The following is a 144,179-nucleotide window of genomic DNA, read 5'->3' on the forward strand; positions in this document are numbered from 1 at the left end:
CTTTCACAGAATAAGTAATGAAAAGCAGAATAGCAGAGCACACGAACTAAAAATACAATGCTGCATCTTTAAGACACCAGTATGGATGATATGTAAATATTCTGTGGGTTAAGGAAACATTTGTCATTCACAACAGAGAGCATAACTTGGGTTGGATACCCAACCTAAGACAAAAGCATGCTTCCTTCAACGTTCCACTCAATGGATGTTGGCATGAGATTAAAATTTAGTCAGTATAGAAACAGCTTGGTACTGCAAAACAGAATGCGACGTGCAGAAGAAACAGTCTTGTTCAACAGTAACATCTGTTCACTTTTATTTTGTATCTACTGCAAAAAGTATTGCACTGTAGCAAAGTTTGACATTTCTTGATGAGAAGCATTTATAAGTCTACTTTATCCTTTTCTAGCTTTCATTTCATTTCAATATACATTGCACAAATATACGGAATAGAATAGCAGTGCACACACCTTTAGTCTTCTACAAACTTTCAAAACAGAAGTTTATATCATAAACAGTAAATTGATACTTAAAGATGAGATCCAATGAGTATTAAGATGCTTTGAAAACAATGAGGAATAAAAGTACAATCAAATATTTTCTTTTATAATGTACAAACATCAAAATTCTATCTGATCTTTCCCCATAGAACAAAATTAGCATTCCAAAATTTTAAATCTTCATTCTTACAATTTTCTACTTTTAATTGGAGACAGGTGAAATGGACCTCCATTCCACATATTTTGTTCTACTTAAATAGTCAAGTTAGTCACTAGCTTTGATTCAAAATAATTTGTAATATCTATTTTTCACCACAATGAATTATAACAAATTAAAATAATTTCCTTTAAGTTTAGAAAAGAATAAGGATACAGTAAATGGAAATCTATTTGTTTTAATTAATTTCTCCATAATTCACCAAGAAAAAATTTTTACAGTTGATCCTTTAACGACATATCTTTATCGAGTTATCTTTGGAAAAAAGATGAGTTGCATAGGAAAGTACAATTTAAACAATTCCTTTCTATATGCTTGGTAATAAGCTGTGCATGAATAAATTGCCATAATCTTTCAATATCCTAATTTCCTCAAGATAAATTGGGCTTAGTTAGCTGATGCAAACTGTTAATTATATTCTTCTATATCCATTTCATCTTTTGAGATCAGAATGCTTACCATTTTGATCTGTTAAATTGATTGCTCTCATCCCCAATAGATCCAGATAAATCTAATTTAGTTCTATGCATATACTGGTGATGAAGTTGTAAACAAATGATTTCAATTGCTGTAAACAGTTTTCTGCAAGATTTAGCATTCAGACTTTTTCAAAAAAATGGTTTTACGGACTTCCAATTTAATACTTTGATTTGTATAGCTTTCTTTTTACAATACAAAAAGACAAATTATAAACAATTGCTGGAGTGTGTTAAGTATAGAATGCTTCGGAATGAAATGTATTCTTACGAAGTATGAAAATAAATCTTCCATTGTTGAATTTGGGACTTCACTGATGTTTAGCAGCATCCCTTGGGTAAAATTCTGCCAGTGTACTTTGAGTAATACGTTTCAACATCTCCTTGGGGAATATTCGGAGCAATTGCCAGCCAATATCCAAAGTTTCAAATACAGTCCTGTTTTCATATGGACCTATGCAAAACAAAACAAAATTTTCTCCCTTTACCTGGGCTATGGTTTACATTTCTCAAGAAACTTTAAATTCTAGTTTTAAGTGGGAAATCATTATGCATTTAAAATATTACTATTCAAAACCACATATATTCGCAAGGCATAAGGACTTGATGGGACACATCCTAGGTTAGAATGAAGTAACTGCAATGTCCAATGGGACTAAAATTGTCCAGTTTTCCCAAGACTCTAGGATTTTGCTGGCAGACCGAAGAATTGCAAGCATAACAGCCATGTTCAAAAGAGTTGCAAAGATAAGCCCAGAAACTACAAAACAGTCAGTTTAATCTTGGTGATATTCTCAGACTCAAGTTTATACCATAGTTCCTCAGAGATTGGTAATGGAACCCTTGTCCTTCCTGTAATTTTAATGAACTAGACCTTGGACGACAGTACCTAATTTCAAAATTTTCAGGTGATAAATGTGGAAACAGTGAACTGCAGGTAGCAATTTCAAAAGGCTATGTTGGTGGAATGAATGGATAAGTAACAAATTAACCTTAATGCAGAGAAATGTAAAATATTTCATTTTGGTAGTTAGAATGAAAGGAAACAAGAGAAAATGAAAAACAAAATTTAAAACTTAGGCAAAAAGCAGTAACACCTAGGTGTACATGTCCATAAATCACTGAAGATAACACCGTTGAGTGAGAGATTAATAAAGCACACAGCATCCTAGTCTTTATTAATAAGGCATTGAGCATAAAAGCAAGATTATCTTTAACTAGTATAAAGCACCGGCTTTGCCTCAATTGGAGTATCATGTCTGGTTCTGGACACCATACTTTAGAAAGACATAAGGAGATTAAATGAGAGTAGTCCCAAAGATGAGGAACTTCAGTTATATCAATAGATTGAAGAAGTTGGACCGTTTTTCCTTAGGAAAAAGGTTGAGAAAAGATTTGATAGAAGTATTAAATATGCTGTGTCCATACCCCTCAAGATGTTAAGAAAATAATTTCCATTTGCGCAATGATTAAGAAAGGAATTGGAGGGAATTAGCAAAATGAGCAATGTGACATGAAAAACCTTTTCAAGCAACAGATCGTCAGGATGTGAAATGATCTACTCCAGCGTGTGGTGGACAAAGGTTCAGTCCAGATATTAAAGGAGAGAATTAGACTGTTATCTGGAAGGGAAGAACATGCAAAAGGAGGTGGTGGGGAGTGGCACTAGTCAAAACATGAACTAGTGCAGACACGACAAGCTAAATAGCTTGTGTTATAACAATTGAGAAATGCAGGTTTGCCAAATTTTAGATTTTTGAAATGTACTTTTATAAAACATTTTAGATTAGATTAGATTACTTACAGTGTGGAAACAGGCCCTTCGGCCCAACAAGTCCACACCGACCCGCCGAAGCACAACCCACCCATACCCGTACATATACCCCTTACCTAACACTACGGGCAATTTAGCATGGCCAATTCACCTGACCCACACATCTTTGGACTGTGGGAGGAAACCAGAGCACCCGGAGGAAACCCACGCAGACACGGGGAGAACGTGCGAACTCCACACAGTCATAATAAAACATTCCAAAGTCTTTCACAGGAGGATTACAAATCAAAAAAAGAGTCACACAGGTAGTTATTAGGTCAGATCAACAATTTTGTCAAAGGCAGATCTTAAGGAGAGTTTTAAAAGTAGTTGAGGCACCAAGTTGGAGAAATGAGAAAGAAAATCTTCACATGGTACTACAAGCATGGCTAGCAAAAGAGGAGTAATTAAAATTATGAATGCCCAAGGAGGCCAGAATTAGAGTAGCATAGATATTGGAGGGTTGTGGGGCTGAAGCAGTATGGAGGAACAAACCTTTGAAAGGTTATGAAAACAAGGCTGAGCATTTTAATGTCAAGATAATGCTTAATTGGAAGCCAAAGGTTAATGAGCACAGGACTGATGAATGTAAAAAGGAACTTGATATGAGTTAAGACATTGAGCAAGTGTCTTTGGAATAAGCTCAAAGTGTACAATGCAATGGAATGGTCAAATCAAGAGGAATAAAAGGTGTGGATGAGTATTTCAACAGCAGATGAGTCATGACATTAGCAAAGTCAAAGGAGGTTAGAAGTAGAACTTAGTAGCCTCACTAAGTCCAGAAATGCCAACTGGGGTCAAATGTAAACTGATTGTTTACATCTCAAACTGCTGGCAGGAAGAGGGTCTGAGGTTGTAACTTGGGAACAGAGTTTGGAGCAGGGATCAAAAACAATAGCTTCAGTTTTCCCATTATTTAATTTGAAGAATTAATCTACTTATCCAGCTTTGTAGCTTACACAAGCAGTCTAACAATTTAGCAACAAGAGTCTCGAGGGAGGCAGCGCTGACTGCTGTCAGCTTCTGTGCATTTGTTGGATGTTGCTGCAAAGGACAGTACATGGATTAGAACTAGGAGGGGGCAATGGACAGGTTCTTGGGGATATAACGGGCAACAGTGAAGGAGCGGAAGAAATCATTGGAAGTGATACTCCAGATATGATTAGATAGATAAGAATGGAACCAGGTTACAGCAGTCCCAACAGATGAATGACAGTGGAGGCACTGCAGTAGGTCAAGAGTATTAAAGGCTGCAAACAAGTGAACGTGGGAAAAAAAGCATGCCTTTGTCAGTCAAATAGGAAACCATCTGAGAGTTTGCCAAGACTTGTTTTGGTACTGTGACAGTGCAAAAACCCAACTGGAAAAATTCAAACATGGAGCTCCAGGAAAAATGCATGAAGATTTGACAGGTGACAGCATGTTTAAGGATTTGACAGGAAAGTAAGGTTGTAAATGTGGCAGAAGTTTCCAAGAATTTATAAGTAAAAGGGGTGAACTTTTAACAATATTGGCTAATATGAGGAGTAAGGAGGGAAGCTGATGGCCAGGTCAGTGGGAATAGGATTGAAGAGCAAAAGACAGGTGTCATGATCATGGTGAGCTCAGAGCAGGGATCAAAAGTTGAAGGGAAGCTATAAATTGCAAGTTCAAGGCTTGGGAGGGGATGGTGTACTGTGGGTTACGTATGGGTGAAATAAGCATACCTTGTGCAATGAAATTTCTCTCAAATTTTTGCAGAAATTCCAAATATAACAGATCATCAGGTGTGAGAGCTTCCTCACCAACCACAGCTTTCATGGCTTGGACATCTTTGCCAATGGCGTAGCAAGCATACTGTGGAGACAGAACATTTCACAACTTATTCACTAACTTTTAAACTGACATTGTTGGTTAAGACATAGAATAAAGCAAGTTATTAGAAAATTCAAACCTAGATACACATCATTTATTGTTGTTTAAGCTTCACTATCAAGGCAAGGTGGCACAGTGGTTAGCACTGCTGCCTCACAGCACCAGAGACCCGGGTTCAATTCCCGACTCAGGCGACTGACTGTGTGGAGTTTGCACGTTCTCCCCGTGTCTGCGTGGGTTTCCTCCGGGTGCTCCGGTTTCCTCCTACAGTCCAAAGATGTGCGGGTCAGGTGAATTGGCCATGCTAAATTGCCCGTAGTGTTAGTTAAGGGGTAAATGTAGGGGTATGGGTGGGTTGCGCTTCGGCGGGTCGGTGTGGACTTGTTGGGCCGAAGGGCCTGTTTCCACACTAAGTAATCTAATCAAAGCACTACATATCTACAATAATGAGAAGGCCAACGTAAACAGTTTCTTGCTCTCAATATCCTGAGGAATTAGTTACATTTAATTTTAAAATGGTACCACCTCAGGCCTTCAAATCGGCTTTATCCTCTATTCACTCTCCATTAAAAAGGATCAGTCATAATTGAGTTATAATGTAGTCCCTCATTCACCAGGAATTAGGCGAAGACTAGTGTTATAATTCTTTGCTTTGTAAGTCTACACTAGCACACAGAAGTTGATTTCAGACTCAATTCTCAGAAATGAAACATAGTTACCTATTTTCAGCAAACCTTTCAATGAATCATTGTAAAATAAAATCAGCACAAAACGTCTTTAACTGCATCAAGTACTGTAGAACCGCGCAATTCAAATTTAATTCTGCCAATTGAGAATCTCAAAGTAACAAGATAAAGTTATTTTCAGTTATGATACATCTCAATTTTAACTTTGATTCAGACATTTATTTTAAAGTGTAATAACCGTACCAGCTGATTAGAGACTTCAGGATGATCTTTCCGTGTCATACCTTCCCCTATGGCTGACTTCATTAATCGTGATAGAGATGGTAAAACATTAATAGGTGGATAAATCTGTAACAGCAATTGAAAGATTGTAAGTGCATTTCTTCTCACTCAAATTTTATATGACTTCTACATTAGTGGCATTTATATCTCCAGTTGCAGTATTTTCAAAGGGGACAAATTTTGTGGGACAGTAAAATAGCAAGTAGTCAAATCAAAAGAGGGCAGCTAACAAATGAATGTCAAATAGAGCTTTAAAACAGCTGAAGAGGGCCCTATGCAACCCAGTTTTACCTATGAACACCCCAAGTCAAATACAATTGAAAGCAATGATGCAGTGAATGAGAAAAATGTCTTCACTTTTCAGTTTTTTCACATCTTACAATAGCCTAACCTTGAACAGTAAAAGGCATTGAAAAACATTGGGAGTTCACTGGAAAACAGTTTTCTAGTTTTTGCTTCAGACAACGCATTACAGTAGTCATGTCATCAATACAGTCAAATATCTTTTGTCTGTCTGTGCACTGTAGTGCAAAATTCTGGACCTCTCGTTCCAGCCTTCACATCTTCAGCTAGGGTAGGAAGGTGAAAGGGTAAGCATTCACATATCAAGGGTTGTTGACCTCCTCGGTTGAAGAGCATACTGCATCTCTGACTGCCTCAGCCATTTGTTCCACTGTAGTGGAATCGTCATCCAGCTTAGCACAGGTTTCCCTGGTTGCCACCACTGAAAGTTCCATGCCTGCCTTGTCCAGCTATGCAAAAAAAGCAGCTTGAAAAGCTGCTGCTCTTCATTCAGTATCTTATGTCACTGTGGCCTATTTGAACGCTGCATGACAGAAACATGTGACTTGTCACCATCTTTCATATCTTCTTCATCACAGATGACTTCCAGAACGTGAGGTTGTGCATTGGCCGCTGACTAGAAAGATCAGTTGTCAGTAATTAGTGTTTATGTTCCTAATAACATCACCGGCCAATGGATTGGGAGTGAAGAGTCAGAGTCAGATGTACAGCATGGAAACAGACCCTTCGGTCCAACCCGTCCATGCCGACCAGATATCCCAACCCAATCTAGTCCCACCTGCCAGCATCTGGCCCATATCCCTCCAAACCCTTCCTATTCATTTACCCATCCAAATGCCTCTTAAATGTTGCAATTGTACCAGCCTCCAGCACTTCCTCTGACAGCTCAATCCATACACATACCACCCTCTGCGTGAAAAAGTTGCTCCTTGGGAAAGATATGAAAGAGACCCCTCTCACCCTAAACCTGTGCCCTCTAGTTCTGGACTCCCCGACTCCAGGGAAAAGACTCTATTTATCCTACCCATGCCCCTCAATTTTGTAAACCTTTATAAGGTCACCCCTCAGCCTCTGACACTCCAGGGTAAACAGACCAAAGAGGAAAGAACATCAGCTTGATGCTCAAGGCCAGCAATGTCAAGGTACAAAGGACATTTGGTTTGTAACAATGATAATCTTTTCCTTTTGCATATACATTGTCCACTTTTCTAATGGACCCCTCAAAAACACCAAACGGTTTTGTTACCTTTGTAACATGTAGCTAGTGGCTTAACATTCCAAGTATCATCATTTTTTGGAAAACTGAGGTACAGAGAGATCTGGGTGTTCAGGTTCATTGTAGCCTTGTTTAAGGTGGGTAGCAGGGATAATCCAGGTAATTACAGACCTGTGAGCCCGATGTCAGTGGTAGGAAAGCTACTGGAGAGGGTACTAAGGGATAGGATATATACTCATTTGGAAGAAAATGGGTTTAGGTGATAGGCAGCATGGCTTAGTGCAGGGAAGGTCATGTCTTACAAATCTAAGAATTCGTTAATGGATGAGAGAAGGGATGTAGATGTCATATGCATGGACTTCAAGGTGTTTGATTAGGTTCTCTGTGGCAGACTGATGAAAGGTGGTAAAGTTGCATGGGGTCCAGGGTGTTCTAGCTGGATCGATAAAGAAATGGTTGGGCAACAAGACACAGTAGTAATGGAAGGGAGCTTCTCAAAATGGAGACCGATGACCAGTGGTGTCTGACAGGGATCCGTGCTGGGACCACTGTTGTTTGTGATATACATAAATGATTTGGAGGAAGGCGTAGGATGCCTCATTAGCAAGTCTGTGATGACACTAAGATAGGTGGAATAGCAGATAGTGAAGGGGACTGAAAGAGAATACAGCAGAATATAGATAGATTGGAGAGTTGGACAGAGAAATGGCAGATGGAGTTCAATCCTGATAAATGAGAGGTGATGCATTGTAGAACATGCAATTCCAGACCAAACTATACAGTAATGGAAGAGTCCTGGGGGAAAATTGATGTACAGAGATCTGGGTGTTCAGGTCCATTGTTCCCTGAAGAAGGCAACTCAGATCAGCAGAGTGGTCAAGGAGGCATACGGCATGCTGTCCTTTATCAGACGGGGTATTGAGTACAAGAGTTGGCATGATGTGTGACAATTGCAGAAGACATTGGTTTGGCTACATTTGGAATATTACGTATGGTTCTGGTTGCCAAAAGGATGTGGATGCTTTGGAGAGGGTCCAGAAGAGGTTCACTAGGATGTTGTCTGTCATGGAGGGTGCTAGCTACGAGGAGGTTGAGTAGATTGGGATTATTTTCATTGGCGGTTGAGGGGGGACCTGATTGAGGCCTACAAAAATCATGAGAGGTGTAGGTAGGGTGGATAGCAAGAAGCATTTTGAATTGGTCCAGCCATGTATTGCAGGTGAACTTCTCATGCACTAGTCTTTTTGTCAGAGCTACTCCCATTTTGTTTAGGTGTGAGAGAGAGAGATAAGAATGTTCTTTGCTTGGCCTGCTTTGATCATGTCAGCAGAGCTTCTTTGGCAGAGACTGCAAGCATGTCTGGAGACAATGCTGGAGACAATGTGCACTTGTCAAACTGTTCCAACATACTTGCCTTATACTTGAGAATGGTTCGCAAAATTTGACAGCTGAATCTCTGGTTCCCTCGTGATGTCCATTTAATGGCTTTGCACCAATTTTACATTTGCTGCAATTTTATTGTCCTTATCTTTTTGTAAAAAAAAAGCTTTATGACTATTCACCTATAAACCATACCAGCATCTCAAACTCTTCATCCAAACCACTAATACACACTTTTCTTCAGAATCAGTGCATAGAAACAGACCCTTCAGTCCAACCAGTCCATGCCAAACAATTCCAAACTAAACTAGTCCCACATCTCTCCAAATCTTTCCTATTCATGTATTTATCCAAAAGTCTTTTAAACATTGTATTTATACCTGCAGCCACCACTCTCTCAGGAAGTTCATTTCAGTGTAAAAACATTGCCTCATCTTTTCTTAAAAATCTCTTACCTTAAGTGAGCCCCCTAGTCTTGAAGTCCCCCATCCTAGGGAAAAGAAAGCTACCATTATCTGTATCTATGACTCATTATTTTAGAAACTTCTAGCAGATTGTCTATCAACCTTCTACACTCCAGTGAAAAATCTTCTCCTTCTCCACTTTCCCCTTAAATGCATTAATGTTATTTGCCTCACCCATCTACTGGGGTAGCAAGTTCCAATTTCTAAGAACTCTCCAACAACTCCCCCCCCGCCCCATGTTCTATATTAAAGGTTTGAGAGTGAACAAGTTCTAATCTCACCCACAGCCATCAAAATTCACACCATCACTTTGGGGTTTTTTTTTGAGAAAGGTGCCTCCACTTGTTCAATTTTTGAAATTAATTTAACTTGTCAGTCTGGTTTTATTGTAGGATTTGTTCAGTGCTTTCATGACCCTTTTTATTCCACCAGACCATATAAGTGGAAGAGCTCCAAATAAAGGTACAACCAAGGTTTACCCACACTTAACTTCTTTGCTCTTCAATTCTCTTCAGTATGTACGGTGTTTGCACATTCTTATAACCTGCACTTATTTTAGCAAGTACTGTATCTGTATCCTTTTATTCCTCAACATCATTTAAACACCATTCTCCTGGTGTATGTGGCCTCTTTATTCTTCCTACCAAAAAGTCTACCACCTCATGCTTGGTGGTGGTTTTGGGCTTTCCAAATTAAATTTCAGCTCTTCCTACATTTTTGAATATTCACATAAAACCAGTTGCAGTACCTTAATACTTTATGTTCAGTTAAGATAGATAGATAACTGGGAACTGAAATGAACGTGACATGATCTCTTGAAAGATTTTTGTATGTTAGGAATTAAACATTTTTAATTTACTTGTGGGACATGGGCCAGCAGTTTTATTGCCTGTCCCGAGACATCCTTTAGAGGTGGCAGTGAGCTGCCTTCTTAAACTGTTGCAGTGTATGAGCCAAAGGTAGATCCACAATGCTGATTGGACTGGAATTTCAGAATTCTGACCCAGCAATGAAGTCAAGGTGACGAGGGGCTTAGCTAGGGAATTTGCAGTTTGGATATTGTTGCACGTAGTCATGGATTGTTTCAGTACCCGAGAAGTCAAAATGTGCCGAACAATGTGCAATCATCTGCAAACATTTCACTTCTCAGCTTATGGAGGAAAGGTCATTGACGAAACAGATGAAGATGGTTGAGCAACTTTAGCTCACTATAAACCGATTTGCTCAAGACAAAATAAGCAGTTAACATTTAATTAGCTCATTATTTGTACAAACCTTTTGCAATAATTGCAATCTCAATTGTGCGTCTGAAATAATTTCTTGTATAGAGTTGCTTAAATCTATACAAAACCATGAGGCTTAAATTTATGGATCTGCTGACTAAGGCTTCTCAAACTTACTTTACTTGTACTTCCTCTTTAAAATAATGTGTATCTTTCAACTTATTTCTGTGCATCCTACCTGTCTGTTGTGTAACTGACGGTCAACGTAGACCTGCCCTTCAGTGATGTATCCAGTTAAGTCAGGAATAGGGTGAGTGATATCTGCAAAACAAAAAAAATTTTAAACAAAAACCAGGATTAATGCATACTTTCAATTAATTTGAAATAGCATGTATTTTTCACATGAAGTGGAAAGGTTCTGACTTTACCATGGCAAAGACAGCAAAATTGTCAGTATTCACCATAATTACTCTACTGAAACGAAGAACCTAATGATCTGAGCATGTGCAATTAAACATGGAAATCCATCAGTCGGTGAGTGACACTGCACTTCTGCAGAGGGCTTTGCTCAGTCAGATTTATAGCAGAGAAAAAGGTTCCTTGGTTCCATTGTGTCTGCACTGGTCAAAAACAAGCACCTAACTATTCTCAGCCCATTTTCCAGCACTTGGCCTATAGGGTTTCAAGCCTTAGCATCACAAGAACACATCTAAATGTTCTTTTCCCCTCAGTTTTACACATCTCAATCATGTCCCCTCTCAATCCCCTACGTGCTAACAGAAATAGCCCCAGCCTGTCCAATCTCTCTACATAAACTCTTCAGCCCAGGCAACAAAGTGTACATCTCCTCTGCATCCTCCATAAACTATCACGTCCCTCAATGTGAATTCCAGAACTGTATGCAATACTCTAGCTGTGACCTAACCAACCCTTTTAATACAGTTCCAGCATAACCTCCCTGCTCTTAAACTCTATGCTTTGGCTAATAAAGGCAAGTCAAAACATGACACTGGAAAAGCACAGGGTCAGGCAGCATCCAAGGAGCACGAGTATTGACGTTTCGGGCATAAGCTTTTCATTAGGAATGTGGAGGGGGATAAAGGGGGCTGAGAGATAAAAGGCTGGAGGGAAGGTGGAGGAAGGTGGCTGGGAAGGCAACAGGTGAATGCAGGTGCAGTATACAGGGGAACCTCGATTATCCAAATACCAATTATCCGAAAATCAAATTATCCGAAGGAGATCTTGAGGTCCCGATAAAAACATTACAAAGACATGCTTCCAAGTATGATCACGTCTTCTGTTTACAGTGTACAAATCATTATTTGTACAAACCTTTTGGAATAAGTGCAATCTCAATTGTGCGTCTGAAATAATTTCTTGCATAGAGTTGCTTAAATCTATACCGACTCCTGCCCTCTGTCCCCACACTTTCCCTGGAGTTCTACAGAGGGGTGTAACCTAACCCCCTGCTACCCCGCAATCATCTCCAATATTGTCCTGTGCAGGGCAAACCTGGAACCTGTCAAAAATTTGCTGTAAAAAGTTGTGTGGGGCTGTGTCTGTGTGCTATTCGGAAGGTTACCCCACAAAGCCGGAGAGAGGCTAGGGTGGGGGTGGCAGGGGAATGTGTTGTGGGTGGGGGCTCTGTGCTTTGTGCTGAGGGGATGGGGACAGTGTTGGACGAGGTTGGGGTGGGGAGCAGGATTGGACCAGGTTTTTGGGGGGGGGGGCAGGGCGCAGTGTTGCATGGAGTTGGGGGGAGGTGTTGCACTGCGTTGGGCTCAGGGGCAGGGGAGGTGTTGCACAGAGTTGGGGGTCAGGGGAAGGGATTGAGGGCAGGGGGCGGTGTACCACGAGATAGGGGGCAGGCGATTGCACACTGCGCTGCTGCTGTCTACTGAACAAAGAGCAGACTTTAAAAACTCAGACCCCAGAGGAAAGGCATTTAATCGATTTTCCGAATAATTGATTATCCGAACGAAATGTGCTCGCCCATCTCGTTTGGATAATTGAGTTTCCAATGTAATGATAAGTCAGTGAGGAACACTGAGCAGGTAGGTGGGAAGGAAGATGAACCTTGACCTGTCTATCTGATTCGTGTGTTTCCCAGTGTCTGATCATTCTTCATTTATTCCCTGGTCTTAAATTGTCCTGCCCAAGTCTATTACCTCAAACTTATCTGGATTGAATTCTACTTGCTACTGATCAGTCCATCTGACCAGCCCTTCTATATCCTTCTGTATAGAAAGGCTATCCTCCTCACAAATTTACCACCCACCAATTTTTTGTGCAAGCTTCATGATCAACCCCCCTCCACTCAAGTTTAAACCATTTATATAAACCATAAACAGTAAGGGTCCCAATGGACAATTCCAATCCAATCACCCTACATCCTTCACCCATTGCGTCCTGCCACTCAAACAGTGGCAGAGTTGTTAGCACTGCTGCCTCACAGCGCCAGAGACCCAGATTCAATTCCCACCTCATGCAACTGTCTGTGTGGAGTTTGCACATTCGCCCAGTGTTTGCGTGGGTTTCTTCCCACAGTCCAAAAGCGTGCAGGTTAGGTGAATTGACCATGCTAAATTGCCCGCAGTGTTAGGTGAAGGGATAAATGTAGAGGAATGGGTCTGGGTGGGTTGCTCTTCGGAGGGTCAGTGTGGACTTGTTGGGCTGAAGGGTCTGTTTCCACACTAAATAATGTAATCTAAAGTAAGTAATGTCATAAAATGTAATCTAAAATTTCTTTGGATCCCACCTTTGTTAGCAGTCTTCATGTAAGACCATATCATCAGTCTTGTTGGATTCCAAGGAGACTACATCAATGCATTGCCCTCACCCACACACCTGGTCACCTCTTCAAAAAATTCAATTGAGTTGGTCAGATATTACTTCCCTTTATCAAAACCATATTCACCTATCATAGATATGTATAGCATGGAAACAGACCCTTCAGTCTAACTCTTCCATGCCAACTAGAAATCCCAACCCAATCTAGTCCCACCTGTCAGCACCTGGCTCATATCCCTCCAAACACTTCCTGTTCATATACCCACCCAGATGCCTTTTAAAATGTTGCAATTGTACTGGCTTCCACCACTTCCTCTGGCAGCTCATTCCATATACGTACCACCCTCTGCGTGAAAGAGTTGCCCCGTAGGACTGTTTTAGATCTTTCCCCTCTCACCTTAAACCTATGCCCTCTGGTTCTGGACTCCTCCACCCCAGGGAAAGACTTTGTCTATTTATCCTATCCATGCCCCTCAATTTTGTAAACCTCTATAAGGTCAACCCTCAGCTTCTGACACTCCAGGGGAAAAACAACCCCAGCCTATTCAACATCTCCCTGTAGCTCAGAAACTCCACCCATGGCAACATTCCTGTAAATCTTTTCTGAACCTTTTCAAGTTTCGCAACATCCTTCCGATACAAAGGAGACCAGAACTGCACAGTTCCGACAGTTGTCTAACCAATATCCTGGACAGCTGCAACATGACCTCCCAACTCCTGTACTCAATACTCTGACCAAAAAAGGAAAGCATACCAAACACCTCCTTCACTATTCTATCTACCTGCAAGTCCCACTTTCAAGGAACAATGGACCTGCACTCAACATTATTCCCTAGGACCTTACCATTAAGTACAAGTCCTGGTAGGATTTTCTTTCCCAAAAATGCAGCACCTCGCAATAATCTAAAATTAAATTCCATTTGCCTCTTCTCAGCCCATCTTTGGACTGTATAGAGATTATGCAGGAAAAGCATAGATCAGGTAGTATCTGGGCAGCAGGAGAATCGACATTTCAGGCATATGCCCTTCATCAGGAATACGTGAGGGCTGCACATGCTGGAGAGTGGTGCTAGAAATGCACAGGTCAGGCAGCATCCCAGAAGCAGGGGAAAGTCGGCATTTTGGGTATAAGCCCTGATGAAGGGCTTTATGATTACTTTGGATCCAGTTTGCAAAAACTGTTCTTTATTATTCACACCCTCTCCAAATGCAAATTCTATCCCTCATAATTGCTTCAAATGTTCCCCACCACTGAGATCAGACTGACCAGTCTGTAATTCCCTGGTTTATCCCTTGCTCCCTAACAGTACTATACTTGCTGTTCTCCAGTCCTTCAGCACTGCTATGACTTGAAAGGAATTGAATTTTTTGCAAACTCCCCGAATTCCTCACCTCAACCTGGGATATATTTCATCTAGCCCCAGAGATTTATATACTTTTAAGCCTGCCGGACCACTAGAACCTCCTCTCTATGCTAACTTCAATCATATCATAGACTTTCTTAATTTCTATATGCATATAAACCCCCTCATTAGTAAATACTAACTCAAAAAATTCATTTAGAACCCTACCCAATTCCAAAACTATTAAGGATTTTCCTTTATTTTACCAGCCAGTATCCTTCCATGTCCCCTTTCAGTTCTCAATTTCCTTAAGTTCCACGTTCTATAATCCTCTAGGGCTTCTGCTATTGAGCACACTTGGTATCTGTCATAAGCCTCCCTCTTTCTGAATCCAATGGCATGCATAGACAATAGAGTTTGACAGCATTTGATTGTTCCCTGTTTTTTTTTAAAAATGGAAGATGCTGGTTTTGAACTCTCCACATTTCTTTCTTGAATGTATTCCACTGCTCGGACAGATTTACCTGAAGCTGCTTCTAGTCCACGATGGCCAAATCATATTTGATGTTACCAAAGTCTGCCTTACCCCAGTTCAGAACTTCAATTTTAGACCCATCCTTGCCCTTTTCCATAACACTGTTGCATTCAAGATGGTTATGATCACTGTCTGCAATATGTTCCTCTATAGTAATTCAACCACTTTCCCAGCTAGTTAACTAAAATTAAGTCCATGACCACCCCTCTCTTGTAGGGCTTTCTACGTAGTGGCTTAAAAAGCTGCCCTGGATACAAACTAAGAATGCACTCCCTCTAAACATTTCATATTGACTACCCCAGTTAATGTTGGGGATGTTGAATCCCCTATCACTATTCTTACCCTTGGCTAAAACTTACCTATTTTCTCATCTATTTCTCTTGGATTGTTAAGGCGCCCATAATATAATCAGTAATGTGACAACTCAGTTTTGCTTTTTAGCCCGCAACCCTTAAGCAAGGGGTTGTTTAAAACTTTCCCTTTATAATGAAACTAATAATTTAAAAACATTATTAAAGCATTACACCTTGTTGACTGGTGTAACTGGGCTTCTAAAAGTGTAAGAATAAAACTAACTGGCATGGAAAAACTTATTTTATATTTGTAGAATGTTAGCTTTCACTGTGATAAAAAAAGTTTATCTTAAATAATATAGTTTCAATCTTAATTTGTTTATATTGCCATGTGGAAATTTAACTGAAGAATAATCATACCGCAGACTTCAATTTGGTTGATTGCCTATCCAGTTTGCGAACATAATTGTTGCTATACATCTGGCAATCCATTTTACTTAGTGCCTCAGTTTTTCCAACTGCCACTGGGTAGTGAAGGCGATGCACAAAATAAATCTTGAAGGGCAGATGCCTTTAAGATCAGCAATGAATATTATTGCATAGTCATAACCACAAAATCCAGTCCATGATTCTCAGTTCTGTACAGACCCCAAGTAGGAGTCCTATCCAGATAAAGCCACTGCCCTGTTTTCTCATTGAGGGGCAAATATTTCTTACAAGTAAATCAAGTTATTTTTGAAAAGTTATAATAAATCTGCTTCCTTGGCCCTTTCAAGCATTGCATTCCAAATGGTAACACTGAATTAAAAATTCTCATTTATAATTTGTTTTGCAAATTATCTTAAGTCTGTTATCTCTTGCTATTGATTCCACTTAGAAAATTTCTTTTAGTGGCCCAGCTCTCCACAACTGAACAGATTTGTTCAATTACCCCATAATATTCACTGCATTAAAAAACTTAAATTTCTCCAAGTCTCACCCTGATACCATTCTAATTCTCTATGCCCTCAAAACTTTTATATTGAAGTGTCGTACAAAACACTGAATAAATATTCCTGATGAAGCTTAACTAATCCTAGCGTTGGTTAATGTAACCTCCACATTTTTGTACTTTAATATATTAACACAAAGATCCCATTTTTATTTCAAAGCAGCCATATCAACTTGCTATGGTAAGACTGTTGGAAAAAGTCAACAAATCCTGCTCTTTTATCCTGTAATCACTTTTAATACAGCAGCTCATCATTCTTTCTTCCAAATGCATCACCTCATGCTTCTTTATTAAGATTAGGGCAAAACTTTCAACATTCACTCTTCCTTTTACAGATCAAAACAAATAAGACTTTTACACACCATCATTAGGCATAGTAAGGATAGGAATCTGTGTAATGGATCCATTTCTGCCCTCCACACGTCCAGCCCGTTCATAGATAGTAGCCAGATCAGTATACATATAACCTGGGAAACCACGACGGCCAGGTACTTCTTCTCGAGCTGCTGAAACCTTAAAAGTAACAGAAATATACAATTGCTTATATACTTCGAATTTCAAACAATAGTTTACAGATAGCTACTAAGTTATTTATTTTGGATTCTATGCTGTAAGGAAGTTCAAATGGCTTATAACTATACATGCATTAACTACCCATGCAAATTTATTAGTGTGTGTGCCTTAAATACCAGGCAAGGGAGTAAGGTTCAAGCATTGCATTCCAAATGGTAACACCGAATTAAAAATTCTCATTTATAATTTGTTTTGCAAATTATCTTAAGTCTGTTACCTCTTGCTCCTGATTTCACTTCAAAAAATTCTCCTTCAGTTGCCCAACTCTCCGCAACGAGACAGGAATTTGTCAGTAATAAATTTGCCAATTCCTGTCCCATTAAAATCCACTGGAAACATTTACATGCACAACCTTGGAGTGTCTGAATCCCTAAAATCCGGTCTCTGTCCCACAGTACCAAAATGGTTCTGATCAAAGACAAACAGCATACATGACAAAACTAAACTATCCCCTTTCATCATTCTGAACCATTTGCAAGCTGGGACAGTTGATCACACTATCTTCCTATAAAGTCTCTCTATTGTTGTCCAGTTAGATGGGACTACTGTCATCTGGCTCCATTCTTATCCATCTGATCACTGCAAAAGAATCAACAGTAACAGCTCTCTTTCCAATCCTGCAGATATCTACTCCCTGTACTCTATTTTCTCATCTACAAGTTGATGACAAAACTAGGTGAGATTTTGAGTTTGCAACGAAGCTTCAAGCTGCTTTAGAGAATTTGAGCACATGGTACTGCATCTATTGTGTTGACCAATGTGGCTAAATGTGAAGACATACTCAAAGAGAAACAGCTGTTATTTGAAGGGCTCTATATATAGATGTACAAAGAGATGTGACTTCTTGTACACAAGTCATTGGAAGTAAACACACAGATGCAGCAAGCAATTTAGAAGTCAAATAGTATGTCATGGCAAGAGGATGAGTTCAGAAGTAGGGATGTCTTACTGAAGTTTAGATGTTGCACTTAAGTGCCTACTTGAGTATGGAGCACAATTTTTAGTCTCCCTACCCAAGGCCATACTTGCCAAAAAGGGAGTGCAGCAGAGATTAATTACCCATTAACATTCACTGCATGAAAAAAAACCAATTTCCCCAAGTCTCACCCTGCTACCTTTCTAATTCTATATGTCCTCAAAACTTTTATATTTATTCACTCAGCTGATTCTGGTAATGGCACGAGTGGTCCAATTAGGTCTACATGCACAAGAATTTAGAAGAATGATAGGAGACCTGACTGAAACATTAAACTTAACCATACCAGACAGATAAAATTCAGGACAATTTCTCCTCCCTGGTTGGGGATCTATAACCAAGGGTCACAGTCTCAGGATACATGGTATGCAATTTAGGACCGACATGAGGAAACTTATTTAAAATTTGACGATGATCAACTTTGCTACTACAGAATGATGAAGGCCAGATCACAGTATACTCAATATCTTAAATTATCAATTTTATTCTCGAGTGTGTAAAGAATATGGAGAGAAAGTGGGATTATGGTGTTGAGATAGAGAATCAGTCATGAGCATATTGAAAAATCAGGTTCGATTATAATTTTACACAATTAAAAGGCAACTTATTGAAGCACTAAGCAGAAGAACAAAATAAAACATATCAAGTTCATCACAAGCTACAAAATGCTTGATATAATTCCTTTATTCTGCAAAGCTTGTTACTACACCACATTAATACGTAATGACATACTCAATTCAAACGTATAAGATTTTTTAAAAGTCAAAGATTTTACCGAGCATATCGATGCAATGACTCTAGCTACTGAAGGCCAAATCTAATTAGCTGGAAAACTAGATTTTTTTCTCTTCATTAGTTTTTAAAATATGGATCCTTGCTTCAAAGTAATGGTTCAATTATTCAGAGAATGAGGGAAAAATTTACAAGTTTTACCTATGGAATAGTGTAAGTTTAATAATAATCTAAATTTAAAAACTCAATGCATGTCAAACAGATACATGTTGCAAACAGAATTTTGAAAATCTAATTTCATACTAAGAGCAAAAAATTTCCCAAAGACTGCAGAAAAGAACACTTTGCATCAAGGCCAATGCTTTTTCAAAGTTTTGCTAGTAATCAATTGCATTTAGTTTGAGCTATGCAGCAACAGATGCAACCTTACCTCCAGACAACAGCAGCACTATTCATGTTATGTCCACAGTCATTAGTAAATAAATGAAAATAGTCTACAGACATCTCCCTTTCTGAACAAAAAAAAACAGATTCTTGCATTACTCTTAACCTTGGTAATAGTGTTCTACTGAATTGGTTTCCATACCAAAATTGCTTTCAAAAGCAGCATGGACTTGTTCAACACAAGGCTAAAGAGCAAATACATCTAATAACACAATAAACTACATGCAATCTCCATTTAGATATTACCATTAAATAAGAGCTACAAACATTAAGTGAATTCTGTCTATCATTGTGTAGAGCATATGCCAAAAAACTATGAAAGGTACTTATGACATTCACGATGGAAAAGTCAGATTTTCAAGGACTGCAATATGAACTCAAATTCAAGTTAATAAATACCTTAGAGGTTTTTTTTCCCCAAAATGGAGTGGTCATGGTTTATGCTGAGACTTCGGAATTTGATGACTTACAGGAAACCTCCCAGGACAGGTAGGGAAAAAAAAAGGTGCATTTACAGATTGGCAACCCTCCCCGAAATTGTCAATTTTTGTTTCAACTGAGGCAGGTAACAGAAATATTTGGAGAGCTGTGGTGTCAATTTTAACCTAATCTTTATTTTTAACACCTACAGACTGGGTACCCTGGGCCTCAGCACTGGGAAAGCAGTGTCAGGCAATATCTAACAAGCAAGAGTGGATGTTTGGGCGGAAGCCCTTCATGCCCAAAACGTCGACTCTTCTGCCCCTTGGGTGCTGCCTAACCTCCTGAGCTTTTCCAGCACCACACTTTTTGACTCTGATCTCCAGCATCTGCAGTCCTCACTTTCTCCTCAGGAAACCAGGCAGAAAGGAAGCTTGAAGAGCAATTTAGAATGGGTAAGTTTTCAGGATAGAGAAGCAGAAGTGTTTCTTCCCACTATCTCCACCAAACCCTGCAAAAACCCAACAAATAAATCTTAAATTGCCACTTCCAAAACTGAGTGCCAACCTGCATTATGGATCCTCTAATGTGAATGCTTGCCCTTAAGATGTTGGATGGTAATTCTGAACTTGAGGCTACCATAATTGTTTAAAAAAAAACCAACAGTGACAGCTCAAAGAATTAATTGGGTTAAACAATTACAAAGCAGACAAATGCAAGGTCACAGACACTGGACAGGAACCCACAAGAGCAAATGTGCAAGTATCTCAATGCAATTGAAATACTTGCTCAAAGCATTCAACAAAATTATCAAATTCAATTAAAACTTGGAGCTTCCTTTTAGGCATAAGAAATAACTGATTTTAATGTTGTACAATTTATTCAAAACCATATTTGAAATATTAGGCAGAGAAGAAATTATTCCTTTCATTTTAGAAATTAAATTCCAAATTCAGTTTGAAGTGGGAGATGGCACAGGGCAGGGTGACACGAAGCACACGGACACACAAGATGGCCACTGAGCCAGTTGGCCACTTGACACATAAGATGGCCACCAGACCACAATATGGAAAGACACAGCAGAGCAAACAGACACTGCCTGGGGCCACCAGAATGCCAGCACAATGCACTCCAACCTGGTTGATTAGTTTAAAAGGCAGGTGAGGGAGAGAATACATGAGTAGTGTACACTGCCAGCAGCAGGAAGTCGCATCCTGGTGCGAGCATTACCTGACAAACCAGACTCTGCCCCAAAATGGAATGGCCATACATGACAGTAAGAGGAGACATTTGTGCCTGCATAGAGAAAAAAAGGAAAGCACAGGGAAGCACTGGATCCAACTAAAACCATTTAAAAGACTCCTGTGGCCATACTGATGTCATTGACCATTCCCCAGGTGCAGACAGGTACAGCAGACAAGACTGGCATCCCAGGGAGTACCAAAAAAACAAGACTGCACTTCCTGACCAAAGCAAAGACTTTGACTGATAACTTTATTTTAACTGCAAAACGTATATATCTGTATGTACTTTACTGCTTAAGTGTCACGACTGTCAGCAGCATATCAGGATTTGTAATGTGGTCTGACTATTTTAGGCAATTGTACCTCAAAACTTCAGAAGCAGTTAATACAGAGCTGGCTGAACAGACTCTACACACACCAGACACGTTACACAGTGGATTATCAATTAGTAACACAGCAAGGGGATGTTTAGACAATTATTGGTGACAATTTTATCACCCATATTATTGATGCCTCCTACAACATTACAGAAGCCAAGAAGAAGATTGGAGACCAACTAGATAATTTGACGGAGTCACAATTACAGACAGCTGGCTGAATTGGTGGATAGGTAATCTTGGGTACCCTATTTGGCACACGGGATGGTTCTCCTTATTGCACTCATACTGCTTTTATGTGGGCCTTTGATGTTTAAAGCTCTGCTGTAAGGCGCTACTGACAAGAACTGTATCAGCAGAGAGTGTCACCACAGAAGAGTCCCTAACAAAACTAGCACTCCGTGGGAGGGGAGCTCCTAAAATTGACCTACCTCTACATATAAATTGGGAGGTCTGTGGGAGATCTCTGAAGTCACCTCCTTGACCACAAAAGGAGGGGAGTAAAGTGGGAGATTGCACATGGCAGGGTGACATTAGGCACACGGACACACACGATTGCCACCAGACCACAATATGGAGAGACAGCAGAGCAAACACAGACAATGCCTGCGGCCACTGGAATGCCAGCAAAATGCACTCTCAACCCTAGCTGATTAGTTTAAGGCGGGTGGGGGAGAGAATACACGAGTAGCGTACGCTGCTGCCGAAGTGTAGGAGTCCAGCCAACACCTTTGATAGAAATGCTAACCGTTTGATATAGACTGAATACAAAGTGCTAACAGCCAGGGCTGCAGTAACAGTCCATTTCAGGAAGAGTGATTAACACCCATTACTACAGCAACGGACTTTCACTCAGACGTTGAAACTGACATCTGCACCGAAACTGACAACCACCACACTGAAATTAACAAAGGCTATGCTGGAACTGACAATCACTGCACCAAAACTATCATCGATTCTGCAACGTTTACAATAGACAAACTGTGTTACCTCATCACTGGCCTGTTGTATCACAAGTAGTATTTTGACATGTGCTCCAGGTTGAGAGAAGACTCGCAGCTGACCACTGCACTATTGGTCTCTTTCTCCCCAGAGCTCTGCTATTTCCTTGTACAATAAACTGTCATTGAACACAGACTGATTCAGAGACTGGCGATTTCCCCCACAAGTTGAAGTACAAGACCAATATTGCAGAAGCATGTCATTGAATATTTGAAATGGTGCAACAAAATCAGAATGTGGGCTTTACACCTGTAATGCTGTACAAGAATCTTATTTGGCTGTCTTTTGGTAGTGTAGATCATTTGAGAAATCTAATGCTTTGTCTTTGGAGGATATCACATTTCTGGTTGCTGTCTCAACTAGAGATTGAGTGCTATGACTGGTTGGTCAATAATAGGAAGAGATGCTATTTCCAGACTACATAATCTAGACTATATAACAAGACTTTTTTCATCATGCCATTCCTTATAAAAATGGAGATTATGGGAGAAGATGAAATAACCAGGAAACAATTGAACCATTAATTAACCTTCTACAATAATTAATATTCTCACTACCAATGAACATTTTAACTATGATGCTGTCTCTATATAAAGATGACCATTCGAAAAAAATGAACATACCTCTCTTAAAGCTTCAGCATAAGAACTCATATCTGTTAAAATAACCAACACATGCTTTTCACATTGGTAGGCCAGGTATTCTGCAGTAGTCAGTGCAAGACGAGGTGTAATAATGCGTTCGATGCTGTTGAAAAGACAGCAATCCATCAGTATTTACATCAATACAACTCTTGGAATGCAGACATTTCAGCATTAGAAATAGCATGTATAGGTAAAGCTGTCAGGAAACATGGGAATAGGTGGTCATTTAGCCCAGTATTGACCACTTTTCATTCAACAAGATAACTGCTGTGACATAGCTCCATATACCTCTATTTTCGGTCAACTAAAATCTACTCAGATTTAAATTTGTCTAGCATCAATTGCCAATTGCAGAAGAGTTCAAAACACCTTGTGTAGAAATATTTCCTAATCACACTCCAAAAAGCTGTTTTTGATAGTGAAAACACACAAGTACACGGTTTCATTTTCACTGTAAGCCTACCTGCAAGTCTGCTCATTTTAATTACAATTTAAACTGTTCAACAGCTTGATCATCAGCTGTCAGATTTTAAAAACAACATTATCCCATCCTTGGGTTTATGGAGATCTACTGGTGAGGATCATTGTTCACATGTCAAATAACAGGTGGAGGATGGGTTTTTCCAGCACCCCACACACACTACTCTGATCTCCAGCATCTACAGTCCTCACTTTCTCCCACCTAAAGACTTACCCTACTTAGAGCTAAGAATGGAATTGCACTTATCAAGATTAGTAGTGAATGCTTTTTGGAGGTAGCACTTCGAGGATCACTGCAAAAAAGACTCTGTCCTCAATGAGTGTTTTGAACTACATCTCTGCATGATACATACCTACCAATATTCATCCTAACCCAATGTTTAAGGCGGCTTTCCAGCAACTGAGAATCAAACAAGCCACTGGTGCAGATGGAATTCTGACAAAAATGTTAAAGTACATCAGATAAACACACTCAGGTGTATTAAATACACAGCAAGAACTGTAGAAGCTAAAGAAGCCAACTCACTGTCCATAGGGAAATTAGTAGAGTACAACAAACGCTGGTCTAGCCAGTGACACCAACATCTTGTGAACAAAAATTGGTGAGAAATGTCTCTAGTGTTTTGAATCAATCTTCCAACTCAGAAGAGAATACTACTAAACGGCAACCAATAAAGGATAAAAAATGTTCTCTGAATATATACTTCTGCATGGACAGAAAAAACAATTTTTCAGATTGTGAAGACACAACTGCTTGAAGTACTAGTGGAGCAGTTGAACATTTATGATTTGACAGGATGTAATATGGGGGGGGGCAATAAGTGTCTTATACCAATCGTGTGAAAACATTACAAAAACAAAACCAAAACATTCATTCCATACACAATCACTTCTTCAGGCAAACAACTTTGATCAGTGTTTTGACATTCTATGAAAGTGACTTTTCACAGCATTCTGTTCAAGCATGTGGGACTTGAAATTAGACTCTTCCAACACAGGAGTAGGTACGTTACAATTGCACAACACCCCTGGAAGAACCTAACATTTTCAAAAATCAACCACGAGTGCATATAATGGGAAAAGACATTTGTAAGCTATATTCAGCGATTACGATAATTGAATTTTCCAAAAAATAAAACAACAAATGAAAATAGTTTATTGCAAGTCATGTTGTCTTATATCCAAAAAGATCTATTTACTGGCTATTGCAATGCACCATTCTCAAACTGTCAAAGCCTGTCTAATTACACACACTCTTGATTTAATTCCGGCAAGAAGCAGATCTTTCTGAAATACTTACGTTGGGTCATTTGCAAGATTCAAGAAGAGACAGACATTGTCCATTGATCCGTTTTCTTCAAAATCAGACTTGAAGAATCTTGCAGTTTCCATATTAACCTGTTATGGAGAAAGTGATCAAGATAATCAGGTCCAATTTGGTTATCCTTAGATGAAACAAATATATTGAATATATAGGTGAAAACAACAACTAAAACATGGAGCCACTATTAAGTACAGGGAATTGAATAAACATTCACTGCATAGCAGGTGACTGTCAAGGTAAGTTTTTTTTAAACAAAGGGGTCGTCTGAGATAGTATGGGCTGAGATTAGAAACAGGAAAGGAGAGGTTATCCTGTTGGGAATTTTATGTAGGCCTTCAAATAGTTCCTGAGATGTAGAGGAAAGGACAACAAAGAAGATCCTCGATAGGACCGAGAGTGACAGGGTAGTTGTTGTTGGGGTTTTAACTTGCCAAATATTGACTGGAAATATGATAGAGTACTTTAGATGGGTCAGTTTTTGTCCAATGTGTGCAGGAGGGTTTCCTGACAGTACGTAGGCAGGCCAACAAGGGGCAAGGCCATATTAGATTTGGTACTGGGTAATGAACCCAGCCAGGTTAGATTTGGAGGTAGCTGAAAATGTGTTGCTGGTTAAAGCACAGCAGGTTAGGCAGCATCCAAGGAACAGGAAATTCGACGTTTCGGGCCAGAGCCCTTCATCAGGAATGAGGTAGGTGAGCACTTTGATAGTGACTACAATTCAGTTTAGTGATGGAAAGGGATAAATATATACAGCATGGAAAGAGCTATAACTGGGGGAAGAGGCAATTATTATGTGATTAGTCAAGATTTAGGATGCAGGGGATAGGTACAATTGAAGTGTGGAGCTTATTCAAGGACCAGCTACTGCAAATCCTTGATAAGTATGTACTTGTCAGGTAGGGATGAAGTTGTTAAGTATGGAAGTTGAATCTCTTGCCAAGAGGAAGACAGCGGCTTATGTTAGGACGAGAAGTGATGGTCCAGTTAGGGCACCCGAGATTTCAGTTATCCAGGAAAGACCTAGAGACAGAACAAAGAGGTGCCAAGAGGGGACACAAGTCATTGGCGGATAGAATCAAGGAAAACCCGAAGGCTTTCTATAGCAATTTCAGCAATAAAAAGAAAGACCAGAGTAAGATTAGGGTCAATCAAGCATTGCAGTGGGAGGTTGTGCATGGAGTCAGAGGAGATAGGAGAAGCACTAAACGAGAACTTTTCATTAGTATTCACACTAGAAAAAGACAATGTGGTCAAGAAGAATACTGAGATACAGGCTACTAGACTAGATGGGATTGAGGTGCACAAGATGTTAGCAATTCTGGGAAGTGTAAAAATAGAAAACTCCCTTGGGTTGGATGGGATTTATCCTTGGATTCTCTGGGAAGCCAGGGAGCAGATTGCTGAGCATTTGACATTGGATTTATGTCGGCATTGTCTACAGGAATAATGCAAGACTGGAGGACAGCCAATGTTGTTCCGTTGTTCAAGGAGGGGAGTAGAGACAACCTTGGAAATTATAGACGAGTGACCCTTACCTCGGTTGAGAGTAAAGTGTTGGAAAGGGTTACAAGAGATAGGATTTATCATCTAGAGATGAATAAGCTGATTAGGGATAGTCAACATGGTTTTGTGAAGGATAGGTTGTGCCTGACAAACCTTTGAGTTCTTTGAGAAGGTACCAAGCAGGTGAATGAGGGTAAAGTGGCTGATGTGTATATGGATTTCAGTAAGGAGTTTGATAAGTAGGCTATTACACAAAATAGAGGCATGGGATTGAGGGTGATTTAGCAGTTTGGATCAGAAATTGACCAGCTGAAAGACAGCAGAGGGTGGTGGTTAATGGGAAATATTCATCCTGGCTTTCAGTTACTAGTGGGGTACCGCAAGAATTTGTTTTGAGGCTACTGCTGTTTGTCATTTTTATTAGTGACCTAGATGAGGGCGTAGAAGGATGGGTTAGTAAATTGTCAAATGACACTAAAGGTCGGTGGAATTGTGGACAGTGTTGAAGAATGTTGCAGTTACAGAGGGACTACAGAACTGGGCTGAGAGGTGGCAAATGTAGTTTAATGTGGAAAAGTATTGGGTGATTCACTTTGGAAGGAGTAACAGGAATGCATAGTACTGGGCTAATGGTATGATACTTGATAATGTAGATGAGCAGAGATCTGTATCCAGGTGCACATATCCTTGAAAGTTGCCACCCAGGTTGATAGGATTGTTAAGGCAGCATATAAAGTTAGCTTTTATTGGTAGAGGGATAGAGTTTCAAAACAAGATCATGCTGCAGCTGCACAAAACTCTGGCGCGACCACACTTGAAGTATTGCATACAGTTCTGGTCACTGCATTATAGGAAGAATGTGGAAGCTTTGGAAAGGATTCAGAGGAGATTTACTAGGATGGTGCCTAGTATGAGGCTGTTTTTGATAGAGAGAAGGTGGTTGAGAGGCAACTTAATTGAGACATAAGGTAATCAGAGGGTTAGATAGGTTGGACAGTGAGCGCCTTTTTTCTCGGATGGCGATGGCCAGTACGAAGGGATACAGCTTTAAATTGAGGGGTGATGCATAGACATATCAAAAGACGTTTCTTTACTCAAGAGTAGTACGGACTTGGAAAGCACTGCCTGCAACAGTAGACTCGCCAACTTTAAGGGTATTTAAATGGTCATTAGATAGGTATATGGACAAAAACGGAATAGTGTAGATTAGATGGGCTTCAGATTGGTTCCACAGTTCGACAAAACATTGAGGACCAAATGGCCTGTAATGCGTTGTAATGTTCTATGTTCTCCACTTCCTGATGCTGCCTGGTTTGCTGTGTTCTTCCAGCCTTGTGTTTATCTACACCCCTTAGGTTAACCAGTACAAATTCAATCAGTCCTAGTCAGGCCTTCCTGTCTCTATCAGAGACAGATAAAGGGATCCAGCAGGTAGTGTTGAAAGAGCCTCAGTCCTTGAACTTGTACAGAGTTCAGATTCTTGCTTCCTTAGGTGGACGAAAAATGGGACAGTATAAGGATGACACACTGACCAGAGCTCCATGGCCATGGCTGTATAGGAAAATCAGGGGTGGTGCAGTCAGGGTCATAGACACTTCACTAAAGCCAATAGTCAAGAGCTCCAAAGGCTGTGCTGTCCACCTTGTGCCCACAATCAGTATCTCATCCAGGCTACAGATGAACTTGGGTAGGAGGGGGAAGATCCAGTTGTCATGGCCCATATGGATACCAACTATATAGCTAGAAAGAGCAGGAAGGCTCGGAGGCAATGAGCAACTAGGAACAAAATTAAAAATAAGTGAAAAAGGTAATAATCTCAGATTAATGTCTGAGCCATGGACTAATTAGCACAGGGTTGACAAGATTAAAAAATAGTAAACATGTGGTTCAAAGATTGGCGTGGGAGAAATGGGTTTGAATTCATCAAACATTGACACCAGTGCTGGAGGAGATGGGAGCTCTTCAAATGGAACCCAACCCATTTGTATTGTGCTGGCACATGAGCCCTGGCAAATTGCATAACTGAGACCTTACACTAAATGGGGGGTGGGGATGCAGAGGAGTGTCAGTTGCATGGAAGCTTATGGGAAAAAAGGCGAAGGCCTCAAGTGGGGTGATTCATATTTCTACAAAAATAAGTAGGACAGTATGAAAAGGATCAGGAATTTAACTTTAGGTAGAGCAGGTAAAAGAACAATGAGAAGAGGATGGTCAATGCAAGACTGGCTGCTGTACATAAATGCACGTGGTTAGCCCATTCTTCTATAATGTGATGGTTGTGTTCTTATGCAACCCACATTATAGAAAAATTGCACTTTAGAAACAGCGCTTAAATTGTTGGCATTGTAATCGCATTACAGCCAACATGTTTTAAATGTTCATGCTGGAGAAACAGCATCCCAAATTCAATGTTACAACGAATTCCTGTTGACGAATCACACATTATAACCAAACATGTATACGAAACTAGGTAAATGATTTTCTGGCATAGATTTAAAGTGGCAGGCACAATGTTGTGAGCATCACAGATGTAACTACAAGGGGTAGAGACTGGGAATGACAAGTTCAATGACGCATCCTATTGGAAGGACAAGACGATAGGCAGTGGGAGCTGGCTTACATGGTTAGTAAGAAATTAAATCAAATAGATAGCAAGAATTGAAATAGAGTCAGAAGACCATCTGAATGGGTAGAGTTAAGGAACCACAAAGGACGACCCTGATGGGATAAAGGAGTGTTAAGTTAGGCACATGGCCTCCTAGCAGTAGTCAGGAGGAGGAACAGAAAAGTAATGGTTCTGTTCGCTGAGCTGGAAGTTTTTGTTGCAAACGTTTCGTCCCCTGGCTAGAAGACATCATCAGTGCTCTGGAGCCTCCTGCGAAGCGCTTCTTTGATGTTTCTTCCGGTATTTATAGTGGTCTGTCCTTGCCGCTTCCGGGTGTCAGTTTCAGCTGTCCGCTGTAGTGGTTGGTATATTGGGTCGAGGTCGATGTGTTTGTTGATGGAGTTTGTGGATGAATGCCAGGCCTCTAGGAATTCCCTGGCTGTTCTCTGTCTGGCTTGCCCTATGATAGGAGTGTTTTCCCAGTCGAATTCATGTTGCTTGTTGTCCGAGTGTGTGGCTACTAGAGATAGCTGGTCGTGCCGTTTCGTGGCTAGTTGGTGTTCATGTATGCGGATTGTTAGCTGTCTTCCTGTTTGTCCTATAGAGTATTTTGTGCAGTCCTTGCATGGTATTTTATAAACTACATTAGTTTTGCTCATGTTGGTGCACCCAACATGAGCAAAACTAATGTAGTTTATAAAATACCATGCAAGGACTGCACAAAACACTCTATAGGACAAACAGGAAGACCGCTAACAATCCGCATACATGAACACCAACTAGCCACGAAACGGCACGACCAGCTATCTCTAGTAGCCACACACTCGGACAACAAGCAACATGAATTCGACTGGGAAAACACTACTATCATAGGGCAAGCCAGACAGAGAACAGCCAGGGAATTCCTAGAGGCCTGGCATTCATCCACAAACTCCATCAACAAACACATCGACCTCGACCCAATATACCAACCACTACAGCGGACAGCTGAAACTGACACCCGGAAGCGGCAAGGACAGACCACTATAAATACCGGAAGAAACATCAAAGAAGCGCTTCGCAGGAGGCTCCAGAGCACTGATGATGTCTCCTAGCCAGGGGACAAAACGTTTGCAACAAAAACTTCCAGCTCGGCGAACAGAACCACTATAACAAGCACCCGAGCTACAAATCTTCGCACAAACTTTGAACAGAAAAGTAAATCAAAAGATAGAAAATACATGCAAGAAACATTACAATACTCATTGGGGACTTCAATACGCAGGTGCGGCTGGGAAAAGGTTGGCATTGGATCCAAAGAAAATGAATTTGTGGAATGCTTCAAAACACCATTTTGCAGACAGTTCAAGGTAGAGCTCACAAGGGAACAGATAATTCTGAATTTGATGTGGAATGAGGCAGACTTGACTGGGGCGCTTAACATGAAGGAATACCAAGGGGGCAGTGAACATAATGTGATAGAATTCACATTGCAGTTTGGAGGGAAGAAGACTGAATCAGATCTAACAGTATTAAAATGGAGTAAAAGATAATACATAAGACTGAGGGAGGAGCTGACCAGAGTTGATGGGAAGTGGAGACAAGACAGACAGTGGAGCAGCAATTGTAGGAGTTTGAGGACAATTCAGAAAGCCCAGCGAAATTCATCCAAGGAAAAAAACATACTTCGGGGAGGACAAGACAACCATGGCTGACAAGGTCAGGAACAGCATAAAAGCAAAAGCATACAGTGTGGTGAAAATTAGTGAGAAGCCAGCAGATTAGAAAGCTACAAACTTACAACTTTTGGAGGCCCCTCTCCCTCCCATAACTTCTCTAGCAGACCTTTCTTCCACCCCATAACTTTTACAGCCTTCTTCCCCCAACCTTCTGAGCAAAAGTTACACCACCTCATCTCCCAGTAGCACTTTGCAAGCCATTTCTTGCAGCCTCCTTCTCCACTTCCACATTGCAACCAGCTCCTCTCCCAAACCTGCTCTGGCTGATGGCCTCAGCTTGGATCCAATGGATAGAATCTCCAGATCTGGCAAGAGGCTCCCCAGCATTCCAACAACCAGCAGCTCATCATTACTTTCCATTTTCTATGGGAGGAATTTCCTTCTGACTGGTCATCCTCATGAATTTTTATGGACAATCTGTGGACGTTTGGGGAAGATTCATCCACTGCCCTCATGTATTTTTGGCATCAATAACCAGATATTTGAAGTGGCTGACAAGTGTCAGACTCGTGATATTTTATTTTATGAAAATTGAGGAGGAAAGGATGATATTCCAAAAGGACATGTAATGTTGATGGTGAAAGTTTATTAATATAATTTGACCACTAAGTACCTGACAAATAGGTAAAAAAATTTCAAAGCAGAGAATAACTGAAGGATCCAGAAAAGTTTTAACTTTGATGCCCTCCTTTATCTTGGAGATGGGTTGAATTTTATAAATTTATTGTATTTCAAAAAAAAATTGACTTGGAGGACAGAGTCATTTATAAAGGTGTATTTTGTTGCGCTCAAATATTTCAAATTAATTAACAGTACATTTTTCAGGGATCTAAGATGGCAACAATCTAGGAAGATCACATTGCAGAGCTCTGCACCACATGGCAAGCAGGATGAAGTCCTCGCCCACCCTACCCAGACCACTGCGATATCCTGGGATTCTGGAAAGCTCATGGAGTCCCAGGAAACTGTCAGAGAGCAACTTACCTTAGTTTTCACTGTCCAGGGATGCAGAAGGAGGGAGGTGGCATGTTAGAGGCTGGGCCGCAGGCCCCTCACTCCTTCTTACCAGGTCCTGGTAAAGGAGCTCGATGAAATCTCGAGATGTTGGGTAAGCAGATAGAGAATCAGCAGCTGGCCCCGATCTCTATCGTGCTGCTAAAGCTGGGAGACCTCGGGAAAAGGACAGAGGAGGTAGAACACAGTCGCAGTGGTGGAAGCTAGTACTGGTCCCTCCAAGGATAGGATCCATGCCCTGGAGACGCAGGTCCGTAATTTGCTTGACTAGGTTGACAATCTTGACAACAGGGACTGGTGGACAAAAAAATATTCAGATTGTTGGTAGAATTTGAGTACTGGTTGCCAGAATTCCTAAACTTGGAGTGAGGGGCTTGAAGATTTATGATTAGAGGGCTCACTGGGTCAGGGTGCGGTCAGGTCTGGACGAGACCAATATCCTCTTCCTCTCGGCCATAGAGATGACAGAATCATGGAAGCTTCCAGAATCCAGGGGAAAGGATCCAATGGCTCTAGTTTGGTGGGCGGCACGGTGGCACAGCGGTTAGCACTGCTGCCTCACAGCGCCAAAGACATGGGTTCAATTCCCAACTCAGGTGAGTGTGTGGAGATTGCACATTCTCCCCGTGTCTGCGTGGGTTTCCTCTGGGTGCTCCGGTTTCCTCCCACAGTCCAAAGATGTGCAGTTCAGGTGAACTGGCCATGCTAAATTGTCCGTAGTGTTAGGTAAAGGGCTAAATGTAGGGGCACAGGTCAATGTGAGCCGAAGGGCCTGTTTCCACACTACGTAACCTAATCTAGTTTGAGGGCTCTAAGATCATGTTCTTCCAGGACTTCGCAGCGGTGATGCAGAAAAGAAAATCCTATCAATGCATTAACCGAAGACTTAGGGAACTCAGGATGCAGTACTGAGGTATTCAACAGTGTTTCAGATCACCTTAGATGGATCTGTACACCTCTTTGACAATTTGGAGAAGGCAGGAGACAGGACAAATTAACTTAATCTGAATAATTTAGTGCATATAAATAGTAGTGTTATTTGGGTATATCTGTTTTTCTTTTAAAAAAGAGAAATTCTGGTTAGGGCTTTTTTTAAAAAAGTAACAATCCAGTCTAAGCTGTTTGGGGACAGGTGGAATGTGTACTTTCAATTTCTAAGTTATACCAAAGGATGGGTGGAGTACTTACCCTTTTTCAAAATTTTTTTGGTCACATTGATATTTCATGGTGTATTTTCTTTTTTTGCTTGTGTTTGCAATGCAGCTCAAGTTAGGAGGGGGAAAATAGTCGGGATGGCTGGATGCCTACTTACGGGCAGTTTATGCCGGGTTCAGATAATTAAATGCCCAGACTCCAGTATTGGCAGCAGGATAGGAAGTTTGCTTCTGGGATGTGTAGATGCCTCCTTTGGGCAGGACGTGAGTTCCTGTATTCAGCAACACTGGCACTTCATATGTTGTTTCTGTTTTGGTTTTTATAGTATATAATCTTTGATTGATAGTTTGTAGGTTTGTTGATTGCAGTGGATTTAGTTTTTAATGTTCGATGGATCTAGCGACACTCCAGCTCAACAATTTGTAATTAGAAGTCCTCTTCTTTGGAATCTAAATTTAACTGCACAAAGTTATGGCTAATGACTTGATTAAATGGTGTACCTGGAAACTCGAGGAGTCACTCATCAATTAGGAGGAAGAAGGTACTCGAGTGTCTTAGAAAGGAAATAATGGACATTGCTTTATTATAGGAGACACACTTGGATGATAGGGAGCACGTGAAACTACAGTAGAATGGCTTTGAGCAGGTTTACTTTTCATCTTTGAATACAAATAGGGGATGGATTAGGAGGAATCTCCCATTTCAGTTACTAGAGAGTATGTTAAAGACACATGAGAAGTTTGTGATCCTCATAGCCCTGTTAAACAGGGAAGCATATGAGGTTTTAAAATGTTTACTGGCCTCTGGTCAGTACCCAATTCGGCAATGAAAAGGAATTCAAGCAACTGCAGTTAAGCTACAAATTGGGGGCAAAAACAAAAAATTTTTGAAGTTAATTGCACATCATACTCACCAAGGATCAGTCGTTTACATTGATTTCAACCACCAAAGCGAACAGCAATTTCAGTTTTTTTTGAGAATGTCTAAGAAGCAGAATCAACTGCATTGAATTTACAGCAACAGCCTATATGTCGAAGCTAGTTATTAATGAGTGAAGCTAGTTTTTCTACAAATAAATTTTCTAATTCAAATTATTAAATGCTTAAAACATGACTGCTTTATTCAATGTTACTCCCAAAAAAGAGTTAAAGATACAGTACACTTCTACACTTAAAGTTAAAAGCTAGCAGAACTACTTGACAGCACCAAGTGCTCTGAATAAGGTAACAATATAACATTTGGTCACCCAACTAGATTGAGTTGTCTGGAGATAACATTCAAATTCTGCCAGTTTAAAATATACCCCCAGAAAAAAAACCAAACTCCAATCAAGTTTGAATTTAGTATATGGATGATATTAAAAGTCACGATCCAATGCTTTAGGGGTATAAGACCGGGAAAACTTGTACAGACTGTACATCAGCTGCTCAAGCTCCCAGCTTGTACAGATTGCGCAAAACACAAATCTCTTAAAAAGGTACATTTATCTATCAACAACCTCTGAAGAGAAATCCTATGAAGAAAATCTCCAGAGGAAGATACAAAGAATATTCAACAGCTGCCTCGTTTTCAAATTTGAGTTTTGGGTAAAGCTTAATCAGGGGGTTTTATTGGACTAGTATTATAGAAGGGAAAGTAAAAGATAGGTGAGAGGGAGGAGTTCTAAATAGTTGTTAGTTATTCTTATACTTTAAAAGTGGTCATTAATTTTATTTGGCCTCAAATTTTCAGAGATTACTGCACTGGATAAATCTTGTGTTGCTGGTTAAAAAAAAGTTCTTCAGATTCCTGAAGGGCTTATGCCCGAAACGTCGAATCTCCTGTTCCTTGGATGCTGCCTGACCTGCTGCGCTTTTCCAGCAATACATTTTCAGCTAAAAAAAGAATCCCATGTCGTAACAAAAGTGCTTTAAATTCTCATGGCTAAATCTTGTGCTTATGAACCCAGGTTTGTATGAACCTATGAAGTGTTAAAATGTCTTTAGTGTTCATTCTATTTCCAATGTAATGTACCAGAAATGGCTGTTTAAATTTATTATGCTAAATGGGTTACACTCATCTACCAACCATACTTAATGTACTAAACAATTGAGCATATACCATCAGTACTAACACACTGGCATTGGTCCTAGTCCAAAAACATGGCAGTCCATCCAAATATTCTAATGGCCAATTACTGGAGCAGCTTGGATTGGATTGTATTGGTACCACCTGGAATTTGACAGAGCCAAGGGAATCGTCTGTCAAATCTTTGAATTTTTCTAAACCTGTCTTATCCAGATACCCCCTAATGTTTTCATGGTTTCCTTTGTTCAGATTTAAAACCCTAGTTTTACAATCAACTCACATTCAAACTTAAAATTACATGATTAGTACAGGTAATTTCAAAGGCTCCTTGACAGCAAAATTAGCCTTTTCTCACTAAAATACAGAATCTAAAACAGCACAATCACTAGTTCATTATTCAATATACTTCTCAGAAAGCCATCTTGTAAAACTCCAGTAATGCATCCCCCACAGCATTTGGCACAAATGAAATGAATTTACCTTAACTAATGTGAATTGAAGTCACCCATTATTGTATAGCCACATTACATGCAATTCTAATTTCCTGATTTATACTATGACAAATGTTACCACTACCATTTGATGACCTATATATAAAAAAACACACACCAATGTTTACTATCCCTTACTGCACCTCACCTCCACCCAGATTAATTTTGCATCTTGATCTTTTGATTGAAGATCTTTTCACTAATTGTTTTCTAAGGTATCCCATCTACTTTTCCTTTTTACCTATCTTCCTAAATGACAAGTACCCTTGGAAATCCCAATCTTGGTCATCCTTTAGCCTCTGGTCTAATGGCAATTAATGCAAACCTAATTTACCTCAGTTTATGTCTTCAAACCGAAGGTACACAAAATTTGACGGTCATACACAGGATATGTGGGAAGAAACTTTCCCCTTAATAATGAAGTCAATAAGCAAAGAATGTAATTTTAAGGCAGTTTAAAGGGGATTTAAGGAATAATCTTTTCATCCAGAGGGTGGTGGGTAACTGGAACTCTCTGCCTGATAGGATGCAACCATTACAACATTTCAAGTACTCATCGAAGTAGTTAAATGTCAAAGCACTGGAGGTTACAAGCCAACTGCTGGGTAATGGGATTAAGATAGATTGGTGCTTGTTGACTAGCATGGACATAAAAGAACCAAAGGCTTCATTTCATGCTGAGAAATGCAATGATTCTCACCTTGTTGCAAATATCATTTACAGTGCTTTAATGTTGTTCTGCATTTGAATCCTATTTAATGCTTGGTTTTGCTTTGTTTTGTATGTGAAATTAGGCAGGCAACCTCCTCCCTGTAACCAGTTTTACTTACCTTCAATCTAAATTCCTTCAAGATTTCCAGTGACTTCCAATCTAGTTTAAAACTTCCAGACAATTACAAATTTCCACATGGAGATATTAGCCCCAGTCTTGGGAGTAACTTGCATTCAATTTCATTTCATAAATCTGTGGTTCATCCATATACCAGATTGCAAGAGCAACATAGTAACATACACAAGTAATAAGATTGACAACATTTTTACAATCAGATCCATGTAATTCCTTTTAGCCATGGCATTGGATGTTAATTACTGCTCTGTCTATTCTGATTAATTTGGTAGAATTCAAGGAAAATGTAAGCCAAATCCTGTCCTTCAAAATAAGTAAATTATCTTTAGCACACTAGCACTTATGGACCACCAACAAGTGCAGCCTGAGGAGCTTTATCTGCCACTCATTAATTACAATACAGTTAACCAGTTGACTATTTAAAGATTTACACAACTATAGTTCCACTGCTACTTGACTTACTCCCATAGCAGCAAATACAATGGCAAAATTCTCTGCACTATAGTCCATGACATCTTTGGATTTTTGAACCAGTCCAGCTTGACGACAAATCTGGGCAGCAATCTAGAAAGCAATTTACACGTTAGAAACTTTACGTTAAAAAGGCAACAACATCCATGCATACATAGCCCTTTATGTTTAGTAAATATGAAATTCACAGCCATTTTGTCTTTCTACTTTTGTTGTTCGAATCAATGTGAAAGATTTTTCTGTGAAAGCTTTTCTGCCAGTAAAAAGAAAAGTTTTCATAATTCTAAAACATACCAAGTTTTTGTATTTCAGAAATTGCTAACCTTTAATCATAATCAGAGCCAGCACAAAAAGATGCAAGTACATGTATGGGCGGCACGGTGGCACAGTGGTTAGCACTGCTGCCTCACAGCGCCTGTAGACCCGGGTTCAATTCCCGACTCAGGCGACTGACTGTGTGGAGTTTGCACGTTCTCCCCGTGTCTGCGTGGGTTTCCTCCGGGTGCTCCGGTTTCCTCCCACAGTCCAAAGATGTGCGGGTCAGGTGAATTGGCCAAGCTAAATTGCCCGTAGTGTTAGGTAAGGGATAAATGTAGAGGTATGGGTGGGTTGCGCTTCGGCAGGTCGGTGTGGACTTGTTGGGCCGAAGGGCCTGTTTCCACACTGTAAGTCTAATCTAATCTAAAAAAAACAGTAGCCTTTCTAACTTACCTGAGGTGCTTTGTTTTAGAGGTCAGGAAAAACAATTTGCCAGCAGTTAATATTCTGCAGGGCATTACAAGTTAAAGCCTATTATTAGAATAGGACATTAAAAAAACCTTGGATTTATTCGTGTGTTGGGAATCTTCTTAAACTAGAGTTCAGATTATTTTTGGAGTTGGCCCATTAGCTATAATCTATGAATCACAAAATGAGTTTAAGACAAATCAGACTCAAATAAAATCAGTTAAAGATTTCAAACTGAAAATCTTGTTAAAAGTCTTAGTTTCTGATGCATTTGTTATCCCCATCCCAAAGGACCATACCATCCTCAGACAATGCCCACATTTCCATTTTCCAGATCAGTGGGCACATCCTTGCTTAGTTTCACTATTATCCAATTGATCAACACTAAAGATTAGAACAACCTCTATTATCCAAACAAGATAGGCAGTGAGCATTTTGTTTGGATAACTGATAACACTTATGGGACCTGGAGATCCTGTTCAGATAATCTGAAATTTGGATAACTGACATTCAGATAACAGAGGTTGTTCAACACATTCATAAAAAGATTTCTCTTCCTTTCCCTTACCTTGGAGAAAGCTCCTCTATCCCCAATACCAGAGATCCATCATCGCTCCTGTCCTTTTACATGGGGATCAACTTCTTCATGTTGTCTACACCTAACTCCTAACTCTCACTGCAGTTTTTAAATTGCTCAATGTTAAATAATTTTCCTAACATGTAGTCTTTATCATATTACTTTATTGGCAAGTAATACTTTCAGATAAGTGTTGCCTAAAGAATTTAGTACTTTTTCTCCAGTTATTAATTCACACTCTATATTCTGTCGTCACTACCTGACCTAAGGTACGTAGTTCACATGACTACTCCACCTAGAAGATCAGCAGGCTTCAGTCACAGCAATGAAGGAGGGATATTACAGCTTAAGCCTCCAGATTTTTAAATCTTTGCTGACTCTATGGGAACCTCAGCTGAACTTTTAGTTCTGTGTAATCCAAATCCCAGTGGCTAACTAGAAAATCGCAACAGCTATACTGGTTGTGGTCAGCTAGTGCCACAGACAAACTTAGTTTCATATTGGACAGACTTGTTACTATTGAAAATTTACAGGTTTTTGTACCAGAATTATTAGCATTCTTACATACAAAATCAGAATAAAGAAAACGGTTAACAGCAGTTAAATAATGTGCCACTACATTGCAATAAAATATTCTGTATTAACCAAACACTAACTATAAAAAACAGTGGTCCATTTAATGTTTACAAACCTCATTATGGGGCAAGCCTGCTGCTGAAAATATAGGAATCTTCTGTCCCCTAGCAATACTGTTCATACCATCTATTGCTGAGATTCCAGTTTGGATCATTTCTTCAGGATATACACGACATTGCGGATTTATAGGTTGACCTAAAATTCAAGCATTGACCATTAAAAAAAAGTATATCAAAAGTAACTTTATTTCACTGAAACAACTTGCATTAAATGGCACCTCTAGTGTACTAAACCATCACAATGAGTTTCACAAGAATGCCAAACAATTTGAAAGCAGAGTAGATGACCAAAATCATAGGCTTTAAGATGGTCTTCCAGGAAAAGAGGGGAGCTGTGAAGTTGAGAAAAGGGATTAACAGCCACCAATGGTGAAGTGGTTGGAGCATTTTACATGCAAGAGGGGCTAGAATTGGAGGTGAGCCAGTAACTTCAAGTCTGAAAGAAGTTAGAGGGGGAGGGGTGAAGACATTGTCAAGTTTTTTTCCCCAACTTGATCATTTTAAAGCTGCAGCAATTACACACTAGAAGACATGTAGGTCATTGAGAATAGGGATGACAGGTTAACAGGACTTGGTTACAGTTGGGCACAGGTGGCAGAATTGGCAGAAATCCATACAAATGTGTTATCCTCGATACACAAATCTTATTTTCTGCAAAAACCCTTGATATGGCTTTTTGATTACTGCCTTCTGGAAATCTACGTATCATACATTCACTGTTCCCCTTTGTCCACAGCATATTACCTTTTCAAAGCACTACAATGTATTGGATAAACACCATATCCTTTTCATGAAACTACATTGCCTCTTCCTGATTTGTTTCAACTTATTTGTTACATTGTCTTAATAAATACCCTCTAACATTTTTCCTATGACAGATGTTAAGCTAACTGGCTCAGTTTCCTGTTTTGTCTTCCACCCAGTGGAATTACTCAATGTCCAGGAATGCACAGGATGAGTAGATTAGCCATTGGAAATGCAGGGTTACAGGGTAGAGTGCGCTACAGATGGTCGATGTGGACTAATGGGCCAAGTGGCCTGCTTCCACATAGTAGGGATTCAAGGATTCCTCCCTTGCATTTCCTGATTTCTGGGATGTTACATATATCTTATGTAGGTGAAGACAGATGTAAATACTGTCAAGTTCATCTTCCATCTTATTTACCATTAATTTCCCAGACTCCTTTTCAATAGGGCCACTGAACTCAATTTTTTTTTTTTTAAAAAGTTCAGGTGCTATATCTTGTAATATTTTGTTACTTTCACCTCAAATTCTCAAAATTCTCTCAGGTCTGCCACCATTTTGAAAACAATGTATCTTGAAATATCCCCTTAAAATGGTCTGCCACACATCACTTATTTACTGATCGCAAAACAATTTGCCAGTTCATTTTATTGAGCCATGGTTTCATACCTCAACTGCCCTTATTGAAATTTAAAACACTGGTCTTGGACCTACTCCGCTCTCCATTAAACAGTGGAGAAACTGAATCATATTGAACTGCAACTACTTAAGCATACCTTCATTACAACGGTCATAAATTAATCCCATTTCATTCCCATCTCAGTTTAGTGCAATCTTGGTGTAACATGCTTTAAGAAACAACCCCAAAAGCAGTCTATGAACTCAGAAGCTACCTTTACATATTTGATTTTTTTCTGGATTAAAATGCTTACAATTATTACCATAACCTTCTCACAAGCTATGATATTTTTCCTTTCTGTTTCATTCATCATATAATTATGGTAACAAGCCCTGTACACCACTCCTGTAATCAACTTGTTGCCTTTATCATTTTTATCTCTACCCAAAACACTTTCATATTCTGGCTGGGTCATTTCTCTTATTCTAGTAAGAATTAAGAGCTCCCCTAATTTACCTTCTAGTCCTGCACAAATTTCTTGTACCATTTAATATTCAGCAAGAATAAAAGGGGTGGGGAAGGGGTATTAGGGAGATAAATGGAGGTGGCCCTTTAAGGTCTTTTTTTGGGCAGGGGAGTGGGAAAGGAGATTTAATTGTCTTTGAATTTCATGTAAGTATGCTGTCTTTACTGTTGCAAGAGCCTTGTCTCAAAGCTGACTTGTGTAGACCATGCCTGGTCTGCAAAAAATTCAAAGTGTCTCTCAGCTGTTCACTTTGTCAACAGTACTGCCTTGAACCTCATGGCCCCAATGTTTTGGGCTCTCAGTCCTGCCCATTTAGGCAGGCCCTGCCTTAATGAAAACAAACAAACATTCTATAAACAGTACTGAACTAGCTAAGTATGAAGTTCAATTAAAGATTGAAAGCTATTCGTCTCAGTACTTCCAAATGTTCAGTTACTGAAGCAACAAAGGAAACAGAATGCTAAACGATAGAATAAGTACAGTACAAGTTGGGCATTTTAAACAATTTAAGATGCAGTGACCAGAGAATCAAAACCATGTCCAGATGAAGTTACAAACATTGCAGGAGACATTTAGTCCACAAGCATTCCAAAACACCACTAGCTGAAGTGGAGCTCAGAGTACAGATAATCAAGCTCATCTTACCCCAACCGTCTAGATAGGGTGAACAAATCAAATCAGAACTAAAATAGAAAACCAGGCAATGATTTCTAGTCACTACCAGCATGTTATTCACCCTAGAAAAACACATTACTTCCATACAATGACTCATACATTAATATTAATTTGCAATTTGGCATAGAATGCAAAGCTGTAAAAGGACAGATTGACTTCCATAATGAAGACTGCCACACTAAATGCACTACATCAAGCCAGGTCATATTTTCTTCCATAAAGATAAAAACATTAAGTGAATTTTCAGTGGTGTAATTCTCAATTTTTGTGACCATCAGCTTACCCATAATATCTAGAAAATCTTCAGCCAATACAGTTGGCCCTCTGTCAATAGGCTTCCCTGATCCATTGAACACTCTACCTGTAAATTAACAATATTGCTATTACTCAATAGCAAAATTAAAATTATTCACAAGTTATATTGAGTGGTTAAGCAACTCAAATTGGATTTTACACTTCTTGAAACTACAAGGCCAAATGTTCAAGTCAGCAAGTCCCTGATGTCAAGTTTGGCTAAACCTGAAACTGGGGCCTCAATAAATATGCTGCAGCATTGGTGGAAAGCAAAATGTCTTCATACAGTTAGTATAAATGTACTCAACACCATTCGATTCAGTTTCTTAAGATGCTGTTAATCATTAAAATATAAGGACTTCAAGCATTGTTGCATTTAAGGCTTCTTTTTGAAAGAATTGAAGCAACCTTAACAACTTAGGACTTTTCTGACCATGTTAACTTGAATCTTTTATTCTTAAAGACAATTAGCTCTTGAAAAAAACCAAAATACACCTCTTCACAGCATTTTTCTTTATTAATTTTACACTTCATTTAAAGACCATTATTGTCTATAATGTTTCCTTAGAGCGCAAGATGTAGGAGCTGAAGTAGGCCATTTGGCATGTCGAGTCTGTTTCAGTGAAATCATGGCTCATCTAATCATTTTCTGTTCCACTTTCCTGCCTTTGTCCCCATAATCCTCAAATCCCTTACTGATTCAAAATCTGGCTACCCTAACCCTGAATACACTTAATGACAGAGCCTTGGCAGCACTAGTAAAGAATCTGACATTCACAACCCTTCAAGGATTCCTCTACATTTTTGTCCCAATTGGGTGACAACTTACTGAAAGGATCTTTGGTCCTTTCAAGGGGAAAACAACCTTCCCTATATTGACCCTGTGAAGAATCCCCCTCCCTAAAAAAATGTTTCAATGAGAATTCCTCTTATTCTAAATGAGACTGAGTACAGACCCCAACCTATTTAACCTCTTTTCCCAAGTCAATCCCTGCATGCTCAGGATTAATTTAGTGAACCTTCCCTGGATTGCTTCCAATGAACTTACACCTTTTAGATAAGGGGACCAAACTCTTTGCAATATTCTAGAGGCAGTCTAATTTTTGCCTTGCTATATGCTCCATTCTGTTTGAAATAAAAGGATGTTTTTGCCTTCCCTATTACTGGCTATAGTGGTACTTGTATGCTAACTTTGTAAATAATGCATTTAAAACACTCAAAATCTTCTGTGCTGCAGTTCTCTATTTAAATAACAGCAAGAATAGTAGAAGATCTGGATAATGTGCATAATTTCACATATGGGAGAAAGTGAGGACTGCAGATGCTGGAGATCACAGCTGAAAAATGTGTTGCTGGATAAGCGCAGCAGATCAGGCAGCATCCAAGGAGCAGGAGAGTCGACATTTTGGGCATAAGCCCTTCTTCATAAATTTCACATATTCCCACATTATATTCCATTTACCAAATTTTTGACCACTCAACCTGCCCATATCCCTCCACGTGCTCAGTCATTCTCACTATTTGCCATCTTAAATTTAGCCATTGTATATTTAGTTCTCTCATCAGAGTCATTAATACACATATCCCAGCTCTAATCCATGTGCACGCCACTAGGTTTAGATTCCATCCTGAAAAATGTCACTTATCCCAACTGTCTACCAGTTAGCCAATCCTCTTTCCATGCTAACTGCTACTTCCCACTCCATACTCTGGATTTCGGTCTTAAATAGCTTAATGCTTGTTATATATCAAAATAACTTTTGAAAATCCAAATATATTACATCAACTGTTTCCTCCTTGTCAGTCCTTTGTTACCACCTCAAGAGAATAATAAATGTCAGGCATGATTTTCCCCTCATGGCACCATGCTAACTGCATGATAATGTTATTTCTAAATGCTGTATTAGATCCTTCATAATATACTTTAACACTGCCCAAGAACATATTAAGCCAAGTGGCCAATAGTTACCTGTTTTCTGTCCACTTCCCTTCTTGAAAAAGGTGTAACATGGGCAGGTTCCTAATCCTCCGGCATCTTTCCAGAATCTAAGGATTTTTGGAAGATTACTGCCACAATCTCTAGCTACTTCCTTGAAAATCATAGGTGCGTCCCATCAGTGCGTTTACTGATCTTTGGCCCCATTAGTTTCTGTAGTACTTTTTCTCTCATGATAGTTATTGTATTTATTACCTCTTCCCTTTTGGAATGTTATTATTGTCTTTACTATGATGCAAAATATTTCTTCAATTCCTGGTTCCCCATTAGTTCCTCAGCCTTGATCTCTAAAGGTCCAATATTCACTTGCCTCCCAACCTTCCTTTCCACATACAGTGGAGCTTTGACTATCCGAAGGACCAGGGAGGAGAGTATTTCGTTCAGCTAAATCAAATGCCGGATAACAGTTTAGCCAAGAGTCGGAACCTTGCGATCTTGCCAGATATTAGAGATTTCTCTGCATTTAAGGCAGCTTTTGCACTCTGGTCTTGATCTTATTTACTCTCAAAAAGGTTTTCTTGTTGTCATCTGTTTTTTTGCCAATCCTGTCTTACCATTGATCTTTGACAGTTTTTTTTTGTTCAGTTTGATGTTATCCTCAACTTCCCTATTTACCACAGTTGGCTTATTCCCCTTTCAAATCCTTCTTTCTCACTGGGATAGATTTTTGTTGAGAAAGTCAAACTATTTTCTTAAACTTCTACTATTGTTCCTCAACCTTATTTGCTGCTAAACTCCTCTCCTAGTCTACTCTAGCTAGCTCCCAATTCATTCCTTTCAAATTTTTCTTATTTAAAATTAGTACATTTGTTTCCCACTCGAGTTTCTCCCTCACAAACTAATGTTAAATTTTACAATGCCATGATCAATGTTTCCTGGGGTATCTTTCACTCAGATCATTCATTTAATGTGTGTCACCAGACCCAAAGTAGCCCGATCCCTAACTGGATCAACAACATGCTATTCTAGGTAACTGCCCCAAATACACTGATTCTTCCATATGATTACCTCTGCCAATTTTATAGTTTAAGAGGTTAGATACAGCTGGAGTCATACAGCACAGAAACAGACCCTTCAGTCCAATTAGCTCATACCAATGTTCTCATACTAAACTAGGCCCACTTGCCTGCATTTGACCCATTTCCCTCCAAACCTTTTCTAGTCATATACTTATACGAATCTCTTAAAATGTTCTAACTGTACACACATTCAAATTCCTCTGGTAATTTATTCTACACAAATCACAAAAAAAAAATTGCCCCTCATGTCTTTTTAAAAACTTTCTCCTCTTATCTTCAAACATAAGAATGAGTTTTGAATTTCTTCACTCGAGGGAAAAGTCCATTATTATTCACGTTATCTATGCCCCTTATGACTTCACAAACCTCTATAAAGGTCACCCCTCAAAACATTCAAGGCTAAAAGAATCAAAGGGTCTTAGGTAAATACAAGATCAGGATACTAAGTTGGACAATCAGCCACAATCATAATGATGGAGCTGGCCCATATGTTCTCCTAAGGCCCGAATGGCCTATTTCTGTTTCGCATGTGCAACATTGATTTTAATCTCTGTAGATTGGAAAACACTCATGATTAACACTAAGTTTCTTGCAAGGACTCCAAAATTAGAGCTATAAAGGCAAACTTACAAGAAAGTCAAATATAAATTGCAGCAACACAAACACATAGAATTAAAGTGGAGTAAACTATTTTTGCTTTTCTTCATATCACCTTGACCAAGTCCTGATTCCCACACCAATGAGCATTCAGGTTTTCGGTCATAATACTGGAGCAGAAAACTCTACATTCTATAAATGTATTTTAAATGTATTTTATTTAAACTGACATGTATATTTACTTTATATCTTAAAGAATGGAACTATATTAAACAAAAACTGAGTACACTGATGTCACTCCAGAGCCAGTTACATAAATTAAAATTTGATCCGTGTTAATGTTTATGCATAGAATCAAAAATTCTGACTGTGATGCGGTCACATTTCTCTTTTGAATCAACTTGTAGAAATCACTAAACAGTATCTTATTCAAACTCAAATGAAACTGAATAGATGGAGACTGTCCCTTATATAATTAACTTTTCAGTTTGAAGCTCCAATTCCTGTCACTGACTTTTAAGTTGGTAAATGAGAGATTTCAACAAATATAATTTAGTTTCAGCTATAAAACATTAGTCTTATTAAAATTTGACTCTTTAAAATGCAGCATATTCTAATTTCCATTAGGCAAAATTATAAAAATATTGCATATAATGAATCTTTAAATACAGCTTTCACATAAGTGAAAGTGAAATTTAGTTATTTGAAAGCATTAAGATATGCTAGAAAATTAATTTGTGATAAACAGCATCAATATTGAAAGTTGAGCTGTAGCCAAATTATCCTTTGTTAAAGATAATAATGCATTAACATTTGAGGGTTATATGAGGGATATCCTTCATACTTCAAATGATAATATAAATAATGCTATAAATGTATGAAGAAAGGTTCCTTGAAAATCAGTTTCCTGTGGAAGACAGAATCCACTTACCAAGCATGTCCTCTGAAACAGATATGCGAAGTATATCACCTGTAAATTCACAGGCTGTTTTTTTGGCATCAATACCTGATGTCCCCTCAAACACCTGTATAAAATGAACATGAAACATAAGTACACTTAAAAATGCATGAAGCTTTTCAATATTCATCACCACAATGTGACCAGAGCTTCAAGGTACAGATCTTGAGGAAAGATTCCATAAACTAGAGACTTATGTTTAGGACTCATTGAAAATTGATAGGTTGAAACAAAATTGACATGTGATAGGAATTTAATACAAAAAACATTAGCCCAAAGTCAGAGCCAACCACTCAGGAAACACTTCTTCATACAAAGCTTGGTGGAAACACTTCCCACAAAAATGGTGTTGTGGATGCTAGCTCAACATATCACCTGGAGTTTAAAATGACTGTAAAAAATGTGACAAGCAAAGAAAGTGGCAGCATATATGCATAGACCTTTAAAGATGGCAGGATATATTACAGAACAATTACCAAAGCATTTCAGAAGCCCAAGGTTCCAAATGCAAGTTAACAAGAACAGAAGTGGAGAAATTATGCTGTGTTTTTGGAGCTATGATTAGGCCACGTCTAAAATATTTCACTTACCTCCAGTTACCACACTTTAAAAAGGATTCAATAGTCCTTGAAAAAGTGCAGAGGAGATTTGGGGAGGGGGGGATTATTTGTGGTAATCTTCCATTGTTAGTGAGACAGGAATTTGTCAAAAAATACTAAACATTAAAAAAGTAGTTTTAGACAAACTCTTGGCCAGATATTTTCAGTATTTCTATGAATTTTACTCCAAATGTCCAACAAGCATGACTAAAAAACATTTCAAACATAAACAATACCATAGTTGTCTATACAATAAATTGTGATTTGTTTGTATTTCATAGAAATGATTACAGTATAATTCTTCATGAATGATCTGAACAGGGTAGGATCATTATTGGATTCTACTCTTAATTGAGTAGAAATTGCTCATCTCCAACTTCAATGTCAAATTGTTTCATCAACCATATTACATTCCATTGCCTTCGGTCCTTTAATTCCAGCTCCATATGTACTTTGGCAGCTATTCTCAGCTTAAGTTGAGCTCTGTAAATCCATGTATTTTGTTTTTCAAAAATCCTCAAACCATTTTTTCAACCTGCACTTCAACCTTCTGCCCGGCTGCGGGTCAGTACTTGTTCCCTAATATTTTTTTTTAAATAGTTCATATTGGGATATTTAATATATTCAAATGGTTTGTTTAAATATCATTTGTTCGATAATTAGTTAGCTTCTTACAAAAAAAGGTTCATCATACTGAAAATTCTAATTCAAATTGAGAAATATGCAAATCACTAAACACTAGTGCATTGGTCCAAAAAGCAATCTTAAAAGGATACTGGTTTTCAGTTCAAGCAGACTGAACTGCAAAAAAAGTGACAAAACTGGCTTTGGCTATTTTTCTTCAAGTTGATATAGTTGAGGTGTTAAAAATGTTAAAACAATTAGATATGGAAAAGAGATAAAACAACTTCCACAGGTAGGGAATTGAGAACAAGGAAGTTCAAACTCATTACAGTTCGATCTAGACAAATAAGAGTGAAATCGAGTGGCACACTTCACCCATCAGGTGAAATCAAAAACTCAAAAATATGAATGCTGAGCCAATTGAAAATTTAAGTTTAAAAATTGTTAGATAAGAATATCAAAGTATACTAAGAAAAATCAAGTAAATTGAGTTGAAGTTGAATTGAATTTGTGTAGCACAGTGGTATAGCAGTTAGCACTGCTGCCTCACAGCACCAGGAATTCGGGTTCAATTACCACCTCAAGTGACTGTGTAGAGTTTGCATGTTCCCTGCATGTCTGCATGGGTTTCCATCAAGTGCCCCAGTTACCGCCCACAGCCCAAAGATCAGTCATGCTAAATTGTCTGTGGTATCTAGGGATGCACAACCTAGGTGGATTAGCCACAGTAAGATAGAGATAGGGTTGGGGAAGCTCTTCAGACTTTATTTGCTGAATGACCTCTTTCTACACTGTAGGGCATCTAAGTGCAAAACAGTCATGATAGACTAGAATGTCAGCAAGGTTTCTTCCTGTCCTAACTGATCACTGAATAAATCAAAATATAAATTACATGATACTTTCAAGATTAATTATTTTGTTGTTTAAAAATAACAGGCAAAAGCCAATGCAACAGTGAGACTAACATGACATGGAGAAAGAACTAATATCAATGGAGGAAAACAACAGTAAATGGTGTTGAAAACAGAAGCAGAACCACAAGGAGCTGTTGAAGTTGGGAAGTAGACAAGGGCATTCTTGGATGTAGCTGTGGAAGTAGCAGAGTTGGACATGCAAAAATAAAGTTGTGCTTGGAGGAAATGCGTAACTGATGACAGAACAGACAGTCCCAACGGTTGATAATCTAAAATCTCAGGAATATGCAGGAATACATATGGAGGTTAAAATCAGATAAGCTATGCTACTGAACAGTGGAATAATCCTTTGTGCCCACATGACCAATCCTTGTTTGTACGGAATAATGAAATCCAAATCTTGCTGACATTCTATTCTATTGTGACTATTTTGTAGACTCCCTACAGTGCAGAGAGGGGTCACTCAGCACATCAAGTCTGCGCAGACCCTCTGAAGAGCATCCCCTACTCTATCCCTATTTTACTTTGGCTAATCCACCTAGGTTGCACATTCCTAGACACTACAGACAATTTAGCATGACCAAAGAATGGACACAGATACTAGATTACACTGGTGAGGTCCCAGTCATTTGATGAATGCACTGTAAAAACAGCCAAATGAAAAGGACTTCAGGTTTAATCCTTCATCTTTGATAAATTAGCTGGCCTCAGTTAGGGCAACGACGACAACTCAGGATCCCAGATTCGGACTAAAAGCTGATTGGAACACGAAAAATGGAATACAGCAAATTATGCACTCAAGCCAAGTAATGCCTTAGCACTGGTTTCTACCCACACTTGAACAGCTAACTTGCATTAGTTATTCAGACTCAGTGCACTGCCAAGTTAGTATTATGCCAAATCTGCAGGATTACATGCCAGCACAAATCTCTAGGTTGGGAAATGGTTAGATGAAAATATGAAAAAAAAAGTCATTTGAAGAAAGTTAATGAAGATGATCATGGTAAATATTGCTTTCTACAAGAAATGATGGCAATATTAAATGGTCAAAAAGGCTAAGGCTTGTGGCCAAAGAAAATAGATTGAAAAGAAGTACTCCATTTTAAGTTAAAAATATTGGTAACTGTCAATAAAAGTGTGCAAAACTAGATGATAGATGAAAAGTGTAAATACAAGAGGCTACCATTCATGACCAAAACAGAATCTAGGAGTTTCAGATTTTTTTGCATACACATGGAAATAGCAAACCTAGAGGAACTGAATTGCCTTTTCTTATTTCCATTTCATGTTGCAGTTATAAGCAATAAGTCATTTCATGAATTACTGTTAGTTTTGAAACAGAATTATAACCCAAGTTTTTATATAATGGAGACACTTGAATTTTAGGTAAAGTTTTATCAAATTCTTCAAGACAAGGCTTTTAGAAATTATGAAATAATTCAGTCAATAAATTTACTAGGTATTTGTTCCAGTAATGTATAATTTCAACATAAACCTCTACCTGTACAACAGCCTTACTGCCACTAACTTCCAGAACTTGTCCACTTCGAATGGATCCATCAGGTAGAGTCAAATGTACAATCTCTGCAAACCTTGGAAACTGATCACAAAATAAAATTTAAGAATCAATACAAATTATATAAATTTCAAGTACTATTTTAATCCAATATGAATCTGAAAGTTTAGTTATTTCTAGGAGTTGAAATAATTTAAGCACATACTGCATATAAACAATTATAACTTTCTGATAAAGAACAAACTTCACCTTGAATCGTTTTGTTTTGGGGGCTAACCGCATGGCCGATGTATAGATTGTAAAAGTTCAAGGTGGCGGCTCACCCTCTCAAGGGTAATTGGGGTGGGGCAGTAATTTTTAGTCCTTCCAGCAATGTCTACACCAAATGAACATAAGTTAAAGTTCATACAATGCTTCTTGTCTGGCACTTACAAGAACATCACTAGACCTTGCCAGTTTTATGCACTCAAATTTCCACACATTTCCTGCCCCAAACATAATACTTGTGCACACATGCTGATTCAAATACAGTTATTGGCATTTTTATTGCTTGGCAGAAGTTTAACTTCAGGTGATAAAAAAAATCTCACTTCATCTAAAATTTAGACAGTGGCAGAAAGACTAATTGAATGGGTATGGATGCTAATTAACAGTTGTTTTATAAGCACTATTGAAAATCTGATTTCAGCACCATCTTTCTTGGCAAAACATTTTAGTTCATATTGTTAGGATTTAAACTTTCAGATATAACTGGCATATAGATTTACAGTTACAATTACCTTCACTTGGTCCAAGATCACCAATGGTCCATTAACACCAGACACTGTCTTGTAGGCTGTTAAAAAATTCACAATAGAATGACAGCTTTACTCAAATATAATCATCAAATACAATTGAATAAATTGAGTCATGTTTATTATCACAACTGCATAGTGTAAGATTGCAAATAAAATTAAATGCCTTTTGTGCAAACATATGGATGTTAATTCCATTGTTATTTAATGCTGGAAAGATCATACCATTTCTCAATATATTCAGTTTCTTTGAAATCTGTTTGTTGTTGTCTAATTACTAAGGATTTCCCCTTAATAAAGGATTTTTCTTCTGCATCAGCATTGTTACATGGATCATTTTTATGGATCTGAATGAGAAATAAAATGCATAGAACATTTCAATTGCTGGTCAAGGACTGAAGTACCAGAATTTGATGGACTGGACACAATGGCATTACTGTTCTATGGGTGGTCAACTACGTTACATTGAGTTGCAGGAAAAGGACATTTATGCAGGATGATTTTGATACATTACCAAAGTGGAAAATTGCCTTATTAGTATTGAACTGCAACTTTGTACAGTTCTCAGGTGAAGTAACAGTAAGGGTGGGATAGAGGCTAATACTTTGCCTTTTTTTCTTTTACATGGGAAAATATCAACTATGCAGACACAGGAGACAATTTGACTATGGTTGACATTTGTTTCTGATCAGCCTTCTCTCACATCTGTGGTGGCTGAAGTAAGAACTGCATTGTTTCGATAGGCCTCTATCACGCTTTGCTTTTTGTGCAATCCGTCAATCTCTTCACCGATATCAAAGCTGCAAGGAAATTAGAACAGACCAGCTCTACTGCAGTGCACTAAAGCTTAGCGGGGTGCATCCACTATGCAACTAATTAGGCTGCAGCCAACAGAATAAACCTGTCAATGTTCGCTTGCTGTTTCCCACACACCTGCATTTCATTCACTAATAAGCAAACATGGAGAGAAGCAAGGCAAACTGCTCAAGCATGAAAACCATACAAGTGTTGCAATCAACTAAAGTATTCCTAGTTTCCATATAAAAGTTGCATAACAGTTAAACTAGGGAATACTCCTGAAGCAGATAATCCAGTCACTTACTTGGGAAGTAATTTTGCTAAATCTACTTTAAATAGTCCTAAACAGAAAACATTTGATTCTATTAATAGATCATTTTTCAAAAGCTTCAGGTTAATCATTTCAAGTGGATCTTTCATCTTTATAACAGTCTTCTTAGTCTGGCTTGGGCATTTTTTGTGAAAAGCACCAATTTGTCACTAGAGATCTTCAGTGTAACTACTCAACAACGGACAATTAAATCCGAACAATGCCCAGTGGAGAAATAGATTAACCAGGTATTGCAGTAAATAGGGAAGAGGTACAGCAATAAACTTAGTTTAAAGTCACTGAAATGGTGCATTTCACATATCCAACATAACTCAGTTGTTTTTGGGAATGGTTACATTATTTAGTACAATAATTTATCCAATTGGCTGAGCAAATTAAACATTTAATTCAGTCAAAAGCTCACTGTTTAGGCATCATTGACATGGAAGCTTTAATAAATATTAAAAGTTTGAAATATATTCAGTACAATGAGAAAGTATATCATTTTCCAAGTGCACTGTTACTTTGGATTAAACAAAATGTTTAATGCTTACTTAACATTTTTTTAAAATTTGCATTTCTTTGAAATTAAATACCAAGTTTTGAATCTTTCATTGTCCAACTTAATTTGGTACAAGTATTTTTCCCCAAAATCCATCAGGAAACATTTCAATTATAAATAAAAACTCTCTCCACCCCTTCCCCACTTGAGCTCAAGTACACAACCCCCTGTTTAACATGCAGCTCCCGAGCAGGTCACAAGGCCGCCTGTTCAGCTGCCAGCAGCTTTTGTGTACAAAGATGTTAATTGGTTCTAATCCCTTCATAGAAGCTGTTTTGGTAGCCTGACCCAGCACCCTGAAGGACACCTTGGTGTGAAATACTAAGGAGCCATTCAAGTAGGAGTGAAAGAAAGCAGTGTGCATTCCAACACATTTGATTTAAAAGGCTGGAGGGTACAGCATCATTTTGAACTGAATAAATCTTGCAAGTTGTGGTAACACTGAAGTATGTTCTTGAGTTGTAACCTCCTAAGTGTTCAAACTGTAATTTCTTATATAATTGAGCAATATTATTTAATGTTACATAAATCAAAACATAGCATTACCAGGTCAGCTCAGTTTGTATATGTAATAGCAAAATTAGCATGATTGGACTAGGTCAAGAATATACTTGTATAAGTTTATTGAAATGGTTCTAGCATCAAAGCTATTTTTTTTTGCCATTATTCTCCAATGCCACATTTTTAAAAAGCTCAAGTACATCATTTGACCAGTCCCCAGTGCAAATATAATGCCTTGCCCTCTTTCCACAGCAACCTTACTTATTAAGAGGCCCAACGAGGCTCACCAGGACTAATTATTAGTCTATCCTTGCATTACGAGGAAGTTTGGTCCGTTTGGGATTTTTTAGTGTTAGCTGACTGGCTTCTGTACACGTGGCAGGTCACTAAGCAGACACCATATTTGTGCATGGATTTGTAGTAGTTATTTCACACTTGATCTGAGATGTTAACCAAGCAGGAATACTCCAACAGTAGCATTATTCTATTGAAGCTGCACTTCATTTATGCTTGATAGGAGTTTAAAAGCTTAAATATGAAAAAGTCAGCAAAATAAAGAACATTAACCACAAACCCATTTTCAGAAATGGATTTATGCTTAAAAAGCAAAGCAAGAATTGAAAGGCAGATGGCCAAAACTAGCAGTTATACATTATGTCTACTAACAGTTTTGGCATTAACAAAACATAGTACAAATGTGGCTCTCTCAAAACTGGAAGCAATTTTTCAATGCTTCTAAGTGTGAAATACCTTTTGCTGATTAGTAATTAATCAAAGTGCAACTAACTGGCGCTACAAGGTTCTTTTGATGTGTTAGTACAATATATGAAGGTGATATCCTGCCTCCAGGACAGATTTTGAGTGAGAATGACAATTTTAGGAGCATGATATTATGTGGTAGTTAAATATGATAAAACTTCAAACACCTTGAAGTTGAAGCAAGATGGTGGCAGGGAAGGACAAAGGAAGCAAATCCTACACTTCTGGTGCCATTACCACATGGGATACTTTCCCGACGTGCGCAAAACATCTGTGGTCAACAATCAGAGTTTACTGAAAACAACAAATGCTGGAGATCACAGCAGGTTAGACAGCATCCATGAGAGACAGCAAGGTAACGTTTCAAGTCTAAATACTTCAGTTTAGTCAAGCAAAGATCCACAGCAGAAACGTGCAACTCAGACACATCATCCTCAAATCAAGGGGCAACCAACAATAATAATATAAATACAAGTCTTTCTTTAATGGTCAGCAAGGAAGACAAAAGTGCATTCAGCCCCTCAAGCTGATACTTACATTCAATTACATTACGGTTGAACTGGACCTCAACAACATCAACTTTGATCCATACCCACTGTGACCCATACCTAATTTTTAAAAAAATCTAGCCATCTCAGGACTAAAAGCTTTATTGATCTCAACAAGCACAGATTTTGATCCAGTTGGGTTTCTACGTAGGAGTGCAAGATTTCAATACTCTAGTAACTTTTGTATGAAGTACTTCATGATTTCCATGCTGAAGAGTCTGGTTTAAAATTACATCCTGCTTTTCTAGACTTGCCCCCACAAGAACTTAAATTGTTTTACTTGTTAAATTCAAATGTCTTACTATTTTAAACACCTTGATCAGCTCATCTCAACCTTCTACACTCAAAAACATGAATGTTTATAACTAGCCCATACCATTTGCCCCTTAACTGTGCTGTTGCTTTATTGAATCAGTGTTACACCACGTCCAATATCAATTGCCCTCAAGGTAGCCAACTGACCTCAGAACTACAGATTGGATATGACTAAAGAATTTTGAAAGCTGAAACACACAAAGCAAACATTTAATTAAGTGTGCAATAGACAAACTGATAGCATAACTAGAGATGATTACAAGCATCGATAAAACCTATGAGAACAAGGAAGGCAGAGGTTTCAAAACTAAGGTATCAGATTTAATGTTATCTTGATAGCTTGCCAATTTCTTCAGCCCATTGTAACACTCCTAAAGGCGACTCAAGTGCTTTGAAAGTGTAGCTGAACTATAATTGGAATCAGTCCAGTAACTGCTTTAAATTACTTTTTTCAACCATTTAGGAAATTTTACCACAGTAAATTGTCAAAACTATGAACCTGTCATAAGGAACAACTGTCCTATTGTGTACTGCACTGCTTTTTCTCTTAAGTCACAAGACCTTAAAATTGGGGCATGAAATTTGTTCAATGTAACATATACCACAATAGAAAATAACAGAAGTACAGACCTTATTGGGAAAGTTATTTTTTTGGAAGCTCCCTTTACTACCACTTCTCTTAATATCAACTACACATTATTTTCTTATACTCTTGCCCCTTATAGCCTTTATAGGATGCTAAGGGATTTTTTTCATGCATTAAAGATAATTCTATTTTACATAATAAATGTATGTTGTTATAATCTGAATGAGCATGCATTATTGCCTATTGAAAATCAAAAGATTTTTAGACTTTACTTTTTCTCCACAACATCCTGACTTGACATGTTATGATTTACATAAAGGCAGCTAAGCTTTAGATGTTAAAGAGTCAAGATTGGAAAATAAAATTCTTACATTATAACTCCTTAAAACAAAATGCATCCAAGCACTTGTTCCAGACAGAAAATCACATACTACAAAAAAATTAGGTAGGGCAGGATAAAATGTATAACATGGATCATATGATAATGGAACAATTCATATTCAGATCACTGATTTCATTTCCATTTTCCCATAGCTGTATATCTTACAGTGTAGTCAAAGAACAGCCAGATCCAAACTGAATGTTTTTCATGTATCCTACAATAGACAAATTCTGCACTAAGTACAGCCAACAATCTGCTCAATTATGCTAGATGACTTCAGTGAAATCCACTCTTATCCCAGTGAAATCATGTGCAAAGTAGAACTGACATAATGAGAACATACCAGATTACAATAGAGGAAAAACATGACAATCACCCAGTCTATTTATTCTATCGACAATATGTGTAACAGAACATAGGTTAAGATTCCCATAATTATCCCTTTTCAACCAAATAAAAAAAGGTTACATTAAAAAGCAACAGAATTCACTTCATTTCACAGAAGCACGAAAAGACATTATGTTCTCCCCCCCCACACTAATGGAGACTGACATTCCTAGGTCAAATTCAATTTTATTATACCTTTTAATAAGATGTCTGTGTACTGCTGTATAATTTTTTGTTGCAGAATGTCCTTGGCAACTGCTAATTTTAAAAATCATGATCAGCCACATGTGCATGATTCACAATTTGAGGGTATTCTCCTCTCCCTTCCCACCATCCACCCTCAATTTACTTTATCCTTGATATCTAACTTTTACCTAATGGGGTCCATTGCCATAGATACAATCCAATATCTCACCCAGCTATTATTTCAGTGAATTCAGACTACCTTGATGGGATGACGTGCGAGATTGGCATGGGGGAGAAATTGCACCCAGATGAATTTCTTTAACATCTACATATTTCCATTTGCAGTCATGGAACTGCAACGAAAGAATCTTTGAAGAAATCTTTAGCACCTCGTGTTTCCCCCAGCAAGGAAATCAATTCAGCATGATGAGGATATCAAGCTTAGGTGTACTTGTCCTATAAGGTTCAGTTAATTTGAATTATTCAAATGCAGTAACAAAAAATATTTGTCATAATATTAGCTGCAGCCATATCAGTTAATGCTGTTCAAACAAAATATCTAAGAAATACATTAGGTGGCATAATTTATTTCATAGGGACATCAAATTGAGGCATGAAGGAGATAGTACTGGAGTGTGAGCAGTTCCTTTTAAAGCAATTCTGGTCTCCTTCCCATTGGAGGATGTTGTGAAACTTGAAAGAGTTCATAAAAGATATACAAGGATGTTGTCAGGACTGGAGGGTTTGAGCTATAGAGGTTGAATAGGATGGGGCTGTTTTCCCTGGAGCATTGGAGGCTGCGGGTGACCTTCTAGAGATTTATAAAATCATGAGGGGCATGGATAGGATAAATAGACAAAGTCTCTTCCCTGGGGTGGGGGAATCCAGAATTAGAGGGCACAGGTTCAGGGTGAGAGGGGAAAGATGTAAGGGATATAAGGAGCAAAGTTTCACGCAGAGAGTGCTGAGTGTATGGAATGAGCTGCCAAAGGAAGTGGAGGCAGCTGGTACAATTACAGCATTTAGTCAGAGATGTACAACAATAGGAAGGAGACCAGAACTGCACGCAACATTCCAACAGTGGTCCAACCAATCTTACGTACAGCTGCAACATGACTTCCCAACTCCTGTACTCAATACTCTGACCAATAAAGGAAAGCACACTAGACACCTTCTTGACTATCCTATCTACCTGTGAATATACTTTCAAGGAGTTATGAACCTGCACTCCAAGGTCTTTTTGTTCAGCAACACTCCCTAGGACCTTACCATTAAAGGTGTATAAGTCCTGTTAAGATTTGCTTTCCCAAAATGCGCCACCTCACATGTATCTAAATTAAATTCCATCTGCCACTCCTCAGCCCAATGGCCCACCTGATCAAGATCCTATTGTATTAAGATCTTCTTCACTGCCCACTTTACCTCCAATTTTGGTGTCATCTGCAAACTTACGAACTATACCTCTTATGTTCACATCCAAATCATTCATATGAACGAAACAGTGGACCCAGCACCGATCCTTGTGACCTCCACTATTGACAGGCCTCCAACCTGAAAAACCCCCTACCACCACCCTCTGTTTTCTACCTTTGAGCCAGTTATGTATCCAAATGGCTAGCTCTCCATGTATTCCATGAGATCAAACCTTGCTAACCAGTCTGCCATGGGGAACCTTGCCAAACACCTTACTGAAGTCCATATAGATCACATCTACTGCTCTGCCCTCATCAGTCCTCTTTGTTACTTCTTCCAAAAACTCAATCAAGTTTGAGAGACATGATTTCCCACGCATAAATCCATGTTGACTATCCCTAATCAGTCCTTGGCTTTCCAAATACACATACATCCTGTCCCTCATGATTCCCTCCAACAACTCACCCATCACTGACATCAGGCTCACTGGTCTATAGTTCGCTGGCTTGTCCTTACCACCTTTCTTAAATAGTGGTACCATGTTAGCCAACCTCCAGTCTTCCAGCACCTCGCCTGTGACTATCGATGATATAAATATCTCAGCACGAGGCCCAACAAATCACTTCTCAAGCTTCCCAAAGTTCTTGGGTACACCTGATCAGGTCCTGGTGATTTGTCCACCTTAATGCGTTTCAAGGCATCCAGCACTTCCTCCTCTGTAACATGGACATTTTTTCAAAATGTGACCATCTATTTCCCTACATTCTATATCTTCAATGTCTCCTGCTACAGTAAGCAACGATGCAAAATACTCTTAGTATCTCCCCCATTTCCCGCAGCTCCACACAAAAGCCAGCTTGCTGATTTTTGAGGGGTCCTATTCTCTCCCTAGTTACCCTTTTGTCCTTAATATATTTGTAAAAACCCTTTGGATTCTCCTTAATTCTATTTGCCAAAGCTATCCTCATGTCCCCTTTTTGCCCTTCCGATTTCCCTCTTAAGTATACTCTTACTGCCTTTATATTCTAAGGATTGACTTGATCTATCCTGTCTGTACCTGACATATGCTACCTTTTTCTTAACCAAACCCTCAATTTCTTTCATCATCCAGCATTCTCTATACCTACCAGCCTTCCCTTTCACCCTAACAGGAACATACTCTGCACTCATGTTATTTCTGAAGGCTAAAAAATGAGATCTGCAGATGCTGGAGATCACAGCTGAAAATGTGTTGCTGGTTAAAGCACAGGTTAGGCAGCATCCAAGGAACAGGAAATTCGACGTTTCGGGCTTAAGCCCTTCATCAGGAATGAAGGGCTTAAGCCCGAAACGTCGAATTTCCTGTTCCTTGGATGCTGCCTAACCTGCTGTGCTTTAACCAGCAACACATTTTCAGCTATTTCTGAAGGCTTCCCATTTTCCAGCTATCCCTTTACCTGTGAGCATCTGCCTCCAAACAGCTTTTGAAAGTTCTTGCCTAATACTGTCAAAATTGGCCTTTCTCCAAATTAGAACTTCAACTTTTAGATCTAGTCTTTTTCCATCATGATTTTAAAACTAATAGAATTACGATCGCTGGCCCCAAAGTGCGCCCCCACTGACACTGCAGTCAACTGCCCTTTCTTTAGATTAGATTAGATTATTTACAGTGTGGAAACAGGCTCTTCGGCCCAACAAGTCCACACAGACCCACTGAAGCGCAACCCACCCAGACCCATTCCCCAATCTTTACCCCTTCATCTAACACTACGGGCAATTTAGCGTGGCCAATTCACCTAACCTGCACATTTTTGGTGACTGTGGGAGGAAACCGGAGCACCCGGAGGAAACCCACGCAGACACTGGGAGAATGTGCAAACTCCACACAGATAGTCGCCCGAGGCTGGAATTGAACCCAGGTCTCTGGCGCTGAGGCAGCAGTGCTAACCACTGTGCCATCTTAAAAAGGCATCTGGATGGGGATATGAAAAGGATTGTGGGATATGGGCCAAATGCTGGAAAATTAGAATAGATTAGGTTAGGATATCTGGTTAGCATGGACAAGTTGGATCAAAGGGTCTGTTCCCATGCTGTACATCTATGACTGACTCAGCGGTCTTGTCTCAGTTCATAGAGCCATAGAGATGTACAGCATGGAAACAGACTCTTTGGTCCAACTCTTCCATGCCGACCAGATATCCCCACCCAATCTAGTCCCACCTGCCAGCACCCAGCTCGTATCCCTCCAAACCTTTCCTATTTATGTACCTATCCAGATGCCTTTTAAATGTTGCAATTGTACTAACCTACACCACCTCCTCTGGCAGCCCATTCCACACACACACCACCCTCTGCATGAAAAATTTGCCCCTTACGTCTCTTTTATATCTTTTCCCTCGCAACCTAAATAATGCCCTCTAGTCCTGGACTCCCTCAACCTAGGGATAGGATTTTGTCTGTTTATTCTAACCATGTCCCTCATGATTTTATAAACCTCTATAAGGTCACCCCACAACACATAGCTCTCCCAGGGAGGAAAGGTCGCAGATTCAGACCTTTTAATAATTTGAAGGTATACAAAAGTCAAAAGCGAACCCTTAAGTTCACTATTAAGGGAATGTTGCACTATCAGCCATTCTACTTTTCACATGAAGCCTTTGCATTTCAAGAACGAATGCTAATTAAACGCATTTTTCCTTTCCAGCATATGTATTCTGTACACATGCAAAAAGCATTTATTCATCCATTACAACTCAATTGTTACAAATAAAGGGCAGCTTGCCATGGTCAACAAATTGTTTTGATGCTACATTCAAAGCAAGGGAAGATTTTATTAGAATACAAAAGGAAAACAATCCTTTTTGGGAGTAAACTGTTCTATGCGAGTTTAAAAAGGATTGATACATGATTCTGATAAGCACTGCCCTCTGTGATGGTGTCACGAGGACTTGGTTTGGGAAAAAGGGAAGTAGGAACACATGGTTGACCGACTAAAGACTTGATCCTTCCAGTCATTATAGCAATGAAGAGTCTATTCTTATAAATAGCAGAGAAGCAATAACCTATATTTGAAGCACACTATATGACTCATCTTTAGACCAGAAGTTGGCGAGCCTTTCACACACGAGACGAGTAAGCTGCTAAAAGGCCTGTACTCAAGACGATACAGACGGAAGCACAAATATAGCAGGATTTGTGTAACATTGAATCCACATTCCTTTGCTATTAAAACATGTAATTTTAAGAATGGAGGTCTGCCTTTTAATTAAATCATCTGAATTGATATTTCTCATTTCTTCACACCTCTTCAACCAGAGATTCAGGGGTTTGAGGTCAGTATTGTATCTAAGGAGGTTGTGATGGGGAAGCTGAAAGGTCTGTCAATAAATAAAATCACCTGGACCAGATGGACCATACCCCAGAATTCTGAAGGAGCTAACAGAGGAGATTGTACAGGCATTGTGGCAATTTTTCATAAACCACGAGTCAGGAAAGGTCCCAGAGAAGTGGAAAATGGCTAAATCCCAGTTTAAGAAAAGGGAGGCAGAAGACAGAAGCTAAAGGCTGTTTGGCCGGTCCAGAGTTATTGGTGAGATTTTAGAACCCATTATCAAGGATGAGATTGCAGAGTAATAGGGACTTGGTCTGATGGGATCAACTCTCAGTTTACACACTTACACTGCTTGGATTATTTTTGGCTTTACTTTCATACGGTTAAGATCTGGCCTACTTCGACAGCAGTTTCTGGTCTATGGTAACCCCAGAATATTGATAATGGCATTATCATTGCTGAATTTGATACTAAATGTCAAAGAGGTTAGATTCTCATGTTGGATCTGGATTCTCCTGGCAGTTGTGTGTATGAAGGTTTGGGCACTCATCAGCCCAACCAGAGATACTGTTGAGTTACTGGCCCTCAATGGAAAAATCCTCTTCCTATGAAAGTGGAAGATTAGCCAATTATGCGAAAGTGAGTACTGCAGATGCTGGAGATTAAGTCAAGAGTGTGGTGCTGGAAAAGCATAGAAGGTCAGGCAGCATCCAAGGAGCAGGAAAACCAACATTTTGGGCAAAAGCCCTTTATCAAGACCCAGGCAGGAAAATGGATTTGTGAATGTCAGGTGTGCCATCAAGTCAGAGAATCAGAGTGATGACATAGTTGCATGGAATGGCTAGAGGGAGTGAACATCCTACTCCTGTTCCTCTTTCTCATGGTTTCAAGGTCATCAAGGATCACTTACTCACCAATGGGTACTCTGGTTTCCTAGGGGCCAGTCGATTCAAAGTCTCAGACTCAGACTTTTTATGACTCAGTTAACACAGACATACAAACTGAATTCTAGAAGTGAAACAAGGATACCTTCCCTTGGCATCTAATTGCCACTTTGTCCAAGTCTGGCACCAGGGAAATCCAGGAGAAAGTGAGGACTACAGATGCTGGAGTAACAGAGTTGAAAAATATGGTGCTGGAAAAAACAGCAGGCCAGGCAGCATCCGAGGAGCAGGAGAATCGACGTTTTGGGCATAAGCCCTTCTTCAGGAATGAGGCTGGTGTGCCAAGCGGGCTAAGATAGGGGGAGGGGGGCTGGGAATACGATAGGTGGAAGGAGGTGAGAGTAATAGGCTGGAGAGGGGGTGGGGGAGGAGAGGGCGGTGCTGAATCAGAGGATTGGGACTGAGATAAGGTGGGGGGGGGGGGGTTGGAGGAATGAGGAAGCTGGAGAAATCTATATTCATCCTGTGTGGTTGGAGGGTTCCTAGGCAGAAGATGAGGCACTCTTCCTCCTGACGTCGCGTGGCCAGGGTCTGGCGATGGAGGCGGCCAAGGACCTGCATGACATTGGAGGAGTGGGAGGGGGAGCTAAAGTGATCAGCCACGGGGTGGTTGGGTTGGTTGGTTGGTGCAGGTGTTCCCTGAGATGTTCTGCAAGTAGGCGACCTGTCTCCCCAATGTAGAGGAGACCACATCAGGTGCAGCGGATATTGTAAGTGTGTGTGGAGATGCAGGAGAATTTGCGACAGATATAGGAGGATTCATTGGGGCCTTGGAGGGAGGTAAGAGTTGGGGGGAAAGAGAGAAGAGGAGGTGTGGGCGCAAGTTTTGCACTTCTTGCGGTTGCAGGGGAAGGTGCCGGGAGTGGAGGTTGGGTTGGTGGGGGGTGTGGTCCTGACGAGGGAGTTGCAGAGGGAGCGGTCTCTCCTGAATGCTGATAGGGGTGGAGAGGGAAATATATTCCTGGTGGTGGGGTCTGTCTGGAGGTGGCAGAAATGACGGAGGATGATACGATGCATCTGGAGGCTGCTGGGGTGGAAGTTGAGGACCAGTGGGGTCTTGTCCTGTTCGGTAGTGGAATTGGTCCTTCTGGGACCAGATGCGGCGGAGACGGAGGAATTGGGAATATGGGATGCCGTATTTACAAGAGGCAGGGTGGGAGGGTGCAGTCTAGGTAGCTGTGGGAGTTGGTCGGTTTGTAGTAAATGTCTGTGTTGAGTCGGGGTCCCAAGATAGAAATGGAGGTGTCTAGGAAGGGGAGGGAGGAGTCTGAGACAGTCCAGGTAAATTTGAGGTCAGGGAAGAAGGTGTTAGTAAAGTGGATGAACTGTTCAACTTCCTCATGGGAGCACAAGGTAGCGCTGATACAATCATCGACGTAGCAGAGGAAAAGGTGGGGGGTGGTGCCAGTGTAGCTGCGGAAGATGGAATGTTCCACATATCCGAAGAGGCAGGCATAGCTGGGGCACATGAGGTGCCCATGGCTACTCCTCTGGTTTGGAGGAAGTGGGAGGATTGGAAGGAGAAGTTGAAAAGAGCAAGGACCAGTTCAGTAAGTCGAAGGAGAGTGTCAGTGGAAGGGTACTGGTTGGGTCGGCAGGAGAGGAAGTAGTGGAGGGCTTGGAGGCCTTCGTGATGGGGGATGGAAGTGTATAGGGACTAGATGCCCATCGTGAAGATAAGGCATTGGGGGCCAGGGAAGCGAAAATCACTGAGGAGGTGGAGGGCATGGGTGGTGTCCCGAATGTAGGTGGGGAGTTCTTGAACTAAGGGGGACAGGACTGTGTCGAGGTATGCAGAGATGGGTTCGGTGGGGTTCTCCAGCTTCATTTCCCCTCCCTCAAACCTTAGCTCAGTCCCAACCCTCGGATTCAGCACCGCCCTCTTAACTTGCAATCTTCTTCCCGACCTCTCCGCCCCCAACCCATCACCCTCATCCTCACCTCCTTCCACCCATCGTATTCCCAGCACCCCTCCCCCTACCTTTTATCTCAGCCCACTTGGCACACCAGCCTCATTTCTGAAGAAGGGCCTATGCCCGAAACATCAATCCTCCTGTTCCTCAGATGCTGCCTGGCCTGCTGTGTTTTTCCAGCACCACATTTTTCAACCAAGGAAACCCAGTAAAGTGAAGTCAAAACAATATGGAAAGTAAAAACACTGTCTACATTCTGAAGGCATGCCTGACACAAAAGGAAGATATTGGAGGTTGTTCAATGCCATCACCACATTCCAGGTCATTGTCAGTGATCCCTCAGTCACGTCCGAGGACAAACATCCTTAGCTGCTTCAAAGTGACGTTCCCTGCATCTTAAGGTCAGAAGTGGCAAAATTTACTCATGACTGTAGGGTGCTTAGTTCTATCCTCAACTCCTCAGATAACGCCTCAATGTCTACATCCTGCAAGATGTAGATGACATACTGGCATGGGCATAAAATTGCCAGCTAATGTTCACACTACAGAAGCGCTACACAATGACCACTTCCAGTAAGTGAAAGTCTAACAGTAACAGTGTGTATTACTGTCCTCAGGCTAGGGCATTGGTGACACTGAATACTGTATGTAAATTTTGGTCTCATTACTTAAGGAAATATGTAAATGCATTGCAGGCAGCTCAGATGAGGTTTATTCAATTGATACTTGGAATTAATGAGGTGGATTGTCTTATTAGACTAGGTTGGACAGGCAGATTCGATTTCACTGGTGTTTGGAGTGACAAGTAACTTAATTGAAATCACTAAGATTCTGAGCGGCCTTGACACATTGGACATGGATGTTTCCTCTTCTGTGTGAATCCAGAACTATGGGCACTATTTTCTCTCAGTTGAGACAGTTTGGAACATCTGCCTCAGAATGGGGTCATTGAGTATTTTTAAGGCAGAGACAATTGGATTCGCTTGCATAACAAGAATCTAATGATTTTGGGAGTACAAAGGAATGCAGAAGTCAAAATAAATCAGCTATATTATTCAATGGCAGGAGAGAGATTGAATACTCCTTTTATTTGATGCACATAGCTCCAACAAAATTCAAGCAGCTTAACACCATCCAGAAGAAAGCGGGCACCCTATCCGTTATAGAGTCAGATGTACAGTACAGAAACAGACCCTTCGGTCCAGCCCGTCCATGCTGACCAGTTATCCGAACCCAATCTAGTCCCACCTGCCAGCACCTGGCCCATATCCCTCCAAACCCTTCCATTCATATACCCATCCAAATGCCTTTTAAATGTTGCAATTGTACCAGCCTCCATCACTTCCTCTAGCAGCTCATTCCATACACATACCACCTCTACGTGAAAAGGTTGCCCCTTAGGTCTCTTTTATATCTTTCCCGCCTCACCCTAAACCTATAGCCTCTGGTTCTGGACTCCCCCAACCCAGGGAGAAGACTGTATTTATCCTACCCATGGCCCTCAATTTTGTAAACTTCTATAATGTCACTCCTCAGCCTCTGACATTCCAGGGAAAACAGCCCCAGCCTGTTCAGCCTCTCCCTCAAGCTCAAATCTTCCAACCCTGGCAACATCCTACTAAATCTTTTCTGAACCCTTTCAAGTTTCACAACATCTTTCCAATAGGAAGGAGACCAAAACTGCACACAGTATTCCAACAGTGGCCTAAACAATGTCCTGTACAGCCACAACATGACTTCCCAACTCCTGTGCTCAATATGCTGACCAATAAAGAAAAGCATACCAAACGCCACCTTCCTATCGACCTGTGACTCCACTTTCAAGGAGCTATGAACCTGCATTCCAAGGTCTCTGTTCAGCCACACTCCCCCAGACCTTACCATTAAGTGCATAAGTCCTGCTAAGATTTGTTCTCCCAAAATGCAGCACCTCGCATTTATCTGCTCCATTAAACTCCATCTGCCACTTCTCAGCCCACTGGCCCATCTGATCAAGATCCTGCTGTAATCAGAGGTAACCTTCTTCGCTGTCCACCACACCTCCAATATTGGTGTCATCTGCAAATTTACTAAACTATACCTTTTATGCTCGCATCCAAATCATTTATGTAAATGACCAAGTAGAGGGCCCAGCATTAATCCTTGTGGCACTCCACTGGTCACAGGCCTCCAGTCGGAAAAACAACCCTCCACCACCACCACCCTCTGTCTTCTACTTTTGACCCAGTTCTGTATCAAAATGGCTAGTTCTCCCTGTCTTCCAGAGATCTAACCTTGCTCACCGGTCTCCCATGGGGAACCTTGTCGAATGCCTTACAGGAGTCCATATAGATCAGATCTACCGCACTGCCCTCATCAACCCTCTTCGTTACTTTAAATATTCCGTCCTTTCATCACCAGTATGAGATCACAAAAGTATACAAAAGCACACGTCAGAGCATAATTGATTATAGACCAATTGAGCCTGCTCTGCCATAAGTATATTCAATAATCGAGTGTTCACAGCTCTTTGGGGTAGAAAATGCTAAAGATTCACAACCCTTAAGAGTGAAAATATGTCTCCTATCACTCCTAAACAATCACATTGTTTCTGTTGGCTGGAAAGTCTAAAATGGGAAACAAGCTCTGTCTACCCAGTCAATTCATCCTTCAGAATCTTGTATAGCTCATGACATTACCTTCCATTCTAAGATCCAGACAACAGACCCAATTTATTCTGCCTAATTATTGGACAAGAGTCATCTCAGGCACCAATTTAGTAAACATGTGCTGTGTTGCCTCCAATGCAATATTTTCTCTCAACCTAGAAGAGGAAATTTGTACAGTAATCTTGTTATGGACTCTCCAAAATCCATGCAATTGTAGCAAGGCTTCTCTGCTCTCTGTACATAAAGCCCAACATGTCATTTGCTGTCCCAATTACTAACTATACCTACATGCAAAGGAAAAATTTCTTGGTAAATCTCATGTTTATGCATTTGAATATTTAAATGAATATTTTTAAAGATTGAAAAACAATTTACTTGCACAATTTCCCACACCTAAATCTCACCTACATACCACATGTTTCATTTCCAACTTCCAATCTACAACAGTGTGCTGGATGATACTCAAATGAAGGAAGACTGAACAAAGAATGGAGACTACAAAGAACTGAAGGAGAGATAAGAAATATATTAATTACAGAATAAAAACTGCAAAGTCATATGAGGTTTAAAAATTGATAATGTTTACAGTTTAGGTTCCTCCCGAGGAGTTGCTACATCAAAACCCAAATGTTACACAATAAAGGGATACACAGCAATCTCTACATGGAAGTCGTGACAATAGAGCCAAAACCAGATGAGGAAGCAAGCATAAAGCACATGATAGTGCCAAGTACACATATTAGAAGAATGTAATGAAACTAAAAGTACTATGAATGTTGCAAAGCTGAAGCAAAGAGAATGCTGGACAAATCCAGGGGGTCAGGCAACAAATCTATGGACAGAGAAACCTTTAGTCAAGTATGACTTTTAGAGAACTCAAAATGTTAAGCATTTTTCTCTCTAATGTTCAGAGTTCAACTACAAAACTTCTCAACATGTTCATGAAGTCTAATAGTTTCCAGATTTTCATCCAACCCTTGACTTGCGTTTATATAGCAGCAATAGCAAACATTCCAAGCGTCGGAATCAGAGAACTGTACAGCACGGAAACAACCTTCACTCCAACCCGTCCATACGAACCAGATATCCTAAATTAATTTAGTCCCATATGCCTCTAAACCCTTCCTATTCATATACCCATCCAGAAGCCTTTTAAATGTTGTGACTGTGCTAGCTCGCACCACCTTCTGTAGCAGCCCCACACACCCCAATGCATGAAAACGTTGCCCCACGGTTTCCTTTTATATCTTTTCCTCCTCAACTTAAACCTATGCCCTATAGTTTTGGACTCGCCTAACCTAGGGAAAGGACATTGATTGGGTGAAGAGCCAATGCCCCTCATGATTTTACAAAATTTGATAAGGTCACCACTCAGCCTCCAACACTCCAGTGAAAACAACCCCAGCCTTTTCAACCTCTCCCTATAGCTCAAACCCTCCAACCCTGGCAACATCCTTGTAAATCTTTTCTGAACCCTTTCAAGTTTCACAACATTCTTCCTATAGCAGACAGACCAGAACTACACAATATTCCAAAAATGGCCTAACCAATAGCCTGTACAGCCTCAATATGACATCTCAATTCCAATACTCAATGCACTGACCAATAAAGGCAAGCATACCAAACATCTTCACTATTCTGTCTACCTGCAACTCCACTTAAAAAAAATTATGAACCTGCACTCCCAGTTCTCTGTTCAGCAACACTTCACGGTACCTTACCATTAAGTCCTACCTGGATTTGCATTTCCAAAATGCTGCACCTAACATTTATCTAAATTAAAGTCAATCTGCACTGATCCTTGTGACAGCTGGTCACAGGCCTCCAGTCTGAAAAGTAACCTTCCACCACCTTGTCTCCTACCTTCAAGCCAGTTCTGTATCCAAATGGCTAGTATTCCAAGTGATCTAACCTTGCTAACCAGTTTGCCATGTGGAACGCTGTCAAATGCCTTCTGAAGTCCACACAGATCACAACCACCAATCTTTGTTACTTCTTCAAACAAAAACCTCAACCAAATTAGAGACATACTATTTCCCATACACAAAGCCATGGTGACTACCCTGAATCAATCTTTGCTTTTCCAAATACACGTAAATTTCTGTCCCTCCGGATCCTCTCTAACAACTTGCCTGCCACTGATGTCAGGCTCCTTGGTCTGTCGTTTTCTGTTTTTTCCTTACCACCTTTCTTCAATAGTGACACCACGTTAGCCAACCTCCAGTCTTCCAGCACCTCACCTGTGGCTATCGATGATACAAATACCTCAGCAAGAAGCCCAGCAATCACTTCCCTAGTTTCCCAAAAAGTTCTAGGGTACACCCGATCAAGTCCTGGGGATTTATCCATCATTATTTGTTTTAAGATGTTCAGCACCTCATCTGTAATATGGTCATTTTCCAAGATTTCTTTTGTGAAAAAAGGAAATAAAAAAGGACAGAGAAGTCCTGAAAGATTAACATAATGAGTTGTGCAAACAAAGAGCAACTAGAATGGCTACTAAATAGGCAGCAGCAGGTACAACAGCAGTCCCGAAAGAAAAACAGTAAAGCAAGCCACCGATTTGTAAAAGTAGGAGCTCAGAATCCAAGGGGATAAACAAAAAAACTAAGAGTTAGAGCTTAGATGTGAAGTAGTGCCCTAGCTGTATTAATAGGTGAAATAATAATTGCCAGGAAAAGTCTTTTGCAAGTAAGTAGAACAGCATTGAATAAACTTGTACTTTCAAACCTGTGAATGAATAGAGTGCCAAGTGGTAGTGTGGCTTATCTATGTTAGACTGAGCAGTACAACTCAACTGTTGCTAAAAACTTATTCTGCTGAAGTGCTCATCTAACTAAAATAGAGTTGTACAATACTTACAAGTTGGTGTAACTCTTTTAACACTACTGTTTCTTAAACAGTCTATACAGACAGCAGTATTTTCCTGAATATTAAGTAACATTAGGAAAAAGAGGAAGTAGAGGATTCTGCATCTTTTATTGCTCAGTTCCTCTTGGAACACTTTAGCAAAGACAATTGTGAGTTGTTTCATAAATGACAATATAATGCCAATTTATTGTCATGTGTAGGTTTACAAAAAGTACACGGTGCCAAATTAATGACAGATGTAAAAGATAAAAGTGAAAATTAAGACAGACTTCATCTTAGATCAATTTCAGTTTGGTGAAAGTCAATTAAAATGCATATGCACCGAAAACAAAAAACTTCGGTTTGAGTGATACCAGAGAGCTAATAACATGGATCACAAGTTCTACTGCAGGTGCAATCAATACAACTCTATTGTTCAACAAAAGTCATCCCATTAAACAAGTTAGATTTGATCTTCAATTTTCGTTTCCTCTCCACAAACCATACAATCCATTACTGAATGCTATTAGTAGTTGCAATCCGAACACCAGACTCATTCAAGAAAGAGATACTGTAATCAGTGATTGAGGATTCAATATGCTGAAAGGATTAAATAAAATGGAATAAAGGACATTCTTCGTCTGATTTACGTTACGGTGTCTTCGTATTGCAAATGCTGATTTTCTTTTTACAAAGCTTCTAGTTAGCAAATTTTATTATAGGTTAAGGAGCGAGAGGAACATGCTCAATACATAAGCATTTCCAAGCCACAAAAATATAAATCAAGTTTGCCGGTACTTGTTTCTAAGCAATCCCTCATTTTGCCACTAATATTAATTAGCAAAATATAACCCACTCATAATTAGCAGCAAAGCTGTACTATGTTAAAAGGCCTAGAGATTTGCCTTACAAAGTGTTCCACACTATGACACGCACAAAAGTAGAAATCTGGCAATGACAAAGGCACGCTATCTACCCTTAGCTATTTAATCATATAAAATTCAATTCCAGCTTTTAAAAGGGAACTGGATAAAGACCTGCAAGAGAAAAGGTTGCAAAAATCCTGGGGGTTTAAAAGTCTAACCTTCTTCCAAAGAAACACCATGAGCTGTGAGTCAATGGTCTCTTCCCTGAATTCTACTATGCCACTGATATTTGCCTGGGAGATTTACTTCAACATCAAAACATCTGTCAGATCAGTCACATTTTATATTTTTACTTATTGGTAAATAAAGATTGAACAAATGAAAATCTAAACACTACTTTCATCCAAACTACCTGTTTCTGTCTCACTTTCTCCATGTAGCACCTAGGTTTCCCAAAGGTTGCTAATCATAGCTTGAGCCAAGATATCACCATGGCATAAGGATGCAGACATTAAGAACACAGCTGATATATAATTCAACCCATATTGTTGCTATTATTCAACACAACACAGTAGTCATCTACCCAACAGAGCAAAATGACCCTGAATGTCTCTCATATCCATTGACTAAGAACTTTACAAGCACAAAAACAAACTTCTGTAAAAACGCAAGTCTGGCAGCATCCATGTAAAGATAGAGTTAATGTTTTGAATCCAGTGACCCTTCAACAGAAAAGTAGTTAGAAATAGGGTATTTGTGCTGATTAACTATCACACTGGACTGTGGAGTAGGCTGTCGAATGCATACTGGTTGCTGCATTTCCTAAATAAACACTGACCACATTGTGGAAAGTGCTAAATTGATTCTAAAACATTTTTGACATCTTGCTATGGTGAAAAACTTTTGTTAATGTATTTTAAAAATCAGAGATTCTTTGACATTTGGAACCATCAAGTAAGAAAATTCAATTTAGAAACATCAGTTTTCTACCTTGAGAACACAATGTATCTCCATCTTTATGAACAAAGCCCAATGTCAATTGCTTGCAACCCTCCCAAACTCACTCTTCATAGTAATGGATGATTCTAAATATAGCTTCAAAATAGGGTAGGGGGTGGGTTTGGTGAGATTGTTAAATCTAGATAATTTTGGAAATTTTCAGACAAATACAAAACTTGAGAAGAGAAATGTCAATTTCGTTATTGACATGCCAGCAGTAGGAAGCTATTGATGGCATCTGGAACTTTGATAGATATTGTCAGAAATAACATTTTAGTGTTATGAATGAAATTCTCTTAAAAACAATTTTAAAATATGCACTCAGGTACAGAAAATCTTATCTGCCTTGCAATTATATTCTCCATAACCATGTTCCTGGAAGCAGCCAGAACACTTAAAATTGATCTGGTTACAGTTAACTAGCATTACAACACCTAATTTTCCCTTAAAAGATAGGTCTACTGGACTTCCAAACTTTGTTTGTAGCATCATAAACTTGAAAACTGTTTTCCCATTGTTTTCTAAAAGCAAGGTTCACTAGTACTCTTTTGCCATATACACTTGGCTTCATGTTCAAACATATAAATGTAGATAATCATGAGGTGCTGCATTTTGGTAAGGCAAACTAAGACAGGACATATACACTTAATGGAAGGGCCCTAGGGAATATTGCCAAACAGAGACACCTTAGGGTGCAGGTTCATAGTTCCTTAAAAAGTTGAAGTCACAGGTCAACAGCATAGTGAAAAAGGCATTTGGTATACTAGCCTTTATTGGTGAGCGCACTGAGTATAGGAATTGGGATGTCATGTTGCAGCTGTAAAGGATGTTGGTTAGGCCACTTTTGGAATACTGCATTCAATTCTTATCTCCCTGCAATAGGGAGGATGTTGTTAAACTTGAAAAGTTTAAAAAAGATTCAAAAGGATACTGCTTGGGTTACAGTGTTTGAGCTAAAGGGTTTAGAAGGATATGGGCTAAATGCTGGCAAATGGAACTAGATTAATTTAGGATATCTGCACAAGTTGGACACAAGGGCTTGTTTCTGAGCTGTACACTCAGACAATATGATTCATTATAAACAGGAACAAAATTAAAATCAGTATGCATTTGAACCTGGAGAACAATCATAGTAAGTGCCCAAACCAAACAATTCTGAACATTTTTCCACATACCTTCTGCAATTACACCTTCTAAAAGGAACACTACTCCATCAGGTGGTCCTTCAACCACATGAAGGAGCAGTGCACCAAAAGCTAGTGCTTCCAAATACACTTATTTGGTTACACCAAATAACCAGGTGTTGTGTGATCTTTAAATTTGTACATGCCAGGAGAAAGTGAGGACTGCAGATGCTGGAGATCAGAGCTGAAAAATGTATTGCTGGAAAAGTGCAGCAGTTCAGGCAGCATCCAAGGAGCAGGAGAATCAAACGTTACAGGCATAAGTCCTAAGGGCTTATGCCCAAAAGGTCGATTCTCCTGCTCCTTGGATGCTGCCTGAACTGCTGCACTTTTCCAGCAATACATTTTTCAACTTTATACACCCCAGTCCAACACCAGCATCTCCAAATCCTCCTAAAAGGATATATTCATGTCAAAATTTAAGCAAACATGTTTAGCATTATACCTCATCACAAGTTGTTTTAAACTTTAACAGTTTAAGGCAGCATCCAGGAATAATTTAGTCGTAAAATATCTCAAGGCAATGAGTTACAGATGATCGGCAACACATTCATTTGACTCCAAATTTAAAGGTCTTGCTTCATTCTAGTCACATGATTGAATCACATGAAGCTTTGGAGATGATCCTGTAACAAACTGGGTGTGATCGGACTCCCGGAATCATTTTGAACGCAAATGAGACACTGGGTCTTAAACAGCAGCAGAACAAGAACAAATTTTGACAATGGGTTTAATCTGGTCACAGTGACGCTGGGAAGCTTCCAGCTGAACCAAAATGATGTCCTTCCCATCCCCTCTCGCCTGACAGCCAACATTAATATGCTTCACGAAAAGAGCACAATATTTTGGACACAATTCAAAAGGGGGCAAAACAAAGCGCTACAGTGACCAAGCAATAGATCTATTCCACTGAACAAACTGATGCAAATGAAAAATAAAACACTTTTACTGAGATGTAAACGCCGCTTAAATTCTTGCGATTGAAAGCGGAACCGGTTATAAACATAACTAAATTAAACCCTCAGAGGACTGGTTTTAACCAGCCCCTTCTCCCCAGCCGACCGCACATACTCAGCCTAGGCTGGGAGCTAAAAATCCTCGTCGCCGCAAGTGCGTGTTCCTGGGCCGCCGAATGAGGTCCATTCGCCACGGCCGCCTGCTCCACCATCAGCGACATCTTCTCTCCCGCCCCCCCGCAATGGCTCGGCCTCCCCGTCACGTGATCTCGCCCTTAACCGGCTCCGTCGACGCGCACGCCCCTTGCATCACGACGCAGGCTGACGGTCGCCGGGCGCCTGCATCACGTGAGGCACCCGACCAATCGAGACGGGCGACGGGGTTGCTCAGGCCAAAAGCCTCCTCGGTTAATCCGGAGGCAACGAGTCGACGTTTTCAGTTTAATATTTTCTAATCTCATCTGTTCAGATATTTCATGCAAAACACAGTTCTCCTAGCTCAGAGGTAGGGGACGCCATAACCGCCTACTTCAGATATTTTCAATCCACCAGTACAGACATGTTATGACGCATCTGTGAAGTACAAGAGCCTTCCTCATTAATGCTGTGTCAAACGTAGCAGTTAGCTGTTCAGGGTTTTATGTTATGTTTACAGTCGTCTGGATTACTACCTGTTCCCCACCCCCACACTCCACTCCATTAGAAAACTTTGCAAAACCTTCATCCGTCTCGCCAAAGGTTAACATTCTGCAGCAAAGCTACAAAGTCCAGGAGAAACTCAGCAGGCCTGCAAGAGTCTGTAGAGGGAGAAACATAGCTGACCGTCGTTTGGAACTGAAAGGGGGCAGTAATGTGATCGTTTTGATGCGGTTTGCGAATACATAGGAGGAGGTGTCAGATGGTGAAAGCAAAATATTGCAGATTCTGAAGATCTGAAATTAAAACAGAAAGTGCTGCAGAAACCCAGCAGGTCTGACAGCAACTGCAGATAAAGAGAGGCTAAGCTAACGTTTCAAATCCACTGACTTCAGAATGATTCCTGACGTAATAAGGATGCTCAGAGCAAAGGGTAAAGATGGGGTTTATGGTGGTACAGGAAGGATATAAATGCAGATATTTGGTAATAGAAAATAGATCAGATCTGCTGAGAGCAGGGGAGAAGCAGATGTAATCAAAATGGCAGACATGGTTATGGTACATGGTCTGAAGATGTCAAAGTTGAGTCTTGAAGACTCTAAAGTGCCTAAGCTGAAAATTAGGTGCTGTTCTTCTAACCTGTGTTGGATTTTGGTCGAACAATGCAGCAGATCTAAGACAGAAATGTTAGAACAAGAACAAGATGGTATATTGAAGTGGCAAGCAATTGAAAGGTCAGTAATCAACAAAGTTGTACTGCACCAATGCAGATGAGGCCACATTATGGGCAGCAAATATAGTATACTGTACAAGTAAATCTCTCCACTTGAAAGGAGCCTTAGACAGGGAGGAGGTAAAAGGACAAATTTTACACCTTCTGCAATTGCATGGAAAGGTTCACAAAATAAGTGAACAGATGTTAGGAATGATAGAGGAGTGAATTGGGGTGCAGCAGAGGGAATGGTCTGTGAAATTCTTACAAAAGAGAGGAAGCTGTGTTTGGTTATGTCATCCTGCTGTAGACGGATGGAATGTAGAAGCTGGTTGCATGGAAAATGAAGACTAGGGAAACTCTATCACTATTCTAGGAGGGAATGGAAGGAATGAGGATATAAGTGTAGAATGCGTTGGACACAGCTGAGATCCCTATCAATCATGGAAGTAAGGAGGAATCCTTAGTTGAGGAAAAAAGATGATGTGTCTTAAGCACGCCGTGGGAAGTTGCATCATGGACAGATTCAATGCATATGGAGGAAATGTGGGAATGGAATGAAGTCTTACAGAATCAGACTGTGATGAAGTGTAGTAAACGTAACTGAGAGTCAGTGGGTTGGTAGTCAGTATTGATTGATAACCAATTATCAGAAATGGAAACAGAGAAGTCAAGAAAGAAAGGGATGAGTCAGAGGCGGACCAGATAGAGGTGAGAAGAGATTGGAAATTAGAAGCAAATTTGATGAATTTTTAAAATTTTGGATGACGGCTAGAAGCAGTACTGATAAGATCCTCAGTGTACTGGAGAAAGAGTTGTGGGAGGGGACCCAAGCAGGACAAACAAGCAATGCTCAGTATACCCAACAGAGATAGCCATAACTGGGACCCATAGCTGAAAGTATCCAAAATAATTATTTACAAAATAAAATGAGGGGAACAGCTCATAACACACAAATCTTGTACAGTAATTGGAAATTGTAGTAAAAGACAGGAATTGGAGAAATGCTATTTGAAATGAAATAGATGTAGTAGAGTTAACAAAATGTAACTGCAAAACATGACTGGCAGCTAAATATTGCAGGATATTATGTCTAGAAAACATTATGAAGGAAGTTAGAAAGTGGGCGGCACGGTGGCACAGTGGTTAGCACTGTTGCCTCACAGCGCCTGAGACCCGGGTTCAATTCCCGACTCAGGCGACTGACTGTGTGGAGTTTGCACATTCTCCCCGTGTCTGCGTGGGTTTCCTCCGGGTGCTCCGGTTTCCTCCCACAGTCCAAAGATGTGCGGGTCAGGTGAATTGGCCATTCTAAATTGTCCGTAGTGTTAGGTAAGGGGTAAATGTAGGGGTATGGGTGGGTTGCGCTTCGGCAGGTCGGTGTGGACTTGTTGGGCCGAAGGGCCTGTTTCCACACTGTAAGTAATCTAATCTAATCTAAAAAAAAGTATAACTGTACATTAGACACACCATAATGCTTATAGCAAGAAAGGAAATAGCTAACATTTAAGATAGAAACAAAATCCATAAAGTTAGAGACAAAACATAAGAAGGAATTTATCATATTAAAATAGGAATTCTAGACAACCTAATAGTGAAAGGAAACAGGAGAAAGGAACATGTTATGCAAATATATGAAATAAGTAATAAAATTCACTAGTAAGCATAAGAGATTTCAACTACCCCCAGATAAACTGGCAAGGAGTAGAGAAACGGGAAAAGAGAACTGCGTTAATGAAAAAGTAGCCAGAGCTGATAAGAAAGATAGGAAAATGTCTAGGAAATCGTGCTCATAATGTAATACAGTTCAAGTAATGGTTCAGCAAGACGTAAGTAAGACAAAGAATTATAACTGTCTAACAGCAAGATTAAGCTAAGCAGCTTTGAAAATCATGGATGAAAACAGTGAAACCAAAGAAAAGGGTATAAAATCAGTAAGTTAGCAACAGATGATAAAAGGGTGCATATGTGTGTTGGGTAGTCCCTCAAAATGAGGATGATGCTTGCTTGTGGCAAGGACATGTGCATGGGAGGGTTTTTTCATGGAAAAGTATTACTACATAGCTGTAGTTACCTGGAGGGCACATCCGCTCTTAGTGCCTGCCAGAGGCATATCAGATTGATAATTAACATGTTTAGCATATTAAACTAAATAGGAGACAAGAGCCGGCTCAGTTAGAGGGGAAATTCGAACACCCAAATTAAAGGAGGAGGTAATTAAAATCTCTGGCACAAACCTAAATAGCACAGAGTTTTTGGAAAGAGTTAGCAATCAAACTTCAAGTACCCTGGGTAAACGAATGACAATGAGAAGAGGGACGTTTAACAGGACTGAAAGTATTATATCTGAATGCAGTATAAGGATTAAGGTAAATGAGCTTGTGGCACTGATCGAAGTTGGTAGGTATGACATATTGGGCATAATGGAGATGTGGCTGCAAGGGGATCAGTGTTGAGAGCTAAATATTCAAAAATATACATCCTATCAAAAAGATAGGCAGGTGGGCGGGAGTGGGATTGCCTTATTAATAAAAAATGAAATTAATTCAGTAGTAAGAAATGAAGTAGGGTCAGATGGTCTAGAATTTGTATGAATAGAGTTGAGAAACCGCAAAGGCAAAAAAAAACATAGTTGGAGTAATGTACAGGACTCCAAACAATAGTCAGGAGCTGGAATGCAAGACACACAAGGTGTGTAGAAAAGGCAAAGTCACAGTGACCATGAGGGATTTCGATATGCAGGTGGATTAGGAAAATCAGATTGGTAGTGGATTGCAAAAAAAGGAATTTGTGGAACATCTACAAGATGGCTTTTTGGAGCAGCTTGTGGTGGAACCCACTAGGGAACAGGCAATGCTGGATTTAGTGTTGTGCAGTGAGGCAGACTTGATAAGGGAGCTTAAGGTGAAAAAACTATTAGGGGGCAGTGATCATAATATGATTGAATTTACTCTGCAATTTGAGAGGGAAAAGATAGAATCAGAGGTAATAGTATTACAATTGTTTAAAGGGAATTACAGAGTCGTGAGGGAAGAGCTAGGTAGAATTGACTGGGAGAGGAGCCAAGCAGGAAGGACAGTAGAACTGCAATGGCAGGAGTTTCTGGGAGTAATTCAGGAGACACAGCAGATATTTGTCTGAAGGAAAAAGAAGCATGGTACAGGGAGGATGAGGCAACAATGGCTGACTAGGGAATTCAAGGATGGCATAAAAATAAAAGAGAAAGCATATAATGTGGCAAAGAGCAGTGGGAAATCAAAGGATTGGGAAGCATACAAAGACCAACAGAGAGCAACAACAAAAAAAGAAACAAGGAAGGAGAAGGTTAAATATGAGGGTAAGCTAGCCAGTAATAAAAAGGAAGACTGTAAGAGTTTCTTTAGACATATAAAGGGCAAAAGAGAGGCAAAATTGGACTTTGGGCCGCTGGAAAATGATGCTGGAGAGACAGATGTGGGGAGCAAGAAAATGGCTGAAGAACTGAATAATTACTTTGTGTCGTCTTCACGGCGGAAGATACAAGTAATATCTCAAAAATGCAAGAGAGTGAGGGGGCAGAGCTGAGAGTATGGTGCCCATCATCAATGAGAAGGTGCTAGAAAAAATGAATGTGGATAAATTACCTGGACCAGATGGACTACACCCCAGAGTTCTAAGGGAGATAGCTGAAGAGATAGCAGAGGCTGTAGTGGTGATCTTTCAGGAATTGCTGTTATCAGGGAAGGTGCCAGGGGACCGGCAAATAGCTAGCATGATACCCCTGTAAAAACGGAGTAAGGCGAAAGACAGAAAATTATAGATCGATTAGCTGAACCTTGGTTTTGGGTAAGATCCTGGAATCCATTGTGAAGGATGAGATTTCTGAATACTTGGAAGTATATGGTAGGCTTATGCGGAAAGTCAGGAGGCATGGGATAGTGGGAAATTTGGCCAGTTGGATAGAGAACTGGCTAACCAGTCGAAGTCAGAGAGTGGTGGTAGATGGTAAATATTCAGCCTGGAGCCCAGTTACAAGTGGAGTTCCGCAGGGATCAGTTCTGGGTCCTCTGCTGTTTGTAATTTTTATTAATGACTTGGAAGAGGGAGTAGGAGGGTGTGTCAGTAAATTTGCAGACGATACGAAGATTGCTGGAGTTGTGGATAGTGAGGAGGGCTGTTGTCGGCTGCAAAGGGACTTAGATATGATGCAGAGCTGGACTGAGGAGTGGCAGATGGAGTTCAACCCTGTCAAGTGTGAGGTTGTCCATTTTGGAAGGACAAATAAGAATGCGGAATGCAGGGTTAACGGTAGGGTTCTTAGTAAGGTGGAGGAGCAGAGGGATCTTGGGCTCTATGTTCATAGCTCTTTGAAAGTTGCCACTCAGGTGGATAGAGCTTGTAAGAAGGCCTATGGTGTATTAGCGTTCATTAGCAGAGGGATTGAATTCAAGAGTTGTGAGATGATGTTGCAGCTGTACAGGACCTTGGTAAGGCCACATTTGGAGTGCTGTGTGCAATTCTGGTCGCCTCACTTTAGGAAAGATGTGGAACCTTTGGAGACGGTGCAGAGGAGATTTACCAGGATGTTGTCTGGAATGAACAATAGGTCATATGAGGATAGGTTGAGAGTTTTGGGCCTTTTCTCATTGGAATGGCGAAGGATGAGGGGTGACTTGATAGAGGTTTATAAGATGATCAGGTAATAGATAGAGTAGACAGTCAAAGACTTTTTCCTGGGGTACAACAGAGTGTTACAAGGGGACATAAATTTAAGGTGAAGGGTGGAAGGTATAGGGGGGATGTCAGGGGTAGGTTCTTTACCCAGAGAGTAGTGGGGGCATGGAATGCGCTGCCTGTGGGAGTCAGAATCATTGGTGACCTTTAAGCGGCAATTGGATAGGTACATGGTGCTTAAGCTAGGACAAATGATCGGCACAACATCGTGGACCGAAGGGCCTGTTCTGTGCTGTATTGTTCTATGTTGTATATGGTAAAATAGGGCAAAGTCAGCATGGTTTCATCAAGGGGAGGTCATGCCTGACAAACCTGCTAGAATTCTTTGAGGAAGTAACAAGCAGGTTAGACCAAGAGAGCCAATGAAGCTACTGCGAAAGATAAGGACCCTTGGTGTCAGAGGCAAGGTGCTAGCATGGATAGAAGCTTGGCTGTCTGGCAAAAAGCAGAGAGTGGGGATAAAAAGGTCCTTCTCAAGATGGTAGCTGGTGGCAAGTGGTGTTCCTCAATGCTCAGTTTTGGGACCACAAATTTTCACTTTATACATTTATCTAGATGCAGGAATGGAGGGCATTTTGGCTAAAGTTGCAGATGATACAAAGATAGGTTGAGGGACAGGTACCATTGAGATGGTGAGGAGACAGCAGAAGGATTTACAGGTTAGGAGAGTGGGCAAAGAACTGGCAGCTGGTGTACAATGTGGGAAAGTGTGAAGTAGGAAAAATAGAGACATGAACTATTTTCTAAATGGGGAGAAAATTTAGAAGTCTGAAGTGCAAAAAGATTTGGGAGTTCTAATCCAGTATTCTCTCAAGGTAAACTTGCAGGTTCAGTCAGTATTTAGGAAAGCAACTGCAAGTTATTGCATTTATTTCAAGAGGACTTGAATATAAAAGCAGAGATGTACTTCTGAGACTCTGGTCAGACCACATTTGGAGTATTGTGCACAATTTTGGGCCCTATATCTCAGGAAGGGTGTACTAGCATTGGAGTATATTCAGAGGAGATCCATGAGAATTCCCAGGAATGAGAAGCTTAACATATGAAGAGCGTTTGAGGACTCTGGGTTTATACTCGATAGAGTTTAGAAGGATTGGGGGGACCTAATTGAAACAGACAGAATACTGAATAGCCTGGACAGAGTGGATGTTGGGAAGATGTTTCCGTTGGTAGGAGAGACTCAACCGAGGCCATAACTTTAGAGCAAAGGGAAGATCTTTTAGAACGGAAATAAGAAGAAACTTCTTCAGCCAGAGAGTGATGAATCTATGGAACTCATTGCCCCAGAAGCCTTTGGACGCCAGGTCATTGATTGTATTCAAGCCTGAGATAGATAGGTTCTTGAATATCAAGAGGATCAAGGGTTACTGGGAGAAAGCAGGAGAATGGGTTTGAGAAACATATAAGGGAGGAAACAGTGAGGTCCGCAGATGCTGGAGATCAGAGTTAAGAATGTGTTGCTAAAAAAGCACAGTAGGGATGCTGCCTGACCTGCCGTGCTTTTCCAGCAACACACTGAAAAACGTATCAGCCATGTTTGAATGGCGGAGCAGAATTGATGAGCTTGATGGCCTAATTTCTGCTCCTATGTCTTATGGTCTTCTGACACACCTTCCAGGACCATCAAGCCCTAAAGTAGGTCTTGAACCTGGAACTCCTAGCCATACCAGGAAAACTACTACTACATCACAAGACTGCCCAAAAGAAATATGAAGTGTTACAGAAGGATTTTAATTTTAAATAAAGATGGTTTTAAGAAGTGCAAAAGACTAACAGGTGGGCAGCATAAAGAAATTGAGACATTGTGTCCATAATGTTTGCATCAAAGGCAACCCTAAGAGATATTTTGTTTTGAGAGTTAAATTTGTCTTAAAGCCTTAAATGAACTGAAATATTTTAAATCCAATTTACTTCACCAGATCAAATAAAAATTGTAAGTAAGGGATAATTAACCTAATAGTTGAGGACATTCCAGAGCAATCTGCATGATTCAATGGCACTTGGGATGGTTTTCCAGTTTCAAAGTATCTGGCTGCTTGCTCATAATTTGGACCTTGAGTGGTTTTCAGCTCACTGACAGAAGCAGCCGAGCATGCTAGGTTTATGTTGTAGGCAGATTAAACCCTTAAATTCATAATTTGCCATGTGGCAAGTGGGTGAGGCTTAATCTAAATTTAAATTTTATGTCAGAACAGAAACTGGAAGATTGTCTCATTTGAAATTAGTGGAAAAATCTACAGTGGTCCCCAGCTTGGAAGTATTAAAGATGTCACCAGAATAATGGACTGATCAGGTATCCACAGTCAAGAGATGGTAAACAAAGTACTACATCTGAAAATAGCTAGAACTGAGGAGATTTAAAGATACTTTCTAGAGGACTGCAATATACTTACGAGGGGTCCTGGCACAGTAAATAGCTTCAATAAGACTGGAGGGTGGCTAATGTGGTGCCACAATGAAAGAAAGGTGGTAAGGAAAAGCCAGGGAACTATGACCCTGACATTGGTGGTGGGTGAGTTGTTAGAGGGAATCCTGAGAGACAGGATTTACATGTGTTCGGAAAAGCAAGGACTGATTAGGGATAGACAGCATAGCTTTGTGCATGAGAGGTAATGCCTCACAAATTTGATTGAGTTCTTGAAAGAGGATTGATGAGGGCAGTGCAGTAGACATGATCTACATAGACTTCAGTAAGGCATTTGACAAGGTTCCTCATGGGAGACTGGTTAACAAGGTCAGATCTCATGGAATACAGGGAGAACTAGCATTTTGGATATAGAACTGGTTCGAAGGTAGAAGACGGGGTAGTGGTAGAGGGTTGCTTTTCAGACTGGAGGCCTGGGACCAGTGGTGTGCCATAAGAATTGTCGCAGGGTCCACTGCTTTTAGACATTTATATAAATGATTTGGATGTGAACATAGGAGGTATAGTTAGTAATTTTGCTGATGACACCAAAATTGGTGATGTAGTGGACACCTCCGATTACAATGGGATCTTGAACAGATGGACCAATGAGCTGAGGAGGGGCAGATGGAGTTTAATTTAGATAAATGTGAGGTGCTGCACTTTGGAAAAGCAAATCAGAGCAGGACTTATACACTTAATGATAATGACCTAGGGAGTGTTGCTGATCAAAGAGACCTTAGAGTGTAGGTGCATCGTTCCTTAAAAGTGGAGTCACAGGTAGATAGGATAGTGAAGAAAGCATTTGGTATGCTTTCCTTTATTGGTCAGAGCACTGGGTATAGGAGTTGGGAGGTCAAGTTGCAGCTGTACAGGACATTGGTTAGGCCACTTTGGAATATTGCGTGCAATTCTGGTCTCCTGCGAAACTTGAAAGTGTTCAGAAAAGATTTATAAGGATGTAACCAGGGTTGGAGGATTTGAGCTATGTGGAGAGGCAGAATAGGCTGGGGCAGTTTTCCCTGGAGCATTGGAGGCTGAGAGGTGACCTTAAAGAGATTTATAAAATCATGAATGGCATGGATAGGATAAACTGACAAGGTTTTTTTCCTGGTGTGGGGAGTCCTGAACTAGAGGGCATAGGTTCAGGGTGAGAGGGGAAAAATATAAAACAGACTTAAGGGGCTACTTTTTCATGCAGAGGGTGGTGCGTGTATGGAATGAGCTGCCAGAGGAAGTGGTGGAGGCTGGTACAAATGCAGCATTTAAAAGGCAGCTGCATGGGTATACGAATAGGAAGGTGTAGAAGGATTTGGACCAAGTGCTGGCAAATACAACGAGATTAGGTTAGGATATCTGGTCAGCATGGACGAGTTGGACCGAAGGGTTCTGTTTCTGTGCTGTATATCTCTATGACTGTATGATTCTAAGATTGATATCTTGAACAAAGTAAGAAATAAACTTGAGTACTTGGCATCCATGGTTATAAACAATGTTGTTAAATGAATATTGCTTGATTAGTTTAATTTGTTTTAGATGCAATAAGATTTGTATTTTGTTTAAAAAGAAATTAAATCTGTGGCACAGTTCTAACAAAGTGTGTTTGGATTTCTCTTTAAATTCCAACTGCCCCTAACTCAATCCTAAGAACATAGAACAATACAGCACAGAACAGGTCCTTCCACCCACGATGTTGTGCCGAACATTTGTCCTAGCTTAAGCACCTATCCATGTACCTATCCAATTGCCACTTAAAGGTCACCAATGATTCTGACTCTGCCACTCCCACAGGCAGCGCATTCCATGCCCCCACCACTCTCTGGGTAAAGAACCTACCCCTGACATCCTCCTAAACCTTCCACCCTTCACCTTAAATTTATATCCCCTTGTAACACTCTGTTGTACCTGGGGGAAAAAGTCTCTGACTATCTTCTCTATTCCCCTGATCATCTTATAAACCTCTATCAAGTCACCCCTTATCCTTCGCCATTCCAATGAGAAAAGGCCTAGCACTCTCAATCTATCCTCGTATGACCTATTCTCCATTCCAGGCAACATCCTGGTAAATCTCCTCTGTACCCTCTCCAAAGCTTCCACATCTTTCCTAAAGTGAGGCGACCAGAACTGCAAACAGTACTCCAAATGTGGCCTTACCAAGGTCCTGTACAGCTGCAACATTACCTCACGACTCTTGAATTCAATCTTAAACATCAGGCAAAATGCCCAGCAGTGCAGCAAGAAGTTCAGTAACCATCTGCACTCCATTAGGATAATTGCCACTACCTTTTCTCTGCTATCCCATGTTCTGTCTTCCTCCACTACAGCATTCATCTTCCGCCAAAGCTCGTGCTGTACCTGTCTCAATCACTCTCATAATAAAACTCCTCACCTTGCTAACACTGCATGCTCTCTGCACTGTCTACTCACTCAGGTCACCTCGCAACCTTTCTCTCACTTGTGTGAGCACTAACAGATGAACCAGACACTTTCATCTCGCTCAATTCTTTCCTTTCCCTCATTATATGAGAAAACGGCCAATAATAAGGCCAAAATACCCAGAACAAGTGATCTCTCTTCTCATTCTTTATAAGGATATGATCTTGTAGTAGCCAGAGAATTGGGACTGCTCCTGCGGAGATGCCAAAATATCCATGTCTCCACAAAGCAAGTAAGAAGCCACACTTCTGGCAGTGCAACTCTCACATTAGCCTCATTGCCAATATAGTTTTCTCTTGCTATAAATTACAAAACTTACTTGCAGTGCCTTGTGTTATGAAGTTGAAGGCAGTACTGTTCTGCACTGAGAGCTTACAAGCACCTGTCATATGACTAGATGGCAGCCTCAGAGGGTATTGAAAATATGTAACATTTGGCTATGAAATGGATACCTGAGTTGGTTGCTGTTTTGACAACAATTTGAATTTAACCAATCAATTTAAATTATGCCCCAGGATACTAAAACCCAGTCAAGTTTGAATTTATTATTTTGCCAACCTTAAACCATTGAGATGACCCAATGTTAGAGGTATAAAAAAAGCAGGCATTTTGAAAGTCAGACAGAGTAACTGCCATTGAGAAAGATCCAAGATATTGAAACACACTATATCAAAGTTATCTTCTCATATGAAACGTATTTGCAGTAAAAGAAAGAAGACAACCTAGTGAGATCTTCAGCAGAAGGAAGAAAGACACCAAAGATGACAGTTGTATGGTTTTGAAATTAGTTGATGGGATTTTTATAAGTGTGTTTTATTAGAACAGTATATTGTTATAGATTTGGAGGCAGATAATAAGCAGTTAAAAGAAAGGGGGATTAAAGTTGTGAATAGTAGTCGTTTAATGTTCATTTTTAGATCTAAAGAATAAATTGATATTTTCTCCAAATAGTGGAATTTAAGAGTTCTCTGTCACTGATATTTTTAACAGATTACGAGGCAAGGTGAGCTTTTCTGGGTGGTTGGTTTAATTAACAGAAAGGTTCACTGCCGTGTCATAACTCTTGTCTGTTTTACATCTAGCAGGTGCCAGCAACATGTCCATAATCCTGTCTGGAAATAAGGTGTCATGGCCTCACACCTCCTCCAGTATTTCTGAGGAAGTAGCCACAGATGCCTTAAACAAGGCTGTCTCCTGCACTCTCCATCAGTTCAGATACTGACACTTCAGTTAGTATGTTAGGGAGTACGGTTAGGAGCACTCACTGGCGAACACTTCACTGCCAAATCAGCACAACTGGATGAAGAAGAAATGCCCCAGGTTGTTTGCATTTGAAAGACTGCTAGAGACCAGGTCTTGTGAAACTCCAAGCAGAAGAGTCCATGGTGTTCACCCATTTGTCATTTCATACAAATGCTCCAATCAGGCCAGTTAATTGCTATCATTGTGAAATAGCTACAGGAATGCAGCAATGCCATGGAGACCCTGCTGCCTCTAGCATTTGATTGTCTGCCTGCCTCCATAGACAGGTTGGCAGATGCCCTGTAAAGCCAGGCCCTTTAATCTGAGTCAGTTGGATCTGCAAAAGGACCTGCACTCCATCACCAAGCCATTGGTCCCATCATCAATGGCAAGGAAATCAAAAGACTTTGACCTTAGATACATCTTCATCACAAGAGACCATGTAGTGTCAGTAAGCACTCAGCCAGAGGAGGAACTACCCTTTGTGTCTCATCCCAAGACACACCTGAGGTGGCCAGGTCTGCCACATTTGTTGGGCCTATCACCTTCAGGTCTATGGGAGACTATAAACTGAGCATAATGCACTTGCCTCTGCCATGGATACCCAACACGTTTGTGCCATGTAGAGGTCAGCAAACAAAGCTGCAAGGCAAATGGGCTTCACCATATGGTGGGCTTCCTTGACCATATTCACAAGTCCAGGGACAACTGAAGTGTAGTGAGGAGAAAAAGAAAAAGACCTTTTGAGGGCACATTTGTGGCAGGTGACACTTCATTGTAAATAAGTTTCTCGTGATTATAAATATATATATTCACTTCCAACTATCATCTGTTTGTGCACGTTTCTATGTAGCTGCAAAGGTATCCTTGAAGGTTCTAAATTAGAGCTAGTGAGGACTGCAGATGTTGGAGAAGTTAAAGTTGATAAAGTGTGGCACTGGAAAAAGTACAGCAGGTCAAACAGTATCTGAGGAGCAAGAGAGTTGACATTTCACACTTAACCCTTCATCAGGTTAGGTTCTAAATTCACCCATTCATAACCTTAAATGATGTTCCATGGACCAAACTGTGAAATTAATATCAACATCATGAGCATGTAATGGGTGAATAACAGGTGCTTGTACCTTTATAAACTGGCCTCCATCTTTCCAGGTGCACACTGCATCTCAGGCATTGCTAGGACTAAATCTTTAACTTGTATGAAATGGTAATGAGTGCTTAGGACATAGAATTGGATTGCATGCAGTGGGAATGTTTAGCTCTCAAATGTGTTTCACCTTCATTGTATGGATGTGTGTCTGCTGGTGTTGCCCTTGGAAGGACCTCATTCCTCTCGCTCACAGATGGCAGCAACTGCCCTGTCCACTTGGGGGGTGAATGGTTGCATCCATTTCATTTCCATTGTGCAATTTGCCTTACATTCTACTATAAATCAATGAGACTGCTCCTCACACCACATGGGTTCTGGATTCTGCTTTGCCATGTTGGTAACCCCAAAATTTGACATCCTCTTCCTGATAGCTCTCCCTGTCAAACTCAAATCCACACCCTAATATGTCTGTATCCACTTTCCTTTCCCTCCAAACCCAAGCATGTGAGGTGAACATACAGATCTTGAGGGTCACCATCACCACCCCAACCACCCACCCCGCCCCCAACACCACCTAAAAGCCAGGGTGCTGCTCACTATTGACAATCACCCCTATCGTATGAAACCCTTAACCTCTCATTGAGTCACAGAGTCATATAGATGTACAGCACAGAAACAGACCCTTTGGTTCAACTCATCCAGATATCCTAATTTAATCTTGTCCCATTTGCCAGCACTTGACCCATATCCCTCTCAAGCCTTCCTACTCATATACCCAACCAGGTGCCTTATAAATGCTGTAATTGTACCAGCTGCCACCACTTTGTCTTGCAGTTCATTCCATACACACACCACCCTCTGCGTGGAAAAAGTTGCCCCTTAAGTACCTTTTAAATTTTTCCCCTCTCACCCTAAACCTATGCCCTCTAGTTCTGGACTCCCCTACTTCAGGGACAACACTTCATCTATTTAGCCTATCCATATCCCTCATGATTTCATAAATCTCTGTAATGTCACCTCTCAGCTTCCAACGCTCATTGAAAAACAACCCCAGCCTATTCAACTTCTCCCTGTAGCTCAAACTGTCCAACCTTGACAACATCCTTGTAAATCTTTTCTGAACCCTTTCAAATTTCACAACATTCTTCCTGAAGGGGGGAGACCAGCATTGTACACAATATTCCAAAAGTAGCCTAACCAATGTCCTGTACAGCTGCAACATGACCTCCCAACTCCTGTACTTAATACTCTGACCAATAAAGCAAAGCATACCAAACACTGCTTTCACTAACCTATGTAGCTGCAACTAAGGAACAATGAACTTGCACTCTAAGGACTCTTTAATCAGCAACACTCCCCATTACCTTACTATTAAGTGTATAAGTTCTGCCCTACTTTGCCTTTCCAAAATGTAGCAGCAAACACATCGAAATTACACTCCATCTGCCATTCATTGGCCTGTCTAATCAAGATCGCAATGGAATCTGAGGTGACATTCTGTGCTTTCCACTACACTTCCAATTTTGGTGTCATCTACAAGCGTACTAACCATACCTCCTATGTTCACATCCACATCATTTATATAAAAGACAAAAAGCATTAGACCCAATCCTTGTGACACACCGTTGGTCATCATTTCCCCAATTATATATTGAGTTACCCTCCTGCCGTAGTACCATCTGCATCCCAACATTCCGCCTGTACTCTCTACCATGAGGTTTTCCAGCCTCTCTCCTACAGTACCAGCCCTTATAAACTCCTCCCCCATTGGCATTTAGTGGACGGATCCAAACGATATGTTGTGGCACAGCCTAGTGACCAACTTAGCCGGACAGCCCCAAGTGATGAGTAATAGAAGCCTGACTGATATCTGGATTTCCAGCTATATATCTGTGACTTTCAGGACTGGCTGCACTGGACTCATAGAGCTGATTGGAATGTACTCCCTGGACTGAAGAGGGACAGACTTCCTGACAGTGATTGAAAGCTCGACTGTGCCCAAGCCAGCAGACTGATATTAGAAGCTGCCTATTGAACTGGGACCTTCCCCTAACAAATGGATGTCTACTGAACATTAGTGAGGACAGCTCCTCTTATACTTTTCTTTAAGCAGATGCAGTGTGTTTGCCATGTGCACAGCTGTAGGATGGTAGGGGTATGAGATTAGAAACATTGAAAATAGGCAATTCAGATCTTCGAGCATGGTCCACCACTCAACGTAGCCATGGCTAATCATCCAACTCAATAGCCTATTTCCCCTTTTCTTTCATATTCTTTGATCCCTTTAGCCTTTTACTCCTTTTTTGAAATCATAATATTCAGACCTCAGCCATTTTCTGTAGTAGCAAATGCCACAAGGTCACTACTCTATAATTGAAGAAATTTCTCCTCATCTCAGTCCTAAATTCTTTATTCCATAAAGTTACAATATGATCCCTTGGTCTGGACTTCCCAACATCAGAAACATCCTGGATCAGCGCCATCTACTCCTGTAAAGAGTTTATAGGTTTTTATGAGGTTCCCCCCTCATTCTTCTGAATTCCAGCAAATATAATCCTAATTGATTCAAGCTGTCCTCCTACATCAGTCCTGCCACACTAGGAATTGATCTAGTAAACTTGTGCTGCATTTCTCTGTAGCAAGGACATCCTCAAATAAGGAGACCAAAACTACAAACAGTTTTCCAGGAGTGATCTCACCAAACCTTTGTATATTTGCAGCAAGTCATCCCTGTTCCTGCACTCAAATCTTCACGCTATGAAAGCTAACATAACGCTTGCCTTCTTGACAGCCTGCCGCACCTGCACACTTAACCTCTATGACTGGTGTATGAGGGCACACACATCGCAGGTTGTCCAAATCACACTGAAGCATCTCTGCTTCCTCTTCACAGTTCATCTTCCTACCTAACTTTGTATCATCTACAAATTTGGAGATATTACATTTTGTTCCCTCATCTAAGTTGTTGTGAGTAGATGAATTCTTAGACTGATCTTAGCAGTATTTCACTACTGATACCTGCCATATCAATAAATGGCATTGGGTTAAATAGCCCAATTTTCGCACCAGATTACTATCCTGATATTGGTTCTGACACTTCATGATATGGCCTAGTAAATTTGCAGGAAAGTGGTATTCTGCTCCTTGTTGTTCAGAAAATTACTGTCTCCAAGCATTCTATTAATTTGGATGTAGGTTTGCTCGCTGAGCTGGAAGATTAATTTCCAGACGTTTCGTCACCCTACTAGATAATACCTTCAGTGGGCCTCCAAGTGAAACATTGCTGATAATTCCTGCTTTCTATTTATATGTTTCGGTTTCTTTGGGTTGGTGATGTCATTTCCAGTGGTGATGTCATTTTCTGTTCTTTTTCTTAGGGAGTGGTAGATGGAGTCTAACTCGATGCCAGACTAGTCAGACCCCTTGGCATCATGGTAGCCTACAAACCCACCAACACACTAAAACAGCAGCTAATGAACTTGAAAGACCCTATACAGACAACAAGCAAAACTAATGTCATTTACAAAATGCCATGTGAGAACTGTAACAAACACTACATTGGACAAACAGGCAGAAAACTAGACACCAGGATACATGAACATCAATTAGCCACAAAACGACACCACTCTCTCACTAGTATCCTTACATACAGATTAGGAAGGACACCACTTCGACAGGAACAACACGTCCATCCTAGAACAAGTCAAGCAGAGACATACATGAGAATTCCTAGAAGCATGGCATTCCAACCAGAACTCTATCAATAAACACATGGAGGAAATGATATCACCGATCCAAAGAAACCCAACATAGCAATAGAGAGCAGGAATTATCAGCAGTGCTTCGCCCAGAGGCTAACTGAAGATGTTACCTAGTAGGGTGACAAAACATCTGGAAATGAACCTTCCAGCTCAGCTAGCAAACCTGCATCCAGAACCTCAATCTGAGTTACAAATCTCAAAACGTTCTAATTCTATTAATTTATAAGGAATAAATAAGGTGAGAGATTAAATATGAAGTTAAGCCAGCCAATAATATTAGGAAAGATTGCAAGAATTTCTTTAGATATATAAAGGGCAAAAGAAAGGCAAAAGTGGACATTGGGCAACTGGAAAATGCTGCTGTAGAAGTAGTAACGAGGATCAAAGAAATGGCTGAGGAACTGAATAAGTACTTTGTGTCAGTCTTCACAATAGAAGTCATGAATAATATCCCAAAGATTCAAGAGAGTCTGAGTATGGTGGCAATTACCAAGGAGAAGGTGCTAAAAAAACTGTAAGGTTTGAACATGGATAAATCACCTGCACCAGATGGGCTATACCCTAGACTTCTGAAGGAGATAGTGGAGGCTTTAGTAGTGATCTTTCAGGCGTCATTGCAATCAGGGTAAGTCCCAGAGGACTGGAAAATCGCCAGTGTAAACACTCCCCCCCGCCCCCTCCCCCACCATTTAAGAACGGAGTAAGGCAAAAGTTGGGAAATTATTGGCTGATTAACCTGACCTCTACTGTTGGAAAGATTTTGGAATCCATTGTGAAGGATGAGATTTCTGAATAATTAGAAGTGCTTGGGAAAATAGGGCAAAGTCAGTATGTTATCATCAAAGGGAGGTTGTGCCTGACAAATCTGTTAGAATTCTTTGCGAAGGTAACAAACAGGTTAGACCAAGGAGAGCCAATGGATGTCATCTATCTGGACTTTAAGAAGGCCTTTGATAGGGTGCACAGGAGGCTGCTGAGTAAAATAAGGGCCCAAGGTGTTAGACAAAAGGTACTAGCATGGATAGAAGATTGGGTGTCTGGCAGAAAGCAGAGAGTCCTTCTCAGGGTGGAAGCCAGTGACCAGTGGTTTTCCGCAAGAGTCAATATTGGGACTACAACTTTTCACTTTATGCATTAATGATCTAAATGAAAGAATTGAGGGCATTCTGGCTTAATTTGCAGGTAATACAAAAATAGGTAGAGGGATAGGTATTATTGAGTAAGTGTGGAAGCTGCAGAAAGTTTTGTGCAGGTTAGGAGAGTGGGCAAAGAAGTGGCAGATGAAATACAATGTGGGAAAGTGTGAGGTCATGCACTTTGGTAAGAAGAATAGAGGCATTGACTACTTTATAAATGGGAATAAAATTCATAAATCTGAAGTGCAAAGGGACTTGGGAGTAGACTTTCAGGTTGGTTGATAGTTAGGAAAGTAAATACACTGTTATCATTCGTCTTGAGGGGACTTGAATATACAAGCAGGGATGTACTTCTGAGGATTTAATAACACTCTGTGCAGAACACAATAGAGTATTGTGAATAATTTCAAATTCCATACCTCAAGTAGGATGTACTGGCCCTGGAACAGCTCCAGAGGAGTTTCACAAGAATAGCCCCAGGAATGAAAGGCTTACCATATGAGAAATGTTTGAGGAATCTGTGACCGTACTTGATGGAGTTTAGAAGGATGAGGGAGGATATGATTGAAAGTTATAGAAAATTGAATGGCCTGAACAGTGTGGACTTTGGGAAGATGTTTCCGTTGGCAGGAGACTTGAGGACCCGTTGGCAGGAGACGTGAAGACCCGTTGGCACACCTTTGGAGTAAAGGGAGATAAGGAGAGACTTCTTTAGCCAGAGAGTGGTGAATCTGTTGCCACAGACGGCTGTGAATGTCAGGCCATTGAGTATATTTAAAACAGAGAGAGATAAGTCTTTGATTGTCAAGGGGATCAAAGGTTACAGGGAAAAAGCGGAAAAATTGTGTTGAAAACCTTATCAGCCATAATCAAATGGGCTGAACTTCTGCTCCAATCTCTTATAGTCTTCTGGTCTTATTTCCTTTGAACTTAGTCCTGCATTCTGGCTTTAACAGCCACTGCACTGTTTTTCTGAGGCCTTATCTCACCAGGGCTACTGAGGTGAATGCATAGTGGAGTCATTCAATGTTTTGAACAAGCTAGGAAGTGACTACAGTACAAAAAGTACTTAATGGACAGTGAAGTCATTTGAAACTAGAAATCCATGGAGGTTTACTACGGAAAATGTATTTTGAGTTTACTAGCTGAAAACCCTTTAGTAAATTTGAAAAAGATTAGCATCATAATTCCTGTGACTTGAAATCAATCAAAGATAGTTGATCATTTGCATCATTGTACCTTGTGCAAAGGCTTTGAAATAGAGACAAGCTGTCTGCAAAGACACTGGGGACATTTAAATGGAAGGACTACAAATAGGGATCACCCATTCAGTAAAATCTGGAATTTTAAAAAGCCAGCATAACCGTAGTTGTGTAATCACTGTTACTGATATATAAACCCATTTAATTCATTCATGTCCTTACTCTTTCTGGCCTGCATATGTCTTCAGATCCACCTTTAGCTGCCCTTTTGGGCAATTAGGAATAGGCAATGAATGCTGGCCTAGCCAGTTATGCCCACATTCCCTGAACAAATTATAAAAACAATCTCCTACCCCATTAACAAAGCCTCCTGCCAATCACCTGGATTGGTGAGGAAAATCTATTAAATGTAGTCACTTAAATATTGAAATTTTGACAATGAAAGATATTTTCCCAGAGGTGTGCAGTCATGTCTGTTGAGCAACAAGAATCCACTAACCATGACTATTTTTGGGTCACAGGCCAATTGGAGAGGAGAAAGGTGTGACAAGTTAGCTACATTTTTCTCTCCAGACTTCAACAGCAACTAAGGTGCTGAAGAAACAATATCCCTGTAAAGGTATGTCTCACGTTTTCTCAATCTATTTTTACACATTTGAACCCTGTCTCTGTTTTAAAATCCACTTGGCATGGACAAAGGGATTTGAAAGAATCCAATGCAGCAGCTGCTATTTTCAAAAAAACTGATAAATCTTTTGTTCACATTTGAAACCATCAAACCCAGAAAGGCCACTGAGTTCCACCTGAAGCCAGTCAAGTGGCCAACCTTCAACATTGCTCTCTCACTTTACAGGACTTTAAATTACATAAACTATTCTCTGGGCCTGTAATTTATTTGTGCCTCTGTGAACTTTCTATGTTTTTTCATGAAACTTGGAGTGTTTTTAATATTTAATATCATATTTTAATTTTTTAAGAGTTAATCCCAGGCTTAGTTTAGTGATATTACAACTGTATCACATCTTCCCCTGATGTGAGTGATCAACCATTAATTGGAACATGACATCATTGTGCCGGCAACTCATTATGCCAGCACATTTATGTTGGAAGATCAGGATTTACCATGTCAGGAAAGGAAATCTTACCCACTATTGTTCACAATTGTTTCCACATTAGAAATAAAAGGGCCATTTGATTTATTTATCATATAACAATAGTCAGTAGTAAAATTCAGTACACATTTATAAGTAACTCGGGCAGTTACTGGCTGGGTGGCACGGTGGCACGGTGGTTAGCATTGCTACCTCATAGTACCAGGGATCTGTGTTCAATTCCTGCCTCTGGCGACTGTCTGTGTGGAGTTTGCACATTCTCCCCATGTCTCATGGGTTTCCTCTCGATGCTCCAGTTCCTCCAACAATCCAAAGATGTGCAGGTCAGGTGAATTGGCCATGCTAAATTGCCTATAGTGTTAAGTGCATTAGGCAGGGGTAAATATAGGGGAGACAAATGAGTCTGGGTAGGTTACTCTTCCTTCGGAGGGTTGGTGTAGACTTGTTGGGCCGAAGGACCTGTTTGCATCCAATCAAATCATATTACTGCAAATTATAACCTGCATGTAAGGAAAAACCTATGGGCTTATGTGCTGCACAGAACACTGCGAATAATTGTGCTACAGCCTGCACAGGTTGGGTTCACCTTATTCATTCCAGTAGAGTGTATTATCCAAATTTGATCACTTATTGCCATGACTTTTTGTATTTTTATTTAGAAAAATATATTGAGTTTGGATTAACCAAATAATCTTCTATTTGCATCCTGTATTAAACTCGAAAATTCCAGGCGTTAAACATTCTACAGTAGTTTGGATTTTTAACTATCATTAGATATAAGTAAATCCAGAAAAGTTGGATCGACCTAAGTTTCTAGTATTGGCATTCATTGTTACTTGAATTTTGGTAAATCAGTACTATCTGAAACCAAGATCAAATTGTGTAACAATATATTTCTCGGTGTGCTTTATTTTCCATCTCAATTGTACATACCGAAAATATTAACAACAGTCATTTAGTGCCTGAACTGTGGAATTTTTAAGCAATTTTCTTACATAGGGAGTGAAATTCTATGCTCGGTTAGGAATTCTGCAAATGTGAAGCATGTTAAAGGTTGAAATTTTAACAGAAATTTAGCACAGTTTTCTTCAAGTTGCTAAAATTCTTGCAGAGAATTTGCAGGGGAGATATAATTATATCACTTAGCTAATCCACAGATCATGGTTAACACTTTTTGACATGAATTGACGGAATTAAAATTCTATTAATTAGTATCTGAAATTAAAACCTACTTTCAATGATAGTGAAATGATCATTAATTGTAAAAACCTAATGTCCTTTAGAGAAGGAAATCTGCTACCCTTGCCCAATCTGGCCTGCATGAAGCTACAGCAATATCATTGGTTCTAAGCTGTCATCAGTTCAAAGGGAGTTAGGGATGGGCAACAAAGTAGTATCCAAACCCCATGATAGAATTTTTAAAAATATAACCTCTTATGTAAATAACATTCCAAATCAAGAGAATGGAGTTCACTGAAAGTTGCAGTCACACTCTCAAAATCATAACAAAACAGAATAAAATAACAAAAAGAAGAATATTAGGGTTTGGGTGATGATTATAAATTGCTTATGTTTAACTCTTGCAATGTGTGACACAATGAGAGTCCTTCAGCAAAGTCATTGCATGGTGATGACTTCCAGGTATCTAATCTTATGTCTACACTTTAATACACCAATTATTGTAACTTTAGAACATTTATAAAACTAATTTGTGTTCATATTCAAAATTCTATGCATTGACCAGAAGTTTAAAAACATGAATAGATTTTCAAGGCATGCAACAAGATGAGACACTATCTAGGCCTTATTCTTGCAGTCCATTCCTTGATGCAGCCAGTAAGCCAGTAAGTAACTCTAGCAGATATTCTGCTGCAGTGCAATATCTCAGAGTTATTACCACAATGGGGGACTTGGTCACAGTTACTGTAATCAGGGAGGCATCTCCAGGCATGCAAACAATCACAGAAAAGTGGGAGCAGTGACTTAAATTATTCACCATTCAGTTTTACTGTGAGGGTATTGCATTCTATCTGCTGAGTTGTCCTAAATTGCAATAGATCTAATGTGTTGAGGCTTCCAGCCACCTGATTGCACAGCAGATGAACCTGGGACCCTTGTAGTTTAGTGACAGTCTCCCTATCTCTAAACCAAGTGACCTGGGTTCAAGTTCCACCCAGTCCATCTCTAAACAGGTTGATTAGAATCATAGAATCCCTACAGTGTGGAAACAGGCTCTTTGGCCCAACAGGTCTACACCGACCCTCTGAAGAGTAACCTACCCAGACCTATTCCCTTTACCCTATATTTACCCCTGACTAATGCACCCAACCTACACATCCCTGAACACTGTGGGGAATTTAGCATGGCCAATTCACCTAAACTGCACATCTTTAAACATGGTAGGAAACCAGAGCACCCGGTGGAAACCCACCCAGACACGGGGAGAATGTGCAAACTCCATACAGAGAGGCACCCAAGGGTGGAATCGAACCCAGGTGACTGGTACTGTGAGGCAGCAGTGCTAACAACTGAGCCACCATGTTGCCCCAAAATTAGAAAATAACCATAGCAGAAAGCCCTAGAAACTATACAAACATACAAAATAAGAGCTGAACAAAATATTTCAGTCCCTCAAACCTGCTCTGCCATTCAATAAAATTTGGCTGACCTGTTTATGTGTCGAATTTCACATTCCCATTTACCCTGTTAACCTTTGATTCCTTTGTTTAATACAAATTTATCTACCTCTGACTTAAATGTATTCAATGACTCTGCTTTCTGACGCAGAGAGTTCAAAAGTCTCACAAACCTCTGAAAGAAAAATGTATTTTTATATCTGTCCTGAAAGTGCAACCTCTAATGTTAAAACTACCTTCTATATCTGCACTCATCGTCAAGAGAAAATATCCTTTTTGTGTTCACCTTGTTAGGACTATGTAGGACCTTATATACTTCAATTACCCCATGGTAGGTAGAACATTAAGAAGCCTAACTGGTGCATTGTAATTTTAGCTTTATTACCATCCCCTTTGTGCCAAATGGTGCAACTTAAAATCAACCCAACATTTTTTATGACATTGTAGGGGCAGCGTTTTTCTTGCTTTATGACTTAATTGTCAAGTCAGAGTTTGGCCAGCACAGGGTCTCCCTAAATTGAAAGATCCCACTCCACATGTCAGTTAAGTTTTGGCACACAAATTGGATGAAATGCGTTCAGTCTCAACAGAGGCACTTGGCTCAAAAAGAAACCAGAAGTCAGACCAAAACCAGAAACTAGGCTCTTCAAAATGAAACTACCAAAATTTTGTTGGGAATTATGAAACTGCTTATTTTCTAAGAGAGTAATGATTCCCAGGATTTTTTTTCTCAGGGAGTAGAAGAGGCCAGTTACATTTCTGCTATATCTGGCATTAGGAGCCTCCAAATTTCTAACCTTCAAAGGCCCTGCCTGTGAATTCAACTTTCTGACTTTGGAAACTTCAGCCAAAAGACTTGAGCCCAGCTCACATATGTGCAGACTTGCTAGGCCATTGGGTTTAATATTTTGCTCCCCTTAGCATATATGTGTATGAGGTTACAGGTAGTAGGAGACTGTGCTGCTCTGGTTTACGAGTAACACAAAGGCGCTAAGTGCCACCAACTTTCACATTATCAGGCCGTAAAGTTCAGACATCAAAATCGTTAGTTGAGAAATGTGTGCATCAGTAGAATTAGGCTGTCAGTTTCGAGGAGAGGATTGTCAAAGCTCACAGGCTAGATATGGTTCTTGGGCAAAACCGAACTATTCCACTCTTCTTCCCATTAGATGGCTACTTGCAGCACTATCCGACTCTGAGCAGAGAGAATCTCAGCCCCCAGTGTGAATCGTATTCTTGCAGGTTCCATTGAGCGAGGCTGAGTGGTCATTTATTAATATCACTTGAATTATTGTAGATTTGCCTGACTATCGCTGATAAAACAATATTTTACGTGGTCATGTGTTGTGAAAATCGCCAACTAATCCAACGAATGAGTTTTCTTTTCCTATTTTCAATATGATTTTGAATTTCAGTAGGAATACTATGCTATTGTCTTTCAGACTCGCTCAGTCTCTCTTGATAACGTTTACAACATCTGTCTAACAGCATTAATTAAGAATGATGTGGATGTGCCGGTGTTGGACTGGGGTGGACAAAGTCACACGACACCAGGTTATAGTCCAACAAGTTTATTTGAAATCACAAGCTTTCGGAGCGCAACCCCTTTGTCAGGTTTAACAGAGCGCGATATGAAAGGAGATATTACATGTTTAATCTGGCTTGGATCTGGTGTTCTCTAAATAAAAGCTTTATAAAATAGAGAAGCTGGCATAGTGAATTGACATATTAAGGATTTTTGATTTGAATTCAATCCAAGCAGACAGGCGATTATTTGCTGTTTTCCACTCAGCAAGGTTCTCCTGTGAGGTTTTTTTTGTCGCCTCAATTCATTTCCTACTCACATACCACAAAATTACACCTTAATAAATTGACAACCTCATTCAAGAGAGAGAAGAAATCTTTTATTTATTATAACACTTTCACCACCACAAGACAGAGCGGAGCGCTCAACGGCCAATGAAGTATTTCAGAAATGTCGTCATTGTTGTTATGTGGGAGGTCAAATGGGATAAATGATTTGGAGATGCCGGTGTTGGACTAGGGTGTACAAAATTAAAAATCACACAACACCAGGTTATAGTGCAACAGGTTTATTTGGGAGCACTGGCTTTCGAAGCGCTGCTCCTTCATCAGGTGGGATAAAGGATGTCAAACCTACAAAGTTCACACTGACGCCATTTGAATTCCTAGCATGAAGCAGGATTTGAACTCTACCCCAGACTTGATTTGGGAGAGGCTAAGGGCCCAGTTTAACAAAGTATTCAATTTTCCACCATTGCTAGTGCACCAACAATCCTCTCGCCTTGAAAAGCATAAGTTGTCTTTTTTATAAGATGAAATTCATTTATAGAACCGGCTAACATTCACTTTGTAAAGAGAAAGTTTAAAGTGTTCAAACACTACCTTCAGAATAAAATATGTTCCACGCCATTGTCATAAATATTTTAGTTTACGTGTACTCAAAAGTTAAAAATCGACAATTCCAGGTTATAATCCAACAGGTTTACTTGGAAGCACGAGCGGCGTTCCAAGAGCTAGTGTTTCCAAATAAGCCTATTGGACTATAACCTGGTTTTGTGCGATTTTTAACATTGTCCACCCCGATCCAACACCGACACCTGCAAGTCATGTACTCAGAAGCTCCGACTTTCCTCACTCACTCCAGTATTCAATAACGGAGAAAATGGGTTGGTTTAAGGTTTTGATTGGATCTTCCTAAATCCTTCAATTCCCTTGGATATCAAAACATGTCCAGTTACTTAAATGTATCGTTTCAGTGCAATGCTCGTTACCAAAATACCGGCTGCACTGAGAAGAAAGCACAATAACATTCCGTGTATTTAAACACCAGGCTGTAAGTTTTCCAGATGTTTAGCTCAATGTTAATTGTTAGTGAAAACACCAGTCAATACAACAGTCTCCATGAAACAAATTATGCCTCTGAGCGCGTGTTTTGTTTTTGATAGGCGTTTGCCTGTTCACAATCTTTTGGCTTTATTTTAATTGGAAATCTCTGTAATTCATAAAAGGCGTAGGTCGGCAAAACATTGTTTTTTTTCTAAATACAGAACGTAAGCGATATAATAAGTGGAAGTTGAAATTCCCATGAGAGAAACGAGTTGAGATTTGTATTTCGCTCTCAACAATTATATAAACATTGCAGTCGCCTGCTTTATATCACAATTTGATTTCATGTTCACCTCTCGGAATTCTAATAGTGTGATTAGAATAAATGTTGCAACCAACATTAAATTGTATCGTTTCACCAGGTTATAAACCCCGACCTGTCTCTAGGCAAGCTCCGCTGTTGCAAATTACAGAAGCCAGCAGCACAGCTTTTATTTTCGAACAGATAAATTCGCATCAATTTATGAAGTACTTCAATAAATAAACGGAGTTTAAGCTTGTCGTTTCTAACAAGTTTTGTGTAAGTACGACAGGTTTAAGACTTTTATTTTACAGTTCGGATCAACCCTATTTCAGTTATAGCGACACATCCCCTTTGAACCTTCCCTGCTGTTCATGCGGGTCCAGTCAAACTGTTAACAAATATCAAATAGTTTTGTTCAGCAGTGCGGGAAACAGTACATTTTTAATAGAGAGACGAGTGAACAAAACGAAATTATTTTTCCACTGTCCTATAGAGCATCACCAAACAGATTTACATCAGACACGGATCATTTTCGCCACATTAGGAGGGTCTGAGCAAAACCGAAAATGAATTATAGAAATATAAACAAGGACCTTTCAGTCTTTGTCTCGGCCCATTCTGGACCGCGTGCTGCTGACTAGCTGTAGGTAAAATAATCAATGTTTTTATTGAGAGTAGAATTATTTGAATATTCGAGAGTATATTGCCAATAAATATTGTGAAAATGCCGGAAGCATTCCTAGTTTGATTTATTGAACGACAGACCCGAATGTCATGTTCAAACGTGCGTTTAAAGTTTTACACTGCGGTATAGGTTTGTTCGACAAAACATTGAAATTGGTCAGATCACACACTGTCAGGTCACGGTTAGACCAGATTAATGTGCAGTTCAAGGTCTTTAATGTAGACAAGCTGTTAGTTGGGGCGGTAGATCAAGGCTGAGAAACGGGCAACCAGATCTTATTTAAGAATTAGAGATCTGAATTTTTCAGTATGCCGCGTCATTATAAATGATGAACATCGAATATTTATCAGGAAAATGGAATGAAATTCTGTTCAGCGCAGCATTCAAATTCCCTTAACAAATTCATCTAACATAAATCAATGTTAGCGAGAGTAATTAGAAGATTATTGCAAAATTTGAACACGCCACCCTATCATAGTGCGTTTGCCAACTGCGACAGGATTCGTGTACACTTTCATCTCTGATTTCCCAGAGACATTAAAAAATTAAGCCATTAAATTGTTTCCATAGTGTTAAATTTGTGGCTACGATTGGCGTCATAAGAGTTTTTTTTATCTCTGTATTGTGACCCAGGCAACAGGTACACCCCACATAAATCAAATGAAAAGGAATTACACGGTGTAACTACGTGTAGATTTTCTTTCATTTCATTGTTACTCTTGTATGAAATGATTTATCTACCACACGCCTATGCACACCCCATCTCCGATTAATTTGAAGTCGCCCTATAAGAACATTTGGCTCCATGAAGGAAGATGATTTAAAATACACTAAATTAACGTTTGCCTCCAATAAGTAGTTTCCAAAATTTATCCCAAGGTGTAACAAAACATTGAACATGGAGGATTCGGGAATAAAAAGAGGAAAACTTTCATCGTTTACAATATGTGAGTAACAGCAGTTTGCCACGGCTGGCTGCTAGTTGCAATGAATTGACAGAGGGGAAGCGCCGGTATATAATTTTGATGTGGAGATGCTGGTGTTGGAGTGGGGTGTAGAAAGGTAAAACTCACACAACACCAGGTTCTAGCTCAACAGGTTTATTTGGAAGCACGAGCAGTGCTTCGAAAGCTCGTGCTTCCAAATAAACCTTTTGGACTATAACCTGGTGTTGTGTGATTTTTAACTATATAATTTTGAAGTTGTCTCAAATGTGTATTTCTAACCAAGGAGAATCTTTGGAACAACTCCGATGCGGCAGCAGGGATCTCTGTTAGAAATAAGTCCTTTGTTGTTTCACAATCACAAATCTTGACTAAGTTTCACATATGCCAAACACAGACTACTTTCAAAATGTCTGGTACAGTGTAGTGCAGAGAACGTTCTTTGTCACCTGTTGGACCTCTAGGTTAAATATCTTGTCTGCTTTTTGGTGAAAATATCAAGGGTTGATTAGAAAATGACACCTCCCCCACTTCTTAAAAATCTGTAATTAAAAATTCCCGAAGCAAACAACAAAAACTGAAGTACAATCCTGTTTGAATGTATTTGGCAGATAATGTAAACTAGATCCTGTTTATTGCAACTTAACCCTTACATTTGCTTGTGTTTTTTTTAAGAAAGCAACATTAGACATATTCTGATGCGGGAGTTGTAATATTTGTGTCACTTCTTAATATTTGTTTAAAACCTCATCTGCCAATGTTTATATTCAGGAAATTTGAAAGCTGCTGGAGCACTGACTAGCGTGTTGGAAATTGGTAACTGTGGTGATTAGGGCAAGAGGCTGACGTCAGATACCAGGGAGTCAACACACACCGAGCACTATTATTTCTCGTCAAAATGTGTTTGCTCATTAAACTCATATTGAACTCTGATTTCTATAGTTTATAGTTATCTATAAACCATCCATAATATTCACCGGTGTCTATATAATGTAAATGTTAAATATAAAGAAACATACATCCTAACGTTTTATTTGAATCTTCACCTATTATTGATTTCAGTGGCCGGGTCCCTTTTCATAAAGATGTGTAAACCTCCTATTGTCTGCAATGAATGCTTTCCTATCTTTATTTAAAAGAAGTGGCGGAGCGGTCTCTTTGATTATATGGTTATCTTCGTTTACAACAATTATTGTGGCTACTACTTTATGCTGAAGATAATTTAGCAATTTCCAACTTATAGGTGTGGGGTTTGATGACTGATAATGACCAAAAACAAGATTATCACGTGATTCCTAAATTAATATGGTACAATGGGGGAAAAAAACATGAATGTAGAGCCGCAAATGACATCCGCTATTAACGTTATTTTTGAAATACTAAAGCCCATTGTGATGTGCCCTGTCTTAAATATGGTTACTTAACAATATTTTATGCATTTGTACAGACAGGCCTAGTCATTTATGGTGTTGGCAATCACCAGAGTCCATATTAAACTTGTTTTTAAATAAAAAACACAACTTGTTAACATTTCAGGCTCACGTATATTTTCACTCTTACGACATGCATAAGATAACAAACGACAAAATACAGATCAAGTTAGTAGCAAGGGCTTTCATTTGTCTCTATTAACTTTAAATACACTCACCGTCTTTTCATTAAACCATTAGTCTATTAATCACGGACGTTAATCAATAATTTACAATAAAATACAGTTTCAGATTTTGCTTCTTTGAAATTATTATACTATAATAAAAGCTATACATCAGAACATCTGGAGTTTGGCGGCACAGATTCAAAACGATATACACTTCTCATACAAGACCAGACACTGAACAATTGCCATTCAGGACGTACCTTACAGAGCTAGAACGGGAAACATGAACACCAAATACTTTTCTTTTATCCTTCAGGAAAAACCAAATTCTTTTTTTAAAAAAAGCTTTTGTTGATGTTGTTGTCTGACTTACCTAAGCTGCAATTCAAAAATATCCAAAATCCTGCTGTTCTACTTAACAGGTCAAACGATAATCGATTTTTTTTTGTAAACTAAGTTGTTTGGGATGTGTACCAACTCGCATACAGTAGTTACCAGGGCTGTGAAACTGTGATGTCTAGTATTTAAAGGGCTGCAGTATGGTCGCTTTAAAACTGACGTGAGAGTTGACAATTTCATCACAATTTAACGTATGGATCGTGGATAGGTTGATTCTGCCTTTTACAAATTAATCTAAACTGATCGAATTGGGAATTGATCATTTTTATGTATGCTACGTGAATGTTAATTTTCAATATTTTTAAATTCAGCCTCACGGGTCAACAATTAAAATGCCGTTTCCTGAAGATTTCTGTCAGTCCATTATTTTTTTGTCCATCGTTTCTCTTTTGCCGTTTCTGGAGTAGGGCTCGAAAGCGGAAGAGCTCAAGTATCTAGCGGACAATTCCTGCAAGTTCCCCGTCAATGACCCGGTTACAGTTATGGGCGAGGCGAGCCTGGTGCTTACAGTCCCGAGAAGAGACGGTACCGGCATATTAAAAACATTGTGTCCGGGATGGGTGGTGGTCAGCGTCGGTGCCCCTGATGTTCCCGCAGTGAGTGACGAGGTGCCCAGTGTGGTGCCAAGGCCCACTACGGGGGCACACAGAGCTGAGCCCAGAGTGCTGGAGGAGCAGGGCAGGAGACCAGATAAACCCGGCGGGGACAGCAGCCTCCCTTGTTCAAGGAGCCGTAACACGCTGCATGTTGCCGCCGTCTCGGAAGCGGTTGAGCGAACATCAGAATCCTTCCCTTGATCCTTTTTCTGCTTCGTGCGTCGGTTTTGGAACCAGACTTTCACCTGTTTTTATAACACACAGTGCATTACATGAATACACACCAGTATAACGTAACCTTAGCTTTTATTCCCCATATTCGATTTAGGCCAATGCTTCAAAATAGGCTTGTGTCTTCCATTAACCTGAAAATGGCCATCCTAGATTACATTATTGTAAACTGAATAAAAATGAAAGTTTAAGACTAAATGCAAACCTGGGAATGCTAACAATTGTTTTTCAAATGTTGCTTATAACACACCATTACATAAAGAAGATAAGTTATGTAGGACTTAGTTAAGCCTCCGATCTGTTATTCAGTGCATCTGAACATTTGGAATATTAGAGTCGTTTTGATAACTCAATATGGTCGGAAAACTGAATATGCTCATTTCACATTTTTACTGCTCTTCGGTAACAACCAGCTACCGCCAACCATTCACCTTCATGATGGTGACTTGGATATCTCAACATTGATTCTGAGCACAACGCGCCCTACAAATATATTGACTATGCTGTAACACTCTGAATAATTCTCCAATGGATAAATTAAAGACGATGTTACAAAACGGAAGTTTCTAAACTTACATGAAACAACAGTTTAAGTTTGTATTCCAGTAACCATAGTTCGAAAAAAATGCTAGTCTTTCCGATTCTTCACAGAAATAATTTGGTGCAACAGCCCTAGATTTCCTCCACCTTAAAATACTGGGAAAACCCGCTTGATGATAACTAATTGCATTTCGAATCCAATTCTTTAAAAAAAAACTTAATTCAATTATCTGAACGGAGTACATTGCAAATGTACACGTGTTTTATGGAGAGGTGAATCTCTTCCCAAACAGATAATCTGAAAGCACTCAGTATTATTCCATATTTTAAGAGTTATCAATTTTATTGGTTAACATGGGCCACACATTTTAAGATGCCTAAGAAACCACTCAGAGTTATTCGTGGTTGGTTTAATAATGACTAAATCAAGTTTGTGTTCAACTAAATTGCAGTAATTCTTGCAAGCGCTGTGGATTCAGATAGCATGAACACATCACATTAAAAAACGAATTACTGATACAGGAGGTAACATATATTTATTGCAATATATCCAATCCGAACCTTCAGGAAAGCGAGTGCAACAACAAATAACTACAAGGCTTTGCAATGAGACGTTTGTGAATTACTGTCTGTCTACCTGAGTTTCAGACAAGTTGAGCTGTCGAGCCAGTTCCGTTCTCTCGCGTCCCACAACGTATTGACAACGCTGGAACTCCATTTCCAAGCGGTACAGCTGCTCCGCGGTGAAAGACGTTCGGGTGCGTTTGGGCCGATCAAGGTCCAACCCTTTAGGTAGAATGATTTCTCTTATGGATCCCTTGGCATCTGCAGGATGGAAATGCAGCTATTCGTTACTTCTCAAACAATGCAACAACTATTTCCATTTATAGAACTTCCTCAGGATAATAAATAGCTAAAGCAAACTATATAAGTAGCAAGCCTTCCCAAATAGACATCGATTATGGCAGTCGAAGATTACAAGCTACATTCCAAACATAGTGGTATAAGGTCCCACCTTTGTTCTATAACGCGTTATGTATTGCTTTGTTGAATAGGGTTAAATCTGGCAGTTTATATTTGCTTGGAAATCGAAATGGAATCAAATACAGTTGCATTTGGAGATCCATTTTGAAAAATATCCAACAAAAATATAGACATTTTATAGGGCAACGATTTTTGAAATAAACTGTCGGTCACTTGGCTTCTAAGTTATTTGTAAACCTTATTACATATCTTTGGCTGCGTTACATCACCTCACGTGCTTCGCTTAGTTGTGTATACTGCCAAATTTCACTCAAAGAAAAACGTACAGATGATTCATAGCGGAAAAAAGGACTTGTCTTATTTTAGTGAAATGATAAAATGACTGTTAAACTAGAACGCGCAGCCTGTTTTGTGAACGTATTACGATTTTAGGATTTACCTTTGTTTAATAATCATGATACGCGATTAAAACGACCAAAGGGTGTACCTGAGCAAAGCAGAACTCTCAGTACAGTAACACAGTTATTACTGGAAAATATACCTAGCTGCACACGAGGTTAGTATGACAAACAAACTTTGGTTTGCAAAAAGTAAAAGCACAGTCATACTTCCAATGAAATCGCGAGAAAACCTAGATCATGTCGAGTAAAGAATTGTTTCTGAAACTCACGGTGTCCGTGACTGGAAACATGGGACCAGAAGTGATTGCATTTCAGTTTATATTGGTTACATTTACATTGGTTACATTTACAGTGGTTACATTTACAGTGGTTACATTTCAGAACACTTCGGTTCTGGGAAAGTTAGTTGTGACTGCAATTGAGCCGGGAACCAATCGGACATACAAGGATTAGAATAAATTTCTGAGAGGAACTGAATTTCTTGAATAAAACTCGAAAATCCAAACTATAATTGCTGCAAATGTGATCTGCAGACCTCATTTTTTACTTATAATTGCTGAACGACGAAAAAGCGTTTTTAAAGTATAATATCTAATTAAATATATATCTGATTTCCCTTCACCTTGCCTCGTTAATTTTAAACATGGTGTCATTAGTAACTACCATTAAAAAAACAGTAAAAGTGTTTTCTACGTTATTGGAAGCATAAATAACCCCACAGCAGTTAATCAGGACAATGTCCACTGTATTAATAGGTTAATACATAATAGAACTTCAAGTGAACTTTTTGAGTAAGAATTCGGTACCAAGAAGGAGTCAGAATTGTAAACACAAGCAATAATTACAACCCTTCAATATTATGGGAAGTGAATTAAATTCACAATTCTTCTCAATTCTTTCACGTTTTCAAATGAGGAAAATGGACAATTGTCCTCAATTTTCTACAATGAAGGCAAACCAATGAGTTTGCAAACAATGAAAATCACTTGTCGGCTTATCTATATGCATATGCATTGTGACCAGCACATTCCATGAATTCCAGAATCTCCCATGATATTAGTAAGTTATATAAATATACCCTAAACTCAAGCGACGCCAAATGCAGATGGCCCACAATTAATTTTGACTTCAAGAAAGCAATAGATTTTTTTTCAAAAATCGAGCTGCAGGCTAGTTGCTCGCAAGGATGCCAATTTTATGAAAGACTTGCCGTTTAGTTTGAGCGAAATATATTTCCACAAGACAATGTACATTCACAAACTGTATCAACATTAACTCGGTTCAGTCCTAGAATTGGAGTGCGTGTAGTTAAGAGGCTGTGAACTTCATTGGTGGCTACCTTTTTCATGAAGAGAGTGCTAATATTTGTAGCTTTTATATGGTAAGTTACAAGGTGTTGATTTGAGCCCGAGTCACAGAGCCATTGTAGACGTAATGAAGAAGATCCTGTCCTGGGGATGCCAATCTTTGGCCTTGTTAGGAAGGGAAATCATATTTAATCTGTCTCCCATGAATTGTCTGAATTCACCTACTCGCCAGTGGTACACCTCTAACTTCCTCATCATTACTTTTTTTAATATCGCGTATTTTTAATTAGTACAAAATACTTCCTCAAAATTGAAATATTTAGATGGAAACAAGTACAAGCTAAACAGAAACAGCGCAAAGACAGCTCGGCTGGCTAAAGGCAGTAATACATGGAGTGGGGGTTGGTGCAGGAATCAGAGCCCCGAGCAGAGACATTTTTTAAAAAATAAGGTAAATTACTGAAAGGAAATGTCATTCCTTTTGTTTTTGAAGAGGTTATCAGTGATCTCGTACAGTTTCCTGATGCAAACACTCGCCCTTGCACTAGGAAGGCTTCAGAAATGTAACCAGAAATAAGGAAAAAGACGAAGCAAATTGCCTCCAATATAAAAAATAAACTGTTCCATGCTCCTGGTGAGGCTTACAGTAAGCGGCAGATCATGCTATCATTTTTCTAAAAGGTACATAACAACGTGGTGTTAAACGTAAAATAGTATTTTGCATCGTGCATAGGAAGCTCAAGCTGGGCCAGAGCAGTGGGACAAGTCCGTTTAAAACTGAACAACAACAGACAGACAGACACAGAGAATGTAAACGCGCTCACCTCTTACAAGAATTCGTCTACAATAGTCCGGGTCACTACTACTGGATTTTGTTTTATTGCAGTCATCGGAGACTGCAGAAGCTGAGAAAGTCTCCTGCTGGTCCTGCATCAAACAATTCCGGAGGTTTCCGTGAGAATCCCGTGAATTCGAGCTGGTTTCTTTCCCTTCTCGGAGTCCATTCTTCAAACCTTTGCTCGACTCCGCTTCCATTATTGGCTCTCGATTGCATCTGACTTCCATTGAGGAATATTAGTGAAACGTAGTGCAAAAAAAATGAAGCCACAATATTTGTGGGGTTTTTTTGTGAGGGGGGGGGGGGGGGTGGTGGTGGTGGGTGGTGGGTGGGGAGGGAGGGGAGGGGGTATTGCACAAATTATTGTCCCAGCTGCTGTTAAAGTTCGCTTTCTGAACGAGGGTGGTTTCCGACTGTTCGATTGAAACACTGCTTTCGCCGATGGCCGTGCTTTTATGGTTGTCCGGCTTCAAATGCCAAATGATCAACACTCTGCTACATAGTGCTTTAAGCTGTAGACTTCCACATTTACTGTTGTGGGAGATCTACAAATACCAGGCACATAGTACGTACACACTTGTCGTTTCAATTGATTATGGGTAATTTTACGGTCCGACATTTACGTTACTCCATGAATACACAGACTTGTTTGGATTATATATCAGATCTTAATAGATGGTTTCTGTGCTCGCCCTCAGTCAGGCAGCTAAATACGCTAAACTGACTGGTCTCAAATGCGAAAAAATACACTTGTCAGAGAGTTAAGAGTTTGAGGAAAGTTCTGAGCAGTTTTCATGGTGTAATATTAACGCCGCAAGCAGCCATCTCTAAAGCCTGAACTCCTTTGAGCTTGGTGTCCCTTGAACTGAACGTTCAGAGCAGTGAGACTGAGTCACCTTTAGGACTACCCAGAGAGAGAGAGAGAGAGAGAAAAGTCTATTCAAAATATATCCACAGGAAACAGCCAGTCCGGAAAATCCTAACTAAAGATTCTCTAAATGAAAAGTTTCACCTCAGTTATTTCATTGTCAGGGCAACAATATACTGGGTACCTCGAATGGACAATAATCCAATAAGACCATTGATTATCCGACAATGAATCAATTCAAGTAAATGGATGGCTGCTTGAAGCACGCTCCAGTCCTCCTTGTCACCTCGTGGGGCAGAAGCCCTCTTCACGCTGCTCTCCGCATTCATTCTTTTATGGGAAATGGGGGAAAGAGTGAAAGATGGCAATTATCTAATTGGACTATTAACAAACAATTCGCCGAGTGTGGCTTGCATGGTCGTGTTTCGTAGGGCGGGGTGAAAGGCCACATGTCGGACTCAATCCATTCACAGGAAGCCGGGGCCGCTTCAGGAGCTCCAATGGAGGTCTCCTCCGCCCGTAGCTCCCGCAATACAAGCGCTGCCCACCGAAAGGAGGACTGCCCGCGATCACCATGGTGCTGCTGCCCCTCTCAAAAGAAATCCACTCCCGGTGTCTTTAAAACAAACCCCCACAAAGATCGATCCCTCACTGTTCTTTCATTCCTTACTCCAGCAGATACCTTCAATAATTTTTCTCTCCACTTGTCTCTAGTTTGGGGCACGGAGCGAAAGGGGATTTATCATTGTTAGTCATTGTAATGAGAATGTATGATTACGGAAAAGGGGGGGGGGGGTGCGTGGAGGGGGAGGGGGACTAATGACCTTGAAAAATGAAACATTTTCGTCTCGTTTTTGCCAGCGCACGTTAATTGGAATTTACTGGGCTTTAACATTAAAATCAGCGAAGGCACGATTGAACGTCGGGGCTAAATCCTTCCTGGCCACCCTTTTGTGTATGGGCTATCAAATCAATTTGACAAAAGTTTTCATCCTCTGAATTGCAAAGTTGGATCGCGACCACTGCCGCAAGCGAGTCCGCTGCGGATTCGGCCTGATTTGGGTGGACCTTACTTACATACTGTCGCGTTGGCTGCGTTTTCTCGCAACAAGTAAAATCTCGCTAAAGTTCTTTGCTAAATCTACCGCCCCAAGCAAGACAATACGGCAGTGCGTTCTTGCAAATGGGAGGACGCAGCACTAATTGACTTTTCTCAATCAGAACAACCTTTTATTCCCCCTTTTAAAATAAATTAAAGCAAGATACTGTATTAACGATATACCTAATTCGGCTGCAAACTCCTGGGTTAATATAATACTGCTTGAATCCTCCCAGGATTCAGAATGTATTTGTCACCGTCAAAGGATGAATATCAGATTTGTAGGGACACAAAGCTTAACTCTTAATTCATTCACCTCCAAGCAAGCGTGTCACTATTTAACACAACACAACTGGAATCGCAGACAACTGCAAACACCTATGATTATGTGCCCGCTTTCAATACATAAGTACATTGTTTAAAAAAAATTCTCAGAGGCAGGCTGATAGATTCAAGGACGGAAAGGGCGTGTGGCATAGAAATTAATGAAGGCGAACACCAGCCGATTTGGCTGTGACCGTTTTGAGCGCAGTGTTTCTTCCTTTCGCACTATGTACGGTTTAAGGTCCCACTTGGGCTAGTTGACCACATGGATGAGGTACGACTACACACTGAAATAATTAGCATCGTCGTATTAATGGACAATTCGCACTACGCGAAAGACACAGGTATCACTCTTTTAACCAGATGGATAGCTCACATTTGATAAAAGTCTCCATGAAATCCAGCGAATGCCCTGACTGAGTTTATTATGTCAAAAACTCTAAAACATCAGTTCTAATTGAATTAACAACTTCTAGACGGCGCTCAACATTTATCTGTTCAAACTAGCAACGTTGCAAGGTTCAGTGAACTGTATTTAAACTCAGATCGGCAGCGTTATGTCAATTTTTGCTGATACAATTTTTTTAAACCAGATAGTCTTTAAACCCAAATACTGCTTTAAATGATTTGGGAACTTTCTTTGGTCCCTTCCCTTTAGTCTCCTGTCAGCTTACCAAGTACCACCTTATCCTCAAGTGGGCTTGGTAATTATTATAAATTATGCACATTTGTCTTTGTAATCACACCGTCCCGCGCCGGTCTTATTTGCAATCCCACAGATTTATAGATAGAAATGTGTAACACAATCTGATAGTTGCACTAATTGAAACAACGTGGAAAACTGAGGCAATCCCGAAAGTGAGTAACTTTTAGTTCCTCCACCCCATAAAGGGTAAGGAACCAAACTGTGACCTGTTTGTTATTCACCACATCAAAAAAAGTAGAAAATAATTTTCCGACCATAAAACTGTGAAGTACCCTCCTAAGTTCCTGCAATAGGAAATATTCCTAGTAGCTTTGTGTAGAGCTAAAGTACATTAAACGGGAAAAGAGCTGTTTTCATGTTCTGCATATTTAATTTTGTGCCTATCTTTATGTTAGTGTGTCATACATTGGTACACGACGTTGATTTTTAGTTATGGGGCAAACATTGAAAATAGTTTTTAATACATTACAACATGATGTTAACGACACTTTTCCTGCAAGTGTCTCCAAGTTATTTCAAAATAACAAAGTTAAAAATCACACAACACCAGGTTATAGCCCAACAGGTTTATTTGGAACCTGTTGGACTATAGCCTGGTGTTGTGTGATTTTTAACTTTGTACACCCCAGTCCAACACCAGCATCTCCAAATCAAAATAACAACAATGTATTATGAACAGTGCAACGTTGTTGACAGCCGATGGACCAAGTAGATGACCCTTTAAGGATAGAATTCAAATATCATCAAGTCAAATTCTGTCTGGAATTTCAAATGTATAAACACAACGCGGCAAAATGCAGCCCGTTAAACGAATCGGTTTTGTTCCATCTTGTTTGCAGATTTTTAACCATCAATGCAAGGTTCAAGTTTACGGACCTCTGTCTATATAAGTATGAATGCTGTTTTTCTTCACAGATATGTTGGAGTTTCAGAACATTTACTCAACCAAACACGATTTGTTACCAGCGATTTTGCAATTCAACGTTGAAGGAACAAAGACCAACATGTCTTTTGAATAATACCACAGGCACGTTTTCTCCCATATGTACTAATTCTCTGTGAACTTACTGTCCATCATTGCACTTGCCTACAAACATCTTTATTTGTGGTATTGGAATTAGAAAACTTTAAAATTGGAGCAAAATACATTATCAGTCAGAAACAAGAAACAAAAATGCACCACTTTTATCCCTAGGGCAATCATGAAACTCAAATTGTCTGACACTGCCGGCTTTCTTCAAGCTGGTCAATGTCGATTCTGTTGTAAATCAGCAGCGACATCCAGTGGATAATATTTGGACTAATAATCATTGACCCACCAACAAAGAATTAGAGATAAAAGCTACTGTTGGAGCAGCTCTTCAGTATTGCTCACCATGTCACACATTCAATCATACTTAAATACGGAACCAGTGAGCTTACCTTATTATCCTATGTCATGAAGTTTCATTTTGTAGAAAGATGAAACAATCTAAAAATTCATAGGCCTGAAAAGGGCAGCCTGCTTAAACCTGATTATTTTGTAGGGCAACTGTGAGCAATTAAAAATAGAGGGGCAATAGGGACAATTTCAGCTGTAGAGTAAATGTCATTATAATTTCAGTTGTGGTATAAACCAGTTTGTCAACATCACCTTTATTTTACTTCAGTTATCATTGTTACTTTAATTTCTGTTTGAACTAGTCTCCCTGGTAAAACCAGACTTGCATCTAATCCCATCATATTTGGACTCAGCTCAAAGTAGTTTAAACATGTGTGAATATTAGCAAATATAATACAAATACAGAGAAAAATGGTGAGTATTTGAAATTTCCCTTTAAAGTAGCATGATACACATTTTTCTAATTTTTTTCTTATCTATGAGTATAAATGATGCCTAGTTTGCCTACAGCTATTACAATTAGTGTGATTTCATTCATTAAATCCAACTCCTAGTAAAATCGCACAAACTTTGAAAATCATTTATGCCTGTTGCACTTTGCAATATTATTCCATTGTATGTAAAACTATTTTAATTATGTTATAGAGTCATAGAGTCATAGAGATATACAGCATGGAAACACACCCTTTGGTCTAACCTGTCCATGCTGACCAGCTATCCCAACCCAATCTAGTCCCACCTGCCAGCACCCGGCCCATATCCCTCCAAACTCTTCCTATTCATATACCCATCCAAATGTCTCTTAAATGTTGCAATTGTACCAGCCTCCTCCACTTCCTCTGGCAGCTCATTCCATACACATGCCATCCTCTGTGTGAAAACGTTGCCCTGTAGATCTCTTTTATATCTTTCCCCTCTCACCCTAAACCTATGCCCTCTAGTTCTGGACTTCCCCACCCCAGGGAAAAGACTTTGCCTATTTACCCTATCCATGCCACTCATAATTTTGTAAACCTCTATAAGGCCACCCCTCAGCCCTGGATGCTCCAGGGAAAACAGCCCCAGCCTGTTCAGCCTCTCCCCGTAGCACAAATCCTCCTATCCTGGCAACATCCTACTAAATCCTTTCTGAACCCTTTCAAGTTTCACAACATCTTTCTGATAGGAAGGAGACCAGAATTGCATGCAATATTCCAACAGTGGCCTAACCAATGTCCTGTACAGCTTCAACATGACCTCTGTACTCAATACCCTGACCAACAATGAAAAGCATTACCAAATGCCTTCTTCACTATCTTATCTACCTGCGACTCCACTTTCAAGGAGCTATGAATCTGCACTCCAAGGTCTCTTTGTTCAGCAACACTCCCTAGGACCTTACCATTAAGTGTATAAGTCCTGCTAAGATTTGCTTTCCCAAAATGCAGCACCTCGCATTTATCTGAATTAAACTCCATCTGCCACTTCTCAGCCCATTGGCCCATCTGGTCAAGATCCTGTTGTAATCTGAGGTAACCCGCTTTGCTGTCCACTACACCTCCAATTTTGGTGCCACCTGCAAACTTACTAACTGTACCTCTTATGCTCGCATCCAAATCATTTATGCAAATGACAAAAAATAGAGGACCCAGCACTGATCATTGTGGTCACAGACCTCCAGTCTGAAAAACAACCCTCCACCACCACCCTCTGTCTTCTACCCTTGAGCCAGTTCTGTATCCAAATGGTTAGTTCTCCTTGTATTCCATGTGATCTAACCTTGCTAATCAGTCTCCCATGGGGAACCTTGTCAAACGCCTTACTGAGGTCCATATAGATCACATCTACCACGCTGCCCTCATCAATCCTCTTTGTTACTTCTTCAAAAAGATCAATCAATTTTGTGAGACATGATTTCCCACACACAAAGCCATGTTGACTATCCCCAATCAGTCCTTGCCTTTCCAAATACATGTACATCCTGTCCCTCAGGATTCCCTCCAACAACTTGCCCACCACCAACACCAGGCTCACTGTTCTATAGTTCTCTGCTTCTTAAACAGCAGCACCATGTTAGCAACCTCCAGTCTTCTAGCACCTCACCTGTGACTATCGATGATACAAATATCTCAGCAAGAGGCCCAGCAATCACTTCTCTAGCTTCCCACAGAGTTCTAGGGTACACCTGATCAGATCCTGGGGATTTATCCACCTTTATGCATTTCAAGACATCCAGCACTTCCTCCTCTGTAATATGGACATTTTGCATGATGTCACCACCTGTTACCCTACTGTCTATATCTTCCATTTCCTTTTCCATAGTAAATACTGATGCAAAATACTCATTTAGTATCTCCCTTATTTTCTGCGGCTCCACACAAAGGCTTATGATGCAGAACTTATGATGCAGATACAAAGTTGTCAACTGGAATTTAACCCTTTTGTCATACGCTGTATATGTTAAGTGGTCACATTATTGAAGAAACATTTCAGAGAAACCCAATATTGAGAAATACAACTAAATGATTGGAGACATCTAATAGTTTGAGAGGTCAAGGGGAGACTGTGCTGGGAACAGCGATAGGTGAGCTGATTGTTGATGTGGACTTCAAGTGAATAGAATTGTTTCAATTCAATTCTACCAGAAGCAAGTCAACAATAACAACACTACTTGATTTGGAGATGCTGGTGTTGGACTGGCTGTACAAAATTAAAACTCACACAACACCAGGTTATAGTCCAACAGGTTTAATTAGAAACACACTATCATCTGATGAAGGAGCGTCGCTCCGAACACTAGTGTGCTTCCAATTAAATCTGTTGGACTCTAAGCTGGTGTTGTGTGATTTTTAACACTACTTGAAATTTGGTACTAATTTCAGTAATCTGGTAAATTCACTAATAAGTAAAGCTGGATATAGGAGGTCTTGTCATATTTATAGTGTAAATTTTAAGATATTTCTTTATCCATGCTGATATTGGCCTGTAGTACTGTTTTGAAACCAGCAGACATTATTACTGGACCAGTCAGATCCCAGGCTAAGATCTGGTTTGATGGATCATATTTTGTTTCTTTGGTCTTAGCGAGGTAGTTTTTTTCATTAAAACTCAAAACACACAATGCTGCAGATTCAGTTTATGATAGAACAGAAGTTTATTACTAATTATTATTATAACAAAATTAAGATGAGTTAGAATAACTAAACCAATTACATATCGCACAATTTAAAAAATTTTGACACATAGTAAAGTATAATCCTATTAATTTCAGAAGAATTCCCATATCCTTCACATCTATAGAGTTTAATTCAGTGGTGGCTTCAATTTCCTGTCTTGAGACTATGGTAGCTCCTTCCTTGATTTGAACAGAACTTAGAATTTCTCCCTATTACATAACTCTTTCAGGGTTTTTGCGAAACATTTCTAGTCTGGAACTTTTAAACTACATTTCTTACACTGGGGTAGCCTGTTTCTTAACCCTTTCTCAGGAGCAATTGTTTTACATATCCAGTTTCAACCAAGATTTCTGCCAAACTGAAACTAAAAAGCTTTCTTTCCGCTAAGCATACAGAACCTTCTCTCTAAAAGCCTGATGCACTATACTGTTTATTTTGTTCAAATGTAATCTCTTCCAAAGTAAAATAAAATTCCCCTGTCTCTCCAGGAATTCTATCTAATAGTGTACTTTAAAAAAAATGGTTGGAGTGCTACCACCTGAGAGCATGAGCTGGAGCAGGAAGATCTCTGAATTTAATTTATATGTTGAAAAAATTGTGTTCTTAAAAACCTAAAGAAAAGTCAAAAAATGTGCAAGTGTATCATTGAAGAACATATTTTTCAAAACCAAACTGATGGGTGGCATGGTGGCTAGCACTGCTTCCTCACAGCGCCAGAGACCTGGGTTCAATTCCTGCCTCAGGCAACTCTCTGTGTGGAGTTTGCACATTCTCCCCGTGTCTGCGTGGGTTTCCTCCGGGTGCTCCAGTTTCCTCCCACAATCCAAAAAAAATATACAGGTTAGGTGAGTTGGCGAGGCTAACTTGCCTGTAGTGTTAAGTGAAAGGGTAAATGTAGGGGAATGGGTCTGGGTGATTTGGCGGGTCGGTGTGGATTTGTTGGGCCGAAGAGCCTGTTTCCACACTGTAGGTAATCTAATCTAAAAAAAGGTAGATTTTTCTGTAAACTTTATAAAAACCTGCATAATATTGCATATGAGTTTGCATGGTCCATATGAGAGTGGACAAGAGCTAACATAGTCATTGTATTGTCATCATTGCAATTTAGGGTCAGCAAATTCTTCATTAAAACTACCCATGGCTCCAGTATTACATACAAAATAATCATTCAAATCCTTCAGATAAATAGAAAACGCATATGCCACTAGTTCAAAATTGAACATTCAAAATAAATGATACTTTAAAATATATAAAACATGCACCTTAAATCACATACAAATGTACAAAATAAATGTAGTGGTTGATTGGTTAGGGTGGCCGAGTGTTTAGCACAGCTGCCTCACAGTGCCAGGTACCTGGGTTCAATTCTACCCTCAGGCAACTGTCTGTATGGAGTTTACATATTCTCCCCATGTCTGCATGGGTTTCCTATTGGTGCTCCAGTTTCCTCCTACAGTCCAAAAATGTGCAGATTAGGTGGATTGACAATGCTAAATTTCCCATAGTGCCCAGGGATGTTCAGGCTAGGTGGATTAGCCATGGGAGATGTAGGATTACAGGGACAGGGTAGGGGGATGGGTCTTTGTGGAATGCTCTTCAGAGGGTGGATGTGGACTCGATGGGCTGAATGGCCTGTTTGTATGTGGAATGAAATTACATCTTGAAGATAGTCAATATCACTTCCTTAAAGTTGGACAAAAGCATATATGAAATGAACTAAAATCTTTACAATCTAGTCTGGGACACCTCTTAATTTACCATTCAATTAATCCCACAAAATCAGAGTATCAGGTCATTTTCCATTTAGTTTTTGATGGATTCTGCTGTGTTCTAGTTGGCTATCACATTTCATTGATTGTAAAGCACTTTGGGATATCCTTTGGTCTTGAAAGGCACCATATAAATGCAAGTTTTTCTTTCTTAACAATGCCACTGGAGTTCAGTTATTATTTATTGAGATACAAGAGATTCTAAGTAAATTAGAATTCTTAAAACTTAAGAGCTAACAAACTAACATATTATATATTAATTACATTTCAGCTTCTTAAATTTCATTTCAGCTTTGCACAGAGGAAAATATACTCACATTTCTAGTAGACCAAGGCAATGTTCTCAAACTGGCTTTGTGCAGAGAAGTTTTGTCCTCTTATCTAGCAGCAGCTCTGATTCCATTGTGTGGTTCTACTGACTAAGTAGTAGCATTTCATTCTGTTGTAGTGGACTCTATGCATTATATAGCTGAATTTCCAGAAGTAGCTGAACCACTTCACAAAAAGTCTTCCACTGACCCTTCCTTTGACAGAAGAAATGCTCCAGCCCTTTCCATTATGACTCAAGTTCTCCACATTTTTCAATCAGGTCCTTTATAAATGTATTTCCTGCTTCATGTCTCCAACCCTCCTTTCAATTCCTCGGTCCTGATCTGCTGATCAGTTGTTTCCAATGCAATATTAGCAGATAATGCATTCTTTCTTGTTAGCAGCTTATTTATTTTAATTGATTGAATTTTTTTTTCATTCATTCATTGTTCTTTTTATTTGTTTGCATGTGGCATTTGGTTCAATTGATTTAATATGCCAATGGTGTGAAGCTATTGTGTCTTATTTTCCATTGACGAAATCTTACAGGGGCCTGAGTGATGTGGACTATGATGAGGTACGTGGCAGAATCAGACAAGAAGCTCATTAAAGCCTACCTTGATGCAAGGAACAACTTGCTGCATCTTATATACTTTTTGCCGAGCAGTGGAATTTTTGCTAGTCAGCCGTGCATTGCCAAATAAAGAGAATTATATCATATTAAATGCCAAATTAATGCTGAAACGCACTCCATTAACATTCAAATTTCTATCTTATCAAACACACCAAATAAGCTGAATTCTCCAGATGGAAGTCAGAGTGGGTTCCTGGCAACTTCAGCTTGTCACTGTCTATGAGCAACTTTCACGTTGCTCAGCACCCATCAGCTTCTTAGGGCAGAATGCATAAGTACTAGCCGCATGTACCTCTGTCCATAAATATTAGGCATTCTACTTTTGTCAACCTTCAGGATCCTCATGGCACATCTCTGACCCACACTCTGGATGCTTAGGGAGCACAGACATGCATGGTAAGGGAGCACTGACAACCAGCTTTGAAAGGCTAAGGAAAGAACACTTTGCAGGCAGGAATAGGCAGCCAACTTATGGATTAGGTAGGCATTGAAAGGTGTATCTCATTTTGTTGCATGCTTTTGTAGCAGTCACTCACCTGGATGCTCAATGGATTCATGCCATGCCAATTAGCGTCGTCACATAACCAGGCAGCTTGCCTTGCTGGTCATTCCATGCTCAGTCTAGGTGACATACACTTTTCTGTAAGACCGTGTGCTACATGAATCTCACACCTGCAGCATGTACCAACAACTTAATAGCAAACACACAGCAAGCAAGCAGCCGTATCTCAAAGTCTTAGGGCAGTAGTCCTTACCAGAATTATACGGATACCTTATGAGTTCATGGGGTTTTGACACAATATGTGAAGAGGAGCCCCAGACCACTCCAGGGGATTGGCCAGCAACCCAATTGGGATGTTCTCAGGCAAGGGGCGGTGACTAAGTGATTGAGTCACGGTCAGTACTGTGTCACCATGGCAGCCAAACCAAGAGTAGGGCCAGCATAGTCAAGGAGATGTAATGGCATCAGTCAGGAGTCTAGATTCTCAGCAACTGGAGCTGTCCACTTTGGCTCTCAAGAGACTGGGCCGCAGTGAGTCTGTTTGGACTGTCCTCAATAACTAAGGGCAAAAGGGGGTGGTGGTTTGAGGGGACAAGGATGACCTGCTGCCATGGGAATAATATTTGTGAAGGCAGGTAACCACAATTGCAAAAGCAGATATGGTAAAGCAGGAGTGGGAAGATGGTAATGCAAGAGGGGGGTTGTCCACAGTCAGTGGCACCCTGGTCTCAAAGATAGAAGTGGGGGCAGTGAATAAATACACCTGGTATGGTCACCTCAGGGACTGGGGTTGGGGGGAGGTGGGCAGCTGTAGGCTCATGGAGGCGTGTTAGGTGGGGCCTGGTTAGGTGCAAAGTCTGTGAGATCTTTAAAAAGGATTATCAGGAAGGGGATCTCAATGCTCAAGGCCTCATCATCATGTAGAGATGGAGGTTGGAAGCTACTGGCCAAAAAGCATTTTCAATTGCTTTCCATCATGCTGGAACTCCAAAGTACACAATGAGAAAGAGAATGCCTGTGACCAAACCCAGATTGAGGTGGCTAAGCACCTTGACATGTGAGAGAGGGGGCTGGAAAACCCACTCATGTGAGGCCGTTAAAAGGGAAACAGCATAATATACAGACCCATGGAATGTACATGACACAGACCCACAGCTCCCTAATATCTACTGATCCAAATTCATTGGCTTCCTCAATGCCACACACTTCGCTGTTCCAGAGATCACTGATGTAACTGATTAATTTGTGTTTTTAATGAACTTAGCACTAATATGATCAGTTGTTTGAAAAAAAATGTTTAAAATAGGAGTTTTGAAAGCAAGTAACGATGCCCATGAACAAACAATGTGTTTGAAATTTGCATTGCACATGGTTTGGAACCCTTGCAGCATTCAGATGCAGCTTTTGCTGGCAACAACAAAATAGTTGGTCTTTGGACTAGTGACTAGCTATCAATGACAGAGACTGTTTTGCCTCTGACAACTGTGAGATTGATTCTCAGATAAATGAACAGCTTGGAACTGGACCAAGGTACAGAGAGAAAAATATTTAATTCATCTCCAACTCAGGAGTGGTCCCTCTACTCTCTGCAGTCAAAACTCACTCTAAATGTCAAGAAAACCAATTTATTTTCCCAGCAATAGTCATTATAAGATGTGATTTTTAAAAAACTTTTAAGTCCAGTGTGGACATAAAATAATGCATTGTGCTGGCATTTGGGTCTACTGAGAGACTGAAACAAATAGATATAGAGCGAAAATAATGAGATTTATATCTATGCCGGAGTTTATATAAAGTGCTGTTTCACCTGTGCCACCAAAATGCCTCAATAGGTTTTCTTCATCCTCTCTCACTACATCTCAATGTTTACCCTGGTTCTGCAGCTGGAGTACTCCATAGTGGAGCCCATTTGCCCAAGAGGTTTGGTTGGGTGACAGTTGGAGGTGTGTTTGTGTCTGAATGAGCCAGAAACGCCCAGGATTTCCTTCTGCAGAAGCAGGTGGACCCTCCTCAACTTGAACTTATAAGGGTCAGAAAGAGGCCAGGCAAGGTGGAGGTAGAGATTTGGCCACTTCCGGAGTGCCTTAAGGGAGATTCTGAGGGGCATGTGTTTGATTCTTCCTCCAGCTGGCAGTGCCCTGCCTTCCTGGAAGGATGGAGTACCTGGAGTGCACACCAGATTCCCTGCTTCCCCCTGTTGTCATGCCTTCAGTCCTGAGGACCAGTGGGTGGGGTGATGGAGTGCAGGTGGGTGTGTCTCTCCAGCAGACCCTGACAGTACTAGAGCTAGCTCACTATGGCAGTACCAAACTGTCTATAGAGACATCCAGATGATTATTTTACTCATTGCCCTCATGCAGCTTCTGGACAATGAAGGACAGATACCTGACTCCTGCTCCTGTTCTACCTTCTGCACATGGACCAGGTCCCTGTTTCCCAATACATATCATCCTCTCCTGTCTGGGGCTGAGTAGTTGCCTGGTCTCTAGCAGTCCTTAGAGAGCCAGCAGCTTGGGGCATTTTCTCCTTGGCCAACTGTGGAGCTGTTGCAGTGGGGTGCTCACCAGATTGTGCTCCCAAATAATCTCAGTGTGACATTCTCACTGAGGTGTTGGGAGTAGTGCAGGACGCGGCCTTGTCAATGTTTTCGCTGAGGCTGCAGTGGTCAAAGAGATGGCTTCTTGTGGAAGAGACAGCATCAAACTAGGCATGGTGGAAATGCTGGCAGTATCTGTAAGACACAAGGCGGCAAGGCTTTATGGCCAGTAGTTAGCAGTGGTGTTCAATTCATGACACTAACAGTTGTTACTGGGGGAATTACAGTGGAATGAAGAGTGATACTTACTCTGTTGGTGGGACTTGGATTTTTTTTTCTGTGGTGTGATTGCTATTTTGCCACTTGTTACTCTCAGCCTGAATGTTGTCCAGGTCTTGTTGCATACAAATGTGAACTGCTCCAGTATCCGAACATCTGCAAATTATGCAATCATCAGCTAACACCCCCACCTCTGATTTCATGACTAAGGGAAGGTTAAAGAGTCATAGAGATGTACAGCATGGAAACAGCATGGTCCAACTCGTCCATGCGGACTAGATATCCAAAACTAATCTAGTCCCATTTGCCATATCCCTCTAAACCCTTCCTATTCATATAACCATCCAGATATCTTTTAAATGCTGTAATTGTACTGGCCTCCACCACTTCCTCTGGCAGCTCATTCAAAACAAGCATCACCCTCTGCATAAAGAAGTTGCCCCTTAGGCTCCTTTTAAATCTTTCCCCTCTCACCTCATACCTATGCCCTCTAGTTCTAGTCTCCCCCACTTCAGGGAGAAGATCAGGGAAAGGTCATTGATGAAGCAACTGAAGTAGGTTGGACTTGTTATAGTTGTGCAGTGGCATCCTGTAGCTGACTTCCAATAATCATAATCATACTCCGATGTGCAAGAAATGAGACAATAGAGAGAATTCCTCCAGATTTCCATTGACACCAGTATTGTGAGAGGTCCTTCATGTCACACTTTTTAATTCAGCAAGCCTACTGGAAAGGAGCATAATTTATTATGGAGCACCAAAATAAATCCACTACCCACTGCATACATAGACCTGTCTCAGCCCAAGTCAAACAGTTCTGCAGACCTATTCCAGGTCTTTCTGAGAAAGGGCACAGGTATTGAGTGCCAGTTGGGGAGGCCACTGGCTGTTAAAAGAGAACTCATGCTCAGTGAATTCTGCAGGGAGATTAATTAATTATTTCCCATGGACCTTGTAGGGATGATCAGATCTGCCTTGATTTCAAGGAGAGTCACCATTACTTCATCTCCCGAGTTTAGCTCTATGTCTGAATTTAGACCAGGAGCTGAGCTGGCCCGACAGAACCCAAACTGAGTGTGAGTGGTTTAAATATCATTTTGTTTTACTTTTCTGTACTTTTGATTGTGTACTCAAATGGGAAAGGACTGTTTTAACATCAAATATTGTGAAAGGAATTACTACATCTTTTACAAAGCAAGTTACTGAACCTCATTGTAAGTGGTGTTTATACTTCTATTTTGTTCAACCAGTTAGGGACTCTGTTTTCAGAAGGGCAGGCACCAGAGGGTATATATACAAACTGAGATTTGTTCGACAACAAGTAGCTGATTGGTTTGTGGAGTTGTGACCACTATGGTTGGCAAAAGCTATCAGTCTGCCAGTAGCTATCTGATTGGCTCCTGAGCAGCTAAACATTTTGTGGTGTGAACAATATTGACAGAAGCCTTCAGAATGGGAGTTATGTGTCTCTCTGCAGTTGAAAATACCTGAAGTTTGAGAAAAGCAAGATACTTTTCTCATCAGTTGCTTTAAGCTATTGCTTACAACCAGTAAGACAAAGGCTTTATCATTTGTTAATCAATTTCCCGTGCCGTCTTGCAAAGAAGTGAAGCAAGTCTTGGCAAGAAAAGAATCACCTCAGTGGCCACTAGCTTCTTCCCTTCCATCCATAATACCAATATTTTTATTATCTGTCTATTTCTGTTTGTATGTGTGCTAAAGGTTAGAGTTATAACTAGTAGAGTTATCTGGCAACAGTTCATGGTTGTTTACCTATAGTTAGAATCTATTTATTTGTAATAAATAATCATTCTTAGTTAACTACAGAGATCTGGTCTAGCTTTCATTTTGCTGGGGTCCAGAACAGACAGCTAAGTTGGGGAATTGTTTTGATATGTCGACAAAATCTTTGACTTTTGTGACAAATTTCTAGTATATTGGCCCTTTGAGACATAAATGAGCAGGTTATTGTTGAATAAATACCATACAACAGCACTGTATGACTTCCATCACATTGCAGATGATTGTGAGTAGAATGATGGGGTATAGCTGGGTTCGATTTGTCCTATATTTTTATTTTGTTGACAGGACCTGAGCAATTTCCCATATTGCTGAGTGCCTGCCACTATTGTTACTTGAACCGTAGCCTTTGCAGTGTCCAATGTGTTTTAAACTTCTTGTTATCATGGGGAGTGTATTGAATCGGCTAACGTGTACGATGCTTGGTATTTCAGGGGGAGACTGAGATGGATCATTCAATCTTGCAAATACTTTAGACTGTCATTTGCACTAATGTGCTAGGCTCCCCCTTCATTGAGAATGCATACATTCATGGAACCTCCTCCTCAGTGAATACTTTAAAAGCTTAATCATTTCATTGTCCATCATCAATTCACAACTGGATAAATTAAGAACCAGGAGCTCCTATCAGAACCACTGATTGTGGGATTGCTCAGGGTAGTGTATTCCATGCTGCTTAATGATTATAATATTGTAAAAATCAAGATATGGAGATGCCAGTGTCAAACTGGGGTGAACGAAGTTAAAAATCACACCACATCAGGTTATAGTCCAACAGGTTTAATTGGAAGCTCTAGCTTTCGGAGTGCTGCTCCTTTATCAGTCAGCGCTCTGAAGGCTGGTGCTTCCAATTAAACCTGTTGGACTATAACCTGGTGTTGTGTGATTTTTTAACTACGCCAAAATCAAGTGCTCTCTTGCAATTTAATATGCTATTGTATAGGACATTCCAAGATAGTTGAGCAGGATAATATTCATCATTGTTGTATACAGGCATATATTTTATCCTGATGAAGGGCTTATGCCTAATACATTGATTCTTCTGTTCCTCAGATCCAGCTTGACCAGCTGTGCTTTTCCAGCACTACACTCTTGACCCTGACCACCAGCATCTGCAGTCCTCACTTTCTACTAGGCATATATTTTATGCAGGAGGAGAAAGTGAGGTCTACAGATGCTGGAGATCAGAGCTGAAAATGTGTTGCTGGAAAAGCGCAGCAGGTCAGGCAGCATCCAAGGAACAGGAGATTCGACGTTTTGGGCATAAGCCCTTCTTCAGGAAAGTGGGAGAATGGGATCCTGAATGGTGGAACAGACTCGATGGGTTGAATTGACTACTTTCTACCCTTATGTCTTATGGTCTTATGGAGTTATTATTATAGCAAGTGTGTTAAACTTTGACCAATCCTTATCTAAGTAACTGGAACACCTTATTCATCTTTTCACTGCTGGATGCTGTGTTTCAAAGATGTGTTTTAATAGCAGTTGCAGTAATGGACAAGCCCTTATTCATGGCTGAAATTATTTCAGGAAATTGTTTCCTGAAGAAGGGCTTATGCTCGAAACGTCGATTCTCCTGTTCCTTGGATGCTGCCTGACCTGCTGCAGCTTTTCCAGCAACATATTTTCAGCATATATTTTACGCAGAATATGGTTGATGTTATTATTAGAGTTGGATTGATTTACTCCTTAGTCTTAGACTTGTGTTAAATTTATGGGAGAACTGCCAGACGATTGACCTAAAAAAGAATCACAAATAGATAATCTCAATGTCTCAAAGTGTGAAGCCGTGGATACTCTGGTTGATTGTATCAACAACAGACTTTGACACCCTCTGCTGGATTATAATAATAATGCAATAGGTCACAAAATATTTCACCAAGTCAGTGAGTCCGAAAGGTATTTCCAATTGTTTCTTGTGCTGGATCATTGCTGCCTTGGAGTTTCAGCTTATGACCCCAGTCACTGTCCCAACTCCCACTTTGAGCAACCTAACAGATTAAATAGATAAAGTAAATATAATTTTTGTATTATATTTTTTATTAAATCTATTTTATAAATATAAATTTAAAAACATGAAATAATTTCAGCCATGAATAAGGGCTTGTGAACCAGGTGTCCATTACTGCAACTGCTATTAAAACACATCTTTGAAACACAGCATCCAGCAGTGAAAAGATGAATAAGGTGTTCCAGTTACTTAGATGGGATTGGTCAAAGTTTAACACACTTGCTATAATAATAATAAGACCATAAGACATAAGGGTAGAAATTAGTCAATTCAACTCATCGAGTCTGTTCCACCATTCAGGATCCCATTCTCCCACCTTTTCCCAGTAATCTTGACACTCAAGAACCTATCTATCTCAATCTTAAATATATTTGTTCAAACTGAGGCATAATTTCTCTTTTTATTAATAATCATGCATTTCACAACAGCCTTTACTTTGTTTAATTTGACTTCTGGCAATGATAATCATCAGTAACTATGAGTACAAGTTGATACAAAGAATAGATTTTTCACTTGCCACCCAAGCATTGCTGAATAGCTGCCAATCTTAAAAACTGTCTGATGTTTATTTCAATTGGTATCAGCCAAAGTGAAGTTTGGCTAGTTTTCAGAACAGGATACTGATCCTTAATGGCACTTTTATGCCCTATCAGCAACTTGAAAACCATCAATATGTATCATGGTGGAACATCTTCTAGAATCACCATACATTGTCATGACAGAGGCAACAACGAAAAGTGGTCGAGCAGAGGCTGCTAGCCAAATTCGGTACCCATGGGAATGGCCTCAAACTGGGACCTTGGGTTCATGTCACACTACAGGTGACTCCATTGACTGTACACATACACAAACACAAACACACACACACAAACACATACGTAAACACACAAACAGACACTCCACACACACACACACACATGCGCGCACAGACTGTTTCTCATATGCTCACACATACACTACCACACACAGTCTGTCAGACGTATACCCTTTCCACTCACACTCACACACATACACACACTCTCTTACTGACACTCATAACCCGCCCCCTCTCCCCACCCCACACATGCACACATACACTTATAAGTTTGTGAGGTGTATTTGTATTTGCAGAATTATATTTTACTTTGCTCAAAAACTGTATGAATCCATGTATGATTCTGTAAATCCCTTTTTTAGATTAGAATCAGTCTGACTATTGGGGCAAAAACAGACAGTCTCAGACAGGGCACCTCACACATTCAACACATTATCTGGGCCGACATGACACTAATTGTTAAAGTTTACTTGAGAATGTAACTTCTAAAAAGGGTTTTTCAATTTACATATGAAAGAACTGAAACCAACATGGTCATTCTAAAGGATGAAAGACTAAACAAACAATCCAGGTCTTTTTCAATATATAATTTCAGTTGCATCACACTTTAAACTTTTGCTGTAAATTCTATGTCTTACAATCTTATACTCCACAACCACCTGATGAAGGAGCAGCGGTCAAAAGGTAGTACTTCCAAATAAACCTGTTGGACAATAACCTAATGTTGTGTGATTTTTAACTTTATACATTGTCATGTCAGCATCCAAACAGGAATTGGATTGTGCATTTTTTAATCTAGTCTCCAGTGAAAGTAAAACATTGCTCAGTCAAAGTACCTTTTTGATTCAGTAGTCCAACAGACTTTTCTAAAAACAGTGCATCATTTGTTTAAAAATTGTTGAACTATAAACATAATTTGCATTCATGGTTGGATGAAACATTTTACATCTATTGAAAGCAATTTGGTATCAGTCACAGAGTCATAGTGATGTACAGCATGGAAACAGACCCTTCGGTCCAACCGTCCATGCCGACCAGATATCCCAACCCAATCTAGTCCCACCTGCCAGCCCGGCCCGTATCCCTCCAAACCTTCCTATTCACATACCCGTCCAAATGCCTCTTAAATGTTGCAATTGTACCAGCCTCCACCACTTCCTCTTGCAGCTCATTCCATACACGTACCACCCTCTGTGTGAAAAAATTGTCCCTTAGGTCTCTTTTATATCTTTCCCCTCTCACCTTAAACCTATGCCATCTAGTTCTGGACTCCCTGACCCCAGGGAAAAGACTTTACCTATTTATCCTATCCATGCCCCTCATAATTTTGTAAACCTCTATAAGGTCGCCCCTCAGCCTCCGATGCTCCAGGGAAAACAGCCCCAGCCTGTTCAGTCTCTCCCTGTAGCTCAAATCCTCCAACTCTTGCAACATCCTTGTAAATCTTTTCTGAACCCTTTCAAGTTTCACAACATCTTTCCGATAGGAGGGAGACCAGAATTGCACGCTATATTCCAATATTGGCCTAACCCACGTCCTGTACAGCCGCAACATGACCTCCCAACTCCTGTACTCAATACTCTGACCAATAAAGGAAAGCATACCAAATGTCTTCTTCACTATCCTATCTACCTGCGACTCCACTTTCACTTTGAACCTGCACTCCAAGGTCTCTTTGTTCAGCAACATTCCCTAGGACCTTACCATTAAGTGTAATGCTAAGATTTGCTTTTCCAAAATGCAGCACCTCGCATTTATCTAAATTAAACTCCATCTGCCACTTCTTAGCCCATTGGCCCATCTGGTGCAGATCCTGTTGTAATCTGAGGTAACCCTCTTCACTGTCCACTACACCTCCAATTTTGGTGCCATCTGCAAACTTGCTAATTGTACTTCTTATGCTTGCACCCAAAAGATTGTCCTTTGCACTGATGCTCTGTAAATAGAAAGTACAATTTAGAAAATACAACATTAAAAGAAAGCAAAAATAAATAGCATTGAAACAGAAAACAGAAAGTACCAACTGGCTGCTATTCAGAATTTTATTATTTGTTTATGAAGTGTACAATTTGAGAAAATATTTTCTTTGTTACTGTATTTTAAATATTTTTCTCAAATGTATTCAGAAGAATTACTTTGTTCCTGTATGTTAAATATTTTCTTCCAACTATATTCACAAGGGGAGAAGATGTTTCTATTTTTCACCACTTCAATTGTTGAAAAGATGTTTTAAGGACCCTCTTAACTCCAGTTAAAGATTTGCACCATTCTGGCTTTAGTTTCACAAGGAACAACTTTGTACTGTCAACCTCACCTCTGAGATGAGATGGTTGGTGTGAAAATGCTGAGCTTGTGCGATCAATAAGAACTAAACTTGTAACAAAAGGGTAAGTCTTACCATTTCAAGCACAAGTACTCATTTAGTAATGTGCTAACTGGTAATTACTGGCAATCACAACTCTGACACTAAAACATATATATAATGAGGGACCTCGTTCCTGCAGATACTGATTCACATTGGAGGTTATACAAAAGTGAAACAATTTTTTACATTTTGCTTTTCATCATCTTCTCTTGATGTAATATTTTTATCTCTTTATTTGCCTTTCTGTAACTCACTGGGTATTGATAGTACTTCATCTAAGCCTTTGATTTGTTTCATGTTCACAGGACAGAATCCCAAAGTACTGTGGATATATTTTATTTGTAATTTTTAAGGAATTATGCACCTGCAACCCTTGGTCTCTTTGTTCTGCAACACTCCCTAAGGCCCTACCAGTTACTGTATAAGTCCTGCCCTGGTTTGCCTTTCTGACTTCCCTTTCTTTATGTAGGTTGTAAAAGCTGGACATTAGTAAATAGATATATGTGACATACTGTGGGCCTTCAGGCAACAGCTGTATTATACTCAAACACAATTTGCAACCTCATGGTCCAGCATATCCCATAATCTACCACTACAATCAAACTAGGAGACCAACCCTGGTTCAGTGAAGAGTGATAGGTGGACATGCTAGTCATCCATAAACGTGAGGTGTCAACCTTGTGAAGCTACAGCAGTGGACTACTTGCATGCCAAGCAGCATAAGGAATGAGTGGACAGGGCTAAGCAATTCTACAACCAATGTTGGAGAACAATTAAACAATACACTGGAGGAGGGGGATATCCCTAATCTCAAAGATGGGTAAGGCCAACAGATGAATCAAAAAGCCAAGGCTGTAGTATTTTCAAAAATGCTCATATCATATGCCAGTCATCTGCCAATTAAACTCACTCCACTTGATATCAAGAAATGATGAAGGTGCTGGACATTGCAAGGACTATGGGTCCCAACAACATTCTGGCAATAGCACTGAAGACTTGAGCTCCAGAACTAGTCACACCCTTGGTAAGCTTTTCTAGTACAGTAACCACACTAACATTTACTTGCCAATGTGGAAAATTGCCCTACTATGCCCTGTATAAAAAAGCAAGACAAATCCAACCTGATGACTTATGGACCCACAGTCTATTTTCAGTCCCAGGCTAAGTTGTGGAAATTGTCATCAATAGTACTATCAAGCAACACTTGAACAGCAATATCCTGCTCACTGATGCTCTACTTGAGTTCCGCAAGTGTCTCTTAGCTTCTGATCAAAGAGGAGAGAGAAGAGACAATACTGCTTGTCCTCAACATCAAGACAGCATTTGACTAAATGTAACATTAAACTGTCTTAGCAAAACCAGAGTCAGTGAGAATCAGGAGAAAACATTATACACAACACAAAGAAAAATGGTTGCAGTTGTTGGAGGCCAGTATCTCTCTGCAAGCGTTTCTAAGTTCAACAACCTTTATCAATGATCTTCCTCCGACAAGCAGAAAATCTAACCAGTGCTCTTTCACATTCAATGGAATTACTATTGATGAAATACTCCTGGGAGTTACCGATGACCAAAAATGAATTAGACTAGCTACATAAATGCTGTACCTATAAAATCAACAGCTATAATCCTGCAGTGAGTAACTCATTTCCTGAATCCCCAAAGTCTTTTCGTCATCCACAAGGCACAAGTCAAGGGTGTGATGGAATACTACCCCACTTGCCTGGATGAGTGCAGCTCCAACAACACTCAAGAATCATGATACCATCCAGGACAAAGCAATCAAATTGATTGAAACCATAAATATTCACTCCCTCTACCATCAATGTACTGTAGCAGTAGTGTACCTCTAAGATACTATGCGGAAATTCAACAAAGCTTCTTGGACAACAGCTTCCAAGCCTTTAACTACTGCTCAGACATTGTAAGACTGCAGAAAATCTGAGAATTTGCTTTCCATGCCTCAAGCACTCATCTATGTTGATTAAATCCATCCTTCTACATGGTATAATTACAGGAGATGCTCATCAAGATTAATAATTAATAAAGGAGCTTGCTGATCCTTCTGGCTTTTGATTCTTCTGCTGAATCATGTACTTATGATAACGAGATTCATTATCAAGGAGACACATACTATGAGGACTGATGGTAAATCTGCTGAGGACTCAACAATATCCTGTCTAAGGAAGGCATTGTCTGCAATGAGGCATACTATGCAAAAGAAAGCACTGGCTTTATGCAGCTTCTGCTTCAAACGGACACTTGAGGCTGTTCTATACCTATGGAAGCACACCTTTGACAAGTCTCAACTATATCTCTACATTGGTCCCTCGAGCCAGTGCACATTCATTAACGCCTGCTTCTGCAGCAGTTGCAAGACACTGGGCTATAATCTTAGAGTCTTCCTTAAGTAGAGGGGTGGCACCCAGAGGACCGGAGAATTGCAAATGGTGATACCTGTAGAGAAAAGCATGTAACGTTTAGCCCAGCAACTATACCGTGGTCTAGATTAGAGTGGTGCTGGAAAAACACAGCAGGTCAGGCAGCATCTGAGGAGTCGGAAAATCAACGTTTCAGGCAAAAGCCCTTCATCAGGAATAGAGGCTGGGTGCCTGCAGAGTGGAGAGATTAATGGGGGGGGGGGGGGGGGGTGGAGAAAGTAGCATAGAGTACAATAGGTCAATGGGGGTGGGGATGGAGGTGATAGGTCAGAGAGGAGGGTGGGGGAAGGTAGCAAAGAGTACAATGGGTGAATGGAGGTGGGGATGGAGGTGATAGGTCAGAGGGGAGGGTGGTGGAGAGGTGGAAGGAAGATAGGCAGGTAGGACTGCCATGTTCGCCACCACTTCCGCCCCCACCAACACCACTCACCTGCATTCTGCTGACACTCCCCCCACAGATCCTACTGTCACCATTCCCGCCCCCCAGAACCCTGAGGGGAACACTACCCCTGCTCATGACTCCACCCCCATTCCCACTAAAACCACGCCCATTCCAGTTACAGGCTCTGGCCTCACTCCCAGCTCCACACCTACACAGGTCCTAGCTCCCAGCACTGCTGAGTTTTCACCATTCCCCCGATCGAACGATCAGACCTCAGCAAAGGCCTCACCTTTGTATCCCCCTGCGCCCACGCATCAATGAATTTAATACAATACCGCGATGTCGAACACTTCTTCCGCTGCCTCCAAGCTTACTTTCACAATCAGGACTCCCGTCCACCTTCTGAGGGCCCCTTTGCCCGCCTCCAACACACTGTATCCACCTGGACACCCCGTGCTGGCCTATTACCTGCCCTCAATCTCTTCATTTCCACCTGCCGCTAAGACATTAACTGCCTCAACCTGTCTACCCCCCTCCCCCACTCCAACCTCTCACCTTCACAACGCGCAGTCCACCGCTTCCTCTGCTCCAATCCCAACCTCACCATCAAGACAGCAGATAAAGGGAGTGCAGTGGTAGACTGGCGCACTGACCTCTACACCACTGAAGCCAGACGCCAACTCGAAGAAATCTCCTCCTACCGCTCCCTCGACCATGACCCCATCCCCCATCACCAATACATCATCTCCCAGACCATACGGAGCCTTATCACCTCAGGAGATTTCCCACCACAGTTTCCAATCTCATAGTCCAGGAGCCCCGCACTGCCCGGCTCTACCTCCTTCCCAAGATCCACAAGCCTGACTACCCTGGCTGACCCATTGTCTCAGCATGCTCCTGCCCCACTGAACTCACCTCTACCTACCCTGACACTGTCCTATCTCCCCCAGTCCAAGAACTCCCCACATACATTCGAGACACCACCCACGCCCTCCACCTCCTCCAAGACTTCTGTTTCCCTGGCCCCCAACCCCTCATCTTCACCATGGATATCCAATTCCTCTACACCTCCATCCGCCATGGCCAGGGCATCCAAGCCCTCAGTTTCTTCCTCTCCCGACATCCCCAACAGTACCCTTCCACCAACAATCTCATTCATTTGGCTGAACTGGTCCTCACCCTTAACAATTTCTCCTTCGAATCCTCCCACTTCCTCCAGACCAAAGGGGTAGCCATGGGCAGACGTATGGGCCCCAGCTATGCCTGTCTCTTTGTTGGCTATGTAGAACAGTCCATCTTCCGTACTTACACCGGCACCACTCCCCACCTCTTTCTCCGCTACATTGATGACTGCATCGGCACCACCTCGAGCTCCCGCGAGGAGGTTGAGCAATTCATCAACTTCACCAACACATTCCACTCCGACCTTAAATTCACTTGGACCATCTCTGACACCTCCCTTCCCTTCCTTGACCTCTCCATTTCCATTAATGATGACTGACTTGACACTGACATTTTTTACAAACCCACCAACTCCCACAGGTACTTGGATTACACCTCTTCCCACCCTGCCTCCTGCAAAAATGCCATCCCGTATTCCCAATTCTTCCGCCTCTGCCGTATCTGCTCCCAGGAGGACCAATTCCACCACAGAACACACCAGATGTCCTCCTTCTTTACAGATCACAATTTCTAAAGGATGGTTAAAGATGCCCTCCAACACATCTCGTCCACATTCTGCCCCTCCACCCTCAAACCCCACCCCTCCAACCAAAACAAGGACAGAACCCCCCTGGTGCTCACCTTCCACTCTACCAACCTTCGCATAAACCAAATCGTCCAACAACATTTCCGCCACCTCCAAACAGACCCCACCACCAGAGATATAATCCCCTCCCCACTTTCCGCTTTCCGCAAAGACTTTCCCTCCGTGACTACCTAGCCAGATCCAGCTCCCAACAACCCACCCTCCACTCCTGTCACCCTCCCCTGCCACCTCAGGAATTGCAAAACCTGCACCCACACCTCCTCCCTCACCTCCATCCAAGGCCCCAAAGGAGCCTTCCACATCAAACGTTGACCTGCACATCCACCAATGTCATTTATTGTATCTGTTGCTCCCGATGCGGTCTCCTCTATATTGGGGAGACTGGACGCCTTCTAGCAGTGCACTTTAGGGAACATCTCTAGGACACCTGCACCAATCAACCCCACCGCCCTGTGGCCCAACATTTCAACTCCCCCTCCCACTCTGCCGAGGACATGCAGGTCCTGGGCCTCCTCAACCGCAGTTCCCTCACCACCCGATGCCTGGAAGAAGAACACCTCATCTTCTGCCTCGGAACACTTCAACCCCAGGGCATCAATGTGGATTTCACCAGTTTCCTCATTTCCCCTTCTCCCACCTCACCCCAGCTCCAACCTTCCAGCTCAGCACCGCCCTCATGACCTGTCCTACCTGCCTATCTTCCTTTCCACCTATCCATTCCACCCTCCTCTTTGACCTATCACCTTCATCCCCACCCCCATTCATCTATTGTACTCTATGCTACTTTCTCCCCACCCCCACCCCCCTCTCATTTATCTCTCTACTCTGCAGGCACCCAGCCTCTATTCCTGCTGAAGGGCTTTTGCCCAAAACGTTGATTTTTCCTGCTCCTCGGATGCTACCTGACCTGCTGTGCTTTTCCAGCACCACTCTTATCTAGACGCTGGTTTCCAGCATCTGCAGTCCTTGTTTTTACCTAACTGTTCCTTGGTGATGTATATGGGCGGCATGGTGAATCAGTGATTAGCACTGTAGCCTCATAGCACCAGGGACCGGGTTCGATTCCACCCTCGGGTGACTGTGTGGAGTTTGCACATTCTCTCCGTGTCTGCGTGGGCTTGCTCTGATTTCCTCCCACAATCCAAAAAACGTGTCAGGTGGATTGGCCATGCTAAATTGTCCACAGTGTTAGGTGCATTAGTCAGAGGGGGATGGGTCTGGGTGGGTTGCTCTTCAGAGCATTGATGTAGACTTGTTGGGCCGAAGGGCCTGTTTCCACATTGTAGGGAATCTAATGTGATCAACATCAATGGTGTTAAATATAATAATTTACATTAACAGTTATTTGGACAAATGCAGACTAATAAAGAAAGCCAGCAAAGTTTTTACATGAGGTAACTGAAAGGATTGATAATTCACGAGGACATGGCTAGCCTGACGGAATAGCTGGAAAATGAAATTTTTGCAGTCATCCTCCTGGATATTGCATAACGTCCATGTCCATCATAATAGAAATAACCATGAGCAGTCGCCTGCCACTGCCGTCCAGCCTCAGCGTTAACATGTCACTGAGAACAGCCAGTACCATCCTGTTTTCACCACACCCACTCCTACCCCCTACACCCCCACCTCCCCAGGTGTCCATTCTGTCAAACACATAGGCTTCACACTTCAGCAGGTCATCACCCAAGCCGGAAACATGTGCCTCCATCTACCTCACTTTCCCCACACATCCATCCCCACATTTACTTCCCCTTCCTCCTTAACTTCTGTGAAGAATGATGATGGGGGCAACCATAGCCCATCTCCTCAGGCAGTGTTACTGTCCAGCCTTGGCTAACACCTGCACTGACCTTTGCCTGGTGGCCAGACGTGACTCTGACTGTGGCCACCCACACCCCGTGGAGACAAAGGACTGACCATGACCCACCGAAGCACAAAGGCACAGACCCAGTGTGCAAAGCCACCTTGACTGGACGCCTGTCCATGGCCAATGCCCAAGGTACGTATGGTAATCTATCTTAACTAACCACTTTGGACCCACTGATTGACAGGTGCCCCCATGGAGTTGGGTATGGAACACTCCCTGGAAGCTTTCACAGGTCTCACTGGAATTCCTTCTCTAGCCTTAATTCTGTAGCATGCTATCTTCTTTTCAAATATTCTTTAAACATATCTCTGTCACCAAAATTTGACCATGCACTGTAATACCTTCAGATGCAGCTCAAGACCTATTTTTTGCTTCTTGTGACATTTAATGTTAAAAGTGCACATTAGTACAAATTCTTGTTGATTTAACTACCCTCACCAAATACATTCTTTGCAGTGATTTAGCATCTTCTGTATTTTTCTAATCAGGGATGTAACTGGTCATTTTCTATGCAATTTACATCTGAATTTATGAGCAAAATTGACATGTATGAACAACATTAGAAACATTTTGAAAGCAAACACTAACATGCTACAAAATTGAAGTTTTAAGAAAAGGAAAGGCTTTGGAAAGATAACACTAGCAAAAGGACATAATGGAGTAGAGAGAGTCTGGACATAGTGAAGGAGAACCTTGAATTTATGTGAATATGTAGATTAATTTTGATAAGTCTGAGATTGATATTAATGCACTTTGCTATCTATTTGTAAGGAACATGCATTAAAAGCATTTTAAAAATGCCATGGAGCTTTTTATGTGTATAATTGTGTTCATGGCAACATGCTGTAGACATTACAGTATGGGCAGCATGATGGCTCACAGCGCCAGGGACCCTGGTTCAATTCCCACCTCGACTGTCTCCTGATTTCCAGACGGATAAGGCAGATTGAATGTCATGCAGATAACTTCAACTATGAATTACTTTGAGGTTTGATCTACTTATTTGATTCATATTTGCAAATTATGAATGTTATTGGTAATATAGTCCGATTTTGCTTGTCACAATGATTTGATTTGATTTATTATTGTCACATGTACCTAGGTACAGTGAAAAGGTTTTGTTTTGTGTGCAGTACAGACAGATCATATGATGAAAAGTGCATTAGGATAATAGAACAGAGTGAAGAATACAAAGTAACAGCTGCAGAGAAGGTGCACAAAGAGCGAGATCAACATTTAAATTTAAAATTTGAGAGGTTCGTTTAGAAGTGTAATAACAATGTGGAAGAAGCTGTTCTTGAATCTGTTGGTATGTGCGTTTGAGCTTTTTAATCTCTTGGCTAATGGAAGTGGTTGGAAGAGATAATAACTGCAGTGGGAGGGATCTTTGATTATGTTGGCTGTTTTCCTAAGGCAACAAGAAGTATTGATGGAGTTAGTGGATGGAAGGTTGGCTTGAATGATGGACTGGGCTGTGTTCACAACTCTCTGTAGTCTCTAGCAGAGCAGTAACATCCAGTTAGAATGTTTTCTACGGATCCTCTGTAAAAATTAGTAAGAGTTTTTACGGCCATGCCAAATTTCCTTAGCCTCCTAATGAAGTAGAGGCATTGTTGTGCATTCTTGACCATTGCATCAATGTGGATGGATCAGAATTTTTGGTGATCACCTAGGAACTTGCTGAGCATCTCCACCTTAGCACCATTGATGTAGACAAGGGGCTGCCCTCCACCTTGTTTCCTGGAGTCAATGATCGGCTCTTTCATTTTTCTGATGTTGAGGAAGAGATTATTATCTTTACACCATGTCACCAAGCACTCAATCTCTTTCCAGTAATCTGTCTTGTCATTGTTTAAGATCTGGTCTAACAATGGAGGTGTCATCAGCAAACATGTAGATGAAGTTAGGACGTAATTTGACCAAATGCCCTGTTTCCATACTGTAGGGAATCTAATCTAATCTCACATTACTTTCTTCTTGGGTACAAGACATCTTACACAAATGTGACAGTTGTTTGTAGTGAGTGGCCTTTTTGATGTGTATACAAGGTGTACAGTAAGGGCATGCTGCTGGCGTTGACGGTTATAATGGTGAAGGTGCTGTTGTCTATCTTCACTGCAGTCTGTGGGTCAGGACATCAATGATCTAGTTGCAGAGGGTGGAGCAGAGGCCTAGGTCTTGGAGTTTGGACATTAGTTAGGTTGAGATTATAGTGTTGAAGGCAGAGCTGTAGGCAATAGGTAGAAGCCTGATGGGTATCCTTGTTATTCAGATGTTCCAAGCACAAGTGTGGGGCCAGGGAGATGGCATCTGCTGTGAACATGTTGCAAAGGCCGGCAAATTGCAAGGGATCAAGGCAGGCTGGGAGGCTCTAGAGTTGATGTGAGCCATGATTAACCTCTTGAAGCACTCCATTATTATGGAGGTCAGATCCACCAGGTAATAGTCATTGAGACATGTTCCGTGAGTTTTCTTTGGTACTGGGATGATGGTGACCTTCTTGAAGCAGGTGGGGACTGCAGGTCATAGAAAGGAGAAATTAAAGATGTCAGTGAATACACTTAGCAGCTTGCATGTGCAGGATCTGAGTGCATGACTCAGGAATGTATCTGGGCTAATAGCTTTGCATGGGTTCACTTTCAAAAAGGCCAATCTGAAGTCTGCAGCAGTGACTAAAGAAACAAGAGGATCTGAGGCTGTCAGGGCAGATGACATCGTTTCACTAACCTTCTGTTCGAAACAAGAGTAAATTGCATTGCGCGCATCAGGGAGGGATGTATTTCTTTCTGCTATTCTGTTCTGCTTCGCTTTGTAGCCAGTTATGTCACATAGGCCATGCCACAAATGGTGGGTGTCCGTGTAATTAGTCTGAGTCTCTAGTTTAGTCCAGTATTGACTCTTGGTATCTCATATGGATTTACAAAGGTCGTATCTGGATTTCCTGTAACTATCAGTTACAGGAAATTCCTGAGGAAGGGCTTATGCCCGAAACATTGAATCTCCTGTTCCTTGGATGCTGCCTGACCTGCTGCACTTTTCCAGCAGCACATTTTCAGCTGTAATTATCAGTGTCTTCTGACTTGAATGCCACACATCTGGACTTCAGTAGGCAATACATCTCCAGTTGGGAAACATTTGGATCAACCTCTTTGGCTTGCAGTGTTCTATACACTTGTTAACAAAATCTGTAAAAGTAGTGGCATACTTATTCAGCTTGGCCATTGAGTTCTTGAAAGTGGAGTGGTCAACCAATTTCAACTAGTCTTGTAGAAGATTTTTCACTGCCTTAGCCCAGTACTGCACGACTTTGCATACTGGTTCCTCATGTTCCAACTTCTGCTTGTAAGCCTGCGGGGAAACTCAGCATTGTGACCTGACTTTCCAAAGTATGGATAGGGTATGGAGCGGTAGGCATCTTTGATGATTGTTTAGCAATGGTTAAGGACGTTTCAATCTCTGGTGGAACTGGAGACATGTTGATGATATTTTGGTAGCTCAATCTTGAGGTTGGCTTGGTTGATGTCAACAGCTACAATGAACAAGGCCTGGGGGTATTCCATCTCAAGTCCATTTGTAGCAGGATCTCCATCTAACTTTTCAACCAATTTCTGATTCCACAGATTTTCCATCCCTGCTGTTGATGACTCATTTTTCATCTGGGTTCCTGATCTGATGTCAGCTTGCAGACTATGACCTTGGTCACTGTTAATTGCTGGAAGCATGGAGCACATTAACATTACTTTCTCTGCTACTGGCATGTTAGGATTCGTGTTGGGAATTCTCACTTCTGTTAGGCACCAGAGGAGGTAAGCAACTTAGATCAATCATTTTCAAGCATAAATTGATGGGCAGATCTGCAAAGTTTGGTTTATGACCCACCATGCTTGATCCGCCCTATAACTAAATTATTGCAGTTACCATATTGAAAGCAGATACCTTTAAGCTGTCCACTGTGTCCACTTGAGACAAACATTAGACACCATCACTGTGCTAGTTGTCAAACATCAATGCATAATTCAGGTACAATAAGGCAAAACATCAGATATACAGGCTCTGTCTAGGTCTACCATGTCTCGAGTGATTTAAAGAGAGCACTGAACATTGCATACTAAATGATAATAATTATTTTTCAAAGTTACATTACAGAGCCAGATATAGTACTGGCCCAATCTTACACTGGTTATAATTCTCCCATCCCTGGCGAGGGAGCTGCTTTAACACGTTTGTTTAGAATACACAAGTTATTGGCTTCATTGAAATGAATCCTGAAACTGATGTTATCTTGCACTTCAGACAAGTATGGAAAATAATTACAGCAATGTCCTGTGGTATTCTGCCAGCACCCCAAAACCCCCTGGTTTTGTCTGTATGTCCAATTTGAACCACGTAATCTCACAAATTAAACATTTAGTGCAGTGGATGTAATGGTACTGAAGAATATGGCTTATTCAGGCTAATGATTAATACAGCTATAAATAATCTTATGCTAGAATATTTTTCACAGGTAATTATTTTACACACTGCACTAAATCGAAATGCAAAAGCATTATTCGAGTAAATTTTATTAAGGCAGAGGTTTTGGCTTGGTGGAAGATATGCTTATCTGTTTAACTGATTTTGGCATCTGCTAAATATTAGTTAATACTTAAACTCAATAATGCATTGATCACTTAGCTTTGGATCCCATGATACAATAAAGTAACTCATCAGATGTAAAAGGACTGCCAAAAAGAACGCATTTGGAATTGTCGTGGTCAAAATTGGAGCACTACTAAACCACAAATCTATTAAACTACAAACCATGATGATGCATTGACAGATTTTAAAAGGAGGAGCAATTATTCACAAGACAATTTTAAGTTTGGTCAGTGACCAATTTGCGAATAGGTAACTGAACAATAACAGAAAGACTTGTCAACAAGTATTTGCTGTGAGGTATTAGAATTGATATGTTACTATGATTTATCTATGTACCACTGTGGGTGCAAGATGATCATAATGACTTTTGTGTAGGGGAAGCAACTACCTTCTCAGGGCAACAGGGATGTAAAATAAACATGGCCCTACCCTAATTAAGAAACAAATAAAAGAATAAGCACCACAACACTTTAAAATAGCAAAACAAATATTGTAAGTATACAGTGAACTTATTGGGTAAAAAGTGAGGTCTGCAGATGCTGGAGATCAGAGCTGAAAATGTGTTGCTGGTTAAAGCGCAGCAGGTCAGGCAGCATCCAAGGAACAGGAAATTCGATGTTTCAGGCAAAAGCCCTTCATTCCTGATGAAGGGCTTTTGCCCGAAACGTCGAATTTCCTGTTCCTTGGATGCTGCCTGACCTGCTGCGCTTTAACCAGCAACACATTTTCAGCAGTGAACTTATTGGATCTGATATGATTCATTCATAGACATTCATTCATTTGTCTTGTGCCTTGAGTTTCTGCTCAGCTGTTTTATTTCTTGTGTGTAAAAAGATGAAGTGAGCAACACAACATCATGTATTTTAAATGCTAAGTCCATGAACTTCCACTACTTCTCGAGTTAGTTTAATTTAAAAAATCTCACCACAAACCAGCACTGTCCACAAAATGGATGTAACCTTCAGGACATATTTCCATTGTTAGTTTCCATTACTTATTTTCAGACCATTGAGAAGTTTCTAAAACAAATTACCGTGGTCTTTTAGACATAATGTCCCTAAAAGGCACATTCTGAAACTTCAGAATGTTTCTAAACTTGCTATTCAACAGACTACAGTACACCAATGTGACCAGCAAACAGTTTTCATAGAATCACTGCAGTACAGAAGGAGGCCATTCAGCCCACTGAATTTGCATTTGCCCTCTGAAGAGCATCCTACCTATCCCTGTATTACCATGGTCAATCCACTTAATCTGCACATCTTATCACCGTGGGAAGAAACCAGAGCACCAAAGGAAACCCAGGCAGACATGGTGAGAATGTGCAAATTCCACACACGCTCAGTCGCCTGTGAGGCAGTCATGCTAACCATTGAGCCCCATGCAGACGTTTTGTATATGTTTTAAAAGTAATATTCGGCCACTTCAAAATTGAAGTGGGAACATGCAGCAGAGACCCATGGAGGCAGTTTAAGTTGCAGTTTAATTAATGGGGTAAGCCATTTACAACTGAGATGAGGAGAAATGTCTTCACACAGAGTGGCAAGCCTATAGAACGCTCTGCCATAGAAAGCAGTTGGGGCCAAAATATTGAATGTTTTCAAGAGTTTGGTATAGTTCTTAGGACTAAAGGGATCAAAGAGCATGGGGAGAATACTGGAACATGTTACTGAGTAGGGTGATCAGCCAAGATCATATTGAATGGTGGAGCAGGCCTGAAAGGCTGGATGGCCTATTCCTCCTCCTATTTCCATGATTCTATGACATCAAGAGAGAGCAGTGAAGGCTCAAAATCCCAGTGAGCACGACAGGAGGAAAGGGAGCAATGGAGTATGTTCTGTGCTCACAGCACCAGTCTGATGTGTATTTGGTTTTATTAATGTGCTTGTAAGGTGGCCACCTCCACTGTGTGTATGCCCCATCATACAAGCTATATGACTATGGCAGAATCAAAGAGTGTGGTGCTGGAAAAACACAGCCGGTCAGGCAGCATCTAAGTAACAGGAGAATGGACATTTTGACCATTAGCCCTTCATCAGGACTATGGCAGACCAGGAAGGACATTTGTACATGAATGCATTTCAATCCAAAGGGCTACTTTCTCACAATGAAAAACAAATTTGTACACATGTTTTGTAGTTGTGATTTAGCCAAGTTTGCACTATACAAGCAGTAGCTCCCATGTATTAACAACTGCTTGCTATTCTAGCTAGTCCCACTTTTATCCATTTATTTATCCTCATGGCACACATTATCCTTAAAATGTTTGGGTCTTGTGATGATCCATGTGTGGATTGTTAGCTTTTTCTCTAGTTTCTATTGGTTGGAATAATATGCTCTGTGCTTCCGTTTTGAAATCTTCTTATCTGAATCTGTTGATTTACAGTATTGTCTTAGCCACCACTTTCCTTTAGCTTCTGTCTTAATGATTTTTTGTCTGTTCATCAGTCAATGTGGTCTGTCTGTGAAACACTATAAATCTTTTCTGCCACAATCAGGGCTTTTAGTGCTGGCTTTTTACTTGCTTCTGTCAAGTGGCTTTAGATTTGTGTCTAGTGTCTGGAATTCCAGATTTTCAATCCTGCCATAACATTGGGTTCCCAGACTAATTTGTATTCTGGAGCGAGCATCATTCTTTCACAGAGTCTCTTGAGGGTTTCACTTTTGCATTGCCATCTGCTATAACTTTGTGCAGGAGGGGGAAGCCAATAATGTTGCAGCAAGTATCAATGTCTATTGGCATTTCATCTTGGTCTGATGCTTTTGTTCAGCTGTCTTCATAGAATAATTATGAACCATTTTTCTCCATGAAACTTTTCATTGCCAATCTGCATGAAGGTCTTTTTTGAATCTTTGTTTGAATCTCTCTGGAACCTGTGGCTGATTTCTCTGAATCAGTATCTGACATTTCAGTAACAACCATCTCTATAGTTCTGACAAAGGGTCATTGGACTCAAAACAGTAACTCTGTTTCTCTCCACAAATGCCACCAAATTTGTCGAGTGTTTCCAGCAATTTATGTTTTTGTTTCAGATTTCCAACATCCCAATTTTTTTTGTTTTATCTGTAGTCTTTTCAAGCCTGGTTGTCTGCTTCCCAGCTAAATACCTGTGTGCAAAGTAATCTAACTTCTCAGTTAAAATACTGTTTACCTCATGCTGGGCATGTTTTTCTTTGTTCTATGTGATGATCTGGACAGTATGTGTGTGAGTTGTCTTTCTGTTGACTCTTCTGTGGACATTTGTTGTTTTATCTTCACATTGTTGCATGTGAAAGGTCTGGATTACTTTTAAACATAGACAACAGGCCTGAGCTGCTTCTCCAAATTGTGGACAAACTCGGGTGTTCTTCCATGTACGTGTTATAGCTGCTGATTTACAAGCTCAGAGGTTTGGCACATGTTTATAACTTCTTTGCGAGTTAGACTTTCTTCTCTGAGCACAATAAGACCTCAAGCTTAAGATAATTCTATCTTTAATGAGATCATCATTCCAGTGTCTGAATTCAGAGGTTTCTGCAAGTAGCATTAATTTATCCATCAACAGGCTCTTTTACACCTTCAGCTCTAATATGTCCCATTTATGATTTACATTCACCCGGGATTCAAGACATGCTTTCATGGCATTCAAAATTTCTTCAGTTTTTTTTCTCTGTTGCTCAGAGATTTATGATTAAATACACATTGTCTCTTCCAACAGTAATAACAGTGAAACTACTCTTCTTTACTCTGGTTTGTTAATTAAATCTGTCACAATCTTGTGATATTGTCATTGGACAAGCAATTATCTTCCATTTTGATCAGCGCCTTGAAAAGAAAGATTAAAGTCAGTGTGTGTCTTGTGCAGTGTTCCAACTTTGCGTCCTGCTTCTTTATTCTTTTATAGTTTCTTTAATTATAGTTTTCACTGCTCTGAACATTCCTGTGTTTCTCTGTCAGCAGTTGTGGTTTGATATAGCTTTTCAAATTTCAATCTCAGCTTCACTTTGACACCATGATCTGTGCTCACAGTACCCTGGTAGTGTGTCTACTCTGTTTTTATTGAACACTAACATGTCTGCCTCCAGTGTGTGTGCCTCATGGTAGAAGTCACATGACTACAGTAGACCAGGAAGGACATTTAGACATGATTGCATTTCAATTCAAAGAGGCCTGAAAGCATAGCAAGAGTGGAGGGGATAAAGAGGAGCAGCAGAGTTTAGCAAGAATAGAACGGGTCTAAAGGATGCTCAAGATGAGGTCAGTGGTGAGGGAGCATAGCAAGGGCAGCAGAGGCCTGGGACCATAACAAGGACAATGGAGAGAAAGAGATTGCTTTGAGAGTGGCAGAGACCAGAGAACATAGTCAGAGCAGCAGAGAAATAACACAGTGAGAGTAGTGGAAATAAGAGAATCAAGATAGTGGGGAGAGAAAGAGATAGAGAGAGAGGGGGGAGGCAGCAAAGACTCAGTGAAATTAAAGAAGCAGTGGGAAGTGAGATCGAACAAAAGCAATCAAGGAGGTTGTTCTTTAGACTCGGGCAGAGATTATAAACTGTAATTATTTTTTCAATAGGTAATTCATTTGTTAATATAACTAAAACATGAAATAAAAATTGTAATAAAATATTTTTGTAAAGCAATGTTAGTTGTAGATGGCAGGGTAGCTCGTGCTTCATAACTGCATTAAGGAGGAGTTGATCGGGATCCCAAGCAACAATGTCTGCAGCAAGTGTCTCTAATTCAAGCAGCTTGAGTCCAAGCTGCAGACATTTTGATGCTTGAGGACGGGATGGGGTTTTCTAGTCACTTTGATCCAGATGACAGTCTAAATCCTCAGATTAAGTTGTAGTTCAGATTTGGGCAGTCATGATGAACAAAAAAGACACGTGAATCAATTATAGTGACCCTGAATGTGATGGTGGAGGAACTTCAGCATTTAATCTGATCCAACTGGTATGAGCCACTTGGTAACTGTATGGATAGAAACAAGGACTATAGAGGTGAATAGGCAATTTGACCTTGATACCTAGGGGTATTCAAGTGGAGGA

At 40.3% G+C, this 144,179-nt stretch overlaps 2 protein-coding genes across 2 annotated transcripts; both read right to left on the reverse strand.

The window, feature by feature from the left end:
* Positions 1 to 311: 311 nt before the first annotated feature.
* On the reverse strand, positions 312 to 73,018 carry LOC132826308 (V-type proton ATPase subunit B, brain isoform-like). The gene is made up of 14 exons (XM_060842126.1): positions 72,863 to 73,018; positions 50,316 to 50,371; positions 49,522 to 49,620; positions 45,857 to 45,950; positions 41,303 to 41,380; positions 38,451 to 38,590; positions 36,448 to 36,549; positions 24,559 to 24,656; positions 22,758 to 22,881; positions 16,729 to 16,879; positions 10,653 to 10,735; positions 5,790 to 5,894; positions 4,713 to 4,842; positions 312 to 1,647 (listed from the first exon to the last, which is right to left on the reverse strand). The coding sequence occupies exons 1-14, from the start codon at positions 72,966 to 72,968 to the stop codon at positions 1,505 to 1,507; spliced, it is 1,509 nt and encodes a 502-aa protein (XP_060698109.1). The 5' UTR covers positions 72,969 to 73,018; the 3' UTR covers positions 312 to 1,504.
* A 29,943-nt stretch (positions 73,019 to 102,961) lies between these two features.
* Positions 102,962 to 107,730, reverse strand: vax1 (ventral anterior homeobox 1). Its single transcript, XM_060842455.1, has 3 exons — positions 107,490 to 107,730; positions 104,611 to 104,798; positions 102,962 to 103,447 (listed from the first exon to the last, which is right to left on the reverse strand). The coding sequence occupies exons 1-3, from the start codon at positions 107,728 to 107,730 to the stop codon at positions 102,962 to 102,964; spliced, it is 915 nt and encodes a 304-aa protein (XP_060698438.1).
* Between the last annotated feature and the right edge of the window lie 36,449 nt (positions 107,731 to 144,179).

This window comes from Hemiscyllium ocellatum, chromosome 22, assembly GCF_020745735.1.
Source record: "Hemiscyllium ocellatum isolate sHemOce1 chromosome 22, sHemOce1.pat.X.cur, whole genome shotgun sequence".
Taxonomy (NCBI): domain Eukaryota; kingdom Metazoa; phylum Chordata; class Chondrichthyes; order Orectolobiformes; family Hemiscylliidae; genus Hemiscyllium; species Hemiscyllium ocellatum.

Coding starts and splice junctions, on each gene's coding strand:
- LOC132826308 (XM_060842126.1), bottom strand. CDS start 72,968: ATGTCGCTGATGGTGGAGCAGGCGGCCGTGGCGAATGGACCTCATTCG. Junction 49,621..50,315: donor TGATCTTGGACCAAGTGAAG/GTAATTGTAACT, acceptor TTTTGTGATCAG/TTTCCAAGGTTTGCAGAGAT. Junction 22,882..24,558: donor AATCTTGCAAATGACCCAAC/GTAAGTATTTCA, acceptor TCTTTTCAACAG/CATCGAACGCATTATTACAC.
- vax1 (XM_060842455.1), bottom strand. CDS start 107,730: ATGGAAGTCAGATGCAATCGAGAGCCAATAATGGAAGCGGAGTCGAGC. Junction 104,799..107,489: donor TAGACGAATTCTTGTAAGAG/GTGAGCGCGTTT, acceptor TCCATCCTGCAG/ATGCCAAGGGATCCATAAGA. Junction 103,448..104,610: donor TCAACTTGTCTGAAACTCAG/GTAGACAGACAG, acceptor TTATAAAAACAG/GTGAAAGTCTGGTTCCAAAA.